This window comes from Cinclus cinclus, chromosome 11 (genome assembly GCF_963662255.1).
Source record: "Cinclus cinclus chromosome 11, bCinCin1.1, whole genome shotgun sequence".
Taxonomy (NCBI): Eukaryota; Metazoa; Chordata; class Aves; order Passeriformes; family Cinclidae; genus Cinclus; species Cinclus cinclus.
The window spans coordinates 8,864,905-9,009,083 of record NC_085056.1 but is presented as its reverse complement, the minus strand read 5'-3'; the positions used below and the strand labels follow the sequence as shown (position 1 = coordinate 9,009,083).

The 144,179-nt window shown below is 39.7% G+C and overlaps 5 protein-coding genes across 9 annotated transcripts; 2 read left to right on the top strand and 3 right to left on the bottom strand.

Moving 5' to 3' along the window:
• Positions 1-22,766: 22,766 nt before the first annotated feature.
• On the top strand, positions 22,767-53,043 carry SMPD3 (sphingomyelin phosphodiesterase 3). Its single transcript, XM_062500211.1, has 7 exons — positions 22,767-24,098; positions 36,065-36,140; positions 42,597-42,752; positions 46,737-46,826; positions 47,746-47,809; positions 51,944-52,106; positions 52,942-53,043. Exons 1-7 carry the CDS (start codon positions 22,767-22,769, stop codon positions 53,041-53,043), a joined length of 1,983 nt encoding a protein of 660 aa, XP_062356195.1.
• A 16,729-nt stretch (positions 53,044-69,772) lies between these two features.
• On the bottom strand, positions 69,773-86,943 carry PRMT7 (protein arginine methyltransferase 7). 4 transcript variants are annotated; one of them, XM_062500024.1, is made up of 18 exons: positions 86,432-86,943; positions 85,697-85,846; positions 84,891-84,927; positions 83,438-83,587; positions 82,809-82,917; positions 81,967-82,079; positions 80,518-80,759; positions 80,182-80,359; positions 78,972-79,099; positions 78,026-78,185; positions 77,545-77,628; positions 76,465-76,512; positions 75,559-75,648; positions 74,780-74,941; positions 72,382-72,456; positions 71,805-71,965; positions 70,548-70,644; positions 69,773-69,992 (listed from the first exon to the last, which is right to left on the bottom strand). In XM_062500024.1, exons 2-18 carry the CDS (start codon positions 85,789-85,791, stop codon positions 69,837-69,839), a joined length of 2,085 nt encoding a protein of 694 aa, XP_062356008.1. In that variant the 5' UTR covers positions 85,792-85,846; positions 86,432-86,943; the 3' UTR covers positions 69,773-69,836. The 4 variants fall into 4 exon arrangements, with proteins under 4 accessions (XP_062356008.1, XP_062356009.1, XP_062356010.1 ...); XM_062500025.1 differs by lacking the exon at positions 86,432-86,943 and adding an exon at positions 86,390-86,401; XM_062500026.1 differs by lacking the exons at positions 83,438-83,587; positions 86,432-86,943 and having other exon boundaries at positions 85,697-86,375.
• Positions 86,944-87,053: 110 nt separating this feature from the next.
• SLC7A6OS (solute carrier family 7 member 6 opposite strand) lies at positions 87,054-90,970 on the top strand. The gene is made up of 5 exons (XM_062500056.1): positions 87,054-87,197; positions 87,946-88,317; positions 88,650-88,847; positions 89,720-89,843; positions 90,306-90,970. Exons 1-5 carry the CDS (start codon positions 87,054-87,056, stop codon positions 90,425-90,427), a joined length of 960 nt encoding a protein of 319 aa, XP_062356040.1. The 3' UTR covers positions 90,428-90,970.
• Positions 90,971-91,853: 883 nt separating this feature from the next.
• SLC7A6 (solute carrier family 7 member 6) lies at positions 91,854-120,475 on the bottom strand. 2 transcript variants are annotated; one of them, XM_062499852.1, is made up of 10 exons: positions 120,064-120,475; positions 114,587-115,150; positions 111,181-111,306; positions 109,279-109,423; positions 106,647-106,770; positions 96,646-96,749; positions 95,537-95,633; positions 94,687-94,836; positions 93,793-93,976; positions 91,854-92,691 (listed from the first exon to the last, which is right to left on the bottom strand). In XM_062499852.1, exons 2-10 carry the CDS (start codon positions 115,107-115,109, stop codon positions 92,597-92,599), a joined length of 1,548 nt encoding a protein of 515 aa, XP_062355836.1. In that variant the 5' UTR covers positions 115,110-115,150; positions 120,064-120,475; the 3' UTR covers positions 91,854-92,596. The 2 variants fall into 2 exon arrangements, with proteins under 2 accessions (XP_062355836.1, XP_062355837.1); XM_062499853.1 differs by having other exon boundaries at positions 120,093-120,131.
• Positions 120,476-133,122: 12,647 nt separating this feature from the next.
• LOC134048502 (receptor-interacting serine/threonine-protein kinase 2-like) lies at positions 133,123-143,396 on the bottom strand. Its single transcript, XM_062500284.1, has 11 exons — positions 142,695-143,396; positions 141,693-141,846; positions 141,335-141,490; positions 141,053-141,201; positions 139,420-139,469; positions 138,174-138,335; positions 137,752-137,837; positions 136,204-136,272; positions 135,769-135,931; positions 134,748-134,900; positions 133,123-133,442 (listed from the first exon to the last, which is right to left on the bottom strand). Exons 1-11 carry the CDS (start codon positions 142,844-142,846, stop codon positions 133,123-133,125), a joined length of 1,614 nt encoding a protein of 537 aa, XP_062356268.1. The 5' UTR covers positions 142,847-143,396.
• Positions 143,397-144,179: the final 783 nt, after the last annotated feature.

Here is a 144,179-nt window from a genome sequence, read left to right as displayed (position 1 = left end):
CTGAAAGATGTACTTAAAATGGAAATGGTATGTTCCCAAATAAGCCTTGATTTGCAGAGCGAAAGGGAAAATCACAGTCAAAGAATGAGCTAAAAAGGAGCTGGGCACAGTTGATCATAATCCAGGGCTGGCAGCAGGGATTATAGTAAAAATATTACCATGCATGACACTGGTAATGGAGGTCTCTCCCAGGAATCTCTTTGAATATTTAAAGTCAGTGCAGCAGTTGTGTAATTAGGACTTCCCAAGACGACAGCCAAGTCTGTTGAGTATCCCCATGCAATTCTAAAATCTAAGAGTAAAATTAACCTTGCTTAATTACTGCCCAAGCAAAAAAGGTGGAGTTGAAGACAACAGAACAGTATATCTGAGAAAAAAAAATTAAGACCTCTATAATATGCTTGTGATTCTGATACAATGGGATATAATGATTCTGAGTTTTGCTGTGATGCTGCCTGGCATGGCTCAATGCTGCTTGTTTCCTTGCTGTTGCTATTTTGCTGTTTTGCAACTGAAGATCTTATGTTAATGTTGGAAATGGTAAGGAGGTAGCTGTACTTAATGAAGCACCAAAATCTTCAAATTATTTATTGTTTCCTTTTGAGAGGCATTGTCTTAAAGCCGGCGCTTAAAATTTCATTTTGGTAATGCTGGTTGTAAGAGTACTTGGAAATTTTATATAATTGTCAATCTTCAATGCTGTTGAACATGTTTAGCTGTGAAGAGAGCAGAGTCTGTATTAAAAAATTAAAATAATGGTAATTCAGCTCATCCTGAAAAAAAAAATGATATGCAACAGTCTCAACATAACCCATTGACACACTGGGTAGGTTTGGTTCTAACATACAAGTATTTCAGTGTGTTTGATATTGATAGAATTGTTCATAATGTAATTTTATTGAACTGGAGCTTTATATAGCCACTTATCAATAGCTAAATTCAATATGAATAATTGTAATGGAGAAAGAGAGAAGAAAATAATGAAAAAATAGTGACAGTAAAAGTAACATTAAATTTGGATGGGAACTGATGAGTTAAAAGAATGCAGAACACAAGGTGATCAAGGAGAGGAGCAGTTCAAGTGCAATCACATACAGTGTCTTTGCCATAAAAAGAATAACAAATACAAAAGAGATGTTATTAGATATCCTTTGCTTTGTGTAGGTGTTTTCTAAAACACTTCATCCTGAATGCACAGAAAGTAGAAGTGACCTTTGCAAAGAATAAAAAAAGAACAACAACATTTGATCTGAAAACTCTTCTCAGAAGGTTTTGTTTCACTGTTTGTTATGGTGTGAGCTGCCAAGGAGAGCTTCTACTGGGGGGTTTTTCTCCTTTGTGTTGCAGTTTGATTCTTATACTCCTGTAGATTATTTTCCTTGAAGCTTATGCTGTGCAAGTGTTTGCAGGCATAGATGGGCAGCCAGGAATGCAAGGTTCAGTAATAACAAATAATAATAGCATTTTACCTCTTTTCTTTGTACTGTGATAGCAACACGTATTCAATTAGCTCTCTGATTGTATTGCTCTTGTCAAGATTCCTGATTTTTGCTGCTGGATTCTAGAAGCACTTGATCAATTGATCTTGAAAAGTGCTGAGATTTTTCCCAAAGTCTTTAAATTTGCTATCATCAAGTGAAAATTTTAGCAGCAAGTAAAGGTGGATAAGTCAATAAATGTTTAATGATTTTTTTTTTAACTAGAGAATCAGGAATATATATGTAAGAGAAAGTTCCTCTTTCTGCAGTATTTGTTTGTAAAATTAGATGAATAATGCAAGGATCTAAATAGGACACAGTGTGCTTTCCTTGCAGTCAGTAACTTTTTTTTTATATTTTAATTTTTTTTTAATATCTGATTTTTTTTACTTTCTGGAGAACTTCCTGTACTGTATGCTCTGCACTTACTCAATTTTTAAACATGTGTATGGATAGGAGGCTTGTACTATGTAAGTCAGGTTGTTTATTTCTTTGTATTTTAACAGTGTGTATTTTAAATTTGTTTATAGTAGCACATTTTTTCATATATAACCATGTGCCTAATTCTACTTGTAGCATCACATTCATATAAAATATTGAAAAGGAGAAAAAATATGATAGGAAAAGCCAGTGAGTTTTTGATATTTCCAAAATGTGAAAGGCTATTAGTAAATGGTGTGAGATCCCAGCTCGAATCTAGAGCTGCAATGTGACAATTCCAAACTTTGCAGCTGGTGCTTATCTGTATGTCTGACAGAGCAAAGCTTGGACTTCAGTAACACACACCCCAACAATTCAAACGTAACTTAGTTTATAAATGCATTAACCAAGACCCTTTGCAGTTGGAGTCATTACTTTGCAATCCTTTTAAGGAGAGCTGTGGGCTCTGATCTTTCTCCCATCCCAGCCTGATAGGGTAAGAGTAGTTGGGTAAATGACAGCAAAAGCCTGCTAGCAGCCTTAGGTAAGAATCAGTCTAAATATAAACAGAGGAAAAAATCAGAGGAGAGTCGTGACAGGTGTATTTTGAAGAACCCTGCTGTTGTACCTTGGTTCAGTTTTCCTACAGTTTGGGGATAGGAAGCAGGGACCTCCCACCTCTCTGAGTGCCTCTGCTTTAGTAAAGTCTTTCCTCTATCCAAAACGCGGGATTTTGTTTCCTCCTTGCCTATTTCTCTGAGTGATTTTACTTTCTTCTGCTGCATTTTGAAATTGTTTAGACTAATATTCTCTGGGAAGTGCTGCATAATGGAGAGGTTTGGGTTAAAATTTCCTTGATCCTAAAAAGGACAAAAAGCTAACTGGCCATGTTGATAGATGGTGGGAGAAGTAGGGAAAGCAAATAAATCATTAAATAAATGACTGTTGTGGGCTAATACAAGAGGATTTAAATAAGAGATGCTTAGAGGAGATTGTTTGAAAAGATAATGATGGAAGCTCTGTGAACCCTGCAAAGCAAAGATGGAGACTTGTTTAAGCTACTGACTTCTAAGGAAATCAGAAAATCCCACCTTCAATGCTTTGTGTGGGGGGAATCCTTAATTACAAGAAACCTGTTGCTCTTTCTGTAGAGGAGAAACAAAGGACTGACTTGTAAGTTTGGAAAAGTCAGAGCTGTAACACTAACTCACTTCCCTGGTGACTTCTATCAAAGGCATTTTTAAAGACATTTGAGCACCAAACTGTTCTTTGTGCCTTTGAAAAATCCCTTGTGTGAAAGCAAGGGTGATTTAGAAAGGCTTATCATTTGGAAAACCTTTGATAACACCTCATACTGGTTTCACACTTTCAGGACAAACAATCTAAATTAATTCTTAATACAAACTAGCAAACTGCTTACAAACTCGCTGATGCTTTCTCAAAACATTCTTAATAATGAGAAGGCCACAGTGAGTGTTTGGACACGTGATGTGGATTCCTGGAAAGGATGAGTTGTGAGCTGCCTACCCTGAAAGGGGTGCCTAAAGAGCAGTGCTTCACATCCTTGGTCACTGTTAACACAAATGTGTATTAAATTTTACATCTCTGTATTTATTGCAAACTGGGTTTGGTGCTGATGCTTTCCTTCATGATTGCTTCCTAGCTTGTTCCTAGCTTCTAAACCACGTTGCCTTGGAGCCCTGCTGGAGTCATTTGTTTTCTTGGCATCACATCTTAGTGTTGGTTTTGTGTAGTCAGGGCTGCCCATCAGGCTGGAAGTTCTTACCAGCCTCAAGCTGCACATTTCCACATAAGTTCATAAAGGTTATTCCATGGGATATAGACAGGAACAAATGCTACTCCTAGGGTACAAACTGGGTTTCCTAGTACAAAATCAGCTGTGTTTCCTCATACTGGATACCATGTGGGGGTCCCTGTGAGGCCAGTCCCTGCCTGCCCCCCTGGTGGGGCAGTAAAAGAGATGTTGCTGCAAAAAGGTGTAAAACCTTTGAAGACAAGATGTAGATCATAACAATAGTTATGAAAGTACTCTCCATGTACTTTTCAAATACCCATCTCCGCATAAAAATACATCTTGACAGCTATTTTTGGGATCATCATGTCCAATAAAATGCCAGGTTTTTCTGTATTTCATTAATTTCCAATAATCATATTTCTGCTGCTGCAGATCCAGGGGAGACTGCATTTATACCTTTGCTTAATAGTAAAAACAGCTTAATCCTCTGATTTCAGAGCTTGTTAACACAAACTGCATTTGAAAATGGAATTTTCCTTTAGTGTAATGGCATTAATGGGGCTAAAACTTGCATGGTAGCTGCCTGACATTTTGAAGAATTTTGTGATTTTTGTGTGCCATGTGGCATCAGTTTACAGTACTCGGTGTCCTTTTTAAGGAATGAAAGACTGGAAGGGACCATCTGGGTTATCAAATACAAAGCCTCACAATTTCAGGGAGAAACAGACCTGGTGCAGAAAGGCCCACAGAATAGTTTTCTTTCACATATCCTCCCTTGCCAAATACAATAAAGTAATTCCCAAAACCTTACAACAAAGTAAAACATATTTTTAATTAAGATGAAAGAAAACTACTGTGTCAAGTTTTATCAAGGCCAAGAAGAAAGGCTGAAGTGCAATGAATTGCATACAAGTTGGGAGAAAAGAAAGAGCACTTACAATTAACTGGGAACAGGACTCAGAAGACTTGCAAATTTTTCCAGTTTACTTACTGCCAACTGCATTTCTAAAAGCAAAAATGAGCACTACTTGGCACACAGGTTTTGTATAAACCTCTTACCAATTTGGAAGGGACACCCAAGCTATTGAAGAATGTCTGTCCAAAGCACAATGAAACTCTGATTCCAAGATACAAGGAGCATTTCATTTTATACTATAAATTATCTTTATCTTCGAGAGAAATCTAAACTAACAATTATGAGTAGATAAGTCTAGTAATGCAGCTATTCATTGTAAGCAATTTTTAGTGGGTTGATTTCAAGTTAATTTTGAAAAACAACATCTTTTGTTCAGAGAAAGGAACTGCAAGTGTTACCATAACATTATGCAGATCAGATGCCATTACAGCAGCATTTATTTTAACAGGAGGAGGTTTTCCTGCTGTGAGGAGGACAGGCAGTTGTTTAGTTGAGTGCTCTTCTTTTTTCTATCTTAGTGCCTCTTGAAAGAGATATCCTTTCTTTTCCATATCTGTGAGACAATGAACAGGTGTATGTATGCTTAATGTATCTGTAGTTTCTTAATCCACAGGGACATGTACTATATTGAATTAATCTCCAGAATAGAGTTACACAAGGGAAATTCCTCTTCCCTGGCCCTTTCTTCTTCTCTTTACACACAAGAGAGAGACATTCCTACTGAGGATTAAGTGTTTTGTTTATTCATTGCATATTATCTGCGATTACTTTAAATTGTTTTCGTTGCTTTTAGGAAGGTTTTGTATCATAAAAATAATTCAATACTATGAAGAAGTGTGAACTGGCAGTATTAAACATACACCACGTTGAATCCACCAGTTCTTTCCTACAGCTTTTACATGAGTGATGATAAAATAGCTTAACAGTTCTGCTTAGCAATATTAATATATGCAAATACATCCAGGGATGTTGGTGCAGACCTACATACTCATCAGTCTCTACAGAAGAGTCTTGTGTGAGTAAAGTCAGGAGTGTGGTTAGCATGGTACAGAGTAAATTCCCTCTGAGGACAAATTTTCCAGTGGTGCCGAGTGGTTTTTGACAGGTGTCTCAGTCCTGCCTGTGACAAACTCCTCTAGCTCTTATTTAGATATAGTTTAGGCAAAACTTTCTTATTCAATTAGAAATTTTGCCTAGCAGAGATTGAAAGGTTTGTTTCTATGTGTCATGTTTAATTTACGTAGTACCCATACTTATTCAATTTATAACATAAAAAAATTATCAAAATACTTTAAAAATTTCTTTTTTAAACATACTAATATACAAATAGAACAGTAGGAAGGGAAGTTATTTAATAATTTTGTGGATGGAAACAGAAATTTTAATTAAAATAATTAGAGTTACCTCATTCTTCCATAAAGTCTGTGTACAATACAGGAAGTACAGAACACTAGATAATATATTCCAGAATGTTAAGAGGTAGAAATTAAAAAATAAAGCAGAAGAAATAACAAAAAATGAAATAATAATAATAATTTAAATATCTCTGTATTTCTCCAGTGTTTTTGGAGCTCTGATTTTTTCCTCTTAATGCAAAACGTTTCTGTTAAGGCAGGTTCTTCCCAAACCCTTGCAAAGAAATAGATTCAGATTCTGTTTCATCTCTCATGCACTGTTACTTCAGTACTGGTAAGGCTTTTTTGCCTGTTACTCTCTACATCTGGTTTAAAAACTGTCCTGTTGGAGAAAAAACGTCTGGTTAGCATTTCCAGTGCAAGCACATAAAACACAAAATCCGATAAACAATGCACACTACTGAACATCTAAAAAATGCTGAAGAGCATTTAACACAGAATTTCTTGTAACAGCATTGTTCCTGTGAAAGACAGGCAGCAATATCCAATATCCTGCTGGTTAAATAAGCAGCATTACTGCTTTATTGGGAGCTTCTTGCATTATTTTTGTGAATATAGTATTGCTTGCTTCTTTTTTGTAGTTCCATGTTGCTTTGCTATTTGCGTGCAAAGGATTATCCCTTGCTAAGTTCCCCTCTCCTGTCTGCAGGAGACAAGGAGCAGCTTTCAAGAATCCCTTTGGTAGATTGTACTGAGTATTAATGGTGCTTTAAATTTTACCTTCAGTATCTCAGGGTGTGATACTAAATATGAGCTGAAGAGTTTCAGCACACTCAGACTGAACAAGCCTTCTCTGGTCAAAAATGAAAACCCCAGAAGTGACTGAGAAGCACCTTAGAGCAGACAGAGCCCTTTCCCTAGGAGATAACAAGGCTGGAATAAATTGACTCTAACATTTATGTTTTCTCTAGTAAGATAGAGAAATAATTTGAAAGAATTAATTTCTTTTAATTCCTTATTCTATTTACTATATTCCAACGTGCAATTAGATAGAATTAATGTTGAAAGAGCCATTCTGGATCTCTGCATTTGCACAATGGTCTCTGCTCATTTGGTAGCTGAACTGTCAGCTGGTGAATGAGGGTTCAGTTACCAGGGGCATTATGAATCAAGGGATGGTGCAATTCTGCCTCAAGGCCTGGTCTTTCTGGGAATGCACTTCTAAGGGGGCCTCAAAAATTTCAGACTGAGAGGTGAAGATTGTCCTACAAGAGACAAAGCTAAGCTGAAGGAATATGAGAAATAATTGTAGCTCTTACACAGCAGGTTCCTTCGTGAATCTGATCTTTCCCTTAGTCCTTAGGTCATGGCAAGTGATGCTCTTCAATCTGTTTCTAAATGACAATTCACTGGAGGATTCCAGCGTGGGTCTTTACAGTGAATAACATGAATATGCTGAATGCTTCCAAAGGGTTCTTTGGGGTATGTGTATTTATTTACTTTGTCAGAATTTGTTTTGGAGGGGTGGGAGTAGAAAGGGGAAATTAATGCAAAATAAAGTAGATAACAGTGTATGTCTTTAATGTGAAATAGTTATGGCTGCTGCTCTTGGTATGAGCCTTCCCTATGATCTGAGCATAGCATCTGTCTTCCCGGTAGTCTGCATTTGCATTGACATAATGATTCTGAACTTAGGATCAATAAGCTGAGAGAATTAGTCATTATATATGAGTATTGTGTTTTTTTCCCAGGGAATTTAATCAGTAGCACCATGCAGGGTACATCAGGAGCAAGAAAATACTCTAAAGAGTCAGGCAACACCTATAATAACCGTTCAGATTAAAATTAGTATTTGAATTAAAATTCAAATGATACCCATTTGCCTTGAACGAATTTCTTGGAAATAATGGCTGCCGAAGTACATATTAAGCCCTCTCATTAACCTCTAAAAGAATGTCTCTGAGTGTTACTCCTTGGCTGAGATGTTAGTATGCTAGTCATGCTGGTGACCTGCTCACAAAAGCTGAATTACCAGCTGCATTTGCATTGATCTACAGATGAAGAGTGCTATTTCAGAGCAGTGGTGTTCTCCAGATACAACTGTATGCAATTATTTGAGTGATAATACAACAAACATTAATTACGTTGACGAAAATGCATTCATTTTTAATACGAGTATAAAATATATGATTTTATATATATGATGGGAAATGTTATACAATGAATAATAATTTTTCCATCAAAGGCACCAAACTAGACAGTTACTGCACTCATAAAAGGTTATAGTGAAGGGGTGAGACACAGGGCAAGAAACTGACTGATCTCAGTGGGGAGAGTTGCTTGAGTAGCACTGCACAGATGATTGTTGCCTCAGAAAATAAAACTGCCTGTTGTCAGAGGATAGCTTCTCTTCTGATACACTGACTAGCTGAGGTTCACAGCTCATGGGATCTGGATCAGGGAGGTGCCTCCCTAACAAACTGTGCCTAAATCAGAGGTCTGTCCCAGCACAGAGCTCAAGCAGGACTGGGAAAGGGGGCAGAGAACGAGGAAGGGCACACAGAGGTTCAGAAGCTCCTGCCGGGGCAGGGGACAGATTCAGGAGCAGTAGTTCGCTCTGCTCTGAGCCTTTGCCCAGCTCCTGCTGCTGGGAAGCTTCTGGATTGTTGGGTGTGCTTGTGCTGTGCCGTGGGCAAGGAGGCAAAGGCAGGGTGGCTCTGAACTGGGACTGTGATGACACACTGTCAGAAATGCTGAAGCGTATCTCAAGGTTTGTGAATCGGTGCTTTGTCCTGTACTGGCTGCCATAACCTGGTCATTACTCTGGTCATGACTTTTATCCTCCTGATGCAACAGAAGAAAATAATGCAAATTATGTAAAGTTACAGTCTTGGGTTACTGCGGAGACGTCACCCTTTGTTCTGGCCTCACAGTCCAATTAATATCAAGGATGAAATTAACTGTTTGAGATGAAAGCTAGTGACGAGACACATCTCTGGTTCCTTCCTGTAATAGTTCACTTTAATTTAGCATATCCTGAAGGTGGAGTTTTAAGCCTAAAAGCAGGTAGAAGTGCTATGTTGCAAGCAGACATTTGCTGCATAAAGAAAAACAAGTAGAAACAAGGTGTATTAGCAGTACTCACATATTTGTGTGCATTAAAAGAAAACCATGAAACAGAAAATGTTAGGCAGAGTAAAAGAGAATGGCATGTTGTAAGATTTGGGCTTCCTTCTGTGTAAATGGCAAAGTATTTTGTTGGTGATTAGTTTTTTTCTTGTGTAGTTATACCTAATCTGATCCTGTAGGGGGAATTTCCATAAAGAAGTAGTTATAAAAATAATAATAATAGTAGTTCTGTTATACTCCTCAAATATGAAGAGATATAAATAATTGGAAGGATTCTTTTAAAGAAAAAAGGATATGGTCACAACCCATAGGGAAAAAGAAACAGGAACAAGTATGTTCAATACCTAGTAAATCACTAAAAGCTAAGGCAAATAGATTTGTATCATAAAGTAAAACAGTTGAGTCACACATCCTATGTCGTGATTACTTTTAGTATTTGATGGGAAATTTTCCTAGATTATCCATTTAAAATTAAGATTTTTTTCATTGAATTAGAGTGTAAAGTCTGTCCTAGACTTACCATATGAAACTGAAATGGCAATAGTTAACCCTCATCAGCTTCCAGCCTCCTTGTATGAGGCACAGTATCGAATAATCCTCAACTGTCCCTAGTTCACTATAACTCAAGTCCTTTACTCTGAGATTTATCTTAAAATATAGCACTGGTACTGATGAGTATTAATCTGCTTTGTCAAACATGTTTCAAACCATATCCCAAGATTACAAAAGAAGGTTGTCTTCTGAGCCCCAGTGGGGAGGTTGCTTAGAAGGTTCATGCATGGGTAGATAAAAGGGAAAAAAATAGAAAAAATTAAAATTACTTTTAGAAACTTCCCCCAAGAAAGCCAATAAACCTTTGAGTTATTTCAACTTTTCAAATAATATACTAAGCAAAACATAGAGGAGAAATGGTTGGGTTGAGCTCTGTCCTATAAAATAATTGGTGTCTGTGCTGCCTAGAGTATTTCAGAGTTTGAGGTTCCTGATCTTTTCTCCTCTACCAAGTCAATTTTCCTTTGAAGTACTTTTTTCACATGGCTGTTCCCACAAATAGATAGTATGGGTTTCTTCAGAGACTGACTCTGATTGTAGCTGAATTTGGCATTCTTGAAAAACCACAGCTACAATCTCAAAAAGGGTTAGTCCTGGCTGAATTGTTTGCTGAAAATGTTGTGTAGACTTGTGGGTATGAGCCTTTGTAGGTGGACTTGGTGAATAACTTTCAAAATAGGCTCCTGACTTAACATACACTGGGAACTGTGAAGTATTTTACATAAAAAGTAATGTATAAACACGTGTTACATAACTTCAGCAAGCAGCTGTAATGGAGCTGGGGAATGCAAACAACTTCCAAGGGGCTTAGGACAGGCAGCAGCCCACAGCTTGCCTGGAGAGATCAGTGCTAATTATAAAAGCAGTTGTTTCCTTAAAACTTGTTAGTCACAGTCCTTGCAATTGAAAAGAGGGATGAATGTGATAAAACAAGGCAGCTGTTTGGTTTCCAGGAAATATTCACAAACATAGAATTAGTGCTTTTATTTGTTGTTGTTCTGCTTTGTTTGCAGATAATGCTGCAGCACAGAAAATACAGGGTTGTAGAAAAGGGAAAATAATTTAAGATTTTATTTTATTTTGTATTGAAAGTGGAAAATTATTTAAACCTGCATTTAAGTTACAGTTGACTTCAAAGAACACCTCTGATTCTGGAGAAGTGGGTTTGGAACTGAAGTGAATTTGATTTGAATTTACTTAGCTTCTATTCATGCCATCCTTTCTTCTTTAGTTGCTTATAATTTTGTTGATGGATCTACCAGTGGTGCATATAAAAACATGGTATGCTAATGACATATTAATATGCCAAGGAGCACATGAAAGCACCTTGACAGGTTTGTGGTTTACCAACACTGGTTTTACAAGATTAGGCTGGAGCTCTCCAACTGCCTTATGTGAGTTGTTTATTCAGTCCCTCATAATGCTGGAAATCCAGTTGTTATCAGCTGAGTGAGCAGCAAAGTCTTACCATCTTCAGTGCTTACCAGTTGGGTTTCTTTGCCTTAGTGACCCAGTCATAATTTTCAATCAGTTTAAGGATAATAAATTCAGAGAGCAAATTTGATCTCAGCTACAAAATTACTTCTTTAAGTTCTTAAGACAGTTTGAGATACAAGGGAAAAATTATTCATACATAGGGGAAAAAAAACCCAGAACACAAACTTAAAAATTTAGTAGAAGAGACTTATCTTTGGAAGGTTGGAATGGTTGGATCTTGCATCTGGGATCTTAGAGCTTTTGGCCAGCAGTACAGTCCATGACAACAGATCAATAATCCTTTCAAGCAGAGGGAAGAGTGGAACCAGCTCTAGTACCTGTGCTCAGTGCTCTGTGCCAGTTCAGTGATCTCAGCCCAGGTCCTGGCCAGCCTGATAGCACTTAGTACAAAATGCAGCAGCAATATTTAGGGACTTTGTGGTTGTTTTGGCCGTAGGGCTTGAGGGTGAATGAGTGTGGCTTGTAAATGAAAGCCTCCTGTTCCCTAGGAGAAGGAGATTAATTTCAGAGTAGCTGTGTGGAGTGTCTGGGACAGCACTCTGCTGCTCACAGCTAAGGCACGTTGTCTCCTGATCACACTGCAAGTTGCTGTTCTTTTGATGTGAAAGGTTTGCTATTCAATTGTATGGACATAAGTGATTTCTTGTCAACTGTAGCCAAGGCACAGTGGAATTGGAAGTTCTGCAGGGTTTGCTGTACAATATAATTTTATGTCACTTACACAAGGCCTCAGATCTCTTGATTTAGCAGCTTAACACCTGTCAGATTCATAGAACAAAGTCAGAATAAAAACTAATGTTCTCTTTTGTGAATTCCCTTCACTAGATGTAATGCAAAGGCTTTATTTCTTCAGTTTTGCTGGTGCATTTACTGCACATAACAATAATTATCTGAGATAAAAATCTACTGTACTTTGACTCCCGTTGATAGTGAAGCTCATTACACCCCCATTATAATTATTACCCTCTTTATGTATACCTCGTTAAACACTTCAAAAGCTGGCATCCAGGGGATGCTGTTTTAAGAAACTATTTAAGTGATCAGGATGAATTATGTAAGATATTAACAGTGTGTTCCTTCTACATCACTTCAAATCTTACAAAATTTGGGGTGCATAATAATCAGAATTATACAAATAATATTATTCTGTCTAACAGTTCTCTGACACTTTCCCAGTATTCATTTTCTTCACTGATGCAAATTTATCTCAGGGAGCAGTCCTACTAAAGGCAATATGGGAGTAAAAGCCATGGCTAATAAACAAAGGATATCTCTACCTTCAGTACTCAAGTAAATGTATGTCCTCAAAAGTGTAGCACAGGCTAGGGGCAGCTAGCAGAAATAGAAATGCAACTAATAGCTAATAAGGATAATTACAAAAAACCAAAACTCAAACATTTGTGTTTTATCAGTGAAGATGTACCATTCAAGACATGGACTCTTGGCTCTTGATATGTGACAACTTCAGCTGTGTAGTGGGGATCAGATAACCCAAAGTCACAGAGATTACCACTATTAGAAATGTTGCTTTTCACAATTTACACCTTTTTCCTTGGCATTTCTTTGGCAACAGCTCTGTGACATGCAGGAGATAATGCAAACTTAGATTGAAATATGATTTTCATTTCAGTGCTGAAGAGCTTCACTACCAAGAACACAGCATTCAATATGTGAAAGCCTGCTTTTCTATTAAAGACAATTGAATTTTTAGAAATGTATTTCTGCTCTGCAAAATGACTCTTAAAAATTGAGTTCTGAAGTGAATCATAGGGCAAAATGAGTATATTTAATAGCAGGACAAGACTATGCTGGTTTGGAAAATGTAGCAAAAGTCTCTACAGTTTAGGCATTGCTATTGATAATTCTCCTATGTGGGTGCTGTACTGTTCAGCAGTTCCATGAACCTAATGATTTACACAGATGTTTTACATGCCTGTGGATGCTCTTTGTAAATAATGGACTGCACAGTTAGTCCAAAGAATGAAACAAACTTGACAAATACATCAATGCAGGTCTTGTAAAACCAAATCCCTGTTTAACTTGCTGTGGTAGAATTGGCTGTGCAGTTTACTAAAACCTACCTTTTCAGAAATAGTTAGCTGTTTGTGCTGTGAATATGCATCAGAGGTATGATTAAAAAAAAAAAAAAAAAAGCAAACCTTTTTTTTTTTATTTTGTTTTTCTGACCATATTTGGACCAAATCTTAATATGCTAAAAATATTTTACCCCCCTGGAATAGTATATATCCACAGTATTTTTTTGCTGAACCATTGTAACAGCAAATCATACCTGAGTGAGTAAAAGCAGCAACAAGATCTAGAAGGTTTGCTTTGCTTCCCAAAACTAATACTGAGATCAAGCTGTTTATACTGGAGGTAGGCCCAGGTCTATTTTGGAGTCATCACTTCTGATTCTCTGCAGTGTTGTTATTTGGACTGAGGTCTTATTTAACTTGTCTTATATTCTAGTGTATGAAAATACCATGCATGGAATGCCAGGCATGAAAACCTAATCTGGAAATACCACGCATTCGTGCACACAGCTTCTGGTTATTTATTAAGGAACAGCTGTTTCAATTAAACATTTTACTTTTCATCACAATAAAAAACTAGTAATAGTTTGACTCAGTAGATATTTTTAAAAGCATATTAAATATTTAAACAATTTTTTTTCTGCTGATGGCTAAGAACATCCAGTGTATTTCACTTGTTGGTCAACACATAGGAACACTGCAGAGGGTCTTTTTAGATGTAAGCAAACACTCTGTCCCTCTTGCTCCTTCTGGATATAGGAAACTTCCTGATTTTGTTCTAGTTCCAGGAGTAAATAAATGGGGTGTAGAAAGAAATACCTGTAGATTGCCCTGATCTTTACAAATGCATTTAATAACAGCAAAAACTACAAACATTTGCTGTATTTTTAAGGAAATAAAGGAAATAAAAGTCCACAGATAAGTAAGGTGAACTTTGTATCCATATATGCATTCCCCACTAAAGTAGCTGCGAATTTGCACTCATTCCTTGGTTTTATTCTTTTAGATTGCACAAAAGCAGTGATGTCTGAAAAGTAGAAATCGCTAAAACCTGGAACCTGAAATGTTGCAAGTGTCGAGGCATGAGCCAGGATCTGTTCTGCCAGCAGAAAATGTGGGAGAGTCTTGGGCAATTTAATGTAGAATGCCAGAAACCTGGTTCTTAACAGTCAATGTCACAAGACTTCAAAGGATGCTTTGTGGCTGAGCATTGCTTCCTGTGCTCTAACAGTGAGGCATCCAGAACAGACAAAGCATATTCTCAGTTAGTCGGGATGTCTTGGAGGGCAAAGAGGAAGGCTCAGCATTTTCTGTGTAATGCAATGGTTAATAAAAGTGAAGGAAATTTTAAGATAAGTGGGAAGCATATTGCAGTCCTTGTGTTCTGCACTCTTGTGAGAGTCAAAAAGATTTTTTCCGAGAATGCCATTTTGGTGGCAAACCCATTTCAAAAAAACATTGCAGGGTTGTGGCGTTCCACCCTGAAGGGGAGCACCCAAGTTTTGTATATGCCCGTGGTTGAAAAGGAACCACAAATGTCAGAGGCTTTAAAAAAGAAAGTTTTATTGGTAAATTATACTCTTGGCATGGAAATTGGTATGTTAGTCCCTTATCTTCTTGTGTAAACACAGTGGTGGATTTTGAATAAAGGGTAGAGTGAAAGAGAGAGGAGAGACAGAAAGATCACCAGTGCTGGCTCCAGCATTGATGCAGCACCCTGGGATGTGCACACCAGGGCTTTGTAGAGGTAGGTTTTAGAGATAAGTTTTCCTCACCTTGGAGATAACTTTCTCACTTTTTATGCAAGCTCTTACAATGTGCAGTCCATTCTTCTTGGCATGCCTGGAAATGGATCAGAGCCCTTTGGGGGTCGGGGTGGTCTTCTTTTCCTCCTACTGAACCAGCCTTTAGTCCAGGTCTGCTTCTTGACCTCAATCCCATGGCTGTGCTATGCTGTGCTTATTCCCAGGACCCAGAACAAGGACATTTGTCCCAGTAGAGTTCTCCCCTACCTCCCTTGTGGCCCCTTCTCCATCCCCATCCCACCGTTTCTCACAGCATGTCTTTTCCAGAGATCTGATCTGTGTTGGCTCCGTGGCTGTGTGTCCATCAGTGTTTGAGACCTGCAATCAGTCCCTTGTCCCCGGGCTTCTGCAGGGCTGTCTGTACAAACGTGCAGCAGCAGAATGTGTAGGGAGTCAGTGAATTCTTGACATGGGATTTTTAGCTATCCCTGTTCTCCCAGGGCTGCCCAGCCTCACAAGGAGGAGTGTGTTACTGTGGAGTAGCCAGTGAAGTTCCACACTTAGAACAAGCCATGAGGCTTAGAATAAACCTGCACAACATTTTCTCTCTGCTTTCTTAGGGGTGGTTTTAAGACACGTCACCACACAGATTTTGTGCGGTGAAATTATTAATTCTTGAGTATTTGAGAGATTAGTGCTTTGTAATATCTGAGCTAAATTTAGCTATGCTTTATGTAAAGATGGCAACAAGTGTTCCTTTAGAGGGCTAAGTGATTGGATGGGATAATTTTAAAAAATCACATATAGCTTTCGGTCTTCTTTTACATCTTACTCTGTAAGAAGAAAATATGAGAGGATTGGCACACTTTAGTCTGCCAGCGTATTACAGTAACATGAATTTACAAATAAGTAAACATAGTATTTTTGCTTAAATTTGCTATCACATTTGTAAAGCTGCAAGTGTCAAGTGCTGTGGGTTGCTTTTTTTTTTGGTTGGTGTTGTTTGGGGTTTTTTTGCAAAGAGAATTTTAATAGATGTATGTTTGGCTGTTTGCAACAAATGTACTCAGCCTATCTTGGAGCAATTTGATCATAAAAATCTTGAGTTTGAATTCTTGCATTTTTGTCAGAGTGGCTTGACATAGCAGCAAGTTTTGGGGGAAGGACTTGGTATTTAGGTGTTGAACTTTGAGCTATGCTGGCTTTTTTATGATTACCACCATACAATTAGGTCTCTGGTTCCGTGGGGAAATACACCTTTGTCAGTAGAGCTGGAAACTGTGAGTTAAGGAGTCTAGTCTTGGGGTTTCCATTAAAAGTTATTAAAACAAGTTACAAAGGCTCTGATTTTCCAATTTTCCATAAATAGAACATAAATAAATATACTTTAATTTTCTTTATATGGGTGGCTGTGTTTTAATTTAGTCACACTGTATTTTAATTTCCTTTATAAAGTATTTTGAGAATTGTAGGTAAGCATTTTTTGTAGAGGATCAGATATTTATTGGCAGGAATTTGTCTTGGATTTACTGTAGGTTAAGGTAACTTTTCTTTGGCACCTTTAAGAACAATTTCAACAGTATAAAAATATCCACTCTGGGGAGAAATGATTACTTTATACTTCTATTGAGCTGTCTTGGAGTAACCAGAAGCCTGGAGGCTCAAAGTGCTGCTTGAGAAAGTACAGCTTTTCATTTTACAGGGAGTCTGTGCCCCCTGATAATTTATGGGCAAGGCATGGCTGTAGTCAGACCTGTGTAGGGTTTAGATGATGAAAGATGAGCAGGGATAATTTTATCTCCACTTCTGTCTTGTGCACCTAAAGCCAATATTGTTCCATCTCACTGAGTTTTGTTAAACAAACCATCTACAAGGATCAGATTTATTTAGCCATCATTGAATTACTCCAGCTCCTGTAAAATAAGAGGCTAAAGCACACTAAAAGTTGATTTTGTAAATAGAGCCCATTCTGCTTCTATTGTATAAACAGAGCTTAGTGTCACAGATTCATACTTTTGTAGGCTGAAGTTGTCTCACTACTGAAGTTCACCAAATAAGGTCTCAAAACAGAGAGTGTTTAGCTTTCCAGGTGCTGAGTGAGATCACCAAGTGGTCAGATTAACTTTTTTTGGTCTAAATCTTATCTGATAGCAAAACTTTTCAGAAATCTTAGAGCTCTTTGTATTTGCAGTTATTTTCATCCATCAATATGCTATTGATTCTACTTCTTAACAGTTCCCAGGGCCATAAATAGGAATTGATAATTTGGAAATACGTGATTGTCCCCTGTACAAGAAGAGACAGTTCTGCTGATTAGCATTTTTTTGTTATGAATTCTGAAGTAGTTACTTTAACAATGCACTCAAATTTATATTTTAAAGTAATGTCCTTGCAGATCAGAACTGACATTGGTTGTTGTTACTTAGTTTGCATAACCATGATATTTTTAGAGGCATTTGTGGCATTGGCCCCTCTAAAATACAACAGAAACTGTCAGTTTGCTTCTATTTCCACTGATATAAAAATAATTGAAGAAAGTTTATGGAGTCCAGATTTTTGATGAGTCTTCATGCCCTCCAGTGAAGCAGAACTTAATGCCCTTGTAAAACATTCCTTCATTTTTATTTGGTGGTTATTTTGCTTGTATTTGCTTCGTTAGCTGGTACTGGTGCATTCACAGTCAGTAACAGAATGCACAAAGCTTTGGAGGTGTATTTTAGAATTTGGAGCTGGATTGGTGAAGTCTTCTGGGTTTGGGACAGGCCTCCAGGGAGCAATTATTGCAGCTGGTGTGTAAACACAGCATTCATTGCTGGGAGTGTAGTTTGTATGTGTGAAGTAAAGAATAAACCTCTCCTAGGCTTGAGGTGTGTGATGCGTCCCTTCTGCATTTATGACTCTGGATCTAAGTTTTGAGCAAGTATAATTTGTTGTGTCAGGGTAGACTCAGTGTTGCTTGCAGGAATACAAAAACTGATTTTTTTCTGCAATAATGCATTCAGCTTTAATTTTTCATCCATTTTGAAATAAAAAAGGGATAAAACAGACACGTTTTTAACACTTTTCAGTAGGTTATAATTGTTTTTTAACCTGTGTTTCCACAAATTAACATAAATGAATTTTTATTTTTTTATTAAGTTTAAAACATAACCTGATTTATTTAGGTAGCAGAAGGTGTGTGGGTATGGTTTTTGGCCTCGGAATATGATCTGGGACTACCAAATTCAGCTGATCTGCTTTTGGAAATGAGAATCTGTTGCCATGGCCCACGTAACTGTAAAGCTCAGAGCAAGCTTTACAGTGTGATCACAAACAATTTTTCAGCACTTTGAGAGAAAAGCTCCCCTTTAGGGTGAGGAGGTACACAGTGCACCAGGCCAGCCCTGTTTCTCTGCAGCTGCAGCCAGTCTTCTGTCAGATGAAGGGAATGACATCCCTCACACTGTCCTTTGGTGACCACAGTGCCTTGGTCACCTCTGATCATCTGCAGCAGGATGGGCTCCAGCACTGAGTGACCAAGGGGCTCCTAGCCCTGCCTCAGCTCCCTTAAGCTGTGCTTAATAACAGCACCAGATCTCCTCCCATGTCCAGCTTTTAGAGACATTCAGAAAGAAGCATTGCTGAGATTCCAAAGCCTCCTTAAGAAAATTTAGCCCCAGTGCTTGATCCCCCCATTTCAAACAGAGATTGCATCATCAGAAATCTTCTCCCTAAATATGCCAGGGGCTCGAGCAGCTCCCTGAACTTGTGGGGGTGCTTGGGTTTGTTTTTTTGTTTTTTTTTTTTTTTGTTTGTTTTTGCAGACATGTGCTTAACTGCTGACAACACTGGTGTTCAGTGAGACTTGTAAATTCACACGTCTTAGTATTTTATTTTTTACAGGTCAGTTCAGTTACGTTAGACATCTTGTTTGTACTGACCTCTTGCCTGATGATTGCCTACGGGCAGAAGAGACAAGCTGCAGAGCAGCCTGGCAGTGTTTGATTGCCTTCTTTAGAAAGGAGGGAGAGACTTTAGGCAGAACATTGCAGTGGCAAATCTGCAAAAACAAAAAACATTGTCCTCCTTCCCTTCTCCTCCTGCCAAATCCTTAGTTTGAATGGGTTCTGCTTTATTCATCAGTACCAGTGATTCACCAAATTCATCTTCTCATACCAAAGAGGATCTGTGCCTTTTACTAAGTTTTTACAAATATTTTCCTAAGCTGTAAATTGTTGCTGTTTTAAGTGGAAGTTAAGGTGAGCCAGTAAGTTCTATTTAAATTCCCTTAGCCTGCACTGTGAACTCCTTCATGGAATGAGTCCCAACCAGGATGTCAGGATTTCATTTAAAACATCAGGCTCTGAAGTGATCACAGGGAAACAAGACAACATCTTCATTAGAGCCACTGACCCCCTGAGAGGGCTGCATCTCTGTAATTACAGTCGTGTAATCAAGCATGGAAAGCAGTTCATGTGGTTTTGGCCTTTTGGAGTAGGTTTTTTTCCAGAAGGTTAGCTAGCTGTTGAACTAGACTCTAATTAAAAGCATGTAGAAGAATAATCAGGGGAAAGACACTGAATAAAGGAGGGAAGATTTTATGAGGTGTGTCTGGGAGGAAAACCAGAAGAGAACAATGAGGAGAGCAAAAATTAAGTTGTGGTTTGTCTAATAAGCCTGAATGACATGAGAGCCTGAGTAAGAATTCCCTCAGTTGCCTCAGATCTTCATTTCACCTGTGCTCAGTTACAAACACTAATTTTTGCTCTTTCACGTAGTATAGTGGGAGCATTTTTGTAAGATTGTTTTCTCTTATTCAGATTACAGTGGCAATAAGGAAATCAAGGCAACAAAAAGCCACAGCCTAAATAAACTGTATTTCTAGAATTCATTTTTAGATAAATATTGCTACAGTTTTCACTGGAGACCAACTGTCAGGATTCAAGAAACACTAGTTTTAATGAATATATGTAAACTATAATGTGAAGTTACCCATAGGGTAACTTTCCAAATCAGTTACTCACTTCAGCAGTTTTGTTCTGTTTTTAAATAAGTAACTGTTCTGCCTGTGATTTACTTATAGTTTTAAATATAGTTTTAAATATAATTGATATTACTAACACCTTTGAAGAAATTTTAGTTGCCTGAATTTGAAAGTGTATTTTAGTTTCTAAGCAAAAGGAAGTTAAAACTTTTCTGACCGTTTCTAGACTGTTCTCATAACCTTATTATTGCAAGATTTGTTGTTTTTCTTCTGTTTCTCTTATCACTTGTTGACTTCTATTGTCTTTATTTAGTTTGCAAGTAATGCTGGAGCTAGAAACATCTCTTATGATCTATGATGCCTCTATCATGCTTCTGGGCATAATTATAATCATAAAAATCTTTGAAACCCTTCTGCCTGATGTCTTGTTATCACTAAAGTTGAGATGTTCGACGCTGCTGCCATAAAAAAAAATTAAATGAAGCCTATTTTTAGCCTTCAAACACTCACAAAGTAATAAAAACCACCAAACAAGGCTGCAGTTTACGTCTTTGTAGCATACAAAAATATCTGTTTCATTGCAATATCTTAAATTCTCCCTTAATCTCTCAAACCCCAATGAATAAAGCGTTGGATTACCAAGTAATACCCTTCATCACAAGGAATTAGGCACTTTAGCTTTAGGCTCCATCTAAACCATTGCATTAGGAGAGATGGTACTGACGTCAGGTTTTCCAAGTTCCTGTTGACTCACATGGTGCCTTCCCTCACCCTTTAAGATCTTGTTGAGATAAAATCTGTCATGACCCTCTTAATTCTCTTTTTTTGGGGTGGCTTTGAGGCACTGGAGTGCATAGGATTTTCTAGCAAGGAGTAGGAAACTTCGTTCCTGTTTGTGTGTGTGGCAGTGAGTCTGTAACAGAGCTTTGGCAAGTTTTGTGATTGCTTTCATCTGTAAGTTTAGTAAGTCAGGATAATAATTTTCTTGCAAGAAGAGGGTTTTTAATTAGGACCTTGACATGCCTATTTCTTCAGTCTGCAATATGCAAGCATTTAAAGGGCATCCAGCTAATGATTCCCTTTTGCCCAGTTATTATATTTTAAAACTTGCTGTGGTACCAGAGTTTTTGTACTTGTGTGTCATGAGCTGTGGGAATTCCACTAGAATTCATGGAATTCATGCATGGAATACAAGTGTGTACTTAAATCCTTATTGCCTCCTCAATTCAGCAGGCTGGCAGTGAGGAATGCACCTGGCACCTAGTCAAAAACTCTCCTGATTTTGAAAGATACTCTCCCTTTTTAAGACAGAGGAAGTGTAGGAGTCACCAATGTGGCCTTGAACCATCATCCAGCCTTCAGTGTTTACAAAGAACCACATTCTTGCTAAGAGTTGTTAAAACAAACCTCAATCCAAACCAATTTGCTTCATGACATGTGCTATGCAATCTTATCCCGTGAAAAGACTTGTGATTGCTTTAATTTTTCTTCCATTTTTACAAATGCATGATAGTATGTTGGCTCTACAGTAAGCATGAATTCCTTTTACATAGTATGTCCCCACTATCTGGATAATGGCTTTTGTGAAGCTGTTTTAGTTGAGTGTTCCATGGCTTGCTGGACAGCTTTATCTGGTAGATTTATCTTGTAGATTATTGATACTGCAGTCCATAACAGAACCGGCAAGAGTTGTATTGAATTGGGTTTTTTTGTTTGTTTGTTTGTTTTTTTCCTTTTTTTTTAACTTCAGCACATCACCAAGCAGGCATTGACTGCTCTATCTACAAAACTTTCACTTGGTTTCATGTTCCCCAGGGAGTTGTAACATCCTGTCATCATATATGCAAGGAAACACCTATTAAAGACCTAATGAGGCAGTTTTTAATGGATCCATTTTGCTTTTGCATTTTCTTCTGGTGTGTTATTTTCAAATAGTAAAAGTAATTATATTATACCTCGTATTCTGCAACACTTTCACTGGAAGGTCATCAGCCTGAAAGTTGGAATACAAGGTTTGCAGTCCGTGTGCTCACTTCACAGGTCCCAAACACAATGTTCTGTTTACCCTTGGCACTGCTGTAAACAAGAATCTTTCTGGTCTGTTGAGTGATTATGTAAATAGGGCTTTTATAAAGCCTTTTAAGCACCCAGTAGAACAGAATAACTTCTTTGGAGATTTTTCTTTTCTAATGGTAATTACATAATTGGATAGGTTTTAGGTTATTTTTTTCTATCTGATATGTAGATGCCAGAGTCACTTTTGAGCATTTTTACTGAAAAATCCTAATAATCATCCAGGAAAACAAATCTGCCAGGCTCCCCCCTATTATCAACATCCCAAAATGCCTTTGGCAATGAGTAAATGCCAAGCATTTGTTACTTGGCATTTGACTTGTCCCATATTTCTTTGAACTCAAACATGTTGCATAGGTTGGTAAAGTCATGCTGAGCTAATAATTGAAACAAAACAAGAAAACCCCCAAATCCTTCCTTGATCCAACCTTTCTAATTTTCATCGTAATACACTATATGTAATATGCCTTTAATTTCTGTGAGAAAAACTCAATCTGCTTTTAACTTCCAATTAGTGTTACTTAAACTTCCAATATGTTTTGTCTTTTGTTTCTGCAGATTTCTGTTTTGCCTCTGGAGAGTTTCATTATGGCAGCCCCCAGTGAACAATGACATCCTTTGACAAATACAGATGCCAAAAAGCCAGACGAAAACAGTGGCCTTGTTTCATTTTTACTCCAACACAGTGAAATGGTGCTCTTAAAGTTTTGTTATTGACTCTCACTGGGGAAAAAAACAAACTCCTGACTGGACCCGTTTTTGCCCCAGCCCTCTCCCAGTGTTCTTATGGATGCGTGACACAGTGACATCATGTAGTAGGCCCTGAAGTGTTGTCATAATTAAGTTGCAATGGTTTTATACACTTCTCCATTTCCCAACAGCTTTCTGTCAGTTCTGCATTCTTTTTCCTGGGGCCTGATTTTCCCATGTTACTGGCTAGCAGACAGGCTCGTGGGCTCTTTTGTTCCAACCACCTATGAAAAACGTCAAAGAGCAGATGACCCATGCTATTTTCATGCACTCTGCATCATTATCACCACTCCCATCTACCTGGCACTCTTGGTGGCCTCTCTTCCTTTTGCTCTGATTGGCTTCTTGCTCTGGTCCCCGCTGCAATCAGCCAGAAGGCCCTACATCTACTCCAGACTGAAAGACAAGAACCATGCCAATGGAGCCACACTGCTCACTGAATGGAAGGCTGCAGGCAGCGGGAAAAGCTTCTGCTTTGGCAGTGCCAATGTTTGCCTGCTGCCCGATTCTCTGGCAAGATTTAATAACGTTTTCAATACGCAGGCCAGGGCTAAAGAGATTGGCCGGAGGATCCGAAATGGGGCGAGCAGGCCACAGATTAAAATATACATAGATTCTCCTACCAACACATCCATCAGTGCAGCGAGCTTCAGCAGCCTGGTCTCCCCCCAGGCTGGAGATAACCGTACTGTTAATGCTGGCATCAAAAGGACAACATCAATGGAGTACAAAGGAGACAATTGTGGCTCAAACAACGGCGAGGAGAACAGAGAAGACAAAGGTGGAAGTGGAGAGCCACATGAGGGGGAAGAAAACACTTGCATTGTCCGTATCAATGGAGAGGAGAACGGCCACATGTCAGACACAGAAACAGACACCGTCAATGGCCAGGCTCGTGCCAGTGGCCCAGCAGAGCCCTCGCTGGAAGGTGATGCAGAGATCTCAAAAACACCAAACCACAAACAGAAGGAAGGAGATTCTGGGAGTTTAGACAGCTGCTCTGCCTCACGAGAGTCCCTAGTCAAAGTCCGTGTTGGAGATGGTACAGTGGACCAAAGCACTGTCAACAACAAGCTCCTCTACAAAGCTTCAATCATGAAGAAGACTTCAGTGCGGAAAAAGAAACACACAGATGAGACCTTTGATCATGAGATCTCTGCTTTCTTCCCTGCCAACCTGGACTTTCTGTGCTTGCAGGAAGTGTTTGACAAAAGAGCTGCGGAGAAATTGAAAGAGCAGCTCCATCACTATTTTGAATACATCGTCTACGATGTTGGGGTCTACAGCTGCCATGGCTGCTGTAGCTTTAAGTTTGTGAACAGTGGTCTACTTTTTGCCAGCCGCTATCCTGTTATGGATGCTGCCTATCACTGTTACCCCAATGGAAGAGGAATGGACTCCTTGGCTTCCAAGGGAGCCTTGTTTCTCAAGGTAAGAGCCTTTTTGAAGCTGTAAGTATTGACTCTGTATATGTAGCAAGTTATAAAGTTACATTCTTTTCTCATTTCTTTAGACCTCAACAGAAGCAGTATTCAGATTTAGATTTCTTAATATAACCTAATGGGTTATAGATATAATCTTTATGGGATTTGTAGCCTGTGTTAAAATGATGGATATGTCTGAAATAATGAGGGACTTTTGGAGGTAGAACTCAAGTATAACTTCAAGACTCAAAATTTGAAGTGGTTTTCATGATATTTTAGTTTCTTTATTTGCAGAAATCTCTGTAATAAAATGCATAAATTCTAGGCCTCATAACATGAGTACAGTGCAATGGGCATTACTGTTGGAAACCAGCTTGTATTCGTTGTGTGTTTGTCTGGCAATCAAAAGACAATCAAAAGTCTAAATGTCAGTATAATAAAACTAAAAGAATTGCAGTGAAATATATGGCTACTTTACCGTCTTGCTTGCAAGAGAATTAGTAAGGAGAGAGATGAAGAAGAATAAACAAGACAAACGTGCCTGGGACACTGGGGAGTGCAGAGCTTTTTTACGTTATTAACAGTTTATTTAAATTAACTAATGGTAGAGAGAACAGGGAGCCCGGGGTTATGTATCTGTAAATCATGAAAAGCAGAAATGAAAGTCTGCATGCAATGATTTGGTTTTCCAAGACCTAGTGGCTGCTCATGCTTAATTCTTGGGACTATCTGGCTGTGCTCTTTCTGAACCAGAAAGTGAGTTTTTCTAATGTGTGATGAATCCAGAACCAAAACTTTTTGCCAGAGATCCAAGTCTGTAGACCCAAACCTAGAAAGATCTGAAAATACCCAGAATACTGAATTTCAGATTCTGTGATTTAGTCACAGTTTGGAACAGGTTTCACTAACTAAGTCCTGTTCTTTTCCAACATTGGCAAAGTACACCAGATGATCAAGTTATATATACTTTCTAGTCACAAGTCCTCAACAAAAGCCATTAACACCCATTAAGAATATGGACTGTGAATAAGAGTCAGTGGGAGGCTTTGCACTTGGTTTGTAGTTTTTAACCGAAGCAAAAACATTTGGTACTGTGACTTGTCCCCAAATATTCAATTTTTAGTCCTCATACTAGCTCAACATTTCATGTACATTGACATAAACAAAAGCCTATCTGAATACAGGTTTTCAAAAACTGGGTCTAAGCTCTCTGTGTTGCAATCTTATGTGTTAATAAACAGCAGCAAGTTATTTTTTCACCTCAAATTGCTGCAAGCAAAAAAAATGAACATAGATCCTGTGCAGTATAAATATTTCTGGGGTCACAAAGGTTACCCTTGAACATATGCATATATCATGGATTAAGAGATTAAAACCAATCTGTTTTTAGCTGCCCATTGCTGAGTCATTGATTTGCACCCTGCTAGGCAGGCTGCAATGTCTCCATTTCTCTTGCAGAAAATTAAGCCTCTTTTCAAGATTCCACTGGGATGATGAACTTAATTATGGAACCAAGTTGTTAAACAATGTTGAGCAGGGAATAGAGGCCAATTATTGTGAAGTTTCAAAGACAACTCCAGTTTTTTGAATATAACAGAATTCTGCCCAGCCATAAGCCTGTTTTCCCTCCTGTGTCATTCTGATACACTTTTAACTCAAAATGAAAAATATTTTAGGTATGAAGAAGTCTATATTAACATGAATTTACTTTCTCTCTCAATTGTACATTAAATGACCAATTGTACGTACGTAATTTCTTTGATGACCGCAACAACATAGAGTAGGAACAATTATTTAATTTTGCCTTTGAAATAAAGTATGTTCAGAGGTTGTTTTTCTTGATGTGGTGCTTAGTCAGCAACTGGGTGGGTGTGGGCTCCAGAGACAAAAGCTATACAGTAAGTAAAAGCCTGGTTTGTTTCTGAAGTCAGTGGGAATCAGTGCAGTAAGTTCAGGAGCTCGAGCTGTTCCACTGGGGCAGCAGGAAGCTGGCAGAGGGTGTCAGAGCTCTGGGTGGCAGGTGTTTCTCTGGCCAGCACTCTGCCATCCCAATGGACAGCTTATCTCCCCGTTCCCAGGTGGGACTTTCACTGGACTAACAGAATTTTGAATGTCTGCAATACCAGCCAGTCCTACATTAGAGTTTCTCAGGTTTTAAAGAATGTAAGAGAGCCTTGCAGAGCAGTGTCCTCCTAATTGCTTCCCACTCCATAGAGGCATGAAGTTGAGCCTCTGCAAACCCTGGGTTTTATAAATTCCTGGTTACTGCAGAATGCAGTATTTCCATTTCTGAATGAAAAAACATCAACTGAGTTTTGTTTTGGAAGGATACTTGTGAAGACTGTTCCCCTTGCACAGCTTCCATCTCTGAGTAAAGGAGCAGTTTCTCCTTGTTGGCTAAAAAGCCAAAAGTTGTGCAAAGTAATTGAGGGAGAAGGTTCATATGTTTTGAAAATAGGGATAAAGCCAGTTAATGTTTCCAGTCATGGGGAGGATGAAGCCTTTATTTCAAATTTTCTGAACCTTAAGAAACACTCAACATCAAAATTCGGAAGAACATTCAGAGAAAAGATCTGATTGTTGTTTAATAAGTATGATTGTCTCCCTACTACAAATGGAACAGCTAGGGAGATAAATTAAAGGCCTCAGAACTAAATATTTAAAGAAAGTTGGAATAATCTGAAAATTACAAAACTGCTTTCAGGGACTCTGACACAAAACAGATCCCTACTGCCCTGTTTCAAGTGTTTTGCACATTTTTTCGTTTTAGAATTGTTTCTCTTTCTAGTGAATAAGAAAATATTTTCCACTGCCCTCTTCTTCCCTGCCCTGTCTTCACTACCTAGATTGTAAAGTTCAGGTAGAGATTTAGAAGGATTTGAGAGATTTGCTTAGTCATACAAAATTATTTTACCTGAGAGACTTACAGAGCTCAAGGATTATTATTAGTAGCTGTAATAACAATCAGCTTTTACCTACTGCTTTTCATTCCTACGTCTCAGAGTGCATAATGAAGAAAGGTCAGTATCTGCTTAATAGAAGGAGAAACTAAAGTACAGGAAGGTAAAGTGATTTGATTGTGGCTTAACACCTAGGGTGTCACAACCAAGGAGCCAAGTTGGAAGTAAATTATGGAAGCTTTTAACACAGTTTCATGCTACCCAGCAGCTACCTGGAGACCCGTGCAAAGGAAGTCTGCCTCTGTTCTCCTCCTGAGGATGTCTGCCAAAAAAGGTGCTACTGCTGGCATTTTCCTGACAGAGATCAGATTGGTTTTTCCATCTGTAGAGGCTGATGCTGTCCAGGTCAGGATGAAGACGAGAGGATGATGTAGTTGTGAGGAGCCATTGTGTGAAGTCCAATCTCTGCAAAGCTGGAGGTCTAATTTGCATTTGGCGCTTGGAACTCTTCAAACTCTACCAGTGTTTTTGTCTCCAATCTGAGGGTCTCATTGGGATGTATGAAAAGCATGGTCACAAAAAAAAGGAGCATAGATGAAGGGGGGAAATGTCACATCCAAGTGACAGTTCCATGTCTGAAGTGTTAAACCACAGTTCCGAGTTGCCACTAAAGACTCGAAGGAGAAGTTAGCATATACATAAATCTGCCAATCCATTTTCATACTTGGACAGTCTGGGCCCTTGGGAGACTCTATTGTGACTCCGTTCTAGCGTGGCATTTCACATTAATTTAAAATAACAACGAGAAGAGCCTTTGAGTGACTTTGTAGGTCTTATAATTCCCATTGTCTCTGCTGCTGCTGGACTGTAGAGGTGGGAAGAGGGCCTGGCACAGCCTCTGTGCTGGTGACTGGCACTGAAAAGCTGGCTTGGACTGCTCTGTCTGGAACGTGGTGCAGGTTGCAGTGGTCTCAGCTCCTCTGCAGCTGCAGCTTTGACACACACATAATGGCTAATGCACCGTAGTTTTGATGGATTTAAAGGGAGTTATCAAATACACATCCTTTTCAGAAACCGGATGTCCATTTTACAGATCAGCACTGTCAAATCAAGTTTAAGAGGTGTCAATGAGTGCTGAGCAGAAATCGTGGAATGCATCACTTGTCTGTAATTTACTAGAAGGATTCAAAATGTCAAAGTCCCTCTTTAAACAAAGGATCTAGTGTGGACCCTCAGTTATGCTGTGCCAGGGATGCTGTGTAACTTTCGGACAGTAGGGCAACAAAACTGAAAAGCATCCTTAACTTGACCTGGTGAGTTTGTCCACATTTTTCCACGTGTAGCAACCTAGTAAAAACTAACCTTTGCTGACAAATTTCTCCTCTCTTGTGCTTAAATTGTGATAGTTATAGCAGTAATGTAAATCTAAGCTATCCAAGAGGTGTAGATGCACACTCAGAGTAGGGAGGTGAGTAAAAGAGGCATCATTTTCAAAATGGCTGTTGATTGAGAGAGGTTTTGGAGGCTTCTTCCTCCCAATGGGACTGGGAGATACAGAAGTATGGTATATAGAAGGCTGTTCTTCCTACTGATCCTAGTAGGAAATTATTCTGGGTTTTGACATCTGCCAAGAGAGTCAATTTCAGCAAAAATAAGAATTCTAAGTTAAAACACAGTATGTGAACATAATGCAAAACTACAGTCTGATGTGAGAAGTTTGAACAGTTAATGGTATTCTTCAGAATCAAAAGGGAAAAGAATGTCTTGTGGATTTTGCTATGTTTCTGGGAGAAGCTGTGCTTAATTAACATTTATTCCTAAGGTTATTAACAGATTTACTTTTCAAATTCTCTGAAAATGAAGGCTGTTCTCAGGGAGTACAGTAATTGTGCAGAGAACGTGGTATTATTCATCGCTTAAAGGAAACCTAGCAACCTCTGCTTTGTGTGCAAAGCTCAACTTGTTTTCCAAAGAACTGATATGGTGGTAACAGATGGTAGAAGGAGCAGCAGCTCTAATTGCAAAACTGTTTTGAAGCACAATTTTTACTGCTTTCCCCTCTCGAGGAGCCTGCTTTGTGTGAGAAAATGAGGGTTCCCTGAATTAACCTCTGGGATTTTCCCTTCTGATATTTCTGATGCAGATGCATTTCACTTGGGTAATTTTAGCTGCCTTTGCTGTCCCAAGCCAGCCTGTGTGTGCTGTGCCTGGGAGTGAAGGGGCAGCTGCTGCAGTTCCACACTGGGTTGAGGGGAAGATTTTGAACCTCAGGAGTGCACAGAAAAGGGGAATGGCAGCTTTCTGACCCCAGTTTAAGAACACCTAGAGTTGTCAGTGGTCAGATTTTCTTGTCCTTGATCAACTGTCCACTACCTATAGTTATCCCAAGATGTATAAAAGAAATGTCTAGTGCTGCTCATGAATTTGTTTAGATGGCTCTAAATCTGTGCCATTTAAGGCAGGAGGGTAACCTAAACATTTTCCATATGCTGCGTTTCAGCTGTAAAATGTTAATGCAGAGATTGGATGGAGTCCAATAAACTGAGACTTTTTTTAAAAAAAGAACAAAACCAAAAAGACTCTACCATGGCACTGTACCATGTTCCCTCACTTTGATAAAATCAATGTTATTAATCACGGTCCTTTTCCCCTTCATTAATGGGCATAAATAAAACTGTTGTGCAGAATGAAATACAGTTTTGAGAAAATGTGAGTTGTGTGCTTTATCCTCTTTGGAAGAGGAAGAGCCCTTCAATTGTGGCACCAATTCACAGCCACTTTCCTTCATATATGAGCTTAATAAAGAATTGTCCAATAACGAATTCTCTGAGTTCATTTAATGAAGATTTGCCCAATAACAAACTCTGAGTTCATGGAACAGTAATTGTTGCACATGGCAGATGGAAAAAAATAGAATTCTGGAATAATCAAGTGCAAATGTAGCTAGAAAGAATTGCAGAGCACCACACAATTTTGAGCTGACTTCTATAACATTTTAAGCTTCTTTAATATACTTAAAAATATGTTTATTATAGTAAATTAGGGATTTAACTAATGTGTCTTCTTTAGAAGCTGCTACATATTTCTGAAGGCAAAAGGCAGAGCTGCTAAAGGACAGAAAATAAGATAGATCTTTTTGCACTGTGTCTAAGCTAACCAAAAATACATCTTTCTTGGGAGTTATGACTAATCTAAGTCATCTCTGTGGGACAGGAATGTTTGAGGTGGGAATGGGAACAGCTGCACGTTTTCCTTGGCATCTTCTCTTAACAGTAACAGGAGTGAGGACTGGGACACAGTTTGGCTGCTCCAGTTAGGTTCTTAATGCTGACTCTCCTGCTTGTGTTGGAAATTTGCTGAAATAGGAAAAAAGTCCAGGAGCGGTGGATACAATTTGGAAGATTACAGAAATGTGGTACTGGAAAGAAAACAATTTGTCTTTTCCATTTCTTTCTTTTCCCTTCCTCACTGTTAGCTCATTATAGTTGCATTGGATTACATAATGACATCCCCACTGCAGTGGAGATGGGGAGGTGCAGAGCCTGCTACCAGCACATCTCAGAGCACCAGCCCTGCAGCGTGTGTGGAAACACCACTCCTTGGGCATGTGCACCTGCTTTATCCACTGAAATTCAGTTGAATCTCAGGCTCTTTTTAAGGGAGCTTCCCTCGAACTTAAACAATATTGGCTGCATAGGGTAAGATGAATATTTCTGTGGGAATAAGTCACTGTCACATCAACTGTAAATCCTGTTTCTGTGCCCTGCACTTACTCTCTGTCTGAGGGGTTTTATTTCCAACACAGTTACTCAAGGCCCCCGTGCAGATGATATTCTTTACAAATGCCACGTTCATACTTTTGTTTTTAAGGAAAGAGGATTTTTTTCCCCCAGAGCATGCAGAGGTGCTAGCAGCCTGGCTAGTTTTTCTTCATAATATAACCATCATTAGTGTGGTTCCTGTCATGACTGAATTCATTTCCTGTAGAGCTCTGTACTTTGGTGACTTATCCTCTTCAGAAGAGCAATGCAGGGAGCAGTACTGTGGTCCACATTTAATTCAGTGACGAAACTGTCACCTCCATGGTCACCTAAGTGGATGAAATTGATGGTTTTGTTCATTTACAGCCCAAGGTGTGATTAAACTATACTGGCTGAAGCTGGAACTAGGCTCTGGAGATCCCAATTCACCTGAAGGAGTTTCAGAGTTACAGGCAGGTTATTTTCACCTTTCCCAGCTCTGGATTTATTTGCCACATGGAGATTCTGGAGTGACAGACTTTGTGACGAACTTTTTCCATGAGTATGCCAAAATTTTCACTCTCATCTGGTTTGCATACCAGTATGCAAATGGATACCAATGGCATATTCTTGGACTTGTATGTAAATAACTTGTTTGTTTTGGAGGGTACACATTTAAGAAACTATTTTATTTTGGATATTTTTTGGATGGTTCCCTCCCAGCAATGTGAGGCTTCTAGAAAATGTCACTAAAGATTAAGTTCTCCTCATAACAAATGTTTTGGTTTTGTGTACATATTATTGGTCAGTATTTGAGACTCTTAAATTGGTTCTTTAATCAAGCGAGATTTCTCAAGCACAATTCAAACTTTTAATCATTAAAGATAATTTTCTTCAAAGCACCTGGTGATTTACTAACAACAATGACTGAATAAGTTTTTCAAGGTGGTAAAGAAATACCCCAGTACTGAAGGAGCATTCTCATGGGTTTTGTTTCTGTTGATGCTTTTCTTGTCATCCAGATGTGAGAATTGTTTTGCACTGCTGGAACAGATGTGTGTAAATATAAACTCTTAAGAGAAAAGCTATTTGTCAAGTTTGCAGCTTTGTATACTTACTATGCTAGCATATGGGAAACATGAGATGTGCAAGATTTTACAGTTAGCCCAGGAAATTCCCATGACAGCAAGCAGTGTGATTAAATTTAAAGTTATTTTCCCTTGCTGTAGCTCTAAAATTTCAGTTCTCGCTACTCATTAGTTTTGTTTGTTTTTTTTTTTTTTTTCCTGTCAACAAGAATCTTTCTGCCATAACCTTGTTGGCATGATTTCTTTCATGAGCCATTTATTACCTGAGATCAATCTCAGTGGAGGGCAAACTACTCCTCAGTCATGCAGGGCAAGCTTTAGCAAAACAATTCTAGGAATATCCCCAGTCTTGCACAGCACAGTCCCAGCATGGTCTCTCCAACAGATTGTACTAATGTGCTGTGGCATTGAGATGAAATCTTTTAATAAAAAGTACTTGATGTCAAGTACTTCTGTGTGCTTGACACAGCTAGTACTTGGAAACAAAAATTCAGAGCGGTCAGTTTTGCACTTACTCATTTCATTTATAGGTAAGGGACAAATATAAATATGCAGCAGCAGAAACTGGTATTTTGGATTCCAAACACACCCTTAGCAGGATTTCTCCCTTAAGGGAAGAAGTCCCATTCCCATCTGTTATGAGCTTTTTATGACCCCCTCCCAAGACCAAACAAAATGTAATGGTCAGTGGGTGTAATAGGGATCTGAATCCACTCTTAGCTTCTCAATGTTTGACTAATTTGATTATTGCAAATCTAGTGAGAATTGGAATATATACTGCATATTTCAGCATAATTGTGAAAAATGCTAATTTTTATGTGAAAATTATATAACTGGACATTTTATAAAACCACAAATGGGTTCTGTCAGTTGTAATTTTATCTCTAGGTAACACTAGAGTTTAACAGGTTAGCACATACTTTTTTCCTGCTGTAATGATTTTAAAACCAATGATTTAAAACATTGGGACCTTATATTTCGATACGATCTTCCTGTACATTTCCGTACACAAAGAGGAAAGGTTCAAGGCACAACCAAGAGTGTATGATGATTTTTAGAAAGCAGTGCCTGAAGTAGATCCCTACAGAAGGATGATTTGCTAAATGTCAATGTGTCAATAAATGACACACACCTACCAATATAGAGCAGCTGAAGTGAGCTTAAGTCAGGCTTATGGTGACAGAGCCACCCTGGCTTATTTGTTTGCATGTATTTTCTTTGTAAATGTGACTGTAGATGTTTCTTCTGTGTTAAGCAGCTAAGATGGTATTTGTGAAGTGCTGACTTGGTGTGGTGGAAGTGGAGCCTTCCTGCCAAGGTCCACGTTGGAGGCTGAGCTGAAGGCTCAGTGTTGTCCTCCTGCCACGTCGCTGCCCCAGCCGAGCCACCACCACCCAATACAGCCTGGAAAATGCAGCACTCTGAAATAGCTACAGTACTTGGCCACACAAAAGGATGTTTTTATGTCGAATTATAGGGCTTGTAGTATTTCAGAGGTCAAGTAGGTTTCCTGTCTGCACAGCCCACAGTCCTTTTCCATCTGTGAAATACCAAATTAGACTGAATAAACAGATTTTTCTTACTCTTTTACTTTAGATTGTATTTAATACAGTAGTGCCCCTGCTGTAACTGGGAACTGACTAGGAGCATGCAAAGGTGCTTATTTACTCTCCCAGTAGTTGTCACAAATATTTGCCTCCATTATGTTTATATACCAAATATACTCAGCTTCGTGGTTGCCATCAGTACTGCCTCTCTAAAGAAACTACAAACCCCTAAAAGTCAAAAAAGCTGTAGGAAATGTGAAATCTGGGAGATGAGCTGCTTTGGATGCACTTCCATGCTGGCACTTCCCAAGGAAATTCTAATTATGTTGATGTCTTCAGTTCTTGCTTTTGAGCTTTAGTTTTTTTAGTTAGCAGAGTGTTTATGAAAGCCCCTCTTCTTTCCCCGTGGGACTGTGTGTTCCAGCAGAGCCCTGGGACATCATCCCTGTGGGTATCTGCTGTGCTCAGCCCCCTCCATTCAGCACAGCCAGGCTTCATCCTGGGCCATTTCTTACAATTCTTTGAGAGCAAAAGATCCCAAGTCCATTTCAGCACAGATCTGTGCACACAGGCACACTGAACAATACACATTTATTTGTGATTAATGGAAATTACTATGATCCTATGCTCTAGCTGGTTGAGGAGTACAAGGCTTTGTCAGGCATTCCATTAAGGTTGCACAGGAAATTCTAAAGCCAGTTTGAGCTGACTCTTTTTCTCAATTGGGCTGTATTTTATGTTTGGATGTTCAGCCTTTACACTTAAATCTTTTAAGCTTTTTGAATAGAAACACTGGAATGATTACACAATAAGGGGATTATAAGGAGCACATTCCTGCTGTAAGGCAGAGCACTTTATGTGCAATATTTTCCTTCCAGAGAGGTTATGGTGGATGATGTTGAAAAGGTATGTGACATCCACACCTGCCCTCTGCAGCAGGAAGCACTGCACATTTGCAAACAAGTAGAGACTTTTTTATAATTTAGGGGTTTTTTTTTCATGCCATTGAAGAAAATTTGAATTACTGAGTTGAATTACTGATTTTGAATTACTGGGTTTGGAAAATATAGTTCACTCACATGCCTGCCCTAGACAGTAGAGGAAATAAATTGTTTTCCACTTTTATACTGGAATGGCATGTGTTGCATAAAAGAGCTGCTCCTTGTGATTCAGCAGTGCCACTGAGAGGTTCAGGCAGCCTGGGGAGGAGGGAGAGGTCTGTGCAGGGCAGCTCCTGCAGCAGTCCCTGACAGCCACCCAGCAGAGCTGCCCATCCTCTGAGACTGCTGCAGTCTTGTGAGTTCAGGAGAATCTCCTGCAAGGGTGGATGCACCAGTGATTGCCTGTGTTTGCCTTGTCTCCCTCTGCCTCCCTGAAGCAGGTTAGCTGAATGGGAACAGCAATAAGAACACCATCAATATCCATTTGTAAAACTGTCTAAAAAAAAGGACTGAACAGACTGAGGACAGAATAATGCCAGTTGTTTATTACCTACTCCCCTGGCTGGCACAAACCCTCAAAGTTAACAAGGCATTGTTAAGTACAAATGACTTCCAAATTCACTTACTGCAAAGCTGTCTTTTCAGTTAGAAAATGAATCAGATGGTTCTTGAATAGCTGAAAAACAAGAAGAGCAACCAAGCTGACAAAATTGTGTCCATATGAAATGGAGCTCTACTTGCTCTTTAGAGGTGTCAGATAAAATTTGAGCCTAGCCTTGTGAAGTAGAGTCATCTGTGGTAGTGTTTTCTGAGCCCTGGGTGCAGCTTTCCTTTGTGGGCATTTTCTGTAATTCATGCAGTGTTGCCACATAAACTGCCAACAAGAAAACCATACACTCAAACTAGTTTCTTGCTACAAGCCAAAACTTATCTACTTATCATTGGGAATTTTGATTTGCAGCTAAGTCCTCAACTGCCAAAATTCTCAATAGAGTTGAAAACCTAAACTAGAACTTGATTTTAAATGGCTTGTGTGTACCTGCAAGTACATTTTTAAAGGATTGTAGCTTAAGATATAGATGAGGAATTACATTACATTCCAGCTTCCCTGGAAGCTCTTCCTCTTCTCTGTGTAAGAACAGGATTCCACGCAGTGTTTTTTGTCTGCTTGACAGGCATGGGGATGCTGCTGTGGGCTGAAGGATACAAGCACTGCTAAGGCACACCAAGGCCCCCAACATCTTTGCAGAAGAATGTAAGAAACCCATCAAAATCCAAAACTTACTTTGGAATGGAGAAAACATGATCAAATTCAATATTTATTTCATATTCCATCCTTTTCCCTAGACGCCCTTGGCATTTTTTTCCTTTTGTATTCTAGTTGTGCACAGGTAGCAAGAATTAGGCTGCTGGTAATACTGGTTTATAAGGCACATGAGTGGTGGGCCTGAATTGTATGTAGGAATGAGAGCTGGGACAGGGAACCAGCTTGGCTGTGAAGAACAGGAGAAAGTAACTTTTTTTTACATGTTGCAGATCAAAATCAAAGCACTGAATATGGTAATGTGCAAAGGGTTGGTGTGCTGGCCACAAGCCCCAGTAAGACCAGTAAGCTTCAGTGTGTCTCTCCGGTAGCTTTTTCTACTTTCAAAATGGAGTTGGCTGGAAAAAATGGTAAAAAAGGCTGCACAGACAGGCTTGGAAGTAGAGTTGTATGAGCTCTTCCATTAATCACCTTTTTATTTCTTCCCTTCCAGGTGCAAGTGGGAAGTACACCTCAGGACCAAAGAATTGTGGGATACATTTCCTGCACTCACTTGCAAGCTATTGCAGGTACTGTCCTACAATTCATACCTTAATTTGTCACTATTTCCAGGCCTGTGGTGCTATTTTTGTGCACAAGAACAAAAAATTCTGTGTTTCTGACAGACAAGTGCAGCGTGTGCTGCAAAGGGTACATGAGTATCCCCAACCCTTCACATCTTCAGTCTCAGAGTAATTATTATAGGGCACACACAAAAACTGTCTCTTGGGAACTTCTCTTTGCTCCCTCTTAACCAAATACTGGTATTTTAGAAATACATTGCTATCACTGTTACTCAACAGCATTTAACAACCCATACTGTGAGTATCAGCATATAAGCAAAAATTTCTTTGTACATAACTGAGGGATAATCAGAAGTTACATGCTGGGACAGTAATTCTAGCTGCTGATTTCTGGTGGGAAAATCCAAAATTCTCTAGCTTTTGACCTGCAAATTTCATTATGTTATTTCATTATGTTATTTCATTATGTTACATTATATTATTATATTATTATATTATTTCATTAATTGACTAGCAAGTTAATATACTCACTGGAAAATTCTCTTGTCCTTATGTTTAAAAGCAGTTCTGTACTTAGAGTAGGTATAGTTAGGAAAGCAAATCTACAAACCTATACTTTGAGTATGATCAGCATTGGGTTGGATATCCCTCATTTATTTAATGTGACTGTGATTCTCGTGCTCCTGGCTGCTGGAAGCAGGACAGCCCTGCCAGACTGGCTGCTGCCAGCCCATGTGCTGGGACCAAGGCAGGCCAGGGCTGCAGGTGGATGGTGGAGCTGTGAGCCTGTGTGCTGAGCGTGTGGTGCTGTTCTGCTGCTCCACCCTGCCCCAGCCACACACGGACCTGGGAGCAAAGCTGCCAGCCCTCAAGTCCATTAGAGACACTCTAAAGAAGATTAATGAATTTTTCAGCTACTTTTTAACAATGCAAAAGTTTCTGCTTCCTTCCTTCTCTGCTTTTCTATTTTTGACTTATGGTAATGTACTGTGAGATTGCTGAGATTTATTGCTGTTCCAGTTTAGTTTAGCTTTTTGGGTTTTGTTCCTAGTTTTCAGTCCTGTTCCTTCTTACTACCTAGTCATGTATTCTCAGCTAGTCCTTAATAACCACATTGTGAAATCCCTAGAATATTAAAGAGGAAGACGGGAGGGAAGAAGAAAGGGGAAGTAATGTTCTATTGTCAAAGTCAGCTTAAAGTTTGTTCAAGGGCAAACCACAACCTTTTATTTTCCCACTTCATATTTTTTGGCTTATCTGGTTCAAACTACATTCAGAGTAGGCAATGATTTAAGAGTCTGTCCCTAGATACATCATATCTGTTTATGTAACAAAATGGAAAACTAAAGTTAGCAAGTTTGGCTGAGCTGCGCTTTCTGATTTGCATCATTTGATTCATAACATTCATGTGTTAAACAAATTATCCAAAAACCCAGTTTAACAATGTAAAGATGTGTATCTATAAAAACAAGCAGTCTTTAAAAGGTCAGCCATTTAAATCATCTTGTCACACCTGGCTGAGTGTAACCTGGTTTCTCTTCTAGGATACATAAACTCACACCTGACAGTTCTGATACTTACATAAGTATAAAGTGAAATGATCCAACTCCTTTTGATCAGGGACCTGCTACTAATGCTTTTATCAAGGTCTGTGCTGGCTCAACTCTGTTCTGAGCAATTGCTATTTGTTCAGACCTGACCCTCAACTTCTTCAAGAAATTTTAGAATTAGATGTAGCTTTTCCTCTCAGGTCTCTGCCTGGTACTGGTTGCTGCTATGAAGAAGCTCTTTATTTCCACTGTGGAAATAGTTGCATTTCAAGGACAAATTGAAGGGATCTTTTAATGAGATTTGATGTAATTATTTTCCATGGGGCTGTTAATTTTACATGGTTCTTTCATGTCCGTTGATTAGTCAGTGATTAATGTTCTGGACAGGTTTTGCTGCCTTGAATCCACCCACATCCCAAGTCCCGTTGAGTCATGGCTCTCAGACACCCCACCAAGCCATCAGTACACCGCAAGCCCCAAGCTACTCCAGCCCCATTCAAGTGATGTAGCCTGCTGGATCTATCTCAGCCTGTTCACATCCCTGTTCTGCATTCAGTGTGGATGCAGCCATTGGCAGCCCAGCTGCTGGGAGCCCACACTTCTCTAACCCCAATCCTACACAGAGCTGAAGCAGAGCTCAGCACTGAGAAAGATCTCGGAGTGCTTGAAATTGTGGTGGTGCAGTCAGGCGTAGCTCCAGTGCTGAGCATCCTGAGGCAGTGATTCCACAGATGTTCCTGTAGCAGCAGAGCCTGTGTGTCTGCAGCAGGGCATCCTGTCCTTCCCCCTCCTCTCTGCTGTGCTACCCCAGCTGGTGTAGGCTCTGCTGTACTTGGCTGGGGACCTGACCTAGCTGAAAAGGAACCCAGCAGAATAAAAGGGGACTTTGTTCCTTTGGGTATTTAGGTGGTTCGTTCTTACTTTGGTTTATTTTATTTCCTCAGTCTACCCTGGGTGGTGTTAGAAGTGCAGGGGTCTGCACACAGTCAGGTGTGACACACCCAGTCTCACAGCTGAACTGAAGCCTTTGGTTGGTGACTTGGAACCAATTTTTTCCTTGTGATTAGGCTTTACATCCTACACTTTGCAAGGTTTTTTTTTGCTCTTCTTCCCCAGTTGCAAGCTTCTTGCCAATATATCCCACACTCTACTGCCTCCACTAGATCTTTTAATTTCTTGTGACTAGGCCTGTATCTGCTTTGTCCTACAACCATGGTGCTCCTTCCAATGTCTTTCAGAACAGGATAGAACAGTCAGTGTATAATACTTGCCCGAGTTCTAACTGAAGACAGGGTTTCACACAAGTGCTTTCAAAGTGGATGGAAAGGGTAAGTATGATTATTCTACAATGAACAAAGGTGAAGAAGTATTTATTTATGCTGGCTGAAGTTTCCCATATCACCCCTTTCATCCTTCTGCAAGATTTGAAGCTGAAAGGAGCTTTCAGAGAATTCAGAAATGCTGGCTGCAGGAACCCGCTGTGACACAATTATGTGCATTTTTCCAGGCCAGTTACTGAAGAAAAGAGTGCAGAGCAATTAGCACAAATCTGTATTCTTTGGCTAATCCCTGGTGGCAGTCAGATCACTGATTCCATCTGAATGTTTAAGAAGTTGAATCTTTGTTGGGAGTTACTACCTAGTTCTTTCCTGTTAATATTTACTGAACTGTCTGTTCCCCTGATGTGCTGATGCAATATTGGCTTCTCTTCTACTTGGGTGTCTAATGAGCTCACTTATCTTCATCTCCAAAGTTACTGATCATTGGGAGCTGCTGAGACTTGGGTCTGAGCAGTAACTTTTGCATGTGGATACACGCAGTACCTGCTGAAAGCTACAGTGAGCTGGATGATACTAATTTCAGAAAACAATTTACATTCAAGTCACTCATTAGAGGGATTCATTAGAGAGATCCCATCTTGTGTCCTGGAAATGTCGCTGACTTTATGTCCCCGCTCCCCGTAGTGCCCCGAAGAGCAATTACTTCTATGACCTCTAGTGGGGATAGTCAGGGATGCTGGGCTGCCACAAGCCCACACTTAGCTAAAGACAGATGAAAGTCACGTTCCCAGAGTTCCAAGGTTACTGTTCACCTGTCAAACCCTAAGATTAAAAGCTGCACAGGGCTGTTACAAAGGCTCAGCATCCCCAGAGAGAGATGTATGTCGCTATGCAGTTAATGCTTTTCTAGTGGCAACAATGCATCTTAACAGACACTTCATTTTGCCTTTGTGTCTCTTGTTTTTCTCAAGATTTTTCTGTTGGAGAACTTTACATTTTTGTGTTTCAGTTAAGTGGGTTTGCTGTATTTTTCACACTGATCTGGGACAGGTTGCTGCCTGAGTTTTATGCCCATGTGGTGACAGCCCTGTTATTTTTTTTTCTCATTTGGTGAAGCTGTGCCAGATGTATAATTCACTGAAAATGAGTAAAAAATCCTCGGCCATTCAGGAATGCAAAAGCACATCATAGAAAATGAAGCAATTTATGTAATTGGGACTTTGTGGGGAGTGGGATTTTACTGCATTCTTGTCAACAAGCACCATGCTTAAAAGTTATCTTATGAGGAAACAATGGCAGGTTAGAAAAACTAGAGCCTAAGAACAGGAGACAGGAGAGGAAGATTCAGATTCTGCAAAAAGAGAACAGTCCATGAGTTTGAATGAGTTTCACCAGGAATGAGGAAGCTGGGACAGCTTCAGGAAGAGAAAGCTCTTGTCCAAGTGTAAATACCTGATGGGAGGGTGCAAGGAACGTGGAGGCAGCCTCTCCTCACTGAGGTGCAGTTGGTGGGACAAGAGGCACTGGGCACAAACTGAAATGCCATTTAAACACAGGAAAATGGTTTTTATTGCAAGGATGATGAAGCAACAGAGCAGGCTACGCAGAGGTTATGGAGTCTCCAACTATAGAAATTTTCAAAACCTGGCTGGACATGGTCCTGAACAACCTGCTGTAGGTGATCCCTGGCTGGGACTGGATGATCTGTAGAGGTGCCTTTCACAGGCTCATACATTCCATGAATCTGTGATTTCTCCCCTATCTTTAGCTAAGCAGGATGGATCTGTTAGTCACGCACACCTTTTGTAGTGAGTGTCACCTGCTCCAGGCTCTATTTATTCCATGTGACCTATTTCCTGTGCTTTTGTTTAGCTCCATCTTCACTGTGGGGCTTTCTTGTGCTGTCATAGCAGGGGCTTTCCCAAGAGTGTCAAGCTGTGTGAGTAGGGTACAATGGGAACCTGAGGTACAAGTAACTACAAACTGTAGGTTAGGGAATAGATCTGGGAAACATATCTGCTTTTATATTACAGCCTGGCTGGTAAAGGCTTGTTGGGAGTTACACAAACAGAAGAAAAATATCAGATTTTTTGCTGTTGGAATTACCAGCCTGAAGAGATGAGTCAATGCCAGAGCCTACTTAAAACTCTCTTTCCCTAGTCATGGTCTTTTCAGTATTTCTTTGAAATATTTATCATTGAACCAAATAATCCTTGGTTGAACATTTCTGATTCTGTTTGTATTTTACTGTTGCTTTAACACCTTCCTGCTCACTCCTGTCCCGAGATGATGCTGAAATTCCAACCCTTCATAGGGTAAGAGTGGTGGGAATGTGAAGCCCTAATGGCTGGAGCCTGTGTGTGCTAATGCAGTGACAGTGCTAATGCTGCAGAGCTCACTTTTTAAGAGTCTCTAAAGAGTCCTGGTGACAGCTGCAGTTGAGATGAGTGATTAATAAGCTGTGAGGGTGCAGACTTAAATATTCACCATCTCCGCAGTGGCCTCTGAAAGAAGCTCTGGACATACATAACAGTTTTTACAAAGTAGTAAATCATGTCAAAGTAAAATTCTACTCAGACTAAGTAATTTTGGGCTTGCTGCTTTTCCTTTTGATTGTGGCATTTGAAAAGAAATCTTTTATTTTGAAGAAAAGTAATGTTGTTCTGACTTCATGTATCTTTAAAAGTCTGAAACAAGCAAAACTGTAGCTTTTAACTCTAGGGATAATGAAACCAAAACAGAAGGAAAGGTAATATGGTAAAGAATTGTTTCTGGAACGTATCCTTCTGCTCCTTTGTCCACATCATGATGATTTGCTGTAATCATTGTAAGAGAGACACATTAATCATTTTTTATTAGACTTCGTGTCATCTAATGTGCTCGAAGTTAAGTGTGGTTAGTTGCTGTAATTAAAGAGTTGTTTTGTGTGTCAGATGGATCCATGTGGCAGCCAATCAATCTCAGCCCTTCCATGTAGAACAGGGCACATCCTGGTGTAACTCCCACAACTGGTGAAAGGAACCCAGTTCTTTATTTCTGAATTGCTGCCTACCTAAACCTGTTTCTAACATGTACCTTTAAAATTATGAAAAAATACTTCCAGTTTAGGCATTCTCCTCTTGACCATAAATAGAACCCTTCAGATGGACTACTACAGTATAAGTAAGCTGAATGTACCCTTCATGTATGTTTACAATTACACCTGAAAGCTAATTTTTTCCTTTACAAAAATCAGAAAGCAAAGCAAGACCAAGTGGTTTACCCCAGAACATAACGTCTAGCTTTATCTGAAGTAGGAATTTATATCTGAATTCCTGATTACAAATGTACTGCATCAGTTTCTCCTGTGACAAGAAGTATCATTGGTTTGGGTGGTTTCTGCAGGGAACTTGTCTTCTCATTTCTTCAGACATGCCTGGCTCCAGAAGGAGATACTTAAAACCATCCAAAAGTGTGGTTCCTAATGGAGTTCCTGACAGGCTCAGCACTAGGAGTTCCCTTCTGGACACACCATTTCTTACCTTGCAGCCTTTTTCTCAGGATGTCTGCCAATAGCTCAGCAACTCATGCACGGCTGAGTAACCTTCTAACAGGAGGTCTTTCTCCTTTTTTGGGTTGTTTGTTTGCTGCAGGAGACACTACTGTTCGATGTGAGCAACTGGATATGCTTCAAGATTGGCTGTCTGAATTCAGAAAATCTACCTCCTCCTCCAGTACAGCCAATCCAGAGGAGCTGGTGGCTTTTGATGTACTCTGTGGAGATCTCAACTTTGATAACTGCTCCTCTGGTAAGACAAGGTTTGCATTTCTTGGTGTCTACCAGTCCTGAAAAGGAAGGAATGTTCCTGATCCCTGTGGGTTATAGCAGTGTATGACTATATACTAAATTATGACTGTATTTTGCTGGGAAAACACTTAATTGCTGCAGACACTTCTAAAATAGGTATGAGCTTTGAGTGTGAGCTACTCCCCTTGGCTCATCCCATGAGCTCTGTGGAATTATTAAGCATGAAGAGTTTTAAGGCAAAAGAGCAATAATTTGTGACTTGTGGTAGCAATAATGAGGACAGATCCAGTGGTTTAGCTTTACTTGAATTAGGTAGACATTTAGTGTCCAACAGTTTTAGTTACTGATGAGAGACATATATGGGATTTTTGTGGAGAAAAAGTAGTAAATTCATGCAGTTAAAAATAATTTGGTAATACATACATACAGGCATAAGAGACTAATGCTGTAGAGAGCATTCAACATTCCTGGAAAAAATCAACTGTTTCTATGTACTTTGGGTTTTTTTTATTTTAAGAAATTTGTTTTTTTTTTCTTTTAATTGGATGCTGAGGGTACTATAAAAAGAACTCCACAAAACCATAATTAATGGGTGGTGAGTTCACAGAGATGGAAGCTTTTTTCCAACATGAATATTACTTTGTGTAAATTGCCAATGTGCAGTGCAGAGCGTTGTGTCTGTGTGTCCTCTGTGCCTGCCTGCTCCGTCCAGCTCAGGCAGCCAGCAGAGCTCCCTGCTGGACACATGGATCAGTGGCTGGGGCTGAGGGGCCACAGCTGAAATGCTGCCACACAGAGAGCACGGGGCAGTACAGGGAGGGGGCTCATCCCAGGGACAGTGCCCAGGGGGGCTCAGGCTGCAGCATCCAAAGTGGGATTCAGCAATTCAGATCAGGGTTTGTGGATGAACAGGTGAATTTGGCAACAGCACCCAGTGGATTCTGTAGCCTTTATAAGAAGTCTCAGGTAACTGAGAGAGCAACAACTGTACCAGAAGCAACTTTAACAAAAGTATTGTCTGATCTAAAAAACCCCAAACCATTATCCCCCAAACCATTATCTCTAACCTCATTACTTGTATCAGACATTGGAATGGAGGATTTTAGCAAAGTTTGGTGGGAAAGGCCACCAGCCCAAACCCCAGAGTTTCTCTCACTCGTTTCTAACTCATGTACAAAGAGTAAATCCATCACAACTCAGGCTCCAAAGTAAACTCCGAGTGCTCCGGGTGCTGGCTGGTGCTCCCACTGGTGGAAGGGAGCAGCAAGTGGCAACGGCTACAGAATGCTGTAGTCAGACAAAGGCATCTTAGGGTGAAGAATAATGCAGCAGTGGTAGGGATTTTTTGAGAGAATACGGGGAGGAAATGGTCAATAAGAGCTCCTCAGCTGCCCAAGCTGCCACACAGGCCAAGGATGCTGCAGCAGTGCTGGGCAAGGGAGGACACAAACACACAAATCTGCTGTGATTTGACCATTTCACTTGCAGGATTGTTGGCTGGATGGAGTGGCCTGGAGGCAAAGGTGTCCACCAAGGAAATACACAAGCTGCTGCAAACTAAATGGGAGAGTGCCCAGTCAGCTCACAAATGGGGAGTGAGCAGAGGGAGATGGGAGTGAAGCTGTGAGGCAGAACATATGGTCAGGACTCTCCACCTGAGAAATGCTGGCACTCTACCTTGCACAAGAAGCACAGAGCATAATTAATGCAATTCTGAGCTGTCTTTTTAATGAAAAAGCAAAAATAGCAATTTGCTTTTGCAAATAATAGTTGTAAGCATTGCAACTACTGCTAAAGAGGATTGAAAAAATGGATTAAAAAAAATAATTTTATCTTTGCTATCTCTGCCACTTATTTACATCACCCTCCCCTTTAAAATGCACCCAGCCTGGAAACTGGAATTAAGCTGGCTATTTATTTTTTATTTTCGGATTGCTTGCTTTCCTTATGTACTAAACAAGATTAATGCAATGTTTTAAAGTTCTCTCTTCACTTTTTACATTACTCATTGTTTAAGGGACATTTGTTAGCGTTATAGGTTAATGGAGTATCTTAAGTTTTTTTAAAGCAATAATCAGCTTCCTGTAATTCTCTTTGTGATTTTTCTGTATCCTTTCCCACTCCACAGGCTGATACAACAGCTAATTAATGTTTCAGTGAATGCCAAGCTTCTATTCTTAGTTATATTGACAGTACAGTTTTCAAAGATCTTTAGGTCCGTGAGTGACTTTATGCTTATGACAAATTTTCTGTAACTCAGTTTTCCCCTCCAGTTTTATGGCAACATTCATACAGGGAATTTACACTTAGTGGGAATGTTGAAAGAAAATTACTGTCATGTTGCTTTGGACTGACATGTGTGAAAGTCTAGTACATTTTTAAACCTTTTAGCATAAGTAAAAAAGCTTTCCAATCAGATGGGCAAAGTTTTGTGTCATCCGCTGTGACTTGTCCTGGTCAGCCCCACAGCTGTAAATTAATATTTCTTTAATCTGTCTTGGGTTTGAGGGAGATGCTGTAGACATATGATACAACAAGGGAAAATCTGGAGACAAGAAAAATGGCAATGATTTAATCTTCTGCTTTTCCATAAACATTAAACAAACCAATTGGCTGCTCAGACAGAGCAATTCACTGTGTTGTCCACATGGCAGAACTTAGGGAGGATCAGTCCTCCAATCACCTGCCCCAACTCCAGGACTCCCTAAAAAATTAGTTTTTCAATCTCCTTGCAGTTCTGAGAGCTAGCTGGAAAGAGATAATGAGACAGATGAACTGTCAGTCAGCTGTACTAAAGACTCTGAGTAACAGAATGGCAAACAGCTGTGAGCACAGCACTGCTGCTCTCCACCTTTTTGTTCAGTGGAGAGATCAGCAGCTTCTTCCTTAGCAGGACCAGTGTTTTACACAAGGAGATTTGATGTGATCCTCGGTGTGTGAGATGGGCTTCATCTAAGAGACACAGCTCACAGTTCAGAGTTTTGTCTTGGACTTTGTTTCCCACTTTCACACATGATCTTGGCATAGACAGTGACAAATATACAACAGCAGCAGCAGCTCCAAACTCGGGTGAATATTCTAGACTTGTAAAAGGTGTAAGTGCCATGAAGAAGTTTTCAGGAGCTGTTTGCAGTTTCTATGCCATTTAACAGTGGAATTGTAGCTGTTGGCATTTACAAGTTCCAGATTTTTTTCCCAGTTATGGTGATTGTGTTGATAAGCAGCACATACAGAACTGGAACTTGCTGGTTTGATCAGGGTCTGAAATGCTGGTGTGTGCAGTTTTGTGGGATTTCTTACCAAGTGATCCTAGGAGCTTGATCTGTATGCTTTCAATGCAAGGAGCACAGTAGCAACTAGGAAGAATTTAATTTAAAGTTTGGTAGGTCATGTGGATTAAGTTTCAAATGGCTTTAATGCTCTAGATAACATCCCAAGCAAATTATCAATTGCCCATCCTTTCTCTTATCTGTTATAACTTGGAAAAACATTCAGTCAGTGAATTCTTCTGAAGCAAAGAAACCATAAGGTTTTATCTTCAAACTTACTGAGATGTGTAAATATGCCCACAAACAGGCATTTCCTTTGCCATTGGGAAGCCAGCCCAGTCTCCTCTGGGTGTTCTATCTCAAGCACTGTGTAAGCAAACAATGGCAGTGACAGAAGGAGGAGATACACTGAAAACTTTCATTTCAGCTTAGGGCTAAAAACGACCAAAAATACCTTCCATTGAAAAGACTTGGTAAGAAAGCATGGGAAAGCACTGCTAATAGCAAGCATTTGCTGGAATTTCTGACCAAAGCAAGATCCTGCTGCACAGTAAAGCGGTGGCTGAAGTGACTCAAACCAAAGCCATGGATTTAGGAATCTTCTACTGAGGAGAAACAAGGGCTGGCTGTTGCTCCTGCAGCAGAACTCACAGCTGTGCAGAGGTTCACAACCAGGAGCTGATGTGCCTTTTCTTGGGGTTGTTCTTTCCCTGCAGAGGACAAGCTGGAGCAGCAGCATTCTCTGTTTACACACTACAAAGACCCGTGTCGAGCAGGTCCTGGGGAGGATAAGCCTTGGGCAATCGGTAAGACCTCCTCCAGCTCTCAGTGTGGGAACCCCTCCCTGTCTGTCACCCACAGACAGCTCTAAGCAGCAGCTGCTTCAGCTGAGCAGCAGTAAGAGTTTGGTGGAGGACAAATATTTATATATTATTATTATTGTTATTGTTATTACTATATTATTATTATTATTGTTATTATTATTATTATTATTATTATTGTTATTGCTATTGTTATTATATGGTATTATTTCTATACCCTAAATTTCATAGACCTTAACAATATCTCGTGGAATGATAGTTAAGAACCAAAGGGAAATCTTGAACTGCAGTTCACATTCTACAAGTCATGCATCAAGCCACCTGAATGCCTTCCCCAATATTCTATTTTTAAAATAACCTCTAGATTACTTGGAAGGTAATGTAGCCAAATAATTGTTTCTGTACTTTCTGCATGCAGTGAAAGCCTGCAGCTTCTGCTCAGAGTGTTCCATTTGGTGCTCAATAAATACTGTCAGTGAGCATGTAACAAAGCAAATCAACTCTACGAATTTGTAAGGTTTGTATTACAAAAGATTTCCTGGAACTCTGAGATATTAATACCTGGTGAGACTCAGCTGAACTTGTTGAAGTTTTAGAACAGGAATTAATACTTTCTCCAGAGGAGCTTTAATAACTGTGAAGATACTAAAGATAAGTAGAACTTTTTAATAATGAGGCTTTATTCTGTGGTAGGAGAAAAACAAATTAGAGCCATGGGGGCTGAGAAAGTGGAAGTGTGGAGACATTTACAAGGTGTGAGTAGAGAGGTCTGGAGAGAGAAGTGAACACACTGTGCTCTCAGAGCAGTCCCCTCTCTCCCACACACCTGTGCCTCTGCAAGTTTCCCAAGAGGCACATCCCAGGAGCCATGCTGGGACACTCACATCTCCCTTTCTGTTCACAGGTACCCTGTTGGATCCTGAAGGATTGTATGATGAAGAAGTGTGCACCCCAGATAACCTACAGAAGTATGCAATTCCTCACCTTTCCACATGTCTTAGACAGTTCTATAAAAAGCAAGTTCATTGCTTGCTGTTTAACATTTCATATGTTCAGACTGAGAGGTATTTTATGGACTTAAAATAAAACAAATAATCCAATTTTTACCCAGGGGTGTTTGGGGAAGAGGATAAAAGTGGCAGGAAAAGAGCCTGGTTCTCTAAGTCGAGTAGGGTCAAAAAAAAATAAAACAAAACCTAACCCATTCATCCCCTAAGAAAACCAAACCAAAACCAAATGAAACAAAACCCAAACAAACCCTGTGTTTTAACGTGGTCTTTTCAGACCATGTGTCACAAAATTCCTTTGGGGTTATTGTTTTATTTGCTGAACAATTATTTGTGTTCAGCAATTATGTTCCACTGACAAATACATGACTGATTAAATAGGGAGCCATCAAATAATCAATAACAAATTAAGAATACTACTTCTGCTACCTCTGGGTGTGCACAGCACATCTGGATGTAACCACTGGAAAATAGCCCCAAGTGCTGGGAACAGAATGTACATAAGGCTTCTTGCCTGCTAGGTGTGGCTTTCAGTTTTCTGCCATATGTTCTAGTTCTTTTGCACTGATGAAATAACCCTCTATGAAACTGTAATTTCTCCTGGCTCTTTCTTCAGCTCTGCAGGGGGACAGGGCTCTGCATGTCTGCATTCTGTGGAGGTGCTGGTGTGCTGGAGGAGCCACAGTTTCCATGAGAGGACAAGAGAGCCTGTCCTGCTGTCTCTGCAAAGCACTGGCAAACAGGAAATGTGCAAAGAAATTCAGGGAAATTTAAAGCAATTAATGGAATCTGGGCTTTAAAGACATTCAAATGTTAAATAGCACAGTGGCTGTGGGGCACTATCTCGCTAACAAATATTGTTCATATACACAGCAAACCAGGGTACTGCCCAGAACTGATCCATTCTCAAATTTTTCAATAATATACCTCGATAAAGCATTACAGACATTTAAATTGGCAATGTCAGCTATCCAGAGAATTACTTCTTCGTAAGCATTCTTCTCTGGTTTATAAATATAATTAAGTATTTCACATTACTAAAATAAATAGGCCATAAAAGCAGCAGAATGACTTGTTCTTAACTATCTATTTTTTGTTAAGCACAGTGTACATAAAACATAAGACTAGAACAACAGACTTGGTACAAATAATGAGCAAGTCATTTATAATTATCAAAAAATTAATTAGCTAGATGTAACAACCTGGGCCCTGCCACAGTCCCGGAAGCCACACAAGCTTCTGCTCAGAAAGGATTCAAGAAATGCACACAAATAATCCCATCTCATAGAGATGATTTTCATCTTTAAGTTGAGCACTGGAATAAGGTCATTTTTATGTCTGAACCCAGACCTAGGAGAACACATTCCAGCACAGCTAAGAAAAAATGTAAATGCAATTTTTTCCAGTCTCCACTGCTGGACAGGGGCACACAGTTCTGGGTTAAAGGCTTCAATACCAGTGAGAAAAGTCTTCCTTAGCTCAGATGCTTCTGGCCAGAATGAGGTGATCCCTCGAGGTTTGGGATGAGGGAGTTTTGCTTTATGGCTCCCTTACATTCACTGCTCTTGGTGCTCCTTCTCTCACTGGAGCTGGGTCAGCACCCCACAACCACCCAGCAGAGGCATGGGGCTTTCACACTCCAGCTCTGGGGTATTTGGGACTGAAACCCTGTCAGGGAAAAACAAAGTTCCAATTGTTTTATTCTCCATTTCTTTGTATCCTGTGAATCAAGACAGTTATTCTGAAAATTGAGGTTTAGTTGTGCAACTCAGTCCTGTTAGTAATGTTCCCTCCAGTTGTCAGTGTTTAACTGGCAGCACAGCAGAGCCAGCTGTCCTGTACTTGTGTCAGCTTCCTGGAGAGACAAACAGCAATCCCCTGTGCACAGAGCTGCAGCTTCTCAGCAGCAGCACATGCATGCACATTTACAATTTGCTCCCCTCATGTATTTGAAATTAATACTTCCCTTCCATGAACACTTGTGCAGGTTAAGTGAATACCTAGCACCCACAGACTTTTTAAAAGGCATAACTGAAGCTGAAACAAATTCTTTAAATTAATGCAAATAAGAATTTTTTTGCAGTTGTGCTGCAGAGCTAATCAGCAGTTTCTTCTATTTTGTTACTTAATTAGCCTAGCCAAATATAAATACAATTTTTGAAAGAGGTCAGTACCATCAAAGAACTTGCTTCCTTGAACCTAGAAAAACAATCTAAGGAAGTGAATAATTTTCAAGAGCCCTTTGGAGAATCAAAATGGGGTGCAGACAATAAGCTAATTTAATGTGAGTTATTATTAAAACAAAGTAACACATAAAAGAAAATTTTTTTTCATAAACTGATTACAATAAGCTCTAAGAACCTCCAATACCTCCCTAAGTCCAAAGGAGGGTTAAGAAAAGTTCTGATCAAATGATTACATGATCAGAGTTTTGTCATTGTTATCTGCTGCAGCACATAAGGTGCACCTCAAATGCATCAATAGACCCAAACTTAGAGATTATAACACTGCTGAGACCTAATCAGCTGTAGCCAGTGCTGGGTCTCCTCTGCCACCATTCAGGTCTTTCCAAAACACCAACATTTGGCAAAGCAGCCATCTGAATCTCACACATTAAAACATCACGAGTGCTTGTCCCTTTTTTTTCTCCGTTCTGTACTCCCACATGTATGCATTTAGAAGATCCCTGAACCCAGCCCAATAAAACCCATCCAAGTCAAGTCTTAAAAACCAGCTGGTCAAAAATATCGTATTTTATTCCAAGGTGAAATTAAAGGCTTTGTGCCTGCTAGGACCCAAGTCCATGGCTCAGCGTTTCTCCTGTACCAGCTGATGATGTTTTTAATGGTGTAATCAACAGGGGAAACCACAGAACTGTGAGCTCGGGTTTTGGCAGGTGAGTAAAGGAAGGAGATTTTTGAGGAGGTGGTTTTGAAAGTTTGTGTTTTAAAGCAGATACAGCAAAACCACAGCCTGAGCAATCCCTCTCTGTGTGGGCTGTGCCATTCACCTGTACTGGATCTGATGTCCCCCGTGCACAAACCCTGGCACGGGCAAGTCCCAGTCCAGCTTTTGCTCTCATGGCTGGGGCTGTTCCCCTTGGCAGAGCTTTAAAATAGAACACAGGAGGGTAAAACAAGTTTCTTTCAAAATCCAACACAACAGCAAAACAATGCAGAGCAGCACAGGACTACTGCAAAAACAGAGTGACAGGGTCCCTCTTGGGATACCTGGTCTAAGGTCACATTTCAAGCTGGGCTCAGGTCAAATTTAGATCAAGTTGTTGGGGCCCTTAACAGACTTCTGCTTAAAACCTACAGGTAATGTTTAAGCACCCAAAATAAGTATTTTAATAGGTGAACAGCATCTTATTTCCTTGAACACAAGATTGGTACCTAGAAAACCAATTCTCAGTTTTGAGTGCTTCTGTGTGTGGACTTGGCCTGGACAATCTCCTTGCAAGGTGGGGGCAGTGCTCACACACATGCTGAGTAACTCCTCCACGTGGAGGAGTTTGCAGTGTCACATACAGGAATCAAGTAAATTAAACTGTCATTTCTAGTGAAGGAAGAGCTTGGAGTCCAAAACACAGTAATCTGGTGCTGAAACCTGCTCAAAACCACCCACCACGTGCCCAGATGTGTTTTCCTGCAAACCAACCCTCACCCATACCCTGTGTGTAAAGCTGGATGTTGTAATTTCAGGAGTTGGTCTGAGCAGAATGGAGAGGTTTGTATCAAAGTGCTCAGGTTTGTACTAAAGCAACCCAGGAAACAGCTTCCTCCTCTGCAGTTCCATCAGTGTTGGGAATCAACAGAGCTGCCTTACAGCAGTGATAGCAGGTTCCCTTCTCTGTGTTCTCCTGGCTTCAAGGGAACTCTAGGACAGCACCAGTGATACCAAGCCTGCCATGAGTTAGAGCAGCCTCATACTGGAAAGCACATTTGGAAAAAGATGTCCTTGGAAAAAGTCCTTTGGGACTGGGATTATCTTTGCCAGGGATGTGGAGAGAACCTTGGGTAATGCGTAAATGGCCAGGATGAGCAAACATTTAAACATTAAAACCTGCTTTGTTTGTTTTTTTTAATGAAATAGGGTGCTGGAAAGTGAAGAAGGAAGGAAAGGATACTTAGTCTATCCCACCAGCAAGAACCACAGCTCCAGTCAGAAGGGGAGGAAGGCATCACTGAAAGGAAATGGGAGGAGGATTGACTATATGCTCTACACAGAAGAAGGTCTCTACCTGGAATGGAAAGTGGTGAGTTTCAGAGCGGCCAAAAAGGCTGTAACTTGCACAGCACACTTCTCTGAATGGCACTGCAGCCTGTTCTGCTTGGATTAACACCCATACTCCTGGGAGGATCTGCTGCTTTGCTATTTTCCATTTCTGCATGTAGGTACCATGTTTGTAAAGCTACTACATAACAAAGTTGAGTTTAAGGATTCCAGGAGCAGCACTGGTAGATGTACTGTTCTTCTAAAACAACCAAGCAACCTTGATTTCACTCCTTTTAAACTTTTGCCCAACTGTTTTGCCTGATGCTTTTCCTGTGCCCGCAGTCTGGGTATTTTTTAATCTTTTCAAGTGTCTGGATGTCCTTTTATGCCTATATAAACCTACCTAAGTTACAACCTGCAATATGTAGACAGAAGCTGACATGAGCTACCCATGGGGAGAAGGGAGAACTTGTAGGGTGTACTCTGCTTCCTAGTGGAGGACTTTGCCTTGTACAGAGTTCCATGATGAAAACGAGGAGCTCTTTCACATCTATTTGCCATACCCTGCACATGGATCACCTACTGCAGCAGGGCAGGCGAGTCTGACTGGAACAACAGAGATGTTACTGCAAATGGAAAGAAAAGGTGCAAGAGATTGCATCCAGACCAGCTCACGTGGGTGCCACCAGTGGCTCACCCCATCCTCTGCAGCACACTGCCATGCCCTGAGTGGCAGCTCCCCATCAGCCCACCAAACCAGGCTGGTCCCACACCTCTGTAATGCACTAAGGGAGTTCAAAGAGCCTGAGTTCTGATGTGTGGACTGACAGGCTGATTTTTCAGCTGCTTACCTTACTTTTGTTCTCCTTCTGCAGGAAGTGGAAGAGTTCAGCTTTATCACCCAGCTGGCAGGTCTGACAGACCACCTACCAGTAGCAATGCGCCTTGTGGTGTCTACGGGAGAGGATGATCCTTAAAACTGACCAGCTCTGAGAGATTAGAAGAGAGAAACATGAATGATATTTCAAAAATATCAGAGGATAAGAACGAACTATTCTGGTGCCATGTTAGGAAAGATGACCAGACCTGACCTGGGCTACTCCCAGAAAGTACCAACAATGTGGATCTAAAAAGGGAAGAAATGGAAGGGGCTGTGGCCAAAAGCCACTGTCACAAGTGGCTCAGGCAACAGGGCAGGGCTGTACTTCAATGCTTTCACTGTGGACCGAACGGAACCAAGATGGAAGTCCTAATTCCTTCTGAACCAGTGCCATTCTTACTAAAACATGTTTTTATACTAATATATAGCACAATTTAGTTTGTACTTAGTCTGTGAGTTAGTGCCGCTCAATGGTTTTTTGCATCATTTCTTTGTCTAACTACGAAGCTGCAGCTTTTTCTCTTTCTTTAGCCTGTGACAGTTGTAGTTCGTGCTTGCAGCAGCCGCATGCGCCCGCACTGCATGCACCGGAGAGGAGCCGGGCAGAGGAACCTGGACACGGCAGCAGGGAGGGGAGGGCACACACCAGGCCCAGCCAGAGCATCCCGGGACTGGAAACCCTTCTGTCACTACAGGTAGACCTTAAACCAAACAGCTCTCTTCAATTTGCAGACCAGTATCTTCCTGTCTGATTTAAGGATAATTAAAAGATTTGGAATTGAGACTTCAAGAACACAGTCCCACCCTTATTCCAGCTGTGTTCCCACTGAAATTATGAACTGTTTTGTCTGAATGATGACTCCAGAATCAGGCCTTCAGCTTTCTAAATGCAACTTATTCCCCTAAGAAGAAATAGATTGCCTGTAACGTCTTTTCTCTCCCATGTGTGGGACAGTTCTGAATTATGGTATGGGATATGTATGTTACAGTAGAGTGAATAGATTCCTGTAGTACCATGGGTAACACCAGAGCCAACATTCTGCCTTAGCTAGAAAGGGTAAGTGGGAAATTAATTGTAAAATGCATGCTAGATATAGAGTAAAAATAAACATAAGTGACATTTGGGGGGGAAAAGGTGTAGAGCAGTGTATGATTGATAAGGCAGAATAACCTGACAATTTTCTAAAGGAATCACTTAAAGGGGAAGTGGAACGTGGCCAGCAGGAGAGTAGAGAACAGAACTGTGACTCTTGGCCGTTGGTAACTGCTTCCCAGGAACAGAGGCTGTTTTGATGTCTGTGAGACACAATTCTCCATTTCTTATGCACCCACAGACTTGAATGGGGGTCTTGCCATCAGATTCATAGTTTTTTTTCCCCTAAAGCTCTTCAAATGTGGGGCTACCCTCTGTTGTCTTGTCCCCATGACCTGACTTCACCAGCCTCTGTAACCTTAACAAAAAAACCCCAAAACCTGAGAATCAGGTCCATAATGAGACTTGGCATTTTTAAGCAATTTAATTTCAGAGGGTTTGTGTTGTTGGGAGAACAATGAGACCCCTTCTATTTTAACCATTACTTAGTTTCTTCTGCCTATCTCCTGTTCAAGTTTAGTGTTATTTCCTCTTGTATTACAAATTCCCTGTGTGAAGAAGAGTTAACCCAATATTAGATGTACTCCATTAAATAACCTGTTTTAGTTATGCTGCCCACAAACTCCTGAGGACGCTCTTGTTTTGGTTTAGTTTACACCTGCTGTGAATCAGCTTGAGCTAAATCAGAATAGATCTAAATTAGAAATCTCAGTCTGCACAGCCTCTGGTACTTGCTTAGTTAGCTACAGTAACCAACAGAACTTGTACTTAGAACTGATTTTGCAAATAGTGAAACTTGTAATAGTCATGAGAGTACAGGACTAACAGTATTGGCTAATTCCAAGGGGGCAGCAAGGCCACTGCTCACACTCTCCCTCTGCACCTGGTCTTGACACATTTTATGCCTCGTTTTCCAGTCCTGGGGTTCCTTCAGCAGAGACTGCCTCTTAAAAGTGTATTGTGCCAAACCGTGGGGTAGTCTGAAGTGTAACCCCTGGGGACTCAAAAATGGAACCAGACTCAGCTCCCCTTTTTATAAAATTAGGAATTCAAGTTTACAGAACCAGAGACTTTAGTCCCTGGTGTACCCCAGTGCACCACCAGTTTCCCACTTTGTATGTCTGTCTTTATACAGAGGGTGCACATATGTGCAATGTGTTTTTCAGGTTTCTTATTGCTCCACTCAATTCAGAAAAACTTGTACCCAAACCAGTGCTTTTTAATCCTGTTTTCTACCTTGCTTGTATTTTATTAATCTTTTTTAAAAAAAAACCCAAACAGTACCAGTAGCAATTTGTGTGCTGTCCAGCAGCTATTTCTCAGTAGCAAGACTAACTACAAGGTACGGTATTTTTAATAGTTTTCCTAACAATGTAAATTACAATTTGATATCAGTTTCACCAAGTATCAGTTGCAGGAGCTGAATTTGACACTGTGTGGGATACAAACGTAAAACTACTGCCAAACAAAGTTACATTATTTACAGTAAAACTAACATGGTCTAAATTACTTTAAAAATTGTTCAGTGGCTTTGTGCTGACTGAAAAATCAGCCACTTTCATCAGTTTTTTGAGATATGCTGAGAAATGCTTTTTCAAATTGGAAGTAAATTGGTTTAGATTTTGATGTTCCTAGTTCCTCAGTGCTCAAGAACTGGCTAGTTGTAAAATGTTCTCTTACACAATGCACATACATTTAACCAGTATAATTAGTTACTTCTAATTTACTGTCTTAGGGATGTGACTTTGCAAGGCGGTGATGCTGAGAGGTTCAGCATTGTGGCACCACTGTACAGATACTCCTTGGTTTTTTGCATTGATCCTGTGCCTTCTGATGCCTTGGCAATGCTTGCAGAGGTCAGAGAGTGTCTGCAGCAGTGAGCTGGAATGAACAGGCTTCACCTTCCACGACACTGACCTCCGAGATGAAAATGAGTTTTGCCTACACCACTCCAGACACCACAGTTCCATCCAACACCCCACAGAGAATCCACTCAGACAATGCCTGTACTGGCACGATATCAATCATCACAGGCCTTAGGCAGGCACTATAGAATAAAATATTTGCATTAAAAAAAAGGGGGGGTGGAGGGAGGGGGTGGGCAGGGCTGGGAGTGAAGAGAACACACACAGGAGAACAAACCCTGGAAGCTTTTTCAGATGTCAATCCTACTTTAATTATGGATAGCATGACCCAATATTAAGTAGAATTTTAAGTATTTATAAGAAATCAATTTAAGCTTACTCTATCCTTATCCCACTTTGTACTGGGATTTCAAGCATCTTCAACAAATGAGTGATAAGACTCTGCTTGGTTTATTACCTGCCCTCACCAGGGATACTGCAGATGAAGTGTCATTTTTTTGTAAAAGCTAGATAACATCTTCTGTTTCTCATGTTCAGTTTGCATTTTATAAGAACAGTTCTAGAACAAGTGAACAAAAGCCCAAAGAGGACAGTTGAAAATCAAGCATTTCCAGAAGTTTTGAAAGTGTTAGGTCCTGACAAAATTGTTAACTTTAGATCACCTCAAAAACACACCCTAAAGATGGAGTCACTGAGCCCAGGGAGGGAACACCCAGCCTCATGCTGGGGAAAAGGCATTTCACTCATTCCAGTGGTGCCCAGTTTTATTCCATGCCAGCCTGGACACTTGGAAGAAGCTGCCTGAAGCACCCAAAGAGAAACTGCCAGAGGCTGGCTCCAGGAGAAGGTGTGTCCTGCTGGCTGCAGGAGTTCACCTGCCTTGGGCCAGAACCAGGACTAAGTTTTATCCCAGAAACACACTTAGTCTGGCTAGACCCACAGGCCTACTTGTTGGGAAAGACTGTAGGATTTAAGGAACACACAATTCCAATAAGGATTTTTTTTTTTTTTAATGGCCTTTGTTTGGTGGTCCAGATGAAGCTAATCTGACTGTCCCCAGTTTGGTGTGTGAGCTGCCCTGGGTCACACACACAGCAGCACAGCAGTGTCAGCACATATCAGCAGCTCAGAAATAAAGCAGTTTTGCCTCCTCCTGGCACTACAGGATGAGGACAGAAATACAATACAAGCACTTTGAAAACCTCCCAGTTTTATCCATTATGAGGGTCAAATTGTTACTGAAGGTCTCACTTTTCCATGCCATTTTGTTTTAAATAAAATATTGATGCTTTTAAAGACTTGTATTATTGCTGAGGTTTAGAAGTCCTGTAATAAGAATAACCTTTTTTATTTCAATGATTTTTCGGTATTGTATCCTTCTGAAACCTAATGTTTTTATATGGTAAGCACACACCTTCTGACATTTTGTTATAAATGTATTTAAAAAAAAAGGAAAAATTTAAATATTTTCATTGGTTTGTTTACCTGCAAGAAAACCACAATCACAGACCTGATAAAAACAAGGTATTTTAAACAATATGGAGGGGTTTTTGTCTTTTATTGGTGCTGAAAGGAATAACTGGTTGATGCAAACAAGATAATAAAATTTCAAGGCTCAAATGATTCTGTGCAGTCGCTTTCTTGGGTTTTGTGATGTGGAGTTTGATGTCACCAACAGAGATCTGACTCCAAATCACAGCCCGGTGGGTGGGTCAAGTCCAGCTCACTGTGCTATACCTGTTCTAGTGAACTTGCAGGAAATACAGGATGAAAGAAATGAGTCCTTCTAATTCCCCCTCCCTCCAGTGGCCAAACAGCCCCTGCACAGACACCCTGAGCAGCTGTCCAGGTGTGCAGCCTCCCTGCAGAGCATTCCCCCTGCATCTCACACCAAGTCCCTCCTTTAAGGACAAGGCTCTGCCCTGGAGCCTGGCCCCAGACTGCAGAGCAAGGCAGGAGCACAGCTGGACACCACAACATTGATCTGGCCCCTGAGCTTAGGGAGAGCAGCTTTTTATCTCTGTGCTGCCCAGGCAAAGACAAAAAACACACATCACACCCTGTTTACAACTGTTGATTTAACAGAACAATGTCAAGAGAAAATAATCCATTTAACTGGTTTAGTCTTCCTGAACAGTCCTATAAAAGCCAGTAGGGCTTTTAAATTCTCCTTGAAGAATTTATTTCTTCCACAAGCACAAAGGATGAAATCAGTGGAATGCAATTGAGTAAGAAAAAGGACAGTGCACAAGTTTCTTGTCATAGCCTCAGGAAGGCACCCCATCCTGTGAGACAGGACATTAGAGATGGATTTCTGCAGCTTTCTCCATTGCTGCAAAGGTGACTTTTCTCTGCATTCTGATGCTACCACTGCATTATACTTTGACAGGCTTGATTTTCTAGTGGTAGGTTCCTAGACTGCCTCTCTTGCAATTCCTGACCTATTTTCCCAATGCTACAGTTGGTTATTATGTGAGCAGCTTATGAGTGGGTTCCTTTCTATGAAGTGCTAAGGAACTGCAAGTTAAAAACTCAGTAATTTCTTGGATATTTGCATATTGCAGACAGCTATAAGAACAAGCACAGAAAACTGCAGCTCCTTCCTGCTCCCTGTGCCAGGAGTTCAGTGCAGTTCATGATGAGCTCGTGCCCACAGCTGCCTGTGGGTCAGCACTGTAACAGCACTGCCATCTGCTCTTTGGCTATTTTACAGACTCTCTTGGCCCAGTTATCAAAACACAAACCTCCCTATCCCACTGAAATTTCTGTCCAGAATGCTGCTAAAACCATTATTCTTATAACCCCTTTCCTGACTATTTAATACTTTGGTGTAGCAATTCTCCTTGTTGTAGCCATTGAAATGGCCCATCTACATTTTCATGAGCTTTCAGAAGATTATTCCAGATTTCCCATCTACCACTCCTAAATATGTGTGCCCATTTTCTTCCATACTTACCCTGACATTCAGGAAAGCCTCCAAGAAGCCACTTGTGAAATCAGTGTGTGGGGCTTGTTAGGAAGACTGGCAGGAGAACAACAATCCCATTTCTCATATTTTACATAATGGCAGATTTAACCACTGCTCCTTACAACCACTATATGTGAACAGGAAGAAATATGCATTAATTGAAGGAAAGATTAGAAGAAAATGGGATGAGGAAAAAAAAACAACTGAGGTTACCCAAAAAGGTGGAATCTCCATAAATATTTAACTCAGTATATTCCTTCTCCCCATACGCCCTCAAAACTCCTTCCTGAGTCTGATAAACATTTCATACTATTGCAGATCACATGAGCTGCTGAGGCTGTGCTCAGCCTCTGATACCTCCCCTGTGGTACCAAGAATCACATCTGAATGGACAACTAATCAGAAAAGGAGATTAAATATAGCAGAAAAATGCCACAGCTTCCCTGTGTGCTTTTAAGACAATTGAATGAAACCACAAAATAAAGGGGCATTTTCCACATGTTCCTATTAATACACTAGCCTTCAGCTGGCTCCCCTGTCTGTAAATGGTGGAATTCCTAGAAAACAGCACTGCTTACTCTGCTCCTCTGGAAGTGTCTGTAAGCTGATGCTTCACCTTCTGCTGCTCCCACAGGAGCATCTCATCAACTCACAGAGTGCCCACCACTGCCAAACCCTCTCTTCCCCTTTTGAAAGTAAACCTTTGATGTCTCCAAAGCCAAACCCAGCACAATAGCTTCAAAGTGCTTCAAGTGCCACAGTATTTGGTAGCCAGGTGTGTCAGAATATATTTGTAAACACTGCAACAAAAGCCCAAAGCTCCATAGAGCTTTCACAGTTACACTACAGCTGATACACCGGGGGTTTCTGCCAAGCCCTGCTAAAGCTCCTCAAGCCACAGCAGTTCGTGTCCAAAGCAACCAAAAGCCTTAAAAGTCCCATTCCTATTTGCAAATTATTTGACCCTTCCAAATCCCAGCAACAAGATGCGTCAGCGTGCTGAGCTCAATAGAGACCTTAATGTGATCCTGAATGCTGGGCTGTCATTAGGACATGGAATATTGATACCCCTGACCTCTTCCCACCCGGCTAAAATGGAATTTGCCTCACAGATACACACATTAAACACTGTATTAGCTGCTAACTGATAGGAATCCTTCTGCTTTAATGAGACCAAAGGCAGGGTGGTGGCCAAGTCTCTGCAGTGTCAGCCCAGGGAACCAGAGCTGCCTGCAAAGAACAGAGTCTGCAGGGCAGGGGGGACAGACCCCACAGATGGGACCTGGGACAAACAGGTGCTGAGCAGGATGACCCATGCAGAGTTCAGGATGCAGGATGCAGCTGTGCTAAGAACTGCTTTGTTCCACAACAGTACTACTGTAAATTTAAGATTCTGGATTCAGGGATGTACCATCCCTGGAAGTGTTCCAGGCCATGTTGGATGAGAGCCTGAGCAACCTGATCCAGTAAATGACAATCTGCCCATGACAGAGGGCCTGGAACTTGATGGTCTTTAAGGTCTTATATATTCCAGCCAAAGTCATTCTGGGATTCTGTGGATTCAAAGAACTGAAGGAGTTTCCAATGCTGCCACAGCATCACACGCTGCAGTGTCTGCTCAGAAGCCTCTGAACATTTTGGTAGTGTGATGTGGGAGTTCAGAACCTGAAATTCCCCCGTGTATCTGATCCCACCACAATGAACAGAGAGCGATGAGCATGATGAGAGGAAGATGACATCTTTCCACATCAAAAGTAATTAGGTACATTTCTTCTTATTAAAGAGGTTTGTGAACTTCTAAATGAGCAAAGGATTCCCAAAGGATTCCCCCTAAATGAGCAAAGGATTTGAACACCCAGCCCTGCTACACTTTAGGTAATGTCCTCACAACCTTTTCAGACCTACCTAGGTATAATTGTTACTTTCTTTGTAACAGGTAAATACCTTCAAAAGGCCAATTCATAATTCTGAATGTTCAGCAAAATCTAGCTGAATCTTTCTCTACATTTAAACATTTTTCCTGAGGTTAATTGCCACGCTATCACCAGCTCCAGCAAAGCAAACAGAAAATGTCTTTTATTGCTTTATATTGGGTATCAAGGAACAAAAGGCAGCTGCAAGGTCTGCAGGACACCAACCAAACAGAGGTCCCAGGTCTAGCATGGTGCCAAGCACTATACTAAATATATTTCTAAGGAAAGGTGTATCACACAAGACAAACTAATTCTCAGTAAGCAACCTAGTCCATTATCTCAACCCCCAAAATCAGACTGTTATGAAACAGGTATTTAAAAGTCTGTTTTCTGTTATTCCTTGGTTACATTTAATTCCTCTTTTCCACATTTGCCAACAAAGTTTTTTATAGCCACAGCAAACTCAGACTTTTAATCAAACTTGTCTTGTGTGCCAGAATAAGCACATAAGAAGGACTTCATGCTACAGCCACTTCATTATAGGTGTTTCTGAAACACTGAGCCACTTCTGAACTCACAGTGCTTACCTGGTGAGATCCTTTTGCCCACAGCTGACCTCGAGTGTCCTCTCACCTCACTGCAGAAACCTCACCATGCTGCAGCTCTGTTCCAAAGTCAGAGCAAATGAGAAGCTGTAAATGTAGCATTTATTATACACTGGCAGAAAGAACCACCGAGCCTAGTCAAGGGCAGGGCAGTGGCTCCACACCCAGTATAAGAGATCCTTGTCCAGGCCTGGATTCCTGGGCTGACAATTAGAAGGTTTCTGACCACAAGACCAGGAAAGTTCAAAACCAGCTTCCAAATGACCACAATGGAATGCAAAATAAACAGAAAAAAATTCCTCTCTGAATCCCCGGTGCTTTTTAAAACAGAGCTGAATGCATTTTTACAGAGATTCTATGCTTGAGCCCAGCTGCAGAAAGGGATTATACAGAACAACCAGAAGGTCCCACTCAGTCCCATGTTTGGTTTGAGGAGGGGGAAAGTACAGCATTTCTTCTGCTTCTGGGTTATGCTTATTTATAAGGGAAGCATAATTATCTGTTTGGGACCTTAAGTTTACCATTTAAAAAACCCCAACACTGCTATTTTTACTCATGTTTTAAACGTGGACAGAACTGGAGCTTGCAAGCAGAAACTCTTGAAGTATGAATAGCTGCCTGTCAAGGCTCTGTGTGAGAACACTGTACTTAAAGCATGGGGGGCAGGGGGGAACGGAAGGAAAAGGAATGGAGGAGATACTAGATCTGCAGACATAGTGCAAAGACTAGAGAACATCTAAAAAGATTTTTAAAATGCAACAAAAATATTTAAGTATATTAAGAAAGATTAATGGCCCTTAATTGCTCAGGAAACATTCCCCAGAACACACACTGCTGACTAGTTCTGTTGGTGACAAGCATGACTACACCTTGCCTTTATTTTTAGAAATGCTTTTTTGTTAAATCTTATTTTAAATGTAATTATTTGATTAGCTGTTGCCCAGCCAACCCAGTGAATGCAAAACAGACTGTCTCAAAAAGAGAGTCACAGCTCTCAGCTTCTAGGGGAGGTAAACAATGGAGCAGTGTATGTCATTCCCAGCTAGAGGCAGGGACACAAGTGGAATATTCTCCCTGCAAGCAAAAGGATATGGGAAGCAGCATCCAAGAAAGCAGCAGGAAGCTGGCACTGGATGTAAAGCACTGCATCAATCTGAACAGATGATCTCCTCTGAGAAAATCCCAGCATTTATTCGGGGCCTTCCTGACTGGCACAGGGACACAACAAAAATGGCACCATTCTAAATGGGGACACATCTGCCATGAGTGGGATAAACAGCACCTGAAAGGGCCACATCACATCCTCACCAAAACCTGCCACTGATAGCTGTGCTGCCTCTCTGGAACAAGGAATCCTCTGCCAGCCACTTCTGTACACTCATACACCCACACTGGGGCACCAGGAGCTCAGCCTGGGCACTGAGCTGCTTTGGGAAGCACTGCTGGGATGGTCTGAGGTGCTGCTGCCCCTCTTGGAAAGGAAATGTCTCTACCCTGCTGCTTCATTCATGTCACCTGTGAACATGAAACACACCCTTCAGCCTGGCAGCACTGACTGCAGGTGAGACTGGCCTTGAAGTGCCTCGTGTCTGTGACAAGCACAGGAGAAAACACACAGAAGTTAAATGTTTTGTCAGTAAAGACACATGAAACCTGTGGAGCAGAGCACCCTGCTACAACAGACATAAAGACTATTTTGTATTGGAATATGAAGACATAACCTTTCTTAGATATTTCTCTACCTTATTCCCTTTTTGAAGACTTTTTTCATGCATATTGCAGGGTATGTGTCAAGATAATACAAGAAAAGATAAAAACCTAACACTTAACACAGAAGTTGACTTCACAATTCGTTTATTCTGCCATGCAACACAGAAGAAACTGCTAGTTTTTGTTAAGCACTAGTCAGTATTAGCAAAAAGTGAAGGGCCAGGTCAGGGCAGGAATCTAAGCCCCTGAAATCTATAAAGAAATGTATTTAATGCATGACGAAGAAGAGATGCAACTTCCCTAACAGTTTCATACAAAACAGAAACACATACTAAGCCACCATAATGCCATATGCCAGCACAGTTTTCAACACAAGGCCATAAGGTGTTAACACACTGCCTCCAGCAAACCCTCCATCCTCTGGCACGCAGGCCTGGACACTGAGGATTAGTGCACTCTAATGGCACACAGGCTGCACGAGAGAGATGCTGTATCTGCTGTACCACACCTTCCCACAGCTAAGGCCTCTTCAGTGCAGTCAGATAAAGCTTGCAGTTTCTGCATCAGTTCCAGAAGCATAAACTTTAGGTGGGAGGTACTTTAGATGGGATGTAGGCAGAAAGAGCTTTTGCTGAAGAGAGGTTCAAGTCCCTAATTCTGGGAGACTTCCTGGCTTGTTTTCCCACTGGCCTCTGGCAGCTCTGCTCTGCTCTCCTCTCAGGACCAGCCTGGCCAACAGGGACACAGCAGCTGCAGGAAGGAGAGATGGGACTGATTTTGAGCAAGGCCAAGGCTCAAGCAATGCCAACAGGGTCACTTAAAGGCTCATCACCTCAACTCCACTGACAGAATGTAACTACTTAAATTGGAGTCCAAAGACCATTGTTACTCAGTAGAAACAGGCAATGAGAAACGTTATGGAAAACTTAAACAGCATCAACTCAGGAGGTAGGAGACACAAAACACCAGTGCTGATTTCAAACAGCAGGAACACAAGCAGTCAATATCAAAGCCGCTGCCTTGGCCCTCAGTACCAGGTCCCAGCATGCCAGGACACACACGTGGCAAAACAGACACCAAAATTATATGGCCTGAATATTCTCTTCACACCAGTTCATTACCCGTGTGCTCTTGGTTCCCCCAGGCTGGAAGTCACACAGATACAAACTCAACACATGAACTTCGGTTTCTCAAGTCCCACAGCTGCTCACAAAACACAGCAAGCCTCTCATCCAGCTGCTCCCTCCCTGCAGGCTGGCAGCAGGAGCTGACACATCTTATTTGGGTAGGACACAGCCCAGGGTGCTGGGATGCACAGGGAGGGGTAAGGGGAGCGTGTCCACCCCCCCTGCAGCTCAGCCCCTCAGGAGCCCCATGGGAAGGGGTGCAATGGCAGCATGGGGACATCCCTGGCCACGCGTCCCCCTGGGTGCCGGTCCTGCGAAGCAGCCGGTTCATTCCCAATCCTGGATGTACTCCCAGCCTTTCCAGCCTTTGTCAGGGTGCCTCATCCTCTACCATCGGCCCCTGGGCACAAGTGACTTTGCTGCTGCCTTTGAGGCAGGCAGGAGTTGAGACATGCAGATCTGCTGTACAGTCCCTCCAACCATTCCTAGAAACACTGCAGCTGAGCAGGGATATGGCATTTTGGAGTGCCGCAGTGAAGGCTGTTTGTCTCTCCCTCCCACCTCATTCATCGCTGCAGCTTGATTTATTTGCTGATTGTCAGCAGTGTGAGTAATTGGTTTCTTAGATACCCTAACAGGAAGCCAGAAGGCACCTTATGTGAGGATGGATACAGCAGGACCCACCACTCTGCAGAAGAAACAGCACACTCAGTAACCTGCAGCACCCACTCCTTCTCCCAAAGCTCGAGTACATCACTTCCCCAAGGGAGTGATGTGCAAGGCAAGAGAGAGCAGAGGCTGTGAGAAATGACAGGAGTGAGAGGCACAATCCACACCATAGGGGCTGCTGCAGCTCCTCATGCAGCTGCACTTAGCAAAACCCTGAGGAAGAACTAGAGGGTACATGGCCAGTCTTGTGTAACTTAAGGCCAAGAGACCCTGGGACTGTGCCCACACCTCTGTGAAGAGCAGCCAGACCTGCAACTGCAGGGCTTTCCCTTGGCATGCAGGAACATCATCAGCTCTCATTCATTCATTAGTGCCCTTGTCCACAAGAGGCAGCTTCAGAGCTTTCAAATCCTAAACAGAATCCTGCTGGGGGGGAAAAAAAGTGGGTCATCTTCATGACAGCTTTTGACAACAAAACCAACAGCCTTGTAAACATATATATATCTTTATATCAAATATTTAACTTCTATATAATATAAATCTATTTTACATGTGTGTTAAAACCCAGGTGGCTTTAATTACTGAGCTGTCCAGGGATTTACTAACTCTGAGTCTTTATCTGCTGCATCTCGGTCAAACCTCGTAAGGTTGCATCTGAAATCACACTGTGCTAAGAAAACAAATGATTAAAGCAGAGCTAGGGAGTCAGGGGATTAGTCTGTTCTGCATGGCCTTGAGCAAGTAATTTTTAGCTCTGAGGCTCTAATCTTATAGTGAGCCTGGGGCAGATGAAACACCCACACAAACCACACTTAATATTTTTTCATCTGAAAAATAGAGATGACAACACATACTTCTCTGAGAAGCATCTTAATCACTAATCTGCATTAAATGCTTGGAAATGTGAAGTATTACAGTGATTAAGTACCAAGGCAAATTAACATTTTGCAATGCTATCAGAGTCAATAACGTAGAATGACAACACAAGCAACCATTGTATTCAGCTTACAATCAACACTGGAAAAATCCAACTCTAGGAAGCTCTAATAGTCTCTCCCCCCCAACAACCAGCTGTAACTACAAATAGAATACAAAAGATGAGCGACTAAATGAATTAGTCCTGAACTGCATCCTCTATCTTGTTAAATGCAGGAAGCCCACACAGAGCAGTTTCAAAGGGACTAATGAAGGAGAAAACCAAGCTCCAGGATCTCAGTCCTTGAACTGCCCAGCTTTCAGACAAAACGTACCAGTTCTGCAAATAAAGGAACAAATCTTGCAGCTGCTGTGATTTAGAAAACACCCTTTAAAATATAAGACTTGTCCTTCATTAGGACCATGACAACTTCACTGTCCAACGAGTCATTCACCCTGTATTCAGCATGAGACAGCTTGTTGCCTGCCTGCTTTAACAGCAGGCACGGGTCTGGATTAGATTTACTAGCAGTTGTCACTTTTTGCACTCGTTTTTCACTTTCATTAATGTATGTACAGTGCATCTCATAACACCACAAGTGTGATTTGCATGAGACAGCTGCACTGTAAGCCTCTGTATTTTCCTGATTTATAAAATGCTAGAAATTTAGAAGCGGGTTCTCAGCACCCTCTTGTGGAGGTGTGCTGTGATAACCACCACACCTCAGTAAAATTTCATTGCAATTCAGAACTACAGAACAGTTACTTCCGCAGCAAAGCCAAAATTGGCAAGTTAAATGTGAATGGCAACACTTGGTAGTTTATTATGACTTTTAATACCTGACTAAAACCTGTGTCTTGCATTAAAAAAGCTGCCCAGCTATACACTGGTTCTATTGCAATATCTGAACTGTAATACTATTTAGTTCAGTGCTGGCAGAGCATCCTGTTAGACTGTGCATCTGTGCCTGCAGGCCTAGTCAGGATCAAAGCTTTTGTCATTTAGGAAAAAAACTGCCTGTGGTGGCAGTACCAAATAAGTTCCTTCCAAGAGAAAATAGGATTCTTGCTCTGCTTATTAAGATGCCCATAGCCAGCAGCTCTTCCAAGTTGGAACATCTCTGCAATGCTTCTGTCAGGTCTGGGAACAAATGGGAGGCTGACTGCTGCTCCTGGGTAATGTGTTTTTTAGATAAAAAGTGTCTTTTCTTCCCCAAGTACATGCCTGCAGTAAAATGCCCTGTGGAAGAGGACAGAGATAGAAGCAGTCTTTTATTTTGTTCTTGCACATAAGAAATGGCCAGTGTCCCTCTGTAAGCAGCTGTTTTCCACACAATTTACAGACCACATTAGGTTTTTAAGCCCAACCTCAGAAGAATTCGTGTAAGTAAAGGAAGACTGATACATACAATAAATAGTCCCAATTACACTCACTTGTAGTAAGGGCTTGCCTCAATTTAACAGCTCTCAGCAATTTTAACCAAATCCTTAAAGCAGTTGCAGTGCCTGTCTAAATGCACAAGCCAAAGCAGCAAGCATTAGTGATGTTGGTAACACAGTGAATTAGAACATACACAAGGTTTCTTGAGCATATCCATCAGATTTTGCTCCTCTAAGGAACCCACAGGTGCTAAAATATGCTCAGCATTGCATCTTTCCAGTGGTTTGGTTGGGTTTTTTTGTTTTGTTGTTTTTGGTTTTGCTGTGGTTTTTGTTTTGGTTTGGGTTTTTTTGATAGCAGCAATGCAACTTCAGCTCCAGGTGTACTGAAATTTAAGATGTTCTTTCTTATATGCACACACAGGACACAGCTCAGTCCTGGTAACACAGCTCTGCAGATGGCTGCTACTGCATCCAGCCTCTGCCCTTCCCTTTCACTGCCTTCAACCCCTGAGAACTTCTACAACTCCAGGTCTCAAAATACAGAAAGGGTTTAACAAGGATGCCCCCTCAATCACCATCCCTAATATCCACTGCAAGGACCATGTAACTTCAATACGTATATAACACGGATAACAAAATAAAAATTCCCATCACTGTGGATTTCTTCCCTTCAGCATTTTAACAAATTTATGGGTTTTTTTTCTCAGGAAGTACAATTCAGACACAACCATATTTATTTTTGAGAAAGTTAATGCTACACAATAAAATAATGTGAATTTGGTTGTGTTTTTTCCCCCTATTTATTTTTCAAACATATATATTCTAATACTTTGCTACTAGTTTTGTGTTCCCAATGGAGCACTGTACTCTTTTGCTGGATCCAGAATGACCTGTGCAGTTAAACGCCCTTTCAGAAGCTATTTCTACTGCAGAACAAGAACAGCAGCTCATGCTTTCTGTGTCAGGCCCGACACAGGAGTTACAGGACACCCCCAGAAGAGCAGCTGTACAACACCAGCCTTTTTCAGCCTTGCACAACTGTGCTTGTGTCTTTAAAAACAATAATAAAGGGCCAAGCCTCTACTATTTTAAAGGCTTGGCAATGTTACTGTTCCCTTTACAACTGTGCTGTGTACAACACATGAACAGGTTTGCTATCATATTTTCTGTGGGCTAGGCACAGTGTATCAAAACTAAAACAGCTGTTTCATGAACAGCAATCTATATATTCCAGCAAGGTCTGTAAGAGATGACAGACTAAAGTTAGGCATCTTAAAAGTGCACTTTTGAAAAGTGAAATTCACAGACCTCAGCAGGAGCTGCAGGGTTTGTTCATCAGGAAAATGGATCTAAAAATTTAGGAATATTTCAGATGGCTTGTGGGCCTATAAATATGATCACACTGTTAGGAAAAGAAAAAAAAAAATTACTCACAAGAATGAAGTATCATGGTGACCAGGAAAACAGAGTAGGGGAGGCTCCTGCTGCCTTGTGTCTTATTATATTCCTTTCATTTTGCTAAAGCTGCTGCTCAGAGGAAATAGGAGTAGCTTTGGTAATTGTTATCCCTGTGTGTAGCTGACATAATTTGGGACTGGCAGGACATTGATTTTCTAACAAAACCTTAATAGGTCACACATACAAAACAGATACACCAATTGATTGTTCATCTAAAGCAGAACTCATTTCACACAATGCCACTGCTGCCAAGGTGATCTGGAGAACAACTAAGAAAACCTCAGTAGTAGACATGGGCTACTGCAGAGCACCTTGCAACTCAGCCAAACTGGCAGGTACTATTTATGGAATAAATGATGGAATGAGTTTAAGGTCACATTTTTATCATATATTGAATATTACATACCTCATAAAGATTTGCTTTTTAGACTACAATTCCTTTCCTTTTGTTTCGGGACAGACTACCATCAGTTTCTCACTTCCAATTAATTTCAATATGCACGTTTTCTAATTTCCAGTCACAGCTTTCCAGATTTTGGGCATTTTTTGGCGAAAAATTCTTCAGATATGCAGCATCCCAGAATATCAGCTGCAGCAGAACATCACTGCACCACAGTTTAATCCACTGGCCATTTCAGCTTAGAACCAGCCACAACTTAGAAAAGTCTGAGAGCAGCTAAACTGTTTCCTTCTCCTTATTAAGTGAACGAATATACATATGTAGCTTGACTTGGGATTTGTTTTGTGCACTCTGGACATTATTTCCCATTTTACAGTGACAAGAGCACAGCCTAGAAATAGATGTGTTTAATTCACTTTTCTCCAATGCCAGCGTAAGGCCTGGGGTCCTCATCCAATGATATGCCATGCAGTGAACAGCTGCTATTGTCATATCAGCTGTTTTGCAGCTCCTTAAAACTATGTAAAACCCTCGAAGAGATGATTAAAAGCATGTGTGTATATATGTTTATATGCATATAAACCTTCACAAGAATACCTGTCCCCAGGAAATGGTTCCTCTTTACCTCACTAACCGTATTTTGTAAACAAATCCAAAATGGTTAGAAGTATATGTTTCAGAACAGTCTGCTCTCTGAACACAATAAAAAAACCCCTCTGGTACAAAAAAAAAAAAATACCGTATGTTTATTATAATTTAGGAATATGAGCAAAAGGAAAGTATTTTATAGTAGCTTAAAATCCATGGCAATCTCTCCTGTCTTTGTGTCAAAATTTATAGTGTATGTGACAGCAGCAGGGTCTGACAGAATTTCAGATTCAATAACAGAGCTGAAGAAATAAACGGCTTGCTTGCAGTGGGGATTCCATTCACAGTTTCCCTGCAGGAGAAAGTTAAAAGCGAAAGCAGTCAAAATCTACAATATCATTATTACACAGTAATAATGCAGTAAGAATTCTTGCTCCCAGCAGAGCACACAATGATCAACAGTTATCATTTACACTGCCATCCACTCCACTATGTAGCACAGAAATACCATCTGCTACACCACACACTGAACTCACCGAGTTAAAAATGGATTTGGTCAAAGAACATTGAGATAGAATACTAAAAATACTCCTTCCCCTCCAAAGTTTTGCTTTTGTTAAGCTGAGATGAGGTTATCTATATGAAAAAAACTCTGCTTTGATCTAGCATCCCATGTAAATTCTGAATTTGATTCCAAAATAGGGAGCATTTGGATGCAAATCAGACTCTCCCATTTTAAGGTACATCCCCTGCTCCCCACAAAAACATGAATAGATATTTTTAGCAATTCTGATGACACAGTATTCAAGCAAGAGTTAGAAGGGGTACTACACAACTCAAGCATGGCTAGCAGAGACCCACTGCAATCCTACAGACTTTAACATAATAAATTAAAATGAAGATATACCTTTTCATTTGACATTTGCATCAGTCCTGTACTAACGGAGATATCAGCAGCGAGATGATATTGCATCCACAGAACTGCTCCGTGGCTCTTTCCTTTCCTGGGGAGAGATGCAGGATGAAACCTATTACTTTACATAATCCTGGCAGCTTAAACACTGCACTAGTGTTTAAGTGAGAGCTGCAAAAGCATGAACAACTTCTTTCCTTGAAAGAAAGCTGAGCAGCTGACTTGAGTTGGTAACTGGGGACAGAAGCTTTAAAGTATCTGCAGATATGAAATTCAAAAGAAGGCAAGAGAACATGTTGTAACTATGTCTGCTCAGCAGCACAGCCACTTAACCAGCACTGGGTAACATGGCATGAATTACACAGCATACACTGAGAAGTTCCTTTAGAGACCCCAGTTTCTACTGACTCTGAATTTAGAGGAAATATTTACCACACATACTGTGCTACTTCAAGTACCTGCTCCACAAGAAGCAGAGGTCATGCCACTGTGCTGCTGTAAACACAACTGCTGCAAAGGCACAGAGACCCCACACAGATGGCTCTGGAGTCTATGAAAGCTTGAATTTTATTTTGTTTAATGAGAAACACAGCAGTGTTTGAGCTATGTAAGCTCTAGATAGTTAAAAAATAAAACTTTCACCTTTTTAAATTCTTAACAGCATTTCAACTTTGAACAGAATTAAGTACCATCCATAGTTACAGTGGAAAGTATCTCAGAAGATGTGGCAAAATATAAAGACTGCCAGGATTACAGTTAGAAGAAAGAATATCATATACATTAAAAGCTACTAACACAAGAATTTTAAAGCTATTAAACATAATAATTTATTAACTATTAAACACAATAGTTTGACAAGCTAAGTAGAAGTGTTTTCTGCAAGAACTCAGCAGTAGGCAACACACAGAAACATTAAAAACATCCAGGTAATGTTTTATGTTCTCTAAACTATAACTTAATCTTAAATTTTAAATCATGGTGAGAGCTAGTAAAATGTTTTTTTTTTTAAACAGAGGCATATTATCTAATCTAATAATATCTAACATTATTGTGCTATTGTTATAGCCTACTGTGAATACCCACAAGAAGCTCGAGTCAGAGCAACTTCCACAATCTTAGGTCACATTATTAAAAACTGCCAAGTACATCTGCACCAGAAAGGAGCTCTAAACTCAACTCCTCTAAAGAGCTTGAATAGGAGGTAAAGAAATGGATGATGACAAGAGTATTTACTGCAGTGAGAAAACTGACCGTAAGAGCTTTACAGAGCCCTCTGTGCCGAGACAGTGCTGTGGTACAGTCTTTGTGAAGTCAAATGTCAAAACTTCCTGTGGGTCTGAGAGTGACTTGCAGGGATATTCCCACAGTGGGTGAGGTTCTGCTTCCTTGGATTCCCTAAAATTCAGAGAATCCTGAAGAAAGGAAGGAATAAAATTAACTGAAAGTAACAACAGAAATGCAAACCCAGAGTACTTAAGCAATAAAGCTGCCAGAGGGAAGGACTGCACTTCTCAGGCACAAGGGACAAGATGTCCTACACACATGAAACCAAATGCTGTGACTGGGCCCTCAGCCCTGCAACAGAAATGGGCACTTACAAAATACAATACACTGAAATTTTCTTCTCCCTCGAGATGAATTCCAGTCCACAACTGCCTGTACTCCTCCACAATTAATCTAGAGCAGAGCTCTAGAAACTGATACAGATGAATCTCAAACAATGGTGCTCTGCCTAATACACAATTGTTTCACACAGTCACTAAATGCTTTACTAAGCCAAACTGAATATGTTTTTTGCTAAGATTTGTGCTGAAACTGTTTTTCTTACTTTAATCATATCATCCATAGTTTGGACATCAAAACCCTCACAGGTGCCACATGGACTCCGGATTCTCCATAAGTCCTATAAAAAACAACAGGATTTTGTTTGGCTTTATTAAAGGAAACAGGAAATCTTGAAGTAATTTTAGCTGTAGCCTAGACATTTGATAGCAAGCCAGATCCTATTTATATATGGCTAAACCATTACAACTACTGCAAGAATCAGAAGACAATTCTAGGAAAAGATTTTTAAAACTCAGTTAATTCTTTAAGCACTGTTTTCAACTCCACGAAAGAACACGTCTACAATTTCTGTGTGTAGTTTACTTTAGAACAGCTATGGATTTGCCAAGGTCTAACCCTTACAGCCCCTCCACTTTCACTATTCAGCACAGGTAAGTGCTCCCAGTAGCATCAAACATCTCTCAGCCTACCAGAGACCCACACTTCCCTTTAGCACCACAAAGTGGAGTGAGATCATTTCAGCCACTTCATACCATGCCTCTCATTGACTTTAGCAACCCATTGGACAGACTGCCTCAGTTCAACATTTACTTTTTTTTAGACCTAGAACACAAACATCCATTAGCTGTGGATATATACATTTTATTACCTGTTCATTGTCACACTTCATCTCAAATGTTCCTGCTTTACAAACTGGCAGCAGGATTACTGTACATTTAAACAAATACTGTTGTAATTTCTGCCTGACTACAGCATGAACTAGAGTGACTATCAAGAGTGGTACACCCAGCAGAACTACCAAAACAGAGAAGCAGCACCCTGCTCCCTAAATGCAATTATGGATGAAACAAGCTTATAACTGAAGTGATTCCATCCACTTTTTTTTTCTCCTGGATCCAGGCTTTGCTAATTGCTTAACCATCATGACATATCCATTCTGAGAGGACAGAACAGCCTACAGAACTGGCTCTGCAAGAGACCTTGCAACTCTGTCTGTTCCCTCTGTCTAAACAAGAACTGGTAAATCCAGAGGTTATTTTTAAAACCCCACAGATGCTAGTCTTTGAGTCTAGATTCACCACTGAGAGAAGATAATGTAAAATTAAAGCAATACCTTTGGCATAGCCTACTGGAACAAAATACAAGTTAAATGTTTTACCAAAAATTTTATGTAGAATCATCTCTGAACAAACCCTGCATATGAAAGTGTAAAACTGAGGTTTAGGTGACATGAGTGTCACTCTACATTCTGCTGATTGCCGAATAATCTTCAGTCATCACTTTGCATGCTTTGGTTTCCTCATCCAGAACACAAAGAGAATAATGCTTACTTCCTTAGAAAATGCTTTGAGTTCCAGGGAAGTAAATCCTCTAGATGAGAGACCATGGAATTAAAATTTACTGCTTATTTTAATCTGATTACTGCTGATTAGTCTAAATATCAGATCCCTATTACAGGATTCAGATTTACAATATTTACTCAGTATATACCTCAACTCTGTACATTTTTGTAGAAAACTGAAAAAATGTGCATCAGCTGATTAGTCCCAGAGGTGGCTGGGGCATTTTCACACACACAGATCAAAGGCAAAAGTAAGAGAACAAGGTTAAAGAGCATCTGAATAAAGGAATTGTTAAGGGAGAGAAGGCTCAGACACAGAAACTACACAGCTAGGGAGCCAGAGGGGTGGAAGACCTACAAAAAAGACCTGGCATTTTTAACAAATAAACTGAAGGCCGTGTTTATGTGAAACTTTGTTAGATTATAGGCATTTTTATTTAAAGTATGTACATTTATTTACACAATGCCAGACTACAGAGTTCCCTCACTTAAGTTACAGGACTTTGCATATTAATGATGAAAACATTTAATTTCCATTTTCATGGTAGGTAAACATGTCACAATCTTCTGTTAGAAAATCCTTAATAAATGAAAAAAATACATTTATAACTTTGTACAATATCTGAAAGATGGCTTTTTGAAGTATTTTTAAGATGTGCTCATATTCAGAACTGTGCACAGCCTCACAGCCTGAGATTTTTTTTAAAAAAAAATCCACTTGCAATTAAGAATCTTGCCTACAGTCTTATAAAGCCTCATTTCGAAACCTGGTATGTTGCAGAGTATCTACTTTATATATATATTTATATGTTATATATAAGATAAAGTATCTAATTTTATCAATAACTACAACTGTAACATGCTTCACCAATCTCTAAATAAATGTCTTAAAACATGCAGCCCTTTTATTTTAAATGGCAAAATCACTTGAGCTGATTTGCTGACAAGAGATGGCTGAAACACCAAATTCACCTTCAAGATATCAAATATTACTTTCTCAGGTGGTAAGTACAGAACATATTGGCCAGTATTAAGATGCAATAAAGTTGTAGAGTACTCAGTTTTAAGAGAATTTGTGTAAATATCTGAACAATCTCACCTGGAACTCCACAATCATCATATGCAAAGAAGCAGACTGAGGTAGGACAGTGACATTGCTGGCAAGGTGAGTGCTCACAGCTGTCCTGGCATACCAGAAGTACAGGTTATGCCATGGCAACAAACTTGTCGTGAAAAACGGCTCTCCCACAAGGACAGAAATCTTGGTAAAGAAGGGAACAAATAAAAAGCATTATAATAAAGAACAACAACTCACAACACAGGCTGTTTAGGTTTTCCAATAGCTGCCACTGCAATATATTAAGCGAAATCATCTAGATAAAAACTTCTAGTGCTCCCTAGGGATTTAATGACTGTACACTGCATGTACAGCATACTGGACATTGTTGGGTGGGTTTAGTTATCACATTTTATATCGAATTTTCCCACAACAGTTTGAGAGAAAATATTTCAGTTTGGGTTTGGAAGGCTTTGCAATGAGTCATAGAATTCTGAAGTTCTGAAGTATGTTATCACTTCCACATAGATTGCAATCCTCTTGAGTGGACTGTGAAAAAGCTACAGACTTGCAGAACCAGTTACACTGCCTTAACTACTGGGGCAATTATGCAGCAGGGAAAGCCAGGCCCTTCAAAACAAACCAACAACCCTCCCACAGTCCTTAGTCTCCTTTAGTTTTAATGGCACATGGTGTGAACCATTTACTCATTACATTTTATATGAATTGGGATATAACAGAATTCATTGTGGCTACAATTAATTCTTACCTTCTGCTCCCTACCAACCCGAAATTCAGTACAAGATACAACTGTAACATACCTTTTTATCTTCCAAATGAGAAGGCTTCAGCAACTCAGGACGTGCTTCTATTATTTTAATTTTATCTTCAAGATGATTCGCTTTCAAAAACTAAAATGAAAAAGTAACACGCTGTCTTTGTCAAAAGCTACAGTTGAGACCAAAATAAAAAATTTACTGGAAATAAATTAGAAAAAAACCCCAGCAGCCAAAAGAAATTTTAATAAAACTGCCTAACATAAGTCATGAGGATGATACAAGTCTGTTCTTGAAGGCTGCATGCACCTAGAGCCAATGTGTCACACCTGGGGAACTAAAGCATGTGCCCTCAGTATTCTTTAAATTATCTATATAAAAAGGCAGATAACACAAAAGCTGCCTCACCTTCATCCATTTATACTTTGAGGCATATGAGAAGAATAATCAAGAAAGGTAAGAATCACTTCACCTATGAATACACTGCATATTTGGTTTTCCTTTGAGACCAGGTCCAAGTCCTCATTTGCCCACCATCTGGTTTTGCACTTCTGAGCCACAGGCTGAGCCAGATCTCTTCCAAACACACAGTGTCAACTAAAGGAGCCAAGCCCAATGCTGACTCCAGAAAGCTGCTTCCAGTCACTTCTCAGGCCCAGCTGTCCCTCCTGAACAGCCTCCACTGCACTGGCAGAGCCTTCCGTGCCCTTCCCCAAGGCAGAGCAAACAGCAGAGCAGGCATTCCCAAGCTGTCTCAGCTGCAAGACAGAACTGCTGGATGCTGCTTGCCAGACTGCTGCAAGCTTTGGGATGCTCTCACTAATCCTCAGAAACAAACAGCCTGGCTTTTATCACCAAGGCAATGGCAGCAGCAGAGCAGCAGCTCAAGCAGACAAGCCAAGAGGCATCTGCAAGGAGAGATCCAGTTTCAACAGAAAATTGAATACTCACTTTTTCCATGACAGAACAGGACACACCAGAGTTTTCTAATGTAAACACCTAAGGAAAATACAGTTAGTCAAACTAGCATTATAGTCTTTAATTAAAAGAATATGTAACTGAAGAATGAAGGAACATTTTGATGCCCTAGTAAACACAGTTCATAAGAACCAAGCATCTATTCCAGAGCCCACAATAATGAACATTTTTAACAACAAAACACCCCCCAAAACTATAGGCTAAATAATTCTGTTTTCACAGCTGTACAAGGAAAAAAAAAAACAAAAACCAACTCAACAGAATGCAAATATTTATCTTCCATTTTAAGTTGCAAACAGCATATTAACATTTGTTCTAAGCACATATTTACTCATGAACAAATGCAAGCACATTACCAGTGTGCCAAATTGTAAATACTGCTTAACATCATGACCTGACTGTATCAGCTTGGAGAGTGTTCAAAAGCCTTTTGCAGTAAGAAAGAATTTTAGTTTTTACCCAAAACTGATGAATTGTTAGGCACTATGCTACATTCCTCAGGATTATATTACACTACACATTGCCAGATATTCAGTTCAACTCTTAACAGATTTTAGTTTAAAAAGCCCCCTGTCAAGTAGGGCATTTATGTACGTGAGACAGCCAGGCAGCTCTCAGTTACACAAACCCAGTATTCTTACTGCTTCCTATTTGGCTCTTATAGGTCTTCCACTCAAGACTAGGTAATAAATGTAATTATGGAATTGCAAATATAAAAGAAAAATACCCTGCCAAACATTTAAGTATCATAGAGTGTTTTCAAAAAAATAAGACACAAGATGGCAAACAGGAGCAGTGGGGAATGAGGAACAGCACTTTCCCTCAAAACCACATATTGTTAAATGTCAAATCTGGTAATTATTATCTTCCTAGACTTCAGCTTGACCAGAGATGAATTTAACCTCCCCTTCAACACAATGTGGGCCTATTCTTCACTTGTCCCTGAGGAGGCACTGCAAATGATTAAATAATGAGCTGGAAATGAACTACATTAGAGAAAAATACCAAGCTAAAACCTGAAAAATATCTGAAAAACAGGACAAAGTACTGTACCTGCTTTGCTCCAAGATAGTGAGCCAGCACAGGCAGCAGACTGCCATCACTGATACAAAGGCAAACACTGTCTGTTTTCAGAACCTACAGAAAACAAATAATCATTGTTATTCTTATTCCAGAGGGAAAAGTTTCATATGAAATAATGGTAAAAAAATTCTCATGTAATCCTTGGCTTAGGTCTGAAAAAGTTTGCTAAAAATGTACCGGATGTCTTTATTCAACTACCAATACTACGTCTAACAAACACACAGAGCTACTACAAATTCTGCGCAAAAGCGGCTGCTTACCATTTAAAAATTTAACACTAAAGTTTTCAAGACAAAAGTATAATTTCTATCTGCTGTTGGAAGAAAAATGCACTTTGTGAGTGAAGTCCTTTGCAGGGGACAAACGATTTCCATAATTACTGCAAATAAACCAGTATGTGCATCCATCAGAAAAGCCAAGCACACCTGCAGTGCAGGCTACAAGCACTCACTTTCCTCAAGGAGCTGATGTATTGGCGTGTTCGGCTCTGATCGTTCAGCTCCCCAAAGCGGGGCCTGTTCCAAAGCAGATGAGCACGACACCTACAGACAGGACTCTCCACACAAGCATCTGCTTTATGTTCCTCTCCATCTGCTTCATTCTCCCCTTCTCTGTAAAAAATTTCTATGTGGTATCAATTACAGCATCAGCAACATGTCTTTGCAAACAGGCACATTTACACATTTTGGCTGATATGCACATTGATGAATATGAATTCTGCTGTCATTTTTTTGAAGTTACTGGCTCTCCAGAGACAGTTCTGTAACTCTGCATTTCCAAATGAAGAGTGGTGAAAAAAAATTTCACCTTCTTTAAAAGACAAAACCAAGAACCATCCCCCACTTTCCCACTAGCTATGATGGTTAGGTACTTTAGGCTTTGCCCTTTCAGGAAACAGTTACTTGTTTGGATGTTGGATTCCTAAGTAAAAAAGGCACAGCAAATTCAGACATTTTAAAGCCAGCACTGCTTTTAAAAATGCTTGCTGCTATTGTCATTGCAACCAACATGATTGAGCTCTTTATAATCTGAGCAAAAGGCAGCAATTTCAGAAAGGCAGTGCTGACTAGAAAAATAGAAAATGGAAACAGAATCACCATTATTTCACTTCTTTACTTTACCTGTATGCCACTTCAGCTGTGCAGTATTTTACAATTTCCAGGAATCTATGAGTGTTTTATGGCTCTTTTTCAGAGAATGCAACCAGGTGCAAGGCAGCAGCTTCCAGTCCAACTGAGTTTTTATGCATAATGTGTATTTTCCACCTGTGCATTGCCTTTAATATGTTTCTACTATTTAGGTTCTTATCTTGCTCTTCTACAAAATGATATGCTCTAAGAGCAGCAAATACTCCAGCTTGGAGCAAGACAGCAGCCTTTTTCACAGACAGATGTTACCTGGCTTTCTGCAGGCTGTACCACACAGAGTACTCGTCACGACAGGCAGTCAGGTACAACTTCTCACCCTGCACAACTGGCTCCTCACGTGGAAGAAAATAAACACACTGCATCCAGTGATCTCTCCACTGAAAAGGGTTGATACACAAAACCTTAGGAACTCACTCAAATAGCAAATGGAAAGTAAACAAATCTATTGGGAAGAATGGGCGCAACTTTGAAAATGTATGATTAATTTAAAAAATCTTGTTCAAGTTAGCAAAGCTGAATAAAGACCAGTATCACAAATTGAACAATACTGATTTCTTGCAACAGAATAAGCCCGAGACCAACAGAAGAAGCCTGAGACCACTGGCTTGCTCACGGGCCAAGCTTCTATTTCAACCAAATGAAAAACAACCCAAAATTGCTTTGCACTCATTAATGCTGTTCCACCTCCACAGTTCACTTGTGTTAGAAACCTGTATCTCACAGCTGACAGCCTCATGCAGCTAGAATGATGTCACTCTAATCACAGTACAACTATTTTGTGTTTCAAAAAGCTGGTTTTTGCACTGCAAACATCCTATGCTAATCAGTCATTCTAAACTGACTGAACACCTCCAATTTGATAATTTCAGATTTTATTCTCAAACATGCTAAGGGTAGAAGGTCAATCGTTTTTTAACTTCCTTTTGACTAAGTTCATCCTCCTGGTAAATACATTCACACAAAAACACATGAACATGACTTAATAGGGATAGTATTTCTATAATTATCCATATCAATCCAGCACTTTCCTATGCCAGCCTCTTTTTTTTTTATGAGAGTATAAATACGCTACCATAAACATAACACTTAGTTGGAAATTTAATAGAAGAACTACAGGAAACAAATCACAGACTATTATTTTAACCAGGGATAGAGACTAGTTAAGGAAAAAGATATGGAAATCTTTAATTCTTGAACATAAAAGAAAAAACAGTATCTAGAAGACAGCTTCAGTCTTTAAGCTTTACATAAAAGATTGCTCTTAATGTTTAACATTAAAGAAAAGCTAAAATGGGTATATACCATAGCTATAATTTCTACAATTTGCTTATTTAGCATCTTCCAATACACGAAATATTAGAGTTCCTAAGCAATTTAAGGCAGAGCTGCTTAAACCCCCCAGTACTCTAAAGAGTTTCTCAGTCATCTGACAATGGTATCTGAAGGCTCAGTATTTTACCTGCAAAGCAGAAGTGGGCTTTACCCAGTAGGGAGCCATTGTGCAATTTATCATCCCAAGGGGGTCCATGTCAATATCCCACCAGGAAAGTACAATTTGTGCCTTGCCAGATTTCACAGGCTCCAGCTGCACTCTATAGTAGGTAGAAGCACTCTGGACTGGCTTACTGAAATCCACACTGCAGGGAAGCATGAAAATTGTAAAAAGAAATAACAGAAAGAAAATTGTGAAAATAATTCTTCAAAAACTCTCATCAGTTTCTTAAGCTGAATGCACAGCTTATATGAAAGGCATAACAGGATAACTCTGTTTTGAACAAAACAGTGTCTCCCTTACCTGAACATTGTCACCACATCACTGAGGGTACTGAAGTCACTTGAAGGCATCTGGTTCAGTTGGATATCACAAACAGAAGGAACACCTGGACAGTTCTCCATTTCTGAAGGTGGAACAAGAATTTTTTCACCATCCTCTGCTTCAACATGAACAGGAAACAGTTTCTTCCAGGACCACATTCTTCTAGATTCCACTAACTGGACATACACTGTTGCCCTGTGAGGCACTGCTTCACATCCTTCCTGAGTGTTCAAAACACAAAGGGTAAACACATTCAAGTTTGACTTACTAACATGAGTGAGAATTAAATCAATTTAAATGCAAACCCATTTAAAGAAAAGTTGGACTGGGAGCTTTGAAATCTAAAATATCTTGTTTTAGAGACTTTTGCAACATCAGAGCAATTAGTATCTCTGTGAAACAGAATACAGGTATCTATCCTGTTCAGTGTGGTTCAGTAATGCCAGATCACTTCATTAACCATGCAACATTATCAGTTTACTGGCCTCAGCTAAACCTGCATTTCCATTCTTGTTCTGAAATAAGAGATCTAGCCTGAGCTTCTCGAGGCAGGGAACTACTAAGATATCAACAATAAAAGAAAGTTGCTGATTGGAATGAGAATATAAGAAAAATAATGGCTCATGTATTAATGCAAGGACAACTTTGTATCCATGTTTAAAGAGTGGAAAACATACAACTTGTCCAAAACTCCCACTACGAACTAAGAGCCAATCATGAAGTCAAAAAAACAATGCTTTTATAGAAAAAAGATTAATTGCAATTTAGAGTTCTATATGGAGAGCAGTACTAAGTTATGGAGTGCTATTGTCTTAATATGGTGTCTTTTAAACTGGTAAATGGAAACCTGAAAACCTGAATAAAGTTCTGCCATCGACATTGTAACTAAGGAAAAATATTAGAGAATGTGAAAGAGAAAGCCCTAAAATTGTGCCCATAGATTGTAAGTCAAAAAAAAAGGAAATTATTTAAATACAGCATTTAAAATGTTTTCACATGCAAAATACATATGGAGTAGAAAGAGTGCAACAGAAAAAAAAACAAACAAAAATGAACAAATGCCTGGGAGGTGAAGCTCATCAAATTTAGAATTTTTTAAAACATCTTGGGACAAAGTTGTTACTAAGGAGAGATTCAAACCAGAACTGGATGCCTTTCTGAAAGACATTTGCTAACCAGAAAGTTACTGGTTTCAACACAAAGCAATTAGGTATAATTTCAGAGCCTGTGACTTATAATATGAACTCAAATAGCTTTATTCTAGGAATGAACTTAGTAAATTACTGACTGAATAAGAAACTAGCTGAGCTGATGGTGTATTTACTAAGGGATACAGAAGCCTAAGTTCTGTATAATCTATATCCTACTTCAAAAAAAAAAGGCAGAATGTCTCTACTGATAGATGTAACACACCTCCTATTTTCTTACCTGTACAAGATTTCTGTGTGCATGCTCATAGGTTGGTAAAGCTCCTTCTCCAATCAGCTCTGTATCAAATAATTCTGTCACCAGGATGTTTGCCCGACACTGCATATCTCCATCTAAAAGATGCATATTAATATTGTAATGTTAAATCTTCGTGTAAGCCTTTTAAGAAGATGCTATCCTGAATACACAAGTAATTAAGGAACTTATTCCTGTTAGAGAGTGTGCTGAAGACTGGAAATTATTTTCCATTTGAAATACAGATGGCTACTGAGATATTACCAGAACACTTTTGTAGAAGTAGATTTCCAGTGCTACCTTCTACAATTTAAAGCATCACAGAATCCTTAAGGTTGGAAAAGACCTTTAAAATCAAGTCCAACCACTAACCCAGCACCATCACCATGTTCACTACTAAACCATGTCCTCAAGTGCCATATCTACATATTTTTGTCACTTCCAGGGATGGTGACTCCACCTTTTCCCTAGGCAGTCTTTTCAGTGCTTTACAACCCCTTCTGTAAAAAAAAAAAAATAAAAAAATCCTAATCTCCAATCTAAACCTTCCCTGGCACAACTTGAGGCCATTTCCTGCCATCCTGTTACTTGTCACCTGGAGACAACCCTCACCTGCCTACAACCTCCTTTCAGGCAGTTGTAGAGATAAGGTTTCCCCTGAGCCTCCTCTTCTCCAAGCTGACCCCCCCCCCCACCCCCCAGCTCCCTCGGTGCTCTCGATGCACTTGTTTTAAGTGACAAATGTGTAAGAAAAAAAGAGTAAGACATATTCCTTTGTGGTTTTCAGGTACTTGCCAATTTTTTTAAGCCTAGCCTATTTTTCTCACCTGGCCCAACTGTGACTTCAGTGGAATGCTTGTTGATTACCTTAATCTTGTCAGAAAAACCATTTTTCTCCACTATCTTCACAGCAGCATTAGCCATGGGCTTGAACACCTGTGAACAGAAAGAGAGTAACAAAATCGTACCCCTCAAGTCAGCTTTCAAAAACAAAATGCAATATATTTAATTCTGAAAACAATCTGTATGTTTTCCTGTATTTGAAGTTCACTACCATGAAACAAGGCAACAAGCCTCACTTGAAAAATTCAGGGCTCTACTGTTAGAGAGTTATCAGCTGCCTCCAAAAGCTACTCCAAACTGTCGAAACACAAGAATACACATTAATATTGTAGCATTTATGTTAAACAAGTTCATTTCTTTGTAAAAATAAAGATATGTATACACACATCAACAGAAGCCCCTAAACACTTACACATCCTCAAGACACAATGTCAATGAAACCAAAACAATCATCACTGAAATAGCTGAAGTATGTCAAAAACCTTAACAGAGTTAGTTGTGACAAGAATTTCTATTTCATTCAGAACAAAAGTAACAGAGGTAGTACACAGCCTGAAAATAAGAGCATTACAAAGAACGTGCTGAAGATGTGCAACCCCTAACAAATGCTCACCTCAATGGCATAGCAGAAATCTGCCCCAGCTGAAGCTGCCATCATGGACAGAAGTCCTGAGCCAGTCCCAATGTCCAGCACAATTGCTTTCTCACCTCTCTCTTTTACTCTGCTCACTGCAGCACGAATACCTTGGTAGTATTTCACATTCTGCAGAAAAAAATAAACCAAAACAAAACATCAGCAACCTTTTATCCATTTATGTATTTAATTTTTGTGCAGAAATCTTGCATTCTTTGACCGTGAGTTTACAATCAGAAAAAGGCCTACAGACACTGTATCCTAAACAGTCACACCAAAGCCATCTTCAGCAATAACAACTGTATCTGTCAGGGTCAGTTTGTTTAAAGTACATCAGTACTTATCACAATGTTCATATTACCATTGGTAAATCAACTATTCATAACACATGTATGATTTCCAAATGTGAATAGTTTCCCAATCAAGTATTAATCAGATCCATGGGAGATACTACAAGTTTTTTTTATTAATTTTCCCCAGCAGGACCACTCAAATAGTCATGTTTTTCTTACGGCAGTGCAAGAGCTGAAGTATCTTGGTTTAGATTCCTCTCTTCATCTACTGAAAAAGGTTCATACATGAGAATAAATACTGGTTTTTGGTTACAGGCCATTAAATGGAGCTGTAAGCACACCAGCACCAACAACAGGAAAAAACAAATGCTTTCAGCCACAAGATACAGATTGATATATATGCTTATATTTCCTTTTAAACAACCTACTATAAGACATTCATTCCCAAATGATTTATCAAGCCCCTCCAAGGAATACACTACCTTTGAACATTACACATTCAGAAGGTCTGCTGGACCCTTTCTGAACAATTCTAGTCAGTAACTTTGATACATACAATTCCAGTAGTTGTTTTAACCACTCAGACACAACTTGCTGCCTCTATATGGCTTATTAAATGCCTGACCCCACTGTTTTAATTCAATATGAATTCAAGACTTCTCAGAGAGGCACCACAGAAATCTTTCAAAACATTATTGATGGAAGGCTGACTTACTGGCTGGAGGAAAATGAACATTTGAACTATTCACTCCAGACTCCATCATGTCTACGTATGGTAGAAACACCACAAAAGAACAGATTTTACTTACACTCCTATAAAAACTAAGAAGCCCAGCTTCACTTTTATAGCCTTTGAAATTTCATCTGATGAGCTCTCTGTCAAAAATGCCAAACATAGAACAGCAAAATTGGCTACTGAATACAAAAATGTTCTGCAGTAAACAACAGAACACTAAAGTCAGATGTAAGAAGGCATCTGTGGATCTAAGAGCAGGTCTGGTACCTTAGAGTGTACAAAAATGGGATCATTTAATCTTTCAGAGAAACCCATATAATACTGTCACCCACAGTGACAGTACTCAAGAGAAATGCACTGGCTCTTTTCTCACCATTCAAAAGGGTTTTGCTTCTATACTTACTCTGTCCTTATCATGAAGCATATCTGCATAGCGTGACCTGCAATAAAAGGTATTCCAGTTAAAATACTTCATCATAAAAAGCAACTGGTCGCTGTGGCCCACAAATGCACATACAACTGTCACTCTCTTTGGGGATTTAAAATGTTTCTCAAATCTAAGGAATAATGTAATTTCAATGATCTGGCCCATCAGCATGTAAATCAACTCATGAACCACTGCCACAAATCCTCTCCACAGCAATGGACCCAAGGCACAGACATATGGACAAACAGGTATAAAGTAGCACCTGAGACAGACACAGAGTCATACAGAGCAATGAAAGACAGACTAATGACTTATTTTTTTACTAGACTCTGGTTCCCATTTCTTCATGGGTTGCACTACTCAAAAATACCCCAAAATATATCTCCCCACCTTCTCTGGCTATTACATTAAGCTCTTAAAAAGCCAGAACAGGGACAGAGAACTGGCAGTTATATGTTGCACTGGCATTTAAAAATCATTTTAGTCAATGCATTCTGTCCCAACTCAGTCACTGTCAGTATTAGGATCAGCCCCAAAGAAAACATTTTAAAAAATTTAGAAGGAAACTACTTGGAGAATGGTTTACAAAATTCTACATTGACAGCTCTGCCCTGTATACCACTGGGCACATTTACTGACATTTAGACTATTCTACAGTCTGTTCACTGCACGCCTTTGGAACTTTGCTACAAAGACAGACCCCTGAACTGCAATTAACATAAAGTTGGATTTGCTCATTTTTCAGTGTCCTTTAACAGAACAAGCTACTTTTCCAAGCATACCTTGCAATCTCCTGGTGGTAGTCATAGTCCTCACCCTCTTCTAACCACTCCATCGAACCAGTGGTTGGATTGGCTCTTCCACAGAAAATTTTCATTGTCAATCTCAACTTGTAATGTATTGTTTATGCACTGCGTGCAGTTTTGCTTTCGCTTCAATACACCAAATACCAGACGTGGAAAAAAAAAAACAAAAAACAATAAAACTTTTAATAAACACAGTAAGTATCACTGTAGCTCTTGTATATTTACCCCACTACACCTGCCTTGGCCAGAAGTACTGGTGACCGCTTTATGCTTTTTTCGTGAGAACATTTTAAGCTAAAATCGGTCACCTAATCCTAGACTAAAAGATCACCTAGGTGTAACCCCTAAGAACGTAGTGCAAAAAAGAAACCAGGACAGCAGTAAATCCTCATAGAAGAACGTCCCGTAAGTGAGCCCGCCGGGCCGGGGCCCCCTCCGGGAGTCCCCACAGCCGGCCCGAGGGGGCACCCGCAAACCGGGAGCGGCGCAGGCCCGGGCCTTCCCCTCAGCAACGAGCAGCGACGGGCCGCGGCCACAGCGATCTCCGCCATCCCCTGCCCGGAACCAGCGCAGCGGGCCCGAGATGCCGCGGGCTCGTCCGTCCTCAGAGCCCCAGGCCGGCAGCTCCGCAAGCCGCGTGTGCCCACCCCGAACACCGCGTGTGCCTACCCGGACACCGCGTGTGCCTACCCGGACACCGCGTGTGCCTACCCGGACACCGCGGGCCCTCCCCCGCTGTCCCCGCCACCGATCCCCAGCCGCCGGCCCGGCACTCCCCGCGCGAGGGCGGTGCGGTGCGGTGCGGTGCGGTGCGGTGCAGTGCAGCGCAGAGCGGTCGTTCCGGGGCTGTGCTGCCGTTCCGGGGCTGTGCTGCCGTTCCGGCCCTGTGCTGCCGTTCCGGGGCTGTGCTGTGCTCCCGTTCCGGGGCTGTGCTCCCGTTCCGGGGCTGTGCTGCCGTTCCGGGGCTGTGCTCCCGTTCCGGCCCTGTGCTGCCGTTCCGGGGCTGTGCTGTGCTCCCGTTCCGGGGCTGTGCTCCCGTTCCGGGGCTGTGCTGCCGTTCCGGCCCTGTGCTGCCGTTCCGGGGCTGTGCTCCCGTTCCGGCGCTGTGCTGCCGTTCCGGGGCTGTGCTGTCGCTCCCGTTCCGGGGCTGTGCTGTGCTCCCGTTCCGGGGCTGTGCTGTGCTCCCGTTCCGGCGCTGTGCTGCCGTTCCGGGGCTGTGCTCCCGTTCCGGGGCTGTGCTGTGCTCCCGTTCCGGGGCTGTGCTCCCGTTCCGGGGCTGTGCTGTGCTCCCGTTCCGGCGCTGTGCTGTCGCTCCGCCCCTCCCGCGGGCGCCATGGCGGGCGCGGCCGTGCTGCGCGTGCGGCGGAAGCGCGGCGGCCCCGAGCCGGCCGAGGCGCTGCTCCTGGCCTGCAAGCGGCGCCGGGCCGAGCCCGTGGAGACCGACCTCTTCAAGCTGGTGGCCACCGTGTCCTCCAAGGTACCGGGGCAGGCCGGGCGGGGCGGAGTGGGCCGGCCGGTGCTCCCGGAGGGGTTTGGAAAGCAGCGGCCGCCTCTGGCTCCTCTGGCGGGTCTTTCAGGCTCCGCTGTGGATGCGGTGGTGTGGAGAGCGGCGCGGCCCCGGGCAGCGCTGTCCTGTCCCGGTAACCGAGGGCGCGGCGGCTCCTCCCGCGCTGTGACAGCCGGGGCAGGGCGGGAGCAGAGCTGCGGGCCGCAGCGCACAGTGAGCCCCGGGACGAGCTGTGCTCAGCACTCGCTTTTCTATACTTGGGGACCGTTCTTCACTTGGAAACCACACAACAGGCAATAAGTGAAGCTTGGATTTCTGCTGTGTGAGATGCTGAAGCTCAGGCCTACAAAGATATCAACTACTGTCTTCTGTCCAGCCTTTTGTATTGAAATGGTCTTAGGACGCTGTAAAGGATACTACGCCCTAAATTTAGATCCACTGCACTTCCAAAGGCATATGTCTTTGTTTGGAGGGTTATTTTGTACTACAGAGTTGCTTAAAAATCAAACTGAAACAGTCTTACGACTTCTATATCTTCTGCTTTTCTCCCCTCGTAACAAGAGAATGTTACGATTATGTTGCTTAAAGCAATAATAAAGTTACTTGAATATTGTTAGGATTATTGGTATTGCAGTTCTTCACCCCTTCTAGGAAGGAGTATGACTTGCTATGTTGATGTTATCATTCCATTCGTCCTCCTTTTGTTTCTTTTCCCCAGAACGAACCAGTTCAGAAGTATGTTAAAGATGCCATCACACGAGACAAGGCAGCTCAAAGCCTGCGCCCCTCTCTGGGAAGCACTCAGCGAATCCTGCAGGAGCTGCGTTGTGCCAAGCAGGCGAGAAGGAAGGAGAACCGGTACCGAGTGATTTCCAGCCACCGGCCCCACTGCGCTGACACGGCTGCACCTGCCCCGAACGGCGAGGCTGCTCCCCATGGGCACAGCTCTGCAGCACGGCAGGATGCTTCACCGGAGGAGAGTGGTGCTGTCGATAAGAGTTCAGACTGCTGTGGGAAATTCCAGCTGTTCGATATTGTACAAGAAGAGGAGATGGCGGGAGATTCCAGTGTAACCACTGCAAACCCACAGGTCAGCTATGAACTCGGTGTGCTTGAAGTACTTTGGTATCGCTGTTGAGTGGTATGTGTGGGCAGACTGCTGTGGCAGTTTGCTTGCACTGTAAGTATTCCACTATTGAATAGGAGCTTTAACTAGATTGCAAGTTGGAAAGTTCCATGAAGATCCTAAGTGCACTAATGTTGAAACAGTGTCTGATGCTGCTGCCTAAGGAAAGGCTTGTACTACCCTATTTTTTCTTTGCCTTGGTCCGATGTGTAAGTTCTCTTTTCATCTGAAAACTGTTGGCTGTAAATAAGACTTGGCATGACTTCAGTGGAAATACGCACTTTTTTTTTTCTCAGCAGAATGATCCAGATACAATTCTTTGCAATGCAGTAGAGATGATCCGTGAGCGTTTAAATGTTTCTGAAGATGATAAAAAAGAACGCAGTGACAAAGAAGATGAGTATGTTTATGACATCTACTATAAGGAAACATCAGCCCCTGATTGGATTGAAAATATCCTTTCCGTACAGCCCTATAGAGAAGAATATGAATGGGTAAGGGTGTGGAAAAAACTATCTTTCTCAACTAAAAAGATTACAAATAAAAGATGTTTAAAGTCCTGCTGTTAAAACTGCCATGCCAAGGAAGGTCCTTTAAGATAGACACAATGTATGCTCAGTGACTTCTGTGTTAGGCCTTTTGTAACTGCCAGTCCCATGTTCCTGCAGGTTACTACATACATCATATGACAGAATGGAAGGGATGGTGCTCATGTAGTGGGAAGAATCTGTCTTGTTTCAAACTGCCAATTATATTTTGGCACATGAATGTAAACTTGAGTAATGTGTGTCTTGCTTGTGATTAGGAGGCAGCCATTAAAATGTCATTGTAAATATGACTGAATGAAAAGAAGAGCAAGGGGAGGGGGGACAACTTTTTCAGTATTTCAGGACTTGACTTTAATCTTCATATGAGATACTTTTTCATAATGAATTGTTCTTTAGTGACTGTGGAGTTAGGAAGTTTAATGTAAGGTTTAAGTCTTGTGTTGTACAGTTCCTGTGATCAGCAGACTTGTGTACTGGGAGCCTGAAACTGCTTTCTCTCTTCTTTGATCTATTACACTACTGCTGAAGTGAATATGACTAAGTTACACATTAACATTGAAATGCTGGAGTGGAACATGTATATATGTGACTTCACTGAATTTTGCACCTAAAGCAGATTTGAAGTGTTATGGTGAATGCAGTGACAACTCAAATTCTCCTGCAGTGTGCCCTGTGTCACTGCTGAATTCCTTATGCCTGTCATCAGTAGGTATTTCCTGGCTCTTTCTGATCTGTATCATATTGCACAGGTGGATGAAAACCCACTTAACATTCACTATAAATAGACACTCAGCATTGTGTTTTGTGTTGACATGCAGGTAAATGATGATCTGGGTCCAGAGGAAGTATATGAAGATGACGATGATGAAAATGATGAAAATAACTGGCGTAATGATTATCCTGAAGAAGATGAATTCTTACCTGAGGAAGAGGGAGAAAAAGGTACACCTGTAATAAATGCTGTTTGCTTTCATGCTGTGCATGTGCACATCCCCTCTTTTTTTAAATGCTATCCGTAAAAAAGCAACTGATCGCTGGTGGGATAGCATTCTGCTCTTACAATGGTGAAATCTGTGTAGAGGAGGATTATCTTTCTTGGAACTAGAAGAGAAATCAGTGGTTTTGAAAAGGCAAAATTGAGAAGTCAAATTGAGGCTGCTGCAATTGCAAAGGTTTGCTTGCTTAGAGGAGGAATCCATGACTTGGGACAACATGCTTGTGAAACACTGCCTCTGCCTTCTGAAGTCCCTACCCCAGAGTACTTCCAACACATTTCAAACCTCAGCTCATACAGAAGTTGTTCAGACTTCATTAGTTTCTCAAGAAGCTTAAACTAGTCTGATTGACTTAATTTTTTAAGTAAAAAGAAGGGATAATCTGTCAGTGTTGATGCTTTCTCTACAGACTCTGAAGAGAGCTTCAGTGACGAGGACCAATGTTACAGGAGAAGGACGTGGGACAAATATCGACAGGAGGTCTTGCAGGAATTTGGATACGATGAGATTGAAGATTTGGGTTCTGACTAACAGCCTGGTTTTGGAGACGAAATGCATACAGAAGGTGAACATGTGCTGCTGTAGGAGAATATACTATCTGAGCAGCCAACTTCAGCTGGTGGATATTAAACAGATGGGTGTGACTACGGCCACTTCAGAACACATATTTTTCCAAGCACAAGATGCTCTATGCTTTAAGATAGGTTTTTCCACCCATTGCGAGTGTTGAGGTTTTGAAGGGACCTTTTATTTTGTTTTCCCTAAGCTGCATGCCCAAGAGTTTGTACCTGTAGCAAGTGTACAGATATGGAGGTACTGTTGGCAGCAGCCCTTCTGGTCATGTCAAATATGTCAGGTTTCACAATAAGATTGATGTGTCTGCCCCGCTGGCAAGTGGGAGTCCTGGAAAAAGGCACCCTGTCCTACTGCTTTCTACTTCATTTGTTCCTAAGTGTCAAGTGACTTTCTTCACAGGTGTTGAGCATATGAAATGCCTTGACCAGTCCCTTACTCTCCCCAGTAGTTTTACTGTTGGAGTTGAACAATATGCATTTAAATTGTAAATAAAATTATTTTGACCAAGTTTTCTTTTACTCATTTAAAGATCACAGAAGTTGGTACAGCTGAACCCAGGTCACCATTTTAACTTGCATTTGTACATCTTTATTCTATTGTACTTGTTTGGACACACAGAGTATTTCAGCTTACACTCTCCTACTTGAGTGTAAAAAGTAGCTTATAGGATCAACTCTTAGCTGATTAATGTCATTCATGAACTGGAGGCTGCAGTAGTACTTAGGCCCATCAGTTTTGCCTGGTAATGGCAAAGTAGTGGAGGCAAGGTATTTTTGTTTGCTTCAGAGAAATGTTAACATGGCAATGCAAAAATCCAAATATCCCCACTATTATTCAAGTGACTGTTGCAACTGTGGTGCACCCTTTGAAGTGTGTATTGCTTCAGCCATAACCTTGTAATTACAAGATTTAGTTCAGCTTAAATGCACAAAACCATACGTGTGGCCAAACTCAGATCAACTGAGATAGACATTCTGAACTAAGATAAAAATCTCAGGTATGTTTTTGAAGTAAATCTCATTTTGCCAGACAAACAGGCTGGCTTCTTGTTGCCTTTTGCTGCACCAAAATTCAGTGTCAAAACAGTCCTAATTTTAGACTTACAGCTGTGGAATTGCATAGACTATTAATCAGTATGTCTGTGCTACAGTGGTGCCTTTTACTTCTGTTTTTATTTATTTTTTTTTCTCCCTGGTACTTAGCTGTCAAGATCTAGTATGTGCCACAGAAATTCTGCTCTAGAAGGAAAAAAATTGAACTGGTTTCTGGGAGGTTTTAGATGGTCCCTTTCTAGTGAACAGCACTGAAATTTATAAAGGGAATTTGCTGACTGCTGAGGCAACTCAGGTACTGTGTCTTCACTGAAACAGTTCACAAACAAATGCTTACAGGCTTCAAAATGAGTATTTTAATTTTGGAAGTTTCATAAAACCTAGCAGAAATTGACAAACTACTAACAAGTTAACAAGAAAAAATCAACAACCATTAATCAAATCTTTAGTGCCAAGGTGCTTTGCTGATTAAATCCTTGCCACAGTCTGATACATTTCCACGCAGCATACAGAATAAAATCTTCAAGGGAGAAAGGCTGGTTCAGTCTATAAATAATGGAGCAGAACTTAATTTATCGTTAGGGGCAGAAAAATTAATGAAGTAGTTTGTTGTGACCAGTTTTCTTCTGGGATAAGAACTGAGTACAGCAAATGCAAACATCCATCAGAATTAAGCTGGAAATGACTTAGTCTTTGGAGTCAAAGTGGGTTTTAGTCTAACTTAATAATGCATTACTTTACCACCTGGTTCTGCAGAAATCTAATTTGATCCATTAGCTCTTATCATTTTCGTACCAATTCTGAAGAAACAGTATTGACACACAGCTTGTGTGAGTAGGTAATGAGTAGATCATCATTATTCAATGAAAACCTGCCCTGGAAACATGCCACAAGTTAGGAGGATGACACAAGGGCATGAGCCACATTGGAGTCCATCTCCAAGTAAGAACATTTTCAGCATTTCTGAAAGACCACCAAAACCAGTTTTTTTGTGTCTGCCAGAGTTCCACCTCTTCCCTTTCGTTTGTGTAATTGCTTTATCCTCTCCTGCTTCTTGTAATGGCTTTGAACTTTAGTTGGATTTGATTTCTACCTTCTTTTCTTCATTTGGGTCCACCTCTGTTAAAACACAGTAACAGAGCAGCTGCATGTATCGTGTGACTGCACCTGCAGAGAAATTGGAGATAGATTAGAACAACAGCCACCTATCTCAACTCTAATTACAAAACACATCTGACCAATGAAAGCAGTCAGGAATGCTGTCTCACTTCTCTTTAGGGAAACAAACAAAAAATTTTGTACAATAATGGAGTCTCACTCTTATTTTTTTTAACAGCTAGTATCTTAAACTGTTCTGTTAATACCCTAAGGTGTTTTGCTTCTTAGGCACCCTGCCAAGTAACTGAAGTAAAATAATTTTTCTCTATAATTAAGAGCATAAAATTGGTGGAATTAAAAAAGTAAAACTAATAGCACACAGGAAGATTACTGAGTATTTACATATGTTCTGCAGCACAACATCCTGCTTTCAGGCTAAGGTTATGCTACAAACCTTCCTTTACCACATCCCTCATCATGGCTATCTCATGTAGTAACAATACCAAAAGAGCACTGATGGAGAAAACTAAATGTGTGTAATTTAACTGCTGTAATTCAACAAAAAGCAAAATTCCATTCTTCACTGACATAAAATCTGTCTCCAAATAACTGATTCAGTAAAGCTGGACAGTTTGCACTACCAAGAATGTTCACACTTTTTACAGGCATCAATCTTGGTTAAAATAAAGACAGTTTTCTGATGTTTTGGCTGTTGCTGAACAGTGTTTGCACAGCATCAAGGCTTCTTTTCTTTCCTCTTACTCTGCTCTTCCTGCAGCCAGCAGGATGGGAGAAGGCATGAAGTCTGGCAGAAAGATGGCCAGAACAGCTCACCCAAACTATGCAAAGGGCTATTTTGTGCTATCTGATGTCATGCTCAGCAACACAAATGGGTTGAGCAAGAAGTGTTTGCCTGTGAGATGTGTGATGATTGCTCTTGCAGCAGCGGAGTTTATTCCTCCCTTCACTGACTAAACTTTCTTTGACTTCACCAGCAGGTTTTCCCACCCTGTTCTGTCTCTCGTACTGCTGGGGGTGCTGGTGAGCCAGCAGCTCCCTGGGTACTCAGCTGGGGTCAGCCCACCACAGCCCTTCCCATCAACAGACCAAGAGTCGCCTCTTTACTTTTCCTCTTTCCTAACAAAATCTCCAGCTAACAAAGAAACTTACCTATAATCTTGTTAATAAATTGAGGTCTCCTTGATGGAGGTAAATAGACTCCCAAGAAAAAGAATGGAATTCCAGATAAAGCAATGGCAATTCCAATCACTGAATTTAAAAAGTCACTATAGAGTGGCACTACCACCAGAAATACTGTGCATAAACAGAATATTATCGGGAAAGCCACACTCAGCTGCAGACAGAAAAAAACAGAACACAATATTAATGAAATGTTCATTATCTATAGTTACAAACATTATTATACAGACTTTTCTCTCTGAAATCCAGTTTGTGAAATTCTCTGCTCTTCCTCTCATATATTTGCCTATTTAGGACCATAAGCAAATTGCAGAATTATTCTTAACAGAACTGTTGCTAAAAATTGCAAAAGTAATCAAGTATGGTAACTCTGCTGTGCTGAAAGAAAGTGCATGGTAGCATGAAGTGTTTTAGACAAAACCTGCAAAACCTGGGAAACAAGATTTACTGACTTTTTTGAGTATGAACTTAAAGTATGAGAAGGTTACTAGAGGATCAGATATCACCGAGCTAAATGTGGTCCACAAACAGAGTTACTTAACTTGAGCATTACCAATCAGAGATTTCTGCTGCTAGATAAAAGGCTAACTACTATGTTAGGCTACTGAGACATTCTCCAGTGGGCAGACAGAAGAGGTACTTGATGAACTAGCATATACTAATAGAGTATAGTGACACAACAGTCTCTTGTTCTTACCCAGCAGACAAGGTAACTTTCATGGTACAACATCAAATGGAAACCATGCTTTATGTCCTGATCAATCTGTAACCTTTAGACTTAAACTTGCATGGTCCAGATTTTAGACAGTACTTTTATATTATATGGAAAGCAGGGATTTAAAACAGTTGTGTAATAATTATTACCTTAAGAGGCCTTGGCCGATCTGGTTCTTTCCAACGTAGATATAACTGCCCAGCAATAGACAGACCAACAAAAAACCAGTAACTGAAGCTGAAGTAATTGATTAGCTGGAAGACATCTTCCACACACAGGTAAATAAGGGTCATAAAACACTGTCAGAAAAAGAACAAGAGTAAGAATCGGAACCCAAAAGTTTGAAACTTAATGTTTATGCTGGTTTTTGCCTTTAAGTAATACCTTATCCTCCTTGGTGTTTGACGTAATTTTATGCCTCAAAAAATCACACTGTCAGCAATCACCTTGACCACAGTAAATTTTGTCTCTCGTGAGTTTTTTAAAGTTTTCCCTTAAATAATTCATATTCTTGCTCTGAAAAAGCTGTCTTAATTAATTGACTGATCACAATATATTACATTCTGCTTCAGAGGACTGGGTTTCTCAGAGCTGCATTGAGATGCAATAAGGATCTGAGAGAAGCACTTTGGATTCTAGGAATTATTTAGGCTTGAGCAGCAGAAATCTTTTATATACAATATGCCAATTATTAGTTGCAGTTTCAGTTGGCTGAAAATGTAATCCATTGTAATGCATGGTATACAGAACACAGTTCTTATGGCATGGCCTTCTGCTAAACTGATGTTCTGATTTCAATATGAAATAGAATATATACATGGACTAGTTCTTTTATACTCTTCTCATGTTATTATATATATATATATATATATATATATATATATATATATATATATATTTGTGTACATTTTTCTAGCCCTGTGTTGAAGCTCCATTTTGAGGGAAGCTGTGCTGTATGTCCCATCTAATTAGTTGAAAAGAAAAGCAATAACAACTTGCATTGAAGAGCAGTGCTGGCACAGGTGTGAACCTCTTTATGTGGATCATAGACAACAGATCAGGAAGGTGACCTTCCCGAGATCCTACAAAAAATAGCCTGAAAAAAGCAGTAGAACACATGTTGAGATCACAGGCAAGAGAGAATATATTACAGAAAATCAAAGAATAACACCAGTCAAAATAAATATTTACAACAGTGAATTTCTGCCCTTTATACTGGGACCTGGATTCAACCCTTCTCATAAAGATGTACTGTACCACAACCACTGAAGAATGGATAAGCTTTTAGAAACATGCTGTTAACAGCCATTTAAAAAAAAAAAATCATCTGACAGGTAAAATACACAACATCTACAGTAACTGAAACAAATTTCTATTGTTTCACAAAATTCTAAAGGCCAGCACTGAAGACATTCCAGCTTAGGGAAAAATAGTTTTCAATGCTGACCAGAGGGGATTGCCAGGTCCCTAAAATGATGGGATCACTCAACTACATGCTCAAAAAACAAACACACACAATTTTATTACCTACTGTTCTATATTGACCACTTCACTAAATGATCATATTTTTTCTCAACAGAGGCATTGCAAATTCATTCAGTGGACAGGAAGAGTATTAAAATGGCTGAACAAATCTATTTAATACTTTTGCTAGTTACATTCACAATCATTGCTCAAAGAAAAGGCTCTACACAATATCCTAAGCTTTCTGACTGCAGCTTCACAGCAGCAGCAAGTTTTTCTAAGTACAAACTTTTAAAACACTGATTTTAAAAGGTCTGTAAGTTTTAGATAATACATTTGAAAATATAAACTTGCTAGAATTATGCAAACAATCAGAAGGCCTCAGGACTCACCACACAGACAAAATTAATTTGATCTTATGCTCTGCATTCACTCAGAAATGCTTTGGGGAAACAAGGCAGTGTTAAGGGTGTACATACATACAAACACACACACAGAGGTTTATTTAAATCAGTTGTTTTATTGTGGCTATTCATTATAGGTTCAGTTTAAAAAGTATTTTTGCCTCTCTCATAATAGATCAGAAAGAGTAACATGTAAAAAGATGTATGAATATCTGTCAAACTGAAAGAGGTATGTTCTACCTTGATGATGCTAGAATTGAAGCATTAAGTCCACCAAAACAAGAGAAGGCTACAGCAATGGGAATTGTCCAGCTGAATATACCAAACACCCGGTCGGCAAATGTCTGATGAAAGAGAAAGAAAAGGAAACATGAAAATACCTGCAAAAATCAAGTGTAAAACAATGACATCAGAGCTTTTGTAATACGCTTGTACGGAAAAATAATAACATAGTTAGAGTCCATAGTGCAACACAAAGAATCACATAGCTTTCTTACTTATTTATGGATTCTAAATAAGCACAAAATTCTTTAGCCAAGCATCTGAAGTCATGTTTTCTGCTCACAAAAATAATGTTCACAAAGGAAAACAACATGTTTTGAGAATTTTTCTTCCCCATCCTAATATATTTTATTATCTAACTGACCTACAGAAGACAAGTGAACATTCTCTGGATTACTAAAAATAGAAATATTACCTAACCAAACAGGGAAGTGCCACACTGCAGTAACTACAGCCAACCTCACACCTACTGTTTACAGATACTATTCCAGCAATGTATTTTATTTTCCTTTTTTTGCAGTTTTCTAAGCAATATATTTTCCTTTAGCTCCACTGGCAGGGCCCCTGGGCTTTACTCTCACAACTTGGCAAATGACAGAGCAAGTTATCTTATTGGTTGCTCAATAGTTGATGTTTCTAGACAATACTGCAAGAAACTGTGGTGACTGTCCATGGAAGAGCTCTGAAACCAAGAAGTCAGGAGCATCAAAGTTTCACAGCAAGTGGTAAGAGCCACTGACTGTCAGCAATCTTGGATCTAAAACAAAAATAGGTAATAATTTGCAATACACTGTGTCCTAGTCTATTCTGTTCAATCTCCTGGATGGATAAAAAAGGGAGGGAGATTTAGAGTATCAGACAACACATTTGAAACATGAAGAAATTTAATTCATGCCAACTGACAGGTATTCTACCTCCCATCTTGGTCTGAGCATTGTAAATATCTGGACATTAGCATGAAGTTCGGCAGAAATGCCCTCACACTGAGTTCAGAGGACATGGGTGGAAACCTTCCTACCCATCCCAGTTCTACCTACACATAACTAAATCACTTCCATGATTTCTTTTACAGAGGCAAACTAACAGTCATGGTAGCAAAATAATAATGTCTACATTAGACAGTATGAAGTCACTACTTAAGGAAACAGAAAGGTACATACTCATGTATAAGTAGTATTTAAACAAAGATTTGAACATTTTATACCTTAGCAAGTAGCAGTAAGCTACTAAACCTTTTATGAACCTTTCCCTAAATCACTTTCTAATCTCTCTCTTGCTTTACACATTTCAAGATCTGCAGAAATAAAAAGCATAGATAGTAATTCAGCTTTCTGCGGGTTTGTCTATTATCAAAATTTTCTTCAGTTTTTAGTATTTTAGTATTTTTAAACACTTTGCCCTTGACCTCCCATTCAATGCATTGGTCTTCATCATAACATTTATGAACTAAGGATAAAGAGCTCCATCAAAGGTGGTAAACACTCAGAACTGTCCTTAATCTGTACCATAGGAAATTATCTCTATTTAAAAGCGGTCAAATTTTGATTTAATTACTTCAGGAACTAGATCATCAATAGCAGTGCACTAGGATCTGTTTTCTTAGTATTTTTGTCGGTCAAAAAAAGCCTGAAAGTTTGCAGGTTTTTTTGTTATATGACTGATTTTCACGAGACAAAACCCTGTATGCAACATCAATCTTTAAGCCTCAAGGTGCTGAGAAATTCATAAACCAAGGCTTGGCCAGTTATAGTTTCCTGTTCTTTGTCTGCATTGAAAAAGTGCTTTGTCCAGCACATTATCCAGGTTTTGGGTCAGAATCCAACTCTGCTGTGTATCATCATTAACACTAAAAAGCAGAATGTTCCATCCTTTTATGTAATTTAGTTGAGCCTCAAAGGCAGACAGGATTTCCTGCTGCTAAAGGACAATGCAAAACCTCATAGTCACTTCCATGGAGCCTTGCCTAAAGGCTCAAAGTCAATGCATCCGCTGTGTCACCCTGCTTCCCAGGAAGGCACCTCTCTTCCTGAGAGCTTTAATTTATCCATCTTAGCACAGCTTCCCTCAAAATGGAGCTTCAACACAGGGGTGAAAAAATGCACACAGATTCCTACAGATCTTATAAAAAATAACGTGACAAAATTATAAAAGAACTAGTTCATGTACCTATTCTATTTCATGCTGAAATCAAACCATTAATTTAGCAGAAGACCGTTCCATACGAAATGTGTTATGTATACCATGGATTACATTTTCAGCCAACTGAAACTGCAACTAATAATTTACATTATTGTATATAAAAGATTTTCTCAAGACTAATTAATTCCTAGAAACCAAAGATCTTCTCTCAGATCCTTATTGCATCTAAATGCAGCTCTGAGAAACCCAGTCCCCTGAAGCAGAATGTAATTTATTATGATCCAGTTAATGAATTAAGACAACTCCTCCAGAACAAGAATGAGGACAAGACGAAAATTCTAATAAGCAATTGTTGTAACATCTTAAAGGAATATTTAAACCTGAACTGCTGAGCTCTGAAGCCAAACAATAAGTGACACTGCCAGACAGAAAACTCCTGGAGGACTTTTTGTTTTAATATAGAAAGTTAAGATACACAAGAAGATGTTAGAGAATTAAAATGTTTAGTAAAATTGCCTAAAAGCAAGACAAGATAAGCATTTAGATACATAATATTAACAGTTGAAGCTAAAGAAGAGAGAAAAGAATGTATGAATGTAATCTGATGCTGAAGTATGCAAATTAGCTAATGTATCATTTGGAGAATTTTTTTCCCCCAAAGGTATTCTTTGCAAGCATTTTCCATTTCCTTTTGAAACATCCAGTGATGGGCCAGTGTGAATTACATGTGCAGGACTAACTCAAAGGCTATTTGCATCCTGTAACCTATATCCAATTGTTCTAGGATATGCTAATACTGTTTCACACATCTTAGAAAACAACAATCATTCATATGAACAATAAAACCCACAAATTATATACAGATCAAAATGCTACAGATTCAATTCTGGATGCAGGCTATGCTCTACCTCAACTTTTAGGCTTTGATCGAGTTCAAAGTAAGTGATTTCCCCAGAGCTGTACAGGTCAGACTTCAAAAGAGAGAGCAATGTAGTGACAATCTCTACCAAACACTGTCATTTCCAATATACTTTCTAATGCTGAAGTTGGGATTCCTGACAGACCAAAGGGTGGAAAAATCTTCAAGAGCTAAACTTGAGGTGAGGCAACACAAAAGACTACTTTAATTGAGAATCATCTAAAAAAAAGTTCAGTTTGGTTTGCCAAGTAGATCTGCCTGCAACAAAATGATCTTTCAGGAAAAAAAAACAGTTGAAAGGTACCTAAAGTCTGACTAATCTATCTATTGATATTAACCATCTTAACATGAAAATAAAGACCCACCTGCCTTTAGGCAGGTGTTTTCTGACCGGGTTTCACCTTTGTTTATAATAAAAATCAGCCAAGTTCATTACTACCACACAGACACTTGAGTACAAATTTATATATCCTTCAATACCCTTCTTTCAACAGATGCCAAGAATTGTTTTCTCTAAAGCTCAGCTAAAGTCTCTTGTGAACAAAGATCTCCACAACATTTCTTGCTAAAAGAGTTACTGAAGTCTAAGTAAAAGCAGCCACAATAAAAATTCACTACATGCATATCAGAGGATTATTTTACCTAAGAAGGCAGAGCAGAGAAATCAAATTATCAAGCACACACACTGAGTGCACTGTACCAAGAAGGAAAGGGGTGAGGGAAAAGTAGAAGAGTTAGTGGCTGCTTTCTGCTAAAATCACAGTTGTACAATCATGGATCCTCCACAAATGAGCCAGACCTGGGCTCTGAGCTGAGCTCCTCACCAATTCTACTTTAGCTACCACTACTTCTGGGAGTTGTGAAGTGTATTTACAAAAACAAATGAGCTGGCAATGGAGGAAAGAATGGAGCATTCACAAAGGTATGTGGAGGATGACAGAGGAGCCTACCTGGAGGCAGCTATAAGCAGAAACATTTAGTCCACCATAACAGGAGAAAGCCACCACTATGGGGATGGATATCATCTCAGGATTCTTCTGAGAAAGTCTAAAGAGCAAGAAGGATTAAGAGATTAAATTGTCATCTCTGCTATAGTCTGAGAAGTCGTGTAGTCCAGACTTGAATTATAACTGCTTCTAACAGCTTGGAAACAGAGAATTCAGAGAATTGCTGATGTAACACTTGCAATTACAGATAAAGTTTTTTATGCCCTCCCATCCATTGAATATATAAGGTATACATAAATACATGCACACTATAGGACATACACCTGGAATTTTTCTCTTTAGTTTAGAATTTTTTTTTCAAACCATCATCAGGGAATAATAATGAATTCAGCAAGAGGACTTCCAGCCATGCACTTCTCAGCTGAACTGCCTTTATTTCATCACGACTAAAATGTTACATTACTCCCAGAAGAATGGCAAAAAACTAAATTACAGCTTTGTTTCAAAGCATGAATAACTGATTAAACAACATTTTGTTTTTGTCTTGGGTCAGTTTGATCTCATGATTATCAGCTGGTAAGTAGTGAATGGCTTGCAAGAACACTTTTTTGTCCTTTTAAAGGTCCAAGCAACAGTTCTGTACAAACAGGTTGAACTAAAAGCAGCAGAAATTCCAGCATAAAGAGCTGCCACAACAAAATACACAGGCCAGTGCCTCGCACTCAGTAATTCAGGCACACAGATGAGAAGCAAGACCCACATTCATATTACAAATCACAAGATGAGAACTGTTTCATCACACTTAGCTGCACACAGAAGTGCACTTAGAGACACACAGGAAATGCCAGACTACTCTGAGATTGTATGGAGCCACAAGCATATATGAAGCTGGGAAAGCACCAAACAGAACTGACTGGAGAAATGCAAAGAGAATGTAGCCTAACATGAATAAGAAACTTATACCAAAAAAATACCCAAAGATTATGAGGTGTTTCTATTAGGAAAGTTTAAAAGGCATCTACGAAGCCTCTTCATGTAACTCTTTTCAAGATCCCATTGCCCACAAGCTTTTCCAGACCAAGTTCTATTAACGCTCTTATCCTGAAAATCACACAGAGCACTAAGGGGATGTATATATGTATGTGTGTGTGTGTATATATATATATATATATATGACTGGTATTTTGGAAACACAACTAATTCTGCTTTGCTTTGTTTCTCTTGAGGTGAAGTTCATAAATATGTACACATATCAGGAAGATCTGGCAGTCAGAACTACAATATGTTTTCCTAATCTTGAGCTTCTGAGGACTCTAAGGTGCTACTGCCAAACAGAAACAAACTCTTGATTTATGGCAATCAGGAAGCTGCACATGCAAAAAAAAAAAAAAAAAAAGCATCTGCGCAAAAGAAGTTTTCTCCCACTGCCAGAGATTACATTGTGAGGATACTGTATGACATCTCTCCCCACTGACCAAATTAGATTTAACGTCACATATATTTAAAGAAAGGAAAGAGTGCACATCAACCAAACCCAGAAAATTGTAAAGGAGCAAAAGAAAACAATTTAAATGTGCCTCCTGTAATTCTCATTTCAATTACCATGCTGTTGATCAATGCCACTCAAAACAGACATAATTCTCTCCTTGTATTATTGGCAACACCTTCACTGAGAGAAAAAAGTACCAATGCAGGAAAAGGTCCAGCATAAAATTCCCACTTCACTTTTAGGTCACCGAATACAATCTTATGGCAAGAGTACCAGCACTACTCTGCTGCATTAATATATTGCATTTCTACTTGCATGTAAGATGTTTCTTCTGTACAGCCCACATTAAAATTTCCAGTGTCAGCTCCCTTTATATTTTCATCGAAGTGCTGAAGATACTTGATCTAAACCTTCTCAGGTATTTATCCTCTCCTTAGCATCTCTTATAGATAGATGTAGAACAAGGGTTCAGTGTTCTCCAAGTCTCTTACCTATCTCATACTGAAAATATAATATAGATAGCATTCTCAGGTTCATCTCAGCTTTTCAGCTTGGACTCCAAAGGCAGAGAACTTTGACGTAACTGGCATCAGCAGTGTTGTATTGGCAGTGAATTAGAGGTAGCTCCAGGAAAGAAGGCAAATAACCTACTGAACAACTCTCACTCTAAAAGCAACTGTCTGCCCCTAATGAAGAGCTCTGCAGTTGTAAGGTATGGAATATGCTCTTCATCCAAAGAAACCTTACTGGGAAGTGCCCATGCAAGCAAAGAAGAGAAACACTGATGGCTAAGGACAAGCAGATTTTCCTCTTCAGAAAAGAAGCCACTGAAGCCAATGAAAGAAGAGAAGCAATACCCAAAAGGTCTAAGAAGAACTTAAAAACTTCTGTCTGAATTAAGTTAGAAAAAAGATAGCCAAATTTATTAAACTATACACCAAAGAAAAATAAAATAGCTAAAACACACAGCCTCCCACATTCCAGTTCATTGAGGGAGCATGGCAAAGCAAAGCAAGTCTGCTCTAGAATACCAGAGCACCAGGGTGAATTGATTGATCTACACTGGACTCACGAGATGATATTCAAAGATGCAACTGAAGTCATCCTCTTTATTCCCAGTTTACTGACTCAAAGTTTTACAGCTCCAAGGAAGATGACAGCTAGCTATGCAGGACAACCAACTGTTTGCTTCAACCAGTTTTAGCTCTTCCAATAAAAAGAAGTAAGCTGCCAAATATCACTTATTGTAGAACTCAATCATGACCCACAGACATGACCAAACAGGAAGCAGGTAACCAGCTGTGCTCTGGCAGCCAGTATATTTCCTGTCATGAGATAAAACTGCCCAGAAAGTGCTTGTGGAGCCAGCCACCACTTTCACAAGCAAAAAACACAGCAGCAGTCTCAGACAACAAAAAAAGGTTTGTTCAGTGACAGTGAAAGATGAGATAAAATGTCTGCTCTTCTTTATCTGTGTTGTGCTACAGAGTAATTTTCAGATGTATAAAACTTAATAGCAAGTTTGTGATGGCTTGTATAAGGAGGTAAAGCAGAAGTCAACTGTGAAACTCTGACAGGAATCATTGAAAAAGTCAGTGATTTGACATGATCCGCAACCATCTGAAGAGCAGTTGCAGAACTTTTAAGCTAACTGTTGCTGTATCATTTATATTTCTTCAACAAAAAAGCTTTTAAAAAATCAGTTTCTTAATCCCAACATTGGGACAATAGTGATGTAAAAAGAGGACCTTTTATCTTTTTTTTTTTCCCATATAATTCCTTGGTATGATTTCTCTTGCCTCACAGCCACCAAGAAAAAGTGCACATAAGGTGCTGTGGAAAGATATACTTCTTTTACTCAGAACTTTTAATCCATTCAAAAACCAGAAAACAGCTCCACCCCATCCTTTCACAGCTCAAAGCCTCTTCACTGAAGAGGAGAAAGCTACTCCATTTCTTCCCAACATAGCAACAAGTAGGATGAAACGTAACTGCTGCTTGACTACACCAGAGACTCTAAAATGAAGCAATACTACTACCACATTTCTTTAAAAATTAATTAATCTAATTTTCAGCCTACATCAACTTTCACTAACTACATAAAGGGCAGTAAGTAACCTGTATATTGTATCACATGTAGAATATCCAAGCAGATGAAAGGGGCTCATTTTCATCAGATTTTTTTTAATAGCCTAATTCTCACCTCCTTTCTTTCATTCATCCACTGAATACAATGCCCTAAGTCTTCTTAAAGATTCCACTGAGGATAAAATTCTCTTCCATCACACAGAGAAATTTCACCATCAAGATTTTTACATTTTTGTATTATAGGAGGGTTTTCAAATACAGTCATTAGCTCTTCCCCTCCCCTTCCTCCCTCCAATTAAGTATCTGAATTTGAATTACAAATGGACTTTTGGAGCAATTCTCCAAATTACTGCCACACACTGCTTTTAGGTTCACGTTGTTTAGCTTGAGCACTAAAAGGAGCTCCCCTTTCAGAACAGGCTAAATCAGATGAACTACTAAAGCACACATGCTGCACTCCCCTAGTGCAACCCAACCTCACTCTGCACATAGTGCAATGTACATGTCATGCACATATCAGGTGCTCAGTGTCAACTCCTCCATTCTACAGACATCCTTCCAGAGGGCCCCACACTTTGCTAATGTCTTAGTAGATCAAGTTTAAAGTCGGTTTCATTGAATTGGGCATTTGCTCATATCAGTGACAGGTAATCTTCAATAGTTCACCTGTTAAGTATTAAATTTCAGCTGCACCTTCACCTAATGATTCTAAAAGGGATGGAAGTAGTAGCAATCAGAAGAGATACCAGCTAATGAGACATCTCAGTAAAAATGCCTTTAGATAGAACATTAGTTTGGCTTTTAAATTCAATTATTTGACAAACCTGAGATATAGTGAAAAAATAAATGTTTAGATTTCCAGAAATCTGTAACATTCTTTAAGTTCCATTAAAATTAGCCTAACAAATAAAACATCTAAAACAACTTTGGAACTCACAAACGCATTTTTTCCATTCTTTGTCTGCTCACTCAGTATCTCTGTATGCAATTAGATTGACTATGGACTTTATATAATTTTAAGTGTCTATTTATTCTCATCCATGTTCAGATACATCCCACAGTAGAGAGGAAAATCTGATCTGTCCAGTTCTGAGTATTACAATTTCATGTAAAGCTGCACAGAATGTATATATATATATATATATATATATATATATATATACATAAATGTATACATGGACTCAAAAATAAACATATACTCACTCGTGGTAAAAAAAATCTCAAAGAACAACACAATGAAGCGCATATTAAATCACAAAAATTTAGGCATGGGTTTCAACATGTGCAGTAAGGTTCATGCATTCATCTCCCTTCCTTTATCTGGCTACCAATGCTGCTGCAGTGCTACCACTGGCTGTGCTCAGGAAGATCAATTGGGCAGGCCCCCAGGGAATCACTCCCTCAGTCTCCCAGGGTGGGTCACTTTTTCTGACCCCATTCACCATCCAGCTGTACAAACCTTCGTGAGGACAAGGGCCAGGAGCAGTAGAGCAGGCACAGAATGCTCTTAGTGGACAGGCTGGACTGGAGAATTTCAGTCCTGTCAAAGGAGTGTATTTTCCAAATTTTGTTAGGGAAAAACCTGTGCTGTTTTACAGAAATCATGACAGACAGTGGACTGTGGCTTTTAGATTTGTCTGGATTAAGTAACTCCTCAAGGCCTGACCCTTTGCCCACTGGGAGATGCAAAGGCATCTGAAGTGAGTAATTCACTGACCTCTCAGGGGAATTTTTCACAGGTACCATGCTTGCACTCGTTCTGTCTGGGTCCATAAAGGTGCATATATGCAATAACAAATCTGGGAGAAATACTGCTTTCTTAGATGTTTGAGTACCTTAGATGTATCAGTATGTTAGGCCTGTAAGTAAAGTTATTAACTAAGCTAAATGCTGCTAAGTGTTGTTCTTTTGTTAAGTTGGTGAGTTTGACCTAGAAGTAGTAAGTTAGGCTAAGTGCTGCTAATACTACTCAATTGTTAAATTGTTAACCAGCTATAGCTGAAGGTATAAGTTAAGTTAAAGTACTGTTATGTCTGAGTGCTGTTAAGCTTTAGGGCTGCATTCCTTTTTGTCCTTGCTCTCACTATCCTTTCTTCACACACACACACACACACACACACACACACACACACACACACCCCCACCCACACACACCTGGATAGTTCTCAGTTTATTTGTTTTGATTATCTGGATTGTATTTGGTTTTGTCGCTTGTTTTTCCTTGGTGTGCCTTAACTACCCTGTAAGTAGTAGAATGAATCTTGCCAATGAACTTAGTGTGCTGTTGCTTAGTACTGAGTCTGGTTTTTGCTCATACCCTTACCAATGATATTTTAAGCCATCTCAAACACTCATTTGTAACCACTGGTCAACTTACCACTGCCACAGCATCACTAGAGAGAACAGCCTGAGCATCCAGCACCGTGTAGTAAGCTACATTAGTCATAATATAGATAATAGTCACAATTGGCATAGACACTGCAATAGCCAGGGGCAAGTTCCTGTAAGACAAAAAAAAAAAAAAAAACAAAACTCCAAAACCCACAACTGCAGTAAAAGAAAAATTCCATTAGTAACAGATTAAAGTTATTTATTTGTATCATTTACAGTAGATACAAAGTAATAAAGCCAGCATAAAGATTTCAAAAAGAGGTATCTCTGGAATCAGAGTTTGGATTCTTTTATAACTAGAAATTCTAATATAGAAGACTGGAAAAAAATTTGATTTTTATAGTAATGTAAAGCTTAAATTATGTGTAAAAAGGATTCTCTGCAGCTGCTCTTCAAATTCTCTAACTTCAAGGTTTCAAGATCTGTAGTTACAGCCTTCAAACTTACATGTTTTAAATTATTTCCTAATGTCCACGTTAATCACCACAATAAGAACCCAAAGAGGCAGAGCTCCGAGGTATTGTACTCCTTCTCCCTGGGGAATGGGACTGTCCTTACAGCACTTACTTCAGGAACCGATGCAGAGAGATTTATTAAACCAAACCCCTGTTCTCGTGTGCACTCACCACTGCAGAGAACAAACTTAACTGGGCTGCACAACAGAGATGCAGATCTAAAACTGCTGAACAGCTATGAGCTCCAGCACATGGTGTGCTATACAAAAAAAAGTCCAGAGTAACAGGAAAATACTGCTAACCTTTAGATGTGAGCAGATAAGAGTTAACTGTGAGATAAACTCACAGGCCTGAGCATGCAACTCCACAGAAAGAAACTATAGAGCAGAAAAAGACTTATGTTAGGCTTTGGTTTTTCTCAGCCTTATTCTTTCCTCAAACCTTACAGGAATATTCAAATGTTTCAAAAGGGGAAGCAGAACTGAGAGTGTTACTCTCACATTTGCCCAGTTTGAAATCAAACACAGCAGGGTGACATTGATGTGCATTTGCTATGAACGTTGTTTTCAATAACAACAACAAATAAACCTTCAAAAAACAAAACTCCAAAGCGTACAAATTATCAGTCTGACTAAAGTTTGAAAGTTTCCTCAAAAAACTTCCTGAGGCCCAGAAGTCCAGCTGTTTCTGTCTGCTGCCATGGAAGCAGAAAAACAAACATACCCCACAGTCCTCCATAATAAATCAGTAAATTAGTAACTGGGAGTTCTGACTCTTCTTTCAGGTTGCACACTCACAGTAAGAGACATGTGAATCCCAGCACAGAGAAGAAAAAGAAGCAAAAAACTATGTGAATTTATTTCAGAAATATTACATAGTGTAACAAAAATCTGAAATAGCATTTTAAGGACTTTGCATCATCCAAGATTAATGCCAAGGGACGATGTCAAACATAATTTGTGGATTGCAACTTTTGGGTGGACAAGCATGAAGGCACTACCAACCAAGTGAACGTGAACAATATGTAATTCTTGTAGTAATTTTGCAGAAGTCTGGAATACCTCATTATTCCCATGAACTGTCAATGCAGAAAGCTGAAATTTGAAGTTCACTTTACTAGCCACCATTCTACCAAGAATGAAGCTTGTATGAGGTGCTGACACCTATCTAGAGCAAATGATTATGAAGAATTTTTCATCAGCTAAATATCCTGTGAGAAAAATTGTTTTTCAAAACATCTAATAGAAGAGCTATCAAACTGATAACAGAGAATGCTATACTAATTTTAAAAAGAAGAAAAGGCATTGCAACAATACTCAAAAAAGAAGCTTTTCAGCAGAAAAAAAAACATGATTTGAAGGACCAAATTATTGATAAAAATACAAAATGTATGTCTTCTGAATATGGGTATCAAATCTTTGCAAGAGGATTTAAAGAAACAAACTATTAATCCAGAATTCAATCTAACTAAAAATAGCTAGGTTTTTTAAGAGTTAAAATACTTATCCACTTTTTTTTAATAGATAAATTTTCTGGTTAGATAAACGCTCAGCATAAAACTCAACATCCAACATAGAAGGGATAAACAGCAACAGTTAGAATCAGTTGAGAGAACTAAAAAAAAATCTCATTCATTCTTTATCATTCAGCTATAGCAATCTGAGCTGTTGCTTATAATAGGATGGAAAAATTATCAAAGGGGATTCTCTTCTAACATAAAGGTGTCTGCTTACGGACTCACAACTGGGCAAGATTAGTCAGTCACACTTTCAGAGCATAAATTCACGGAAAATATTAATATTCTTAAATATGAAATCAGAATGCACAGGTAAACACATGTTTAGTTACCTTTTCAACTGTAACATTGACACCTATTAAAATAAATAGTACCAAGATCTTGAACTGAAAGCTTATCTAGCACTGAATACAGCATCCTGTAATCATCTACACTTATTTGTTCTTATGTCTTAATTTCTTTTTCAATTTTAATGGAGTCTAGTAACTCTTTGCTAGTGGCCATCCACAGCCTCACCAGCAGAGCAGTTCTACTCATTTTTGTGTAAGCTCAGAATTTATTAGTCAAGAACAGCCACAAACCAACTTTGGAACAAAGCACAAAGCAACTCAGTAACCATCAGCATGTAGAAAGCTCAAATAATTTACCTTTCTGGGTTTTTGATTTCTTCTGTGACATAATTGAGCGTGTCCCAGCCAGAGTAAGAAAACAAGGCAGAATATAATGCAAGGGAGATTTCTCCAATATCAGAGGAGGATCCCGCAAAAGAGTTCTTAAAGTACCATGTATGTCCTGTGTGGAAAAGATGCAATGAAGGACAGGGTAATAAAATACAGTAAGTAATATTTTACCATGTGGCAATGTGACAACTACAAAAATACTTCAGAAACCCTAATTCCTTCAAATCTGCTTATTAAGACCTTTTTTCCAATTCTACTCCATGTGTTAGCCATGAAAATAAGGATGGCATTAAAAACCACTAAAAATTATTGACTGTTCATGATATTGTTCTACAACTGAACACCTGGTTTGTCCACGGTGGCACAAGAAATTCAGGAACAAGAAGTTCACTAAGCTATAAACAATTGGCAACAATAATACTCAGGTTAGGTGTGGGGGTTTATAACCTACATATTTAGAAAATAACCCTCTCTATTCTCCTATATCCTTTTAAATTTTCTAACATTTAGCCTATGCAGAAAACAAAGATTACAAATTACTTTATATAACCATGACAAGAAAACTCCACATAAACACCTACATGGATGTTTAAGGTTTTGCTACTAAAAATAGAAAACTGAGAAAAATTAACAGAGAATAAAGTATTACGGTTAAGAAAAAATTTTCACAAGCTAAAAGTGTATGTATATTTTTTGGACCAGTACCTGTGAAAACTTGTGCCATCTTTTGACTTCAAGCAAGTCAAGACAAATTCATCAATCACAATTTATATATTCAGACTATATATATATATATACACACACATATAAACACACAAAAAACCCCACCAAAAACAGAAAGGCAAGTTACTGTGTACTCCAAAACACGTCCTACACTATGTATACTAAAGTGTTTAGATTCCATTAGAACTGTAATATTTGAGGCCCCTAAAATACCTTTATTTATCTCTCTTCTCTACTTTTTATCCCAATCAGATGTTGCTATTCCCTTGGCACAGATACAGGTGGAGTAACTGCTGAGTTAGGAACAGAAAAAGAGACAACGTCCAGGAAATGAAGATGTGAACAAGCTTGGTATCTATGATGCAAGGGATGGGCAGATGTGCTAAGGATTAAACCTGGTGCTCACATATGCATATTCTTGATTGGTTCACAGTAATTATCTTGCTCATAAACTTTCAACAATAACTACTTAGAGCAAAGGGCATAAATTGTTCACATTGCCAGGAAAAGACAGATGTTTACGGCAGCTTTGAAAGAAGGATCATTTTCTTAACCTAACACACCAACAAATTCTTCCCAAAGGAAGGGCCAAGAACAAAACTAAGTTCAGAATTTCTCTTAAATTGAAGGCACAATGCCCAACACACACTTTCTAATTCTCAACAGCTGTAACAGATCTCAGGCTTTGAGCAAAAACAGAGCTGTAGATTCACAAATCTACCTACATATTCTTAGCACCTTTGTGCTTTAAGTTCAGACTGCAGATTCATCTTGTTAAAAAAAATTAAACTGATCTCACTGTAAAGTAGCATGTTCCTTAGAGAAATTTGTAATAACGTTCAGCACTCCCACTGTGTTTTGCTGTCTGTGTATTGCTGTTTTCACTTCCTTTTTAATTCTGTACTACAGGCTGTAAATAACACAACATTGCTGAGCAATCAATTACCTTCTCTTACCAAGTTCAAAGTCAACTGAGATACCATGGATATCTTGTGACATTGTTTCATGATAATTCCTAACACTGGTATTTTCAAGGTGGCTGTATTATACATTTCATAAAACACAGAGAGGTAGTTTTCATTCTTTAGATCAGTCACACCATTTTATTGATAAACACAAATCTTTGCTTTAATTTTACAATCTTACCCTGGAATATTTCAACAAGTCCTGCGATGATGATAGCAATAAGAGCAGCAACTTTAGCATAAGTAAATACATCCTGCACACGTGTGCCCCACTTAACATAGGCACAATTTATAAATGTTAAAAGACCTAGGGAAGGAAGAAAAAAGAAAAATTACAAGACTATTTGAACAATGCCCAGTTTAACTCGCTTTTCAAAGCTTTTAATTGTAATCTAAATATGCACTTACTTGTTATACCAATACTTAGGTTAAACAGGTACTGAAAACACACTGGTTTTGTTCCAAAAAAACAGCAGGAAACAGATGTTTTAAACAGTTTCATTGACAGAAGGAAAGACCTTCCTGTTCTCTGGTTACATACCCAGTTTTCTAATGTTACCTCTCCTCAGCTGTACTCTGCAACTACCCTGAAACTAAAGAAACTGCTACATGAAATAATTCATTTCAATATTGTTCTAATAAATGAAAGATTATCTAGAAATTCCTTTGGGCAAACATATTAAGAGAGTGAGAAGGTTTTTTCATGCTTCATTGTTAGGTTGAGGCAGAGTTCAATATCCATGGAGTAGCTGCAATGCCAAGTATGGTTACAGCTGATTCAATACTCTTTTCCAGTTCTGCTGTACTATATTATGAAGAGAGAACATATTGATTTTACAAGGGCATGTACTGAGAGGACAAGGGGTAATGGCTTTAACCGGAAAGAAGGTAGATTAGATTAGATCAGGTGTCATAATGAATTCTTCCATGTGAGGGTCACAAAGCACTGGCACGGGTTGCCCAGAGACTCTGGGGGTGTCCCATTCCTACAAGTGTTCAAGGCCAGGTTGGATGGGGCTTGGAGCAATCTGTGATAGTGGGAGGTGTCCCTGCCCATGGCAGGGGGTTGGCACAAGATATCTTCAAGGTCCCTTCCAAGCTAAACCATTCTGTGGTTCTAAAGAGCATATGCCTTACAGCTGATACAGCGTAGCCTGCATTTTTACAAACTGGTAGGAAGTAATGGGTATTCTGAGTGTATTTAGTCCTCTATCCCAAAATAAATTAGACCTATTTCACAATATTGCAATGAAACTTGTAATGAGACTTTCAGCTCTCACAAATATTTTGCAGTTGCTGACTAAACTCACTCACATGATCAAGCTCCCCAAGACAGTTCTCATGACTCTCAACACTTTGCTTTTGCATTCATTACCTTTCTCTGAAGTGGAGAGCCAGACAACGTCTGCCTGAACTCAAGGGCTGTATACTGAATAGGGTTCAGTATCTTCAGTACTCTTTATTTAACAAAGTCCTAATTTGGTACATATTTTTCTTAGCCAAATTATCATTGTATTATTGAAACTTCTGTACTGGAAACAGTAATTCCCTCAGTTTTCTCTCTAGCTAGTGAAAAAGTGTTGATATACTACTGTACTTTTTATCTCTACAGAATTTTCTTGTATTGCATATTTTAAATATGCGTATGAATAAAAACTAAACTTGTTTGTTTCAGGAGAAAGGTAGCAGTAAATAAATATTAAAGAAAAATATGTGATATATTATTTCCTTTCCCATAATCCAAGAATACCGTGATACTATTGAGATAAAAATTACCTTAGTACAGCTACCAAATTGAAAACTGTAACTTTTAAAAGATAACAAAAGAAAGGTAATAATGATCAGACAAGTATGGCACTAGTATGTTAGACAGTCTGGACAAGATGGATGAGGTTCAAGAGAGCATGGCAAGATGAGGGAGAAAAAAAAACCTCAGTTGTATCAAATTACAAAAGTCAGGACTGCTGCAGCTCCCGAAGAGCCCTCAGGAAAAAAAAGCAGCTCTGCTCAGTCTCTGCTCTTCAGTTTTAGTGACTGGAGTATTTGCTCGATGGATTTATTTCAGCAGTATTTTTAAAAGCAACTTTCTTTGGGATTAATTATTATTAGTGAGTTGGGGCTTGGTCTCTACTTCAGATGAAATGATACTCTGATACCTTATAAGGAAAAAAAAAAAGAAAGATAATCAATATTCTGAATAAGCCACATCTCTCTTTCTTTTGCTAAAAAAACCCAAAAAACTGTTTTCTTCAACTTAATTATTGTTTAGTCACTTAAAGTTTCTAAGAACTGTCAAGTTTAGTTCTGTATCACCAGATGACACCCCACTGTCAAAATGACTGTCAAAGTAATGCTCTATACAAACACAAAAACTGTTCTCACACAGGCTCTAGCATTGCTATTACTAAAATTTAAAAAAACCCAACAAAAAAATCTAAAAGTAAACTCCACAACAAACCCACCCAGTGTCACACACAATCTGTACCTAACCAGTGTGCAGACTTCCACTCACTCCCAGCAGCTTCATTATGAAGGGACTAATCACATCGAGAGCTAGGGATGTGACAAACAACATCGGCTGTGCCAGGACAGGGAGAAGTCTAAGCCTGAACAGCTAAATTAAGCTGTAGAGCAGGGGTGAGTCCTAGCACTGACACTTACAGCAGGGCAGAACAAGCATTTAAACCATAAAAGAGACTGTTAAATTGTTCCACCTGCCTGAGAGTGATCCTGCTGTCATGTGCCTCCACTAAAAAAAGAGGTGCTAAATCCTCTTTATTAACAGCAAATGTAGAGGACATCACAGTGGTTTTCTATATGTACTATATAATAATTTGAATTTAATCACTTTGTCTTAATTTCTTGCTTTTTAATGAACTCCTTTTTGTAAGGGCTAACTGCCCTCAGAGTGAGGGCATACCTTAAATGGAAGAGCAGACCCTCCCACACTCGAATTTGTGCCAAGATACCTTGGGACAATATCTGTTTAAGGAATGTGAACATGACATTACAGGCCCTTCACTCATTTGGAAGGAAGCAGGGAACAGAACTAATAAAACAAAGCTTCTCATTATTTTTCCCACTACCTCGACCTCAACCAGGATGTTAACGCTTTCACAACAGTAACAAATAATAAAAATGGAAGGGCAAGCTGCAATCTTCATAACCTATTTTTTGAAATCAGAGTAGTAACAGAACCATGTAATCACTGAGAAATTACTGCAAACCAAATTACACCAGAATTTATAGCATAAGAGACATTCTGTAATAGCTCTTGAGAGCACACCAAGGGTATCCTGAGGTTTGATTTAAAATACCTCTCTCAAGGGAAAACAGTTTTAACACCCATTTTTGCCAGGTAAGTAAGCTTGGAAGAATTCAATACCTTTTTCTGCTTCCAAATGAGAAAATGGTCGTTCACTGACTGAACACCTGCAAGTTACTGATGTGCTGGAATTGTTCTTTTCCCCACTGTAACTCAAACCATTGCAGATCCAGTATGCAACAACTCTGAGCATGGGTAGGATGTTTTAATAAAACATACCCTGGATAAAAACTTACCGTAGTAAATTTCAAGAAATACTTACATTCACAAGCAGCTGCTAAGAGACGACAAGCCACATATGGAGGGTCACAAGTAGGGAAGAAAGGCTGAACTAGGTAGTTAGCAAAGGTGATGGCAATGATTGCCTGACTAGTTGGTTCAACAATTAGGAGCGAGGTCCACAAACGAATAAAAGCAATGAAGCTCCCAAAAGACTCCAAGATATATGCATAGCTGGCTCCTGACTTTGTAATAGTGGTTCCAAGTTCAGCATAGCAGAGAGCTCCAAAGACTGAAAATATCCCTCCAATTGCCCAAATTATTAAAGACAATCCATAAGACTTGCTGTAGATGAGAACTCCTTTGGGAGAGACAAAGATACCTGAACCAATCATGTTGCCTACTATAAGGCTTATCCCATTTATTAAAGATATTTCTTTCTTCAGCTGCAATGTATTTTGGTCTCCAGCCTTCTTTTCACTTTGATCTGTCCTTTCTGATTTACTGACGGGGCTGTATTCAGCCAGTGAAATTTGTGATTTTGTAAAATCTGTCCTTTCTGCCATTGTGGAAAGACTGTGAATTCTCCACGACTCCAAATCACAATCTAAAACAAAATATAGACAGCTAAAATCATTATAAATTTTTTTTACCCGAGGCCTTTCTTGCAAAATCTTCTTTCCACCTTTTTACCCCATGATTTACAAGTATAAATTAAGATATTTCCTTTTGCTGCTTCACGTCTGGCTTTTTTAAACATAAATTCATGCACAGTTAAACAGTAGAACCAACACAGACAAACCATGAGACAAATACCTATTTGACTTAGGATGATAGAGGAAATTCTACCATTAGGAAAACAAATTAACAAAACTATAGGAAGGACAGAATTAAAGGAACCCTATCTTGAGAAGACCAGAAGAACAGAAAGAAGGACAGTGAGATGTTTTAGATAGGAAGCACCACAAGACCAAGATGGAAGTCCAAGCATGAACACAGATATATTGCAATACTAAAAATAGCAATCCACTTACTGTGCTTACACAGGTAATTTATGAGTGATCTAGTAACATGTTATCAATGCACAGAGGGCTCTGGCTAAGGGCCATAGGCAGAGGTACTCACTCCACAATGCCCTTGAGCCAATCCTTGACTTCTGACACCACAATTTGCTCCCTCCCCAGAACTGTTTCCAGATCTCACTGCCTCCTTACTCAGTTATCTAGAAGCACTGACTGTACATAAAAACTCATAGTAGTTTCACTCCAAATTCCTCCATTAGCCGTTGTATTTAACAGTATCTAAGGACACAGAAATTAACGTTTTTCCTCTGCTTCAGAACTGACTGGGTAAGAGCCACCTTCTTCTGAAGTCTCCAGAAAATGCTCCCATGCCCTCTGAAAGCAACTTACTGCTAATAAAATCTCTTAGCTCAAGAAGACGTTGATAATTCTAAGTAAGACCCAGCAGAAACCATTTTACACAAGTTTAAGATTACTATCTTATCAGTTGCATAAAGAATAGGCCCTAGATATCTATCAGAATTGATTTCATGACTATTCATTTGCCCTGCCCCCAATTAAACCTTTAGCATATACTTCAACCATTTACTATAGAATAGAAAAAAAACCTGAAAACCTGGGTCAATTAGAATAAAGCAGCTAACCTAGTGTGGGTTGGATTTTGTGCTTTTTTGGAGGTAACATTAATTTTATGAAAAGTTTTCTAACTGCAAAAATAAACTTGTCAACTGAGAGAACAAAAAACCTGAATATGGGAATTTTGAAAGGTCTACATGCAGTCACCCAAACTACATGTGCATTTAGTAACATATGAACATACAAGCTCTTGCAGGCACACCTTTCTAGAGAGAATACTCCTCCTTTATCATAAAGCCAACGCCTGTACACTAAAGCACAGAAAATCTGACCTGAAACCCCTGAACTAGAATGAAGATGTGAAAATTATATAACTATTTTCAATCAATTTAAAAAATAACCTCTACTGAAATTGAGTAAACAATTTTATTGAAAAATATTACATCATTCACCTCCAAGTCATGAATCTTTTGACACTTTAGAGTGTTCTTTTAAATAATGGGAAGCAAGATCCTCAATCTGTTTAGTTAGATGCTTTCTGGCTTGTTTTCCCCTCAACACTCCAAAGAAACACTTTAAAGATGTTTAATTACTAAATACACATTTTATATACACTAAATACACATTTATATGAGTCAACATTTAGTATCACAATTCATCAGAATACATCAAATTTCACACTCATAATTAGACAAACATTTTTCAAACTTCCAGAAATTAATCAATGCCATTTTGTCTTGTTTAATGAGGCACCTCCAACAAAATTAAATTAATTAGAAGAGAGGCATCCCCACAGTTTCTACAGATGAAGGTCAGCAAAACTGCAAAGGAAAAGCAAAGTAAATTTATTGCATCAGTTTTTACCTGCTTCTCTTGCTATTTATTCTTCCATCTTGTGCCAAATTAATTTGCAATACTTACCACCTGACTTTCCGTTAGTGGTGTAGTAGAGCTAAGTCTCCAAAAATACATGTGCTCTAAAAATTCACAGCATTATTTGTTTGCTTTACAAGAGGAAGTTATTATCTGCAATTGCATACAATCATTAATCAATTATAAATATGATGCAATCATCAGAAAGCTCTGCAAAACAGCAGAACAAATAATCAAACCAGATGTTTTCATTACTAATTTGGCTGTAAGAAGAGGATTTAAAAGAACACTTGTGACCCATAAAAATATAATTCAACTCTGAGTATTTTCATTTCCATGAAAAGAACTCAGGACAGGACACTAGTTGCAAATGTTTTTCAGAAGGCAATTCACCCTGAACAAATGTCAGCGGAAGAAACAAGAATACTACAGCTATTATTATGACATCCAACTGCCATTTGAAAATGTGCCACGTTCATTTTCAGCCCTTACCAGCAAAAGGAAAAAACTGCATAAATATGTTAACAGACCACAGATGTAAAACGCTGTTTTGGTGCTCACTGCACAGCTTTATGATTTCTAACTTTAATATCCTAATCATCATGCCCATTTCCTCCTGAACACCTTCCAAAGTATAAATTGATCAGAAGCATTCACACATTACTTGGAATACTCATGCATTTTGATGACTGAAGTCAACTGAGTAATTCAAATCACATCAAATCTGGTGTGTTAACGCAGAGCCAGTTTTGAATGAAGAGTAACCATGATGTACATCATGGTCTGGATTTCAGAGGGGCATTTAATTACCTGCGACTCAGTCACCTTTCAGGTGCCTCCACCTCAGTTAGCAGCACATGACTGCAGCTCCATACAGTTCTGTTACTGACGACCTTCCCAGCCACACGAGTGCTATGGCTGATGCAGGGCTCTGCCTTCACACAAGCTAACCAACATGTGGATTTCCTCATCGCTCACTCTTGTGCAACAGTGTCTTCAACTCTTTTTTTGCTGATCACTGCAGCTGTGAGGAATCTTTTTGCTGATATATGTAGATTTCTTTTATTTTACTGAAATGACTTTGCTATTGATATAGAAAGATATGTTAAGAAACCAGGACAGTGACCTGAAGCTAGGATCATTTCACCCTTTCCTCAAAAATATATCTTCTGGTAAGGCCTATCGTACTGCAACGAGGTAGCAGAGGAGCTGATGAAGGTTAACATGCAATTAGCAATGTACCAATACTGCATTACAGGGTGGCCCTTCTTGAAGGGGAGGGAAAGAGGAACCATCTGCCAAGATCCCCTTTCTCCCACTGAGCAGAACAGTCGCCAGTTGCTCGACCTGGGATGAACCTGCAAGTGATTTATGACCAAGGTGAAGTACCAAACTGCTAAAAGCTTACTGTGTTTGCTGTGCTTTTATACAATGCCTGCTCATTAGCAAAGATTTCTGGTGTTCTTGATTCTGTCTTCCTTAGTTCTTGACTGCATAAAACAACCTTCATTGTAGCACAGCTTTACATACCCACTTTGGCTATTCACATACACCATGAAAGACTCCAATTTCTGAACACAGTGATTGGCCCTATGAGCAAGATTCAGGATTGCTCTACACAGGCAAACAGCATCAAAGTCTCCAGGGAGTTGGGCACCAACAGAGCAAAGGCCGTGAGCCTCAGAAATACTTATTCATTGCAATGTATATATTTAGGCTCCTCATAGTCTGAATATTTACATGGGAAAGGCTTACAGCTTGTCTAGGATATGTTTTTCTGGTGAGAGAAGAATCACTCCCCTACCATACATACGCTTAACAGACAGGAAGCCTGCACAACAAAAACAATTCCCAATGTAAAGATCTGATCTGTTCAGCCAGTTCTTTTGTTCCTGCATATACAAACACACCACCTTCAGCACAATAAAGAAAACATCCTACCAACAAACTTTTGATCAAATTGAATTGGTTGTAGCATCCGTTTTTTTTTGTTTTTTTTTAAAAAGGACAAGGTATGTTTATCAAGTAAAAAAGTATGACAGAGAAGTTACTATGACAGTTTTTAACTCGATGTTTTATCAGGATGGTAGTAAGACATTTTCGTATTATTTCATTATTGTCATATTTGCAAGGAAAAAGCAGAAGTAAACTCTTTGATCAGTCTTGATTTAGGCTGGGAGTGCATGAAGCTGCTGCAGTGAGAGAAACGTCTGGTGAAATTTATACAAGCCCCAGGTAAAGACAGAAGGAACAACAGTTTGCTAAAGTATTTCACCTTAGTTTTCATGCTGGGGCAGAAAAGCAGAAACCTCTGAAAAGGGGGGAAAATTATGCCAAAAGGCACACGCTACACCCATGTGTACTCTTTAGGTGGCACCTGATCAGATAATAGCTAAAATGCTTTACTTAAAAACACATAAAACAATCAAAATCACTGAACACCAGCAAGCAAAGGTGTGCTGGCCCGAGGGTCTCGCTAAACCCACTTCAGTGCCCTGTCACAGCTCGCTAGCAGAGCAGTCATAATGACCTGCACTCACCACCAAAAAGCACTACAGGAACACGCGGCTTCCCAAAACCACCCTGGAGTCGCCATAAGCATGACGCCAGGGCTGTCGCCGCCGGCCGGAGCCCCTGAGGGGGTCCCGCCGCAGGAGAGGGGGATCATCTGCAGAACTGTCTTTTCTACTCTCAGAGGCCGCTCCCCACAAGCGGCAGTGACCCTCTTTCTCCTTATAAAACAAGCGAGGATCACACAGATTTTCAAGCCTTCTGGACAGCCCCGGGAAGAAGGCAGCTGCAGGCACCCGCCTCAGACGGGGGCTGTCAGAGTCGGGGCGCCCTTTAGAGACAACACAGAAACACACCCGGCATTTATCTTGCCACTACCGCACACTTGCAGCAGCCCGGGTCGCCAAAGCCGCCGCCCCAGATGCTCTGCAGGGCAGGCGCTGCCGCCGGCAGTCCCTGCACTGAGGCCGCTCCCTGCCCGCGTTCCCTCAAGGTGAAGGCAGCAGAAGGAAAGCGGGGAAAGAAGCCAAAACCTCACCCGGGCTGCGCCGGCCGGAATCGCGTTACCTCCGCTCCGCGGAGCTGTCTCGGATGCTCCCCGCCCGTTGCCACCGACGAGCGATGGCGGCCCCTCCGCCCCGCCCCCCCGAGCCGGCATCGCCGCCTCCGTCGCCGCCTCCGTCACCGCGTCCGTGCCCTCCTCGGTACCTGCCGCGTGGTCGCCCCGAGGGGGAAGCCGAAGGAACTCACCGTCTCCGCAGGGGTTGCCCGGGACTCTCCGGCACCCGCTGGTGCGCAGGGCGGTGTTCGCAGGGCCGGAGCTCCCCCCTGCCCCGCGGAGTTCGCGTCGGCCCCTCCGCTACCGGTGGGTGAGAGGAGCCGCGATCGCCTCCCCCGCCGCAGTCGGAGCGGGGAACCAGCAGCCTCCTCTTTTCCCGGGAGGACAGGATGGAGAAGAGCCCTAGGCTGACGGTACGGCTCTTTCCCAGCCCGGGAAGGGCACGGCGCCTTCCTCAGCCCGGCCTGGGGGCCCTGCCCTCACCCCGCGCTCCCTCAGGGCCTCGGGTACACGGAGCTCTCGCGAAACCCCGGCGGACGCTTCACAAAGTTACAGCCGCATGAGTTAGCACCTGGAAGACCCTCAGGTTCGAGACTGAGGGGCCCGAGAGGGCGGAAACGCTAAAATCTGGTGATATTTTGGGTTTCTACTGCATAGGTCCTATGCGCCGATCATAGCAGATACGGAAACGAAAATAAAACGGTACCATTGGTGTGTTCCAGCCAGCATAGCTGCACCCGAAATTTGGCCCCGTTAAAATACATGTAATGGACTGACCAGAATCGTGATTAAAAGTGCCCCATGGTGCCCGAGTATAATAGAAAGGAATTGGCCATTCAGCAGATCTGTCTGGGATGTAATGAAAGCTTTCTTGTCTTCCTCTAGCAGATGAACAGTTTTAACCTGTCAAAGCCAATGAACCCCACGCTGCAGCCCCCTCTTAATGTTCTTTCATTGCCTTTTTGCTGCTCCCTGCGAGGCAAAGGGAAGGTCAGTGCCTGGAAAGACAACAGGGCGCAGGAGACAGGATATCTCACTCTAAACAATTTAATTACTCCCCCCTTCCCTGGTCCAAGGTTATTATCTACCTACCATCTGATACAGATAAGTCAGAGGTGAAGTTTTACAAAAGGGTAAAAATCTTAGGGGCAAATAAAAATTATAAGGCCATAAAAGAAGAGGGAAAGGCAAACTGTGCACTGTAATACCCATAAATGTGCTAGTAAATGCAATAGTGGAGTCTAATTCTATTGCCACACAGCTTACAGTTCTGATTTCCATTCTACTTCCTCTCTCAAGGGTTGTGTGTTTTATCAAGGAGTTGTTTTCCTTCGTTGTCACAGAGACAATCAGGCTACCAAGCAACTGCTGCATTCATCTGTATCTCCAGATATTCATTATATTGTGTTTGGATAAAAATTAATTAAGAATATATATATATATATATATATATATATAGTTGGCTTTTTAAGTGCACGTGAAGAAGGTAATTACATTAGACTTTATTTCTGAACTAATAAAGCACTATAGCAAAACAAACTCATTTGCAGGAGCCTGATCATCTCAGCTCTTTAATTATGTTTGTCTCAACTCTGTTTGGCTTTTGTCAAACACAAACTATACTAAATCTGTTACCTGCTAAAGCTACTGACAGTGTTGCAAAGCAGCAAACAAAATCAGTCTGGAGCTTAACAGCCCAGATAGGCGACTTCTTTGTTTTTAAGCCACTTACACAGCAGTGACAGAAGATAAAAACATAGATGACATCCCCAGAATATAATCAAATCCTTACAATATGAAACTGATTGTTGTTACAAAGATAATATGAACCAGAAAGCAGTCATTAGATGGTAATACTGTTTAGCCATTTGCAAATGTGCTGGTGCCCTGTGTTCTGTAGTCCAGGATTTTCAGGTAGATGGGCATTTGCAACAGTCGTCTCACACGTTAATCAAAAAGTGGATTGAGTGTGAATGTAAAAGATGCAGCTGATTTCAGTTGTTGCTAGACTGCATTTTAAACTCTCTCATGACTGAATCTACTGTAGATAGCATTCACTCCTCAAAAAAATGGACTCGTGAAATGTGAGCTAATTATAAAATTGCCTTAAGGAACAAGAAATAGATGACAACTAACAAGGCATAGGAAACAAATAATTAGACATATACTGGAAGTACAGAGAATGACATTTTACTTTAGAACTTTGAAAAATATTTATTAGAAAAAAGTGCCCATTTGAGGGTTTCAAAATAGAAGTTTGCCACCTGAATTATGAGGACTTAAAACACTGTAGATATTGGTATGAGAGATCATAAGGCTAGACAATGTTTCTGAAATGTTTGCAAGTAAGCAGAAGCAAACCTCAGACTAACCATCCAGATAGGTATTTTTGTTCATTTTGGTAAGGTTCATATTTTATGAATGACTTTTTCCATTTTACTATGGAAATGAAATGTAAGTCTGGACTCCTTTATTTCTTCTCTTGTTACAGATTCCATAACTTGTATGGTTCTTCCCTGATGCTCCATAAATGGCCACTGGTAAGTTATGTTTATACAGAAGTGTGTATTCTCTAAGTCCTAGCAGACAAAAACAACTAAAAAAGGTTTTGTTTCCACTAGGGTTTTATCTGATACTAATTTAATCAAGTTAAGATCTTATCTCCTTCAGCTAATGACAACAAAGTCAGATGAGGTTTGGTTAAGTCTGTGAGTTTTGCCTTACCTGCTTTTTTGTGTCTGACTAATATTGCCATTTAGATACATCTTAGAAAATGTAATTCAACCCAAAAAGCTTGAAGAATAAACTGATTAAATACTTCTGAACAAACCAAATTGAAATAGCATCAGATTAGGGGAAACCAAATCCACGCAGTACTCATTAAATGGTTTTAGAACATGGCAAAACCAAGGTAAAAAATTGCTATTGAATCTAAGTGAATTTGGAACCTTATACATCAGCTTTGTGCTTGTTCACAAGTTCATTCTGGTGAGTTTAAGCATATCCTTACAGCATAAGTCCCCCAAGAATGTGTTGTTCATGCACTTAATTAATGGAAGAATGAGCATGCACTGAGCTCCTTAAGGGTCAGCACTGAAGGGGTGCTGTGTAAATGTAGGTAGTACTCATTGCAGCTTGGAACTTACAATGGAAATACTGCTTCCAGCCATGTGTTTGATGGTTTATGCTGGTTCCTTCTGATACTCTGCCACACAGAGTGAGTCCTGGGGCCACTTTGATGTTTGTTTTGAAATGTACATTCTGTGGACACAGGAGTGATTCACAAGTGTCATGAAATTATTCAGGACAGTAAATCTGAGAGTTTAGCCAGATCCCAGCAAATGACAATTTTTATAAGTACTTAAAAGCAGAGGTTATTTTTTAGTAGTTTTTCAACCTTCATAATTTCAAACAACAAACACAGCATCAACCATGTATTTCAGGAAACAGAATCAGTTAAAAAATAAATGTAAGTGCACCTGTTTCTTTTCTTTGGTTAAAGCTGAATGACTGCTTACAAAAACAAATTCACTGATCCTTTGCCCTTTCTTTTTACCTTCATCTTTCCATCATACAAATTTCTATGGTAGGTGGTTGAAGCAGTGTGTGACTTACAGATTTCAAGTGACTACAACCACCAATAGGAAATGGTCTAAATTTAGGCTTCTATATTTACCTTCCCCTGCTCCTAGCTGCAGAGTCTCCTCCTCCTACTCCTCCTCCTCCTCCTCTTCCTCCTCCAGTAGCCTTCCGCATTTCTGGCACTGGCACTTGCCCAGCCCCCTCTGTAAGGAAATTCTGCCCACTAAGCTGGCAGAAAACAATACTTTTATGAAGGTTGTTTTTTAACTATCATAATCACAAAAGTACAAATGTGGAGTAAGCTAGGAGCAGAGGAGGAGGAAGTAGAAAATATCCCTTTAAGGAACAGAAACTGTCTCTATCTTGTCCAACTGCAGTTATTTAAATACTCTGAAGATTAACATTAGTCCTTCTTTTATGGAAAACTTAGCTTATCTGTACTGTTTTTTTAAAAAACGGACTGTAAAATAAGCTTTGATGTCCCATCTTTTAATTTTATTTGTCCTATCTGGTTCTGTTGCCTTTCAGGTACCTTTTTCTTTTCACTGCCCTATCTACTCTCACCAAGATTTAGTATTTGCTTACACATATTTTTGTTGCACGTTATTGCAAGCTGTTTTTGTTCAGTGCTGTCAATGCTGCAAAGCAGAAGTGTGAATAGATATCTTCTAAAACATGGAGAAGTTTTTAAATGCTACCTTTGCTAGGAGGGCAAAGAAACAGCAGCAAAAATATCCCTATCTTCAGGTAAACTTCAAGGTCCCAGGACTCTTTTATCACTGTTTTGATTAATGTCACTTTATATTTTAATTTATAAAATAGAAATTTTAAATAAAATGTTTATATAAATGTATATAAAATGTATATAAATTTATATATTTTACATATTTTTTAAAACTTTATATTTTCATTTTACATTTCTCTTGCTCATCTCGTAATCTTCTTGCTTACAAAGGGAATGTTCAGTACATCAAGTTTTTCCTGGTAAATTTTGGGGGTTTATTTGGAAAAAATAGTCCCTTGTACATATACTTGTTTTAAAACAGATGTTTTGACTTAATGTTTTAGATAACTAAATCATTCAGCTTTGAGACCCTTCCCTTTGATTATACAAATTGTCTTATCTATGTTGAATTAATCTCGTGAGCATCTGGCTTTTTATTCATGAGAGTGAATGAATCACAGTCTTCATTTTCCTGTAAACGACATGGGAGTTAGAGTCATTGTTCACAAGTGTTATAACACTGCAAGGATTTTTAAAGATAATGCTCTTTGTGCATGTCTATTTTGAAAGCTATTAAAAGTGATTATGTATAAAAAAAAAACCTAAGGAGGATTTGTAGCTGTAAAAAATAGCATCTTAAGAATAAGTATTTTTTCTTGTTTCAGATTCTAAATTAGGATACTATGCTTGAAGAATATGAAGTCCTTAGTTATAATGTTTGCAACCAGTTCAACAGCATTTAAATAAATTTCTTCTGGATGAGACAGTTTAAAGACATCTGTTGGGTTGGGTTGGGTTGTTCTTCTATCTTAAGCAACTCTGGCCCTCTAATACTACTGCTCAGACTTTCTTCAAAACAGTAAAGTTCCTTCCTGTTGTAGATTCCCCTGTATTATTGTCAGTCCTTTGTTGATATACTTGTGGTACCTCTCTCTCCCTCTCTCTCATTAAAAGCAGGACTATGGAATGGTAGAAGACTCTGGTCATACTCAGCAGTAGTTACATTGACACTCTTTTTGCAAGCAGCTGGTTACTAGAGGCTGAAGCCAATGTCATCATTTTGTTTGTATTATCATGCTGAGTTCAAACTTTGCCATTTAAATACAACCAGATGTTCCTAAACAGAGTCATTTTGAATGCAGCATGTTACAGTACAACCCCATTGGTGCTCATCCCACTCTTCCATCTTTGCTTTTAGTGTACTCCTGTTACTTTTCTCTTAACTACTGAATAACCCAGAATCACTTGTACAATACAAATAAACTTGGACCTTTAATAAAAATTCTCTGCTATTTTATTTAGAGAACTTATAAGAACACAATACAGTGTAGGAACAGTTGTTGGATGGACAGTAGTAAGGATAGACTTTATTCCTTAAACTTTCAGACTTCTGGGGGATTCTGTAGTTGTATTTGTTCCAAATTTAGGTTGCCTTTAAAAGTAAAGTTTTCCAAAACATAATTTCAAAGACTTTTCTGTATGGATTTTACACAGTGTGTGCTAATCAAATATGCCAATGCATGTTGATCTCATAGATTTTGCCTCTAAGGGGAACAGACTCGTGTACATTGGTAAGAGTGATAAATAAGTTCTAATTCGAAAGCCTTGTAAAAGAAAGAAAACCATGTTTTTTCACAAATATAAAATCAGAACAACTTTGAAGTTTTCACTGAAGTTCTTGCCCAAGACGATACATTCCATGAGGAAGATTTTCAGGATGTCTCACTATTTAAAAGTACATCTTAAGAATTGAGATGTAAAATATCTCTATGCCAAAAGAGTCCTTAAGAGTAGGGATTTATTGCCAGTCCATTTGCCTTTGCAGTAAATAGGATAGACCTATTAATGGGTTTAGTCTTTTGTCTGCCAGCACAGTTGTTACCATTTCAAATCTATTTTCTTTGCTGTTATTAGAAGGCATCCAGCCCTAAAATTAAAATGATGGTTGACTTTGCTAACTTTTCAGAAATCATTTCTCAGCAGGCTATTTTGAGTGAGTGTTTTGCACTTTGCTCCTTTGTTCCCCACTTGGCTCTTGATCACTTGGTGTGTACAGTGTCCCACAGAGCAGATTTTAGTGGACTAATTAAGAACTACCAAGAGTTTCCCAAGTTATGCAAGATCCCCAGAACTATGAAAAGCCTTTTCAGCTTCCCAGTCACATACTGTGAAGTGCCATAAATCAAACTTTTGAAATCACTGAAAGCTGTGCTTCAGACACTTACAGGTATACTCTAGTTCCAGAAGAAAGTATTTACTTTTGTTAAAGTTTATTGCTAGGTTTTTTAGTACTGTTTTTTTCTTGGTTGAAATAGCACAGGCTATGAACATTCTGAACACCAGTAACATTGATTTAATGACACATGATCACTTATTGGTGACATTATTGTCTTTACTTTTACACAAGTCTGGAAGACTTAGTGAAGTGAGAGCAAACAGTTGGGCTTTAGTGTTAGAGCTTAGGCAGGAGGATAAAGGAAACTAAACCTTGTGTCTCATATTACACTGTGGAGGTCAGGGAGTTATTTTTACTTCAGTGTCACTAGTATGGGAAAATGTGGAATACCTCAGCTTATGTTGAAACTATAGGAGATGGCCAAGTTATTTGTTAAGATGGGTCATCAGTGTCATCTTGTGCAACAAATGTTATAGTTGGAGTCCTGCAAGTGTCCTCATCCCACACGTAGGTCACTTGGTCATGTAGGTTGCTTAGTGTCACACTACATGAACAACTCTGTATTTGTCCTTACTAAAAAGGACATATTTTATTACTGAAGTGTTGTATTATTGGGAAAATTGTTATTTTGGATTATTCTGTGGTAGAATGACATACATTGTAGCTAACCATGAGGTTGTGTCATAAAACAAAAACCTAAAGATTTAGATTAGGTGGTTGTACTGAAACAATCGGGAGGCAGCTACATTGCATGCTGCTGGAGTTAAATCCAATGTATAGCATACTGTAAAATTACAGCTGGCAAATCCTGATAGTTGCCTTTTATTTTGTTCCTTAAAAAGGCTTCCTTTGTCCAAGAAAAACATCTGTGATAAGTAGCCAGCTGTAAAAACAAACAAGAAAAGCCCTGTCTACATGCCCAAGCATATCTTGAAGTCTCAGATGTGGAGTGCACCTTTCCCTCTGCAGCTGTGTCTGTGCACAGGAACTGGTAGAGTTAATTGGCACTGTTACAAGCAGGAGAGGCCTGGCCTCCTTCTCTTGCTACTGAAGATGGACATAAAGACCACTGAACAAAAAATGACAGCTTTCACTGATGGCGTCTAATTTGGGTGAAGAAGCTGACAGTTACCATAAGATTTAAGCTAATATAGTCTCAGACTAGCTAAGAATGCAGTGGACTTGGCAGTGTTAGGTTTACAGTTAGACTTATTAATCTCAAAGGTCTTTTCATTCTAAATGCTTGTCTGATTTTAAGAATTAATTAAATTGCTATATTGATATGCTAGTAAATGGAATACAGGAAAACATTCTTACTAAACACACAAAAATGCAACAGCTGAGGAATTAAAATGCTATTATATATCTTACAGAAAATTAAATGTTAGTTTTAAAAGACATAATATAAAACAGCATCCAAATCTCTCCTCTTTTACATATTTAATGAATTCTCTACCTAAGTGAGAGTTTTCTTTAGACAAATAAATCTGCAGGTTTGAATACCAGCATATGATCGATTGCAGTGGAGAGAAAAGGTTTTAGCCAGAGTTGCCAGACTGCATTTGAACCAGCTCTGCAGGAGTCAGAGCAGAAGGGAGGAGAGCAGAGCAATGCCTTGTTTTGCAGAAAGACTCTCTGAGTTGAAATATTTATTTGGTTGTAAATCTTCTAGTCTTATAGTGCTTAATTAAACCTGTCCATGACGTGCAGTTTATTAGAAAAACAATCGGATTTCTGTGTGAGGTCATGCCTGTTCAGAGCAAGTAACAACCTAATTTTTTTTCTGTCATTTCATTTGCATTTTATCATACGTCATAAGGGGTTCTTTTTCACTGTTCCTGTGTTTTCATGTGAACAGAGGGAAGGAAATACATAAATGTGAAGACACTCTCTCAGCAAACATTTAATGGACATAAATCTTGCTTGATAAAGATCGCATTTTTATAAAAATGGAAACATTTGCGTTGTATTTGAGAGAACATGACCAACCATTATCTGCTGAGAAGCAAAACTGTAGGAGAGCCTTATTTTCTGTTAAGAATTCATAGCAATACTGTAAAGGGTGGAAAGAATCTCCAGGGCTCTTTAATTCAAGTTATCTCTATTCCATTGTCGTGACACCTGACTTGCTACAAGCCCCGTGACTTCACAAGTAGGTGTTAGTAGAAGAGTGATTGAGTTACAGGGCAGTTATGAATATCCATGTTATTTAGCTCCAAGCAAAACCACGTTAATTTTTCCCTTAAATAACTATGAATGTTTACAGCTTGCATAAATAAAGTGAACAGGCAGAGGGAAAAGATTTAATAAATCACCATTGTTTGCATTAATTTTGTCAACTAAAGAACCCTTGATCAGGCAAAAGAAAGTTCTGTGAATATTGCTAATTTCTCTGGTTATGTGGAAGAAGCCTGTCTTCATGACGGCCTTTTAATCTTTATTAAGGCTCTGCTTGAAAGGCAGTTCAGAATGACAAAGCACAAGAACAGACCAGGTACTCTGTTTCCTCACTGCACGTTCAGTGCCTCTGCTCCAGCCTCTTTCGTGTGCCCTTCATCTCCTGTTTGCTAGACCAAACACTCACAATTTTATCAGCTTATCCCTAACACGAGGTGTCCTCACTGCTTATCAGCTTTCCTCTCTTCCGGGTTCTCCTCAGTCCATGCTTAGAGCTAAGCACTGTTCTGCTAAAACACTGCCTGCAGGGAATGGCAAGCAAAGGTTCCTTTGGCACCTTGCACACGCAGGTGAACATGGCAAACACTCACCTTATCGTGCTCTCCTTCCAGTTCCCTGTTCTTGTGTGAGCCTGTCACGTGGAAGCAGCACAAAGGCAACTTTCTCAGGAACATATTTTGCATTTGTTACAAGGTCAAAAGTCTCATACAAGTGGGGTTTTTTATATTTTCCAGGTGCATTCCTTAGTCACTTTTCTCAGTTTTTCCCCCACCAGGTGGCATTCTAATGAAATGAAAAAAACTTTGAGCCCTTTTTGGCCAAAGGACAACAAATTTAATGTTAATAGTCATTCTGTTAATGAATATGGCAGCTTCTTCTTGGTATGTAAAGAAAGAACTAACTGTACAGAACTTTCTGGAGTACAGCCAGTACACCCTTTTCAATGGGTGAAATTCAGGCGTGGTTTCTGCTTGCATGAACATTGCTTTTGCTTTGTGGAAAGTTCAAGTACAGCGGTTGGATGTAAGTGTTGAGATACTTCGGCATGTTACCACATTTTAAGGGGTAAGTTCTTATTCTAAATTACTGGCATTTAATTCATCCTTGTTGAAGGAGTCCAGAAGTTCTTTAACTGATGCCTGTCTTCTCTGAAAGAAGAAAGGTCATTCTTAAAGCCCAGGGAAAATGGCAGTTTGAGGCTACAGATTTCTGTAATATTAGTTGGCACATATTCTTAGCAAAGAAAATAAAGGCAGAAAATAAAATACTGATCACAAATCATATCAGCACAAGAGCTGGAAATAGTATGTCTAATCTTCTGATCTACCATTTTTGGGGGTTAAGTAAAATGCTTACAATTAATATGTTCTTGCATCTGAGCTGAATTTAATGTAACCCAAATGAATCATTAAATATGCCCTTTTCAGACCTTGTCAGGTAGTTTAATTTATGGTGGACTTAGCTTCAAAATCCAGGAGTTTTGTTTAACTCAGCTGACATACCATCTGTCAAGTCGACCATGTGCTCAGTTAAGAGAGTATAGTGCAAGGCAAGATTTCCTGAGGCATAAGAGCCCCGAGCAATCCTGAAGATATTTGTTACTGGAGGAGAGCATAGTTAATAGCTGTATAGCTCTGAAATCAATAAATAGCAATAAAGAAATTGAAATGTTCTAAGTTTTCATGATGTTTGGGTCCTTCCCTAATATACCAGGCCCACAAGTATTTATGCACTTAACCTTCCTTACAAATCTTCACATGTGATGCTTAAGTGACTAAACCTGGGAAAGCATGAAAATCTTACAAGCTTATGTAGAATTCAGACTTTAAACATTAAAATAAGAACCCGTGAGGTTTTGTATGATTTCATTAGTGCTTTTTGTCCATTTTGGACTACTTATGTGTCATAAAATTATTCTGTATGTGTTAGCAGTCCATTAATGCATTTTTTGAAAATTTGTAGATTAGTATTTTATGACTATGACTTGTTATCTTCCTCTGATGTTCTCTGGAACTGTTTTTAACAGGCACTGGTAATGACTTTTGAATGGTATTTATAGCTTTGTTTACCTTGCTCTCTACTGGAAGGACTATTCTCTTAAACATTTCATTCCAGTTCCTCAGATTAATTTTCCACAAATCAACTTCAAACAAATTCTAGTACAGACATTCTTACACTGCAGAAACTATCCCATCTCAGATAAAAGCAAGGTGTAGTTAGGACAAAGGGCAAGGGACAGTGATCTTTTTTGCAAATCAGCAAAAGATAGCTGATAGCAACCAGTGTCAAGAAGAAAATTTTATTTCAATACATCAGAAAAATAAGCATCTGCCTACTTACCATTCCTTTAAAAAATTTAAATAGCAAAAAATTGGCATAGCCTGCTGGCCAACACACCTTTCACGGCAGTATAAAGTGTCCCGCAGAACAACTAAATGAAATTATTTTGAAAGCTGCTATTAAGTTTCAAGAGTATTGCTAGTTTCTGTTTTAAAGGTTTGTAACTATTTCCCACAGGTGAATGTTTATCTGTTTTAACCAGTATCTTAGGCCTTCTAAAAAGGCAAAACACCATGACAGCAGTTCCTTTCCTCACAAGCAAGGCATCCTTTTTTAGCAGAGAGTGTTGAAATTTCCCATTTAAAGTGTAGATTTTAAAATGAAAAAAAGGATTCAACTGTGAAATAGATATTCAGCTCCTTTAATAAGCAAAACTATTGTCAACATATTCTGATAGACATTGTTTTAGTTGTAACAATATTTTAGTTCAAGGCAGTCTCAAAGTTCAATGAAGTTATGTAAAAAAAAAAAATGTTTATGGTTCCAGCAGCATTGTAGCTGGAAACTTTGATGTAAGACGTTTCTTATTTCTTTAGAGTGCCTAGACAACACATCATTACTGCATTTGCAATCAGTCAAATGACTGAATTCAATGAGAATTTTGAAACTACAGAGAGAACAAAAGCAACATAGGGAAACAAACAACATGGTTTTGTATTTGAAACCCCTGTAGATGGTATAGCAAATTCTCATGTTAATCTGGTGCCATGAAGCTGGAAGAAACCCCACTGGGCCTTTAAAAGTCCAGCATCTTAGATCATTGTTTTCATTATAAAGAAAGTACTTTTCTTATTTCCCTTTCAAATTATGCTGGTTTTGGCTGGGGTAGAGTTAATTTTCTCCATAGGAGCTAGTATGGGGCTGTATTTTGAATTTGTATGGAAAACAGCATTGACAATTCAGGAATGTTTTGTTATTGCTGGGCAGAGCTCAAACAGAGCCAATGCCTTTCTGCCCCTCACCTCACCAGGGAGGAGGCTTGGGGTGCACAAGGAGCTGGGGGAGGACAAACTGGGAGAACTGACCACAGCAGGCCAAAGGGATACTCCAGACCACATGGCATCAAGGTCAGCCAGAGAAGAAGGAAGCAGGAAACGTTTGGAGTGACGGCATTTGTCTTCTTAAGTAAGCATTGCATGGGATGGAGCCCTGCATTCCTGGAGATGGCTGAACACCTGCCTGCCCATGGCAAGTGGTGAATGAATTCCACGTTTTCCTTTGCTTGTGTGCAGCTTTTGCTTTACCTGTTCAATTGTCTGGATCTCAGCCAACAAGTCTTCTGACTTTACTGTTGTGGACTATAGTTGTCCAGTGGGGTTAAACCAAAAATGTTCTTTTCAGCATCCAATGTTGTACTGCAGACATGTTTAGAGAGATACATGGACGTAAATTATGAACGTTTTTCCATTTAATGAGTACTCCAAATCCCACAATTCTGAAGTACCAATGGAAGTACTGCAACATTTTCATATGACCATTTGTGAGGAAAATTAAGTAATTTATGTGCATAATATCAAACTTCCCTACTTAAGGCCCTACCGAGGAAATATTTCTTGATTCTCTGAAGTCTTTCACTCTAACAACTGGTTCAGATATGAGCGCAGTGAAAGGCAGTAAATTTTTTCTCCTCATCCAGTATTCTGTTGTTCATTATCCTTATTTCTAAGTATTTCTAAACAGCCATTCTTCCACACTGTGACATCCAAAAATTCATAATTCATTGTCCTTCCTTCTAAAAAAAAAAAAAATCAAGGAAATAAGGTGTCATCTCACTTGAACTCTGTTTGCTGTGGCACATATTGCACTTCTCCCATCTCTGAGGTCCAAATGGGAATTTATTATACCAGTCTTGGCAATTTCTGTTGGCAGCAGTTGACTTGACCTTTTAATCCAGTTAGCTTTTTCCACTACAGTACTCAAATAATGGGCTGTAAGAAGAACTGCCTTTAGTCAGTGGGTTGTGAAACACCAACGTGAATCTTTGCCATCACAAATTACTAGAGATCAGATGCATACAACAGACTGTGAAAAAAATCAGTCAGAACAGCCTGTTCACCTTAGAAGGACAGTCTGGGCAGTGAATGACTTGTCCCAGAGGACTGCATTTGTTCAGTGAAAGTGCAGTCACTACAGCTTGTGCTGCCCTCTCGCCGAGGCAAAGGCAAGTGTCCAGCAGTGCCCGAGCACGGCCGGTCACTGTGGGGTACGAGGTGATGCTTTCATAATCCATTCGGGACAGGCTTTGCTGCGAGCGAAGCACATCCAGGATGTGGTTGAGGCGTCCTTCTGTCATGCAGTTCAGTATGGTCTGTCTCTGGCAGGCAAGGATTTGACAGCAGTTTCCTTTGCGGCAAGGACCTTGAGTGAAAGGAAAACAAAATGAGATAAACCAAGTGATTTTTCATCCAGAAGTTGTTAGGAAGTGATAGCATCAACACCAGAATTATAAACTCAGTAGAGGAAGGAAGGAGGAGGAGTTAGTTAGTTTGCATTTTATGGCTGAGGCTAGAGCAAAAGTATTTTCACCTCGTGTTTGAAACTCACAAAGATCAGATTACAGCAAATAGGTGTTTCTAAGCCATTGAGTGTTCAAATTTTGTGAGGGGAGAAGGTTTTCAGGTCTTCCCCTATTCATCTAGCATGTTTATTTAACTTTATGCAATACACCTTGGTTGGACACAGATGAGAAACTCTCCTATAAAGGTGTAAGGACAGATAACAGGTACTTCAGGGTAGCAGGACTGTTTGAAACATGTAGTGTGAAACTGGAAAAATGAATACACATCCAAGCCAAACTAAAATCAAAAGTAATACTCTTGATAAAATGGTTGAAATCTTTGGGTTCTACCCCTTTTCATGAGGTGGTTAGAATACCTAGTGCTGACATTAAGGTTCTTAGTGGATAGTAAATACCATACACCAAGACAAACTTAATAACCAAAAGCCATGTTGCTTTGGAGAACATGCTTCTGTCATTCTGATTTCTGAGTGTTGCCAGGAGAGTTCTGTGATGAACTTTTCCTGAATTATTTAGTCTGTTGATTTATCCAGAAATTATGTCATCACTCATCTCCATGGAGAAGGGCAGCCAGCTAAGTTGAGAATTATTACAGGCCAGTTTGCAAAAAGTTAGCATAAAAACATCACAAAGCTTCACCCACAGGCAAAGAATCTTCACAAATCAAAAACTGACCCTTTCTGCCTCTGTTCTGCAGGAAGACCTGAGACGATGTGAGGGGATGAAGGGTCCCCTGTCACCTGTTCTGCACTCAATAGCTACTTTTGCAAAGCTAAGTAATACACAGCATGTGATTGCAAAAGAGCATTCCAGACCTAAACAACTATGTATTTCACGTTCAGTGTGTGCTATGGTTTTTGTATTTTTAGAACTGTTCTCAGCCTCACTGTGGCCCTGAAGAAAAGAACAAGCCAATGTTCTCAGAGGTCAGTGCCTGAACTTCTGAAAACAGGAGCAGCAATGAAAAAGTAGAGAGACATTTTGTATCAAGGTAGACTCAGTTGTTGTTCTAAATACCAGAAAATGTGCACAAAATTTAGAAATATGTTTCCTTCAAATTTTAAACAATTTAATCACTAGGTGATTATTTGAAAATTTGATCACAAGGTGAATATTGCCAGCTCGGAGTGGCAACGGTGCCTTACCTGTCTCTGTTTCTCCGATGTGCACTGGTTGTGGTCTGTTCTTAAGAGCCAGTGGTGGGGAGTTATGCTGACTGCTCTCTTTGCCTGCAGTTGAACCAGATGAAGGAGTTGCACAAAAAGAGTTTGATTTTCTTCTCTCAGAGCCTGGGTGATCTAGAAAAAGTTTAAGAAGAGCAAGATTAGTTCTTTCAATTGAACAACAAGAAAACATTACCCACACGTCAGCCACTACAGGAGACAGGAACTGAGGACTGACTTGAGATTACTTTGGCTCTTGTAAATACATCATTATTCCTAGGAAAACTTTGGCATATATTACTAAACCCATCTGACTTTTCCAGGCTGTCTGCAGGAATTTGTTATTAAAGTTATGGAACATTTTCTTCTGTCTAAGTCTATTGATGGTGATTGATCAGAACTAAAGTGCTTGGAAACGCAGATGTTGCTACAGGTGAATTGACTTCTGATGTCTGAGTTTTTGTACCTGAAGGCATGAGAAATACAGGCAATCTCTTATTGACACAAATTTAAACACTCAGGACAAATCCACACTGGAAAGGTAAAGAAAGTTATCTATATAGGAACAGTGATTATCAGGAATTATTCATACATTCCTGGCAACATTGCCTTTTTAAAACATATCTCCCTTTCTTAGCAGATTACAAAAAAAGGCAGCTATTCCTGGTGGCACAAAGCAGCGTGATTCCCAGAAGGGACTTGTTCTCTCAAAAGCAACAGACAAGATATGATGTGTGAGAAAAAGGCAGCGCTACATTTACAGTTCAGTATTTAAAAAAAAAAAATTAGTAATTTTTTAAAGCTATACATCCAAGTGGAAAGCTTTGTGATGTCTCTGGTTTCCTGTAATAAACTCATGCTTCAGATTATGCCAGTAGAGAGCACAGCTTTACTCTGATAAATGACAATTTTACATGAAAAGTTACATTTCTGTATGGAATAACTAGTAATATTTGTCCTTTCCTTATAAGAGCTGGAGCTGAATATAATTCAAGATGGTGACCTTTTGTTGCTGTTGCATTCTGCAGGGTAGTATTTGACACACCCATCTTAAAATTTTCTCTTCCTGCTGTATTTGCACTGCTATCAAGTAGAACAGTTGACAAGCTTGGCACTACAAGAGGAATTTTCTTGCTGATAAAGTGGTTGTCTTTTTGTGGACAGATCTGAAAGAGATCAAAATAGAGAAGAGTTATCTTCTTGGAAACTTCTGTTCCAAAACCTTTTCTAAACAGGAGAGGTTCGAAACACACCTTGAGAGGAGGAGGCTGTGAGCAGAGTGAGCTGCTTGGAACAAGGTAAAATGTGGGTTTTGTTGGATGGAGTTATCCTGGTTAGGAACATTTTGCCCAAGTGTTGTCATTATACAGTGTCAGGGCTGTCAGGGGAAATAAGCAGCTGATGAAGTACTCTGAAGACTCCTGTGCCACAAACTCACCTCTGCATTGCACGTGCCTCTCTGCAGTGTGTAAGTCTCTGAGCCTTTGCATGCATTAAGCGCTCTCTCCTGGAAGAAGAAAGCCACAGTAACTGCAGTAAGTGTAGGCGTGGTTTGTTCCATTCACAGCTGTCAGGAGCAATAACTTAGAGTAACACACTTATACTGGCAACATATATTATGCTGTAAGGTTACACTCCTATATAGTAGTAATGAACTGCATAGAGGGAACTGACATAGAATCTGACAAAATTCTACCCAGTTACTCTTTCCAGTGTTTCAAATTTATTTTAAAACCCAATGTTGAATCATGCATGGGAAGGTGAAAATAAGCTTGTATTGAAAAAGATTGGGCTAGCTAGAACATGTTTGCCTTTAAGTAGCCAAACAGCGTGGCCATCCTGTGTTCGGTGTGCCAAACTTTCTGCTGTAAGGATGTGTCAATACTTGTACCTTCTTTCCAGTTTGTACATCCACAACAGATTTCTTAAACTGTTTTTTAGTTGTGAATCAATTTCCCAGACACTTCAGTATAATTTTCAGAGTAATTTTTGACTTTTAAGTTCAGTTGTTTGAACAAAAAATAATGCTCACTAATAAAATAAATCTTCACAATCTAACAAATTAAAAAATAAAACCTTGCTCAAGGGAGATTGAAGCATTAAATTATGGAATATTTGCCAGTACAATCTTAAATAAACAGTAGTAAAAACTACTTTGACTCTAACTATTAAAGCACTGATCAAGGCTGTTCTATAAGCCCAGAATGTGATTGCAACATATAGAAATAGTTCAGCATGCATCAGCATACACAACACACAGTAATGAAACCAACAACACAGCATGGGATGTGTAACTCCAGCTGGAGTCAGAGTCCTTGTCTAAGGACCAAAACGTGTGTCACTCACTATTTTCCCCCAGTGCCCACATTAACTAGCTAGGATGTAGCTATGTTTGTGGCAGTCACATTTGTGCCAGATTTCCCAGGGCAGGGAAAGCAGATAAGGAGTTAGCTCTATCCCCTTGGTCACTGGCTGTTCCCCATCCCCTGCTGTGGTATTAGAGAGCCCCTGAGACCCTGGGATGAGCAGTGTCTTTGCCTGAAAGCCTGGCAGTTTAGAAGCAGTGAAGGGTACAGAGCAGTGCTATTACTGCTATTGCTACCACAGGTACAAATGCTGTTCAGGTTTCGAACTAAATGGTTTCTAACCAGTACATACCAAAAACCTGTCCTTGGTTCTAGCTCTAATCTGCAGTATTTGAGCTGATGTTTGTTCTCACTCACATGGGTTTGCCAGTCTGATTTCAGGTGCTGGTGAGAAATAAGTTATTGTATTTTTAAAATAGCAGGCAGCAATTGACTAATTTTCTAGACAACCTCACAATATGTATTCCTGAAGGAACCTGAAGTGCCAAAGGGTACTCTCCAGCTCTCAGGCATGATCACTAAAACAATCAAGACAAAACCTTCACTGGTTTTGGGTCAGAAAAGACTGCAATTGAGCAAATCAAGTAATGTTGTAGGAGAACAAGAAATTTTGCACTGACCTTTGCATCCATCAAATTGTAGATTGCTGCAGAAATTACCTCCTTATTTATACTAGTCAAAACTCCATTTAGAAGGTGTACACATTCTGCAGGGGTAATAAAGCATTTTAAATACCACATTGGGTATGAAAGCATATTTAGGAATCATCATATTGCAACTAACTTTATTATTATATTGAGAAATTGGATGAAATAGAGGAAATTAGTGGAATCCAACTTCCACCTCATACTTTACTTTATTGTAAACAAAATTTTGGAGACAAGTAAGTCAGTCCCTGGTAGGAAGCTTCAGTTAGAGGAAACATCAAAGGTAGTCTGATGATCAAAAGACCACTTCCACTTCAGTTGTTCACAGAGATAGAGCAATGTTCCTATAAACACTCCATTACAGATCTTGCACAGAAAGAAATCCTGAATGTTACCTGCAGTATGTGGTCTATAATCTGGTTCTTGATGCCAGCACAGAGCAATGAGGTGCAACAGTCTGTTCCTCTCAGGCAAATTGCTTGGTATGAACTTTTCTGAAATGCCTGGCCGCAAACTGCTGCAGATTCCTTTCAAAACATCAAGCAGGGTTGTTTGACCTACAGATTAAATGAAAATATCACTGCTAAAAAATACTAAAGACCTTTTAAAATCACATCCCATTTAAGTCATACTGTGTATTTTAAAACAAAGACTGCTTTTATAAAAGGAAAAATATATTAATGATCTTGTAAGTAGATATGCTAGCCTTTAACAATAGCTATAGCTGCTTATTGCAACAGGACTTTTCAGATAAAGAACTATGTCCAATACTGAGTCACAAATGGTTATGTAAACTTGTATTGTAAACTACATGCACAGATACCTCAGGAATACATGCTATTATTCTAAGCAGAGTTTTTTATAAAGCCTTACACTAGTGTTATGAGAATAGAACAAAAGAATTGTAAAAAAAGAGAAATGTACTTTGAGCAGCCTCAAGATGGCAACCATAAGCTATATGGGCATTTAGATATTATTCCATGTAGTATTTTTTGAAGGTCCTGAGTTTGTAAAATACAAGAGTCCTTCAATCAGTTTTGCCATGCAGAATAAAGTCCATAGCAAAGAAACCCTTTCTGATCTCCACTTCCACGAAACAGGGACTGTTCCTAGGCAGTGACAATTATTATACAATGCTTTGTAAACTAAGTTCTCTAAGATTGCTCACACTTTTGTCTAAGAAAGTAAGATTCCCTGCTTCCTTAAGATAATTCATCATGAACTGACATTTCTGGATTGCTTTTTGAAACTCACAGCAACTGTAAAAATTAGTATTCTGCTCATTCAATTAGCTACTTGTCACTGATTTTAAAATTCCAGCTGACAAATATGAAGTGATATTCCTTCCCACTGAAGGTTCATGAAAACCCAACTCAGTGACAGTACTTTAGCAAGCACAGATTGATTATACTAGTGGTGGAAGTAGCTCTGCCTTCACAAAGAGCAGCTTGTTTGGAAACATTTTGGATGTGGTGAGGAATGATAATATTTCCATCCTCGGATGTAGAGCTTTGTGCTGTAACAGGAAGAGAAGGCAAAGGGACATCTGAAAAGATGGTGTTTGTATCATAATTTCACTACAGTAAGGGGATTTGTGGACAAGATGTGGACAGTACAAAGTCTGACATGAACAATGAATACCTTCGAAAGGTTTCCGTCTGCTGAGGCTCTCCCAACACAGGATTCCAAAACTGGAAAAAAAACCAAAAAACCAGCAAAACAGTGAAAGATCATTCATTAGTTTGCAATCTATATCTACATTCTCCGTTTCAAAAGCAAATTTATTGCTTTAAGAGATAGGAGTTTTTCAAGACAAGCATATCAGTTAATCTTGATAAAAAAACTTGATTCTGGTGTACTAGGTTTCTATTTTCTTCAGCAAATTTTGATGGGAATCCAAATATCTTTTTCCTTTTCCAACATCATAGGAATAATTGCAGTGGGATTATAGATCTATACATATAACCCACAACTCAGATGCTATAAAATACAGTGGTTTAATTAAAAAAAATAAAAATCAATCTTCAAAATCAGAGGCAGAAAAGAGGAGGCTACTGGATGAGAAAAAAGTCTATGGGTAAGTCAGAAGCAAAGCAATCAAAAGGGGAAGAGGCAGTTCTAGGTTAAACAAATCTGCTTATTTATATATCTTACTGTAGTGATTACAGTGGTTAGAAGAGCCTCCTCTGCTGTCTTACTTTCACATAAAAATCTGGAAAGTATTAAAGTAATGTGGACATACATGTAATTTAAATGTACTTTGTATTTCTTGTATTATATAAATTTTTGCTTTCTCTGTTGCATCATTGTTTAGATGCACATGTATCTCATGCACCTGAATCACATACCAGCATATTATTATATAATTTATTATATAATAAATGTATACAGTAAATCATATATATTAATGAAATTTTGGAAAATTAATTATGCTACCTGAAAGGAAGACTCCACTCTTCCTGTGCAAAACTTGTGTTTGTGAACAACATGAGATTAGTCACATCATTTATTGGTCTCCTCAGGTGTATGCATTATTTAACTCATCTTAGAGCCTGCCTCTGTGACAGTAAAGCAGGAGTTTAAATTTGTAGGTTTCACAAAAGCTCAGAAATCACAAGAGTGGTCCCCCTAAAAGTTATTTAAAATATTAATCCACAGCTCTGTGTGCTGATCACGATGATGTTTGTCTATCCAGACCAGTGGCACCTTGAGGTTCTCTCATTTATTGAGGCAGCCACAATGCATGTAACATACCCAAAAGGGGCATGTGGCACTAAGTAATCTCCCTCCTTTGTATACATTTCTTTGTTAACAAGTACAGGTGCTTCAGTAACTTATCCTAGCAGTGGTTCTATAGGATCTGAATGGGACACTATTGAGGGAAAGGCCTTATTTTTACCTGAGCCTGATCTGGGCATAAATGATTCTTTCTGAAACTAAAGCCAACAACAATTCACACTTATAAACAGTTATGAGGCTTCTAAGTATATCTGAAAATTTTGGCAACTGTTGCACTTCTAAAACATTTAGGTCCATTATATAAATATTTATATGACTGACTTTGAGAACAGTTCTTAACCTTGGTATCTTATTCACCTAATATGGGAACTTAAAATTTAATTCACTGCTGCAATTGGCCTCATGTGCCATACTATCCTACTGCATTTTGTATGTCTGGCATTTTTACTGTAATGTCTTTGGAGATAAGTGTTTTGGCAGCATTGTAGAGTGCAGCATGGACTAGGTATGTCATACCCTGAGAAACTCCATTTACCTGTAAATATCGCCTTCCTGGGAAGGGAGGCCTCCTCCAAGTATTTCAGGAGGAAGATACAATAAATCCTGGCAGTTTCTCTGATGGCAGTTCTGCAGGTCTGACCTCAGTTGCTGTTTCCGCCAGTTGGTTAATCCATAATCTGATATCTATGGAAATGTCAGTGAAGTAATTTTAGCAACAATATAACAAGTCTTGGTATCAAATGTTGACTATTAATATATGCAACAATAGGACAATCACTGGATTTGACGTTGATGGACTAAAAGTAGAAGTGCCTACCTTGGCTCTGTACTGCATATCCAAAAGCACATTGGAAGGTTTCAGGCTGCAGTGGTAGAGAGCAGGTTCGAGGCTGTGAAGATGATGCAGCCCTTCAGCCACATCCGACAGGATCCTTATGAGTAAGGGAAAGGGAAGTTCTGGGTACAGTTGATGCTAAGTAACACAAAATACAGGTTTTGGTACCGTGAAGTTGTTACTATTCCCATTTTCATTTGACAACAAACAGAACTACAATACGGAAGCACAATGCAGAAACTGAAGAACAGGTTGTGACTATTGTCCATAATTTACACCCTGATTGTTCTTTGATCTTGTAATTAATTTTATCACTTCAAAGATTGCATCTTTTATCTACCTCATGGATGAGGGAGTGGAGGGATCCATTGTTCATCCATTCAGTCACTATCCCCACAAGTCCATGGTACTGGTAAATTCCAAGGAAAGGCAGGAGACGTTCAGACTCACAGTGTCTGACTCTTGCTATGTCCTGAAGTAGCAACTTCCACTCCCTGTAAAAAAATAAATAAGTCACAGGCAGGTTAGGCAAGGGAACTTCAGCAGGAGATGAGTGCACGATGTGGAAATGACAGAGAACCATATGGTTGACCACAAGCTAGTATTATTTTACCAATAAACCAAATATCATTTAATCTTCCAAACAATTTTAAGAACGTGAAGCAATCATAGTGTAGTTTATTTTTCTAATATAAGGTAAATTTAATTTTTCTAATATAAAATTAAAGACCTCTGGATGCTTTAATATGAACGTAAGAGTTCAGTTTGAAACAGGATTGAACTGTGAAGGCAGGAAAGAGCTGGAATACATGAAATGCCAGATTAAGAATAAAACAAATATTTACCTTTACTGTTCCAAATAGCTTGTATTACTTTGCTATTAGTGACATCCACATTTGCAAGGAAATTTTGTTTCCATGCTTTCCATGCACATCTCACTGCTGTACAATCCTGGCCATTACCTTCCCTCCTCCCATTTCCCCTGCTCTCATCTGTGAATGCTGGTTTAGATTAAATTCAGCTGAGGTCTGTCCAAGGACCTCTAGAAAAATAACACCTTAGCATACTGGTATTACTGATACAGGTTTGTAGACATAACTATAGTAGATTAATTACTGACTTCAGGATTAAGCTCTACTTTATAAAAAACTGCAAAAAAACCACAGAGCTTGTTTCTCAATAAAATTGCCTCCAAGTTGCCTCTTGGCTGGTGAGGGTTTCTAGGAATGGAGATGTGCTTAGAGAACAGGTGATCCTGGAGATGTCACAATTTGTTCTGGTGCCAGCACTGCAGGTCTGTGCTGCCCACCTGGGTGGTTGGCTGGGCAGATAAGACCCGTACCTGTCTGTAGTGTCCTGGATGGTCAGCAGCTTCACAGAGATAGGAGTGTTCCAAGAAATATGAAAGGCTTTGAGTGCAAAGCCTGAGCCTGTCCTGGTCAAGGTGAAGCTTTCCAAATCTTCCTGAGCTACCACAGGTAAAGGATTGGCCATTTCTTGATGGCTGGCTTGGGGGAAAAATGTGGCAGAAAAGAAAAAATTCAAGGTTTGTTTTTTTTGTTTTGTTTTTTGTTTTTTTTTTTTCACAATTACCAAAGCACAGTGAAGTTGCACCACCCCTTACTTCCCAAATAACAAATCCAACAGCCTTCTTTTCATCACTCTGTGTCAGACCTTCCTTACAAAGAGAGGAAAAATGCACTAATTACAAATGAGTTTCTGGACCATAATTTGCCATCTGAAGTTGCAAGGTGCTAATTAATTGCTCATCATTATTTCTATCTGATGCCTTTGAAATAGTAGACCAGTATTTACAATATAAAATGTGATTTTAACGTGATACTGAATTATGTAGACTACAAACTAGCACCTTACAGTAGCATGTCAGGCAAATAATTTCTCCATTTCTCGTGAAAAAGGCAATTATTCAATAACTCATGTCTGTATGTTCTGCATCATTCTTGTGCATCATCTTCAATACATCATAGGCGAATGCAAAAGCAGAGAAAAAGGCAAATTTCCTGCTATTGTGAACTGTCAGAATTCTGCTAAATGGAGGTGTGTCTTTGTAGCTGCCAGTAATTTGGGCAGTACACTGTCTGTGCAGGACCTCTCCAGGGCCACCTGCACTTCTCAGACACCTTGCATGGTGACACACATGGATTAGAGAACTTCTGCAAAGCATCCCCATGTTACCACATGAGTAACTCTTCTAATTACATCTGTGGAGCTCCATTAGACTAGAGATAGCCAAAAAGGGAGTGGTAAAGGAGGAAAACAAGCAATCTAAGGTAACAGATGGCAGAAACCAGGTGGCATTGGTAAGGATTACTGCAAGATCAGTGGTCAGTGAGTCAGAACTCCTCAAGCTGGAATACTCCCTATGGGATCCAGTAAACCAGGGATAGAAAAGGAAAGAAAGAAGGAACTGAAGTAACTGTGAAGGACTGTGAATGAAGATTGTGTCCTTTTAGATGTGCTCTACAAAAAGAGCTTCTGGGATGTAGAAAGCCTTAAAGCCCAGATAACCTTTTCTCCACAAGTAAAATAGAAACAAAAGCTTGAAGAAAAATTGCCTGTGACCTTGCCTCTAGTTCATGAACATTTTATTGTTAATTTCAGTCTTGTCCTGCAGGCACATTCACAATACAAACTCAGTTTTGCCTCTAACCACAATCAAAAGGCAAAAAGCAGCAGGTGATTTACCAGTTGAGCTTTAACCATATTTGATTCTGGTAGGAAAGCACAGTTGAACTTTTTGCTTTTTGTTAGATTGGAACTTTTTGTAGTTGGAAAGCAATAACTCTCTTGGGTGCTTCTCTAAAGT

Bases quoted from the DNA above. Each gene is read 5' to 3' on its own strand.
- SMPD3 (XM_062500211.1), top strand. From the start codon at position 22,767: ATGGTTTTATACACTTCTCCATTTCCCAACAGCTTTCTGTCAGTTCTG. The intron at 24,099-36,064 runs GTAAGAGCCTTT...CTTCCCTTCCAG, and splicing joins AGGGAGCCTTGTTTCTCAAG to GTGCAAGTGGGAAGTACACC. The intron at 46,827-47,745 runs GTAAGACCTCCT...TTCTGTTCACAG, and splicing joins GGATAAGCCTTGGGCAATCG to GTACCCTGTTGGATCCTGAA.
- PRMT7 (XM_062500024.1), bottom strand. From the start codon at position 85,791: ATGAAAATTTTCTGTGGAAGAGCCAATCCAACCACTGGTTCGATGGAG. The intron at 76,513-77,544 runs GTACAGTACTTT...TATTTTCCTTAG, and splicing joins ACTATCTTGGAGCAAAGCAG to GTGTTTACATTAGAAAACTC. The intron at 72,457-74,779 runs GTGAGATTGTTC...TGTTTTTTATAG, and splicing joins TGATGATTGTGGAGTTCCAG to GACTTATGGAGAATCCGGAG.
- SLC7A6OS (XM_062500056.1), top strand. From the start codon at position 87,054: ATGGCGGGCGCGGCCGTGCTGCGCGTGCGGCGGAAGCGCGGCGGCCCC. The intron at 87,198-87,945 runs GTACCGGGGCAG...TCTTTTCCCCAG, and splicing joins TGGCCACCGTGTCCTCCAAG to AACGAACCAGTTCAGAAGTA. The intron at 88,848-89,719 runs GTAAGGGTGTGG...GTTGACATGCAG, and splicing joins ATAGAGAAGAATATGAATGG to GTAAATGATGATCTGGGTCC.
- SLC7A6 (XM_062499852.1), bottom strand. From the start codon at position 115,109: ATGGCAGAAAGGACAGATTTTACAAAATCACAAATTTCACTGGCTGAA. The intron at 109,424-111,180 runs GTAAGATTGTAA...TTTTCCACACAG, and splicing joins ACTTGTTGAAATATTCCAGG to GACATACATGGTACTTTAAG. The intron at 94,837-95,536 runs GCAAGTTGTTAT...TTTTTCTGACAG, and splicing joins TGCCAGCACTGCTCTTCAAT to TGTTTTATGACCCTTATTTA.
- LOC134048502 (XM_062500284.1), bottom strand. From the start codon at position 142,846: ATGGCCAATCCTTTACCTGTGGTAGCTCAGGAAGATTTGGAAAGCTTC. The intron at 141,491-141,692 runs GTAGATAAAAGA...TGTGTTACTTAG, and splicing joins TCCACTCCCTCATCCATGAG to CATCAACTGTACCCAGAACT. The intron at 137,838-138,173 runs GTAACATTCAGG...TTACCCCTGCAG, and splicing joins TTATAGACCACATACTGCAG to AATGTGTACACCTTCTAAAT.